General features: G+C 44.8%; 1 long non-coding RNA gene across 1 annotated transcript; it reads right to left on the reverse strand.

The window, feature by feature from the left end:
* Nucleotides 1-37629: 37629 nt before the first annotated feature.
* LOC138260797 (uncharacterized) lies at nucleotides 37630-108872 on the reverse strand. The gene is made up of 4 exons (XR_011198997.1): nucleotides 108676-108872; nucleotides 83359-83422; nucleotides 43883-44146; nucleotides 37630-38065 (listed from the first exon to the last, which is right to left on the reverse strand). It is a non-coding gene; the product is annotated as an uncharacterized lncRNA (long non-coding RNA).
* Between the last annotated feature and the right edge of the window lie 35307 nt (nucleotides 108873-144179).

Here is a 144179-nt window from a genome sequence, read left to right on the forward strand (position 1 = left end):
ACACCTTCTGAAATTTGTTTTATTTGCCTTTGAAAAGACCTGGGCGTATGTTTATTACTGCTCTCAATGCATAATGATCATTAAAGGTAGCAAGGATACTGTTGAATAGAGATTGGTCCCAAGTGGGCTGACTGAACACAGATATAGGCATCAAGGCTACTGATGTTGAATGCATGATGCTGAGAGGTTATCGATATATGAGATCAATCCTGCTAGTATTGGGACCAAAAAGCAGCATTGCCTAAAGCTTGCAAGGCATGAATGTAGACCTTCTTTGGTCCTGGTAGTGTCTCTCACCTTGTTAACACAGTGCCCGAAACCATTTTCATAGCACACAGATCCATCTCTTGTAATAAAGTGACATAAGGAAATACTATGCTTTTCTGACAATAAGGCAAAAGTTAACAGTGCACTCTGACAGCTGTAAACTCGAAATCATCCATGAAACCTGCATCACATCAAAAAGAAGTCTAAGACTATGTGCTCATGCAAGTGAGTGTGCTCCTTGTGGTACAATAATCTAAAACTTTGTACTAACTTTAAGATTGTGGTAGACCCTGTACATAAGACAGTGGAGTGGAAAAACGTTTGTCTCAAGTCTCACTAAAATTAAGAATGGACAGACATGCCTTTAGTGTGTAAGTCCTACGCAGCAACCCTGGGCTTACATGGAGAGAACTTTTGGACCTGGTGCATTCTGTACAAAGCAGGGGTACTTGGAGATGCAATTTAAGGGAAATTATTGTTGCGGGCAACTGTGCTGGGACAGCGTGTGAGAGAAGTTAGCACCAAAAGCAGAACATGTGTAATTTCGTACCAGACACAAAACTCTACGTTAAAAGGATTTCAACAGCTGCCCAACCCATTTTCTTTGGATTCCACTCGCAATACATCACCCCAAAGCTCCATAAGTCCAGGAAAAAAGTATAGATGAAAGCAGACTGCCCCCAGATGCATGGCTGAAACTTAAAAGGAAATTAAAAGCTAAAATAAAAAGTCTTATGACACAGACAGCGCTGATGGTGTTTTATTTCTTTTTTGTATTACTGGGGGGGATGGCAAAAGAGTGGGAGGTCGTATGTGGGCAGATGAAACATTGGTTTTGGAGGGGTTGGGAAAAAAGTGCTACGACGCAACCAGTGCTGCCACATCATAGCAGTTTTTATGTTTATCACAAGAGAAAGGTAGCTTGGCAGGTAACAGGAAGGAAGGGTTATTGGGTGTGGTAGAGGTGCAGGGAGCAAGCATAGAGACAACCACGAGATGGTGGGACAGTGCAAACAAGAAAACAGATACCAATGGAAGGACGTGGGTGAAGCAAGCAACACGAATGAGAACATTGCACAGAGGATCGAGAAGTACACGGGGGACCTACTGAAAAAGGCACACTCTGGTACAGTCCGTAAAACAAAGAAAAAGTAGCGCCTAAAAATGTGAGCAGTGGAAGGACATAAGTAATGAGTCCATGCGCCAGGGGAGGGGGAAATCCATGAAAAGGAAGGAAGCCAAATGGCAGCTGACCAATGAGAATCAATCAAATTAGAGTGACAACAACGCCTACTATGGGTAAGTAATGGGTGGCCTAAAAACCCACTGATTAAAAACAACATGGCTCAAAGAAACAGCGCATGCGCGCTCTATGGGAGACCTAAAGAGGCACAAGACATCCCCTTCTCTAAGTAAAACAACCAGGGATCAGGTTAACTAAGCTAAGGCAGCAAAGCAACCTCTCTAATACTTCACCATCTCCTCACCCACCTCACCTTGAAAGCTGCCAAGCGCATGGGACATGTAGCGCTAAGGCTCCATCAAGATCAAGGGTCATTTCTGACTGGGCTACAAAAGGTATTTCTGGTAAAATCGGGAAATACAAGTGTAAGGAAATGCCTCCTTGGCATGGTTGCCCCCTGACTTTTTGCCTTTGCTGATGCTATGTTTACAATTGAAAGTGTGCTGAGGCCTGCTAACCAGGCCCCAGCACCAGTGTTCTTTCCCTAACCTGTACTTTTGTATCCACAATTGGCAGACCCTGGCATCCAGATAAGTCCCTTGTAACTGGTACTTCTAGTACCAAGGGCCCTGATGCCAAGGAAGGTCTCTAAGGGCTGCAGCATGTCTTATGCCACCCTGGAGACCTCTCACTCAGCACAGACACACTGCTTGCCAGCTTGTGTGTGCTAGTGAGAACAAAACGAGTAAGTCGACATGGCACTCCCCTCAGGGTGCCATGCCAGCCTCTCACTGCCTATGCAAGTATAGGTCAGCCACCCCTCTAGCAGGCCTTACAGCCCTAAGGCAGGGTGCACTATACCATAGGTGAGGGTACCAGTGCATGAGCATAGTACCCCTACAGTGTCTAAACAAAACCTTAGACATTGTAAGTGCAGGGTAGCCATAAGAGTATATGGTCTGGGAGTTTGTCAAACACGAACTCCACAGCACCATAATGGCTACACTGAAAACTGGGAAGTTTGGTATCAAACTTCTCAGCACAATAAATGCACACTGATGCCAGTGTACATTTTATTGCAAAATACACCCCAGAGGGCACCTTAGAGGTGCCCCCTGAAACTTAACCGACTGTCTGTGTAGGCTGACTAGTTCCAGCAGCCTGCCACACTAGAGACATGTTGCTGGCCCCATGGGGAGAGTGCCTTTGTCACTCTGAGGCCAGTAACAAAGCCTGCACTGGGTGGAGATGCTAACACCTCCCCCAGGCAGGATCTGTAACACCTGGCGGTGAGCCTCAAAGGCTCACCCCTTTGTCACAGCCCAGCAGGGCACTCCAGCTTAGTGGAGTTGCCGGCCCCCTCCGGCCACGGCCCCCACTTTTGGCGGCAAGGCTGGAGGGAACAAAGAAAGCAACAAGGAGGAGTCACTGGCCAGTCAGGACAGCCCCTAAGGTGTCCTGAGCTGAGGTGACTCTAACTTTTAGAAATCCTCCATCTTGCAGATGGAGGATTCCCCCAATAGGGTTAGGATTGTGACCCCCTCCCCTTGGGAGGAGGCACAAAGAGGGTGTACCCACCCTCAGGGCTAGTAGCCATTGGCTACTAACCCCCCAGACCTAAACACACCCTTAAATTTAGTATTTAAGGGCTACCCTGAACCCTAGAAAATTAGATTCCTGCAACAACAACAAGAAGGACTGCCTAGCTGAAAACCCCTGCAGAGGAAGACCAGAAGACAACAACTGCCTTGGCTCCAGAAACTCACCAGCCTATCTCCTGCCTTCCAAAGAACTCTGCTCCAGCGACGCCTTCCAAAGGGACCAGCGACCTCTGAATCCTCTGAGGACTGCCCTGCTTCGACGACGACAAGAAACTCCCGAGGACAGCGGACCTGCTCCAAAAAGACTGCAACTTTATCCAAAGAAGCAGCTTTAAAGAACCCTGCAATCTCCCCGCAAGAAGCGTGAGACTTGCAACACTGCACCCGGCGACCCCGACTCGGCTGGTGGAGGACCAACACCTCAGGGAGGACCCCCGGACTACTCTACGACTGTGAGTACCAAAACCTGTCCCCCCTGAGCCCCCACAGCGCCGCCTGCAGAGGGAATCCCGAGGCTTCCCCTGACCGCGACTCTCTGAAACCTAAGTCCCGACGCCTGGAAAAGACCCTGCACCCGCAGCCCCCAGGACCTGAAGGACCGGACTTTCACTGCAGAAGTGACCCCCAGGAGTCCCTCTCCCTTGCCCAAGTGGAGGTTTCCCCGAGGAAGCCCCCCCTTGCCTGCCTGCAGCGCTGAAGAGATCCCTTGATCTCTCATTGACTTCCATTGTGAACCCGACGCTTGTTCTAACACTGCACCCGGCCGCCCCCGCGCCGCTGAGGGTGAAATTTCTGTGTGGGCTTGTGTCCCCCCCGGCGCCCTACAAAACCCCCCTGGTCTGCCCTCCGAAGACGCGGGTACTTACCTGCTGGCAGACTGGAACCGGGGCACCCCCTTCTCTCCATTGAAGCCTATGCGTTTTGGGCACCACTTTGAACTCTGCACCTGACCAGCCCTGAGCTGCTGGTGTGGTAACTTTGGGGTTGCTCTGAACCCCCAACGGTGGGCTACCTTGGACCAAGAACTGAACCCTGTAAGTGCCTTACTTACCTGGTAAAACTAACAAAAACTTACCTCCCCCAGGAACTGTGAAAATTGCACTGTGTCCACTTTTAAAATAGCTATTTGTGAATAACTTGAAAAGTATACATGCAATTGAAATGATTCAAAGTTCCTAATGTACTTACCTGCAATACCTTTCAAACAAGATATTACATGTTAAATTTGAACCTGTGGTTCTTAAAATAAACTAAGAAAAGATATTTTTCTATACAAAACCTATTGGCTGGATTTGTCTCTGAGTGTGTGTACCTCATTTATTGTCTATGTGTATGTACAACAAATGCTTAACACTACTCCTTGGATAAGCCTACTGCTCGACCACACTACCACAAAATAGAGCATTAGTATTATCTCTTTTTACCACTATTTTACCTCTAAGGGGAACCCTTGGACTCTGTGCATGCTATTCCTTACTTTGAAATAGCACATACAGAGCCAACTTCCTACAACAAGAAATGCAGGAATTCGGCATGCATGATTTCCTCCAGCAGAAACTTTCAATGAGTAAAAGCTGAAACAAAATACAAAGCTGAAAACTAATCAATGGCTCTAACACACTGGGAGTAGTCTCCCCTTGTGTGAAAGTAATTGTTTGATTTCCATGCCCACCCCTCACATGATGGTCCGCGGTAGTCAAATATAGAATAGCGACAGTCGTCCCACCTTTAACAGGGATAGATACCCACCAGCGTGATGTGGTGGCCCAGAAGGGCAGCCACCAGGCCCAGAGTTTCTGCTGAGACTCCCGTCATTGGTGTATTGGTGTATGGGTGAGTTCAGCAAAGTGGATCTTTAATACTATCTGATTCCAAACGAACTTCGCTTTCAGTATTTCTCTTATGTCATTCAGAACCGGAAGGTAGAAAATGACTGTCATTATTGGGACAATCCCTCCACAGTTCAACATGTTATTGGCCACAGGAGGAGTCACCTTAAGGGAAGGGCAGACAATGTGAGTCATTGATGAAAATCTCGGAGCTGCACCTGCTTTCCCCTAGGTCTGGAAGCTGAGAGACCTACATGACTACATTCGGGCTGACTCACCGACTCCGTGGAAACGCCACGGCTGCGGCATTCCAGTGCAACTGTGTTTATGACAACGACGCCCGCGTTTTATATGCCAGTGGCCCACAAATAGTTTTCTCTGGAAGCCCTGATGTTTAATCAATGCTGTAAGCTAACATGTGTAAACTTGTTGCGCTTGCATTTTTTTTTTTTTACATGGGTGACTGTTTTGAAACTAGCGTTGGTGTCTACAATCTGTGCTTTATGCATATATACTTTTACAAAACGAACTTGTTTCATAGAGAAAACACAAATTCAATGTAGCACATTCCACAGCAAAGAAGTACACATTTCTTAATAATTTAGCTCCTAAACAAAGGCTGAAAATATACTGGAATATTAACTTTTCTAATGTTAGGAATAGAACAGGGTTTCTTTACTTAGTAGATGTTAATACCAAACAACAAAGGAAATAAGATGAAGGTGAAAAAGCAGGTTTAAAAACTATAGTAAGAAGCCACTTTATTGGTTTACAAAATCTCCAGTGGCTATCAATCGATGTGAACATTGAATTTAGTAAATTTAATTGTATTTACATAGCACAGTATTTATATAGCACTTACACTCCTGACGCGGCATCTAAGTGCTTATTGATGCGTAGCATGCTACCCCCAGTACCCAAAAATAATTTGTGGTGGATTAGTTTAGGGAAATATGGGTTAAATTGAAAGGTGGACATGCAAGTCTGTAAGTTGGATTGACTAGGAAATGGAGGGAGGGAAGAGTCTAGAAAGAGTTTTGTGGGAGATAATAGTATTACGATGAGGTTAGGGCTCTAGAAATGGATTAGGGAGGTCATAGTAGTAAAATGAGGTTTTGTATGAGACAAAGGAGGGATACATGAGGCAAGAATTTGGAAAGGGCTGTTTTGGAAACCATAGTAGTAAAATGAGGTTTGGAGTGATCCAAGGAGGAATAGAGGAGGGAAGAGTCTTGGAAGTGTTATTTTGGAGTTCACATTATTAGAATGGGGTTTGTGATGAGTCAGATTGTAGAGGTAGAGGACATATTGAGAGAGGTATAGGGTGAGACATATATTAGTGCATTGGAGAGAGTCAAAGGTTTTTTCCTTCTACAGTGGAGTACTTACCTCCCCTAGGAACTGTGAAAATTGCACTGTGTCCACTTTTAAAATAGCTATTTGTGAATAACTTGAAAAGTATACATGCAATTGAAATGATTCAAAGTTCCTAATGTACTTACCTGCAATACCTTTCAAACAAGATATTACATGTTAAATTTGAACCTGTGGTTCTTAAGATAAACTAAGAAAAGATATTTTTCTATACAAAACCTATTGGCTGGATTTGTCTCTGAGTGTGTGTACCTCATTTATTGTCTATGTGTATGTACAACAAATGCTTAACACTACTCCTTGGATAAGCCTACTGCTCGACCACACTACCACAAAATAGAGCATTAGTATTATCTCTTTTTACCACTATTTTACCTCTAATGGGAACCCTTGGACTCTGTGCATGCTATTCCTTACTTTGAAATAGCACATACAGAGCCAACTTCCTACATTGGTGGATCAGCGGTGGGGTACAAGACTTTGCATTTGCTGGACTACTCAGCCAATACCTGATCACACGACAAATTCCAAAATTGTCATTAGAAATTGATTTTTGCAATTTGAAAAGTTTTCTAAATTCTTTAAAGTCCTGCTAGGGCCTTGTGTTAGTCCCTGTTAGCATTTCTTTTAGAGTTTAAAAGTTTGTAAAAGTTTGAATTAGATTCTAGAACCAGTTTTAGTTTCTTAAAAAGTATTCCAACTTTTAGAAACATAATGTCTAGCACAGATGTGAATGTGGTGGAACTCGACACCACACCTTACCTCCATCTCCAGATGAGAGAGCTAAGGTCACTCTGTAACATAAGAAAAATAACAATGGGCTCCAGACCTACCAAAGCACAGCTCCAGGAGCTGTTGGCAGAGTTTGAAAAAGCCAACCCCTCTGAGGATGGCAACACAGAGGATGAAGATAGTGACTTGGAGGGAAATTCCCCCCCTCCAGTCCTACTTAGGGAGAACAGGGCTTCTCAAGCCCTGACTCCACAAATAATAGTCAGAGATGCAGGTTCCCTCACAGGAGGGACCAACAACTCTGAAATCACTGAGGATAACTCCAGTGAAGAGGACATCCAGTTAGCCAGGATGGCCAAAAGATTGGCTTTGGAAAGACAGATCCTAGCCATAGAAAGGGAAAGACAAGAGATGGGCCTAGGACCCATCAATGGTGGCAGCAACATAAATAGGGTCAGAGATTCTCCTGACATGTTGAAAATCCCTAAAGGGATTGTAACTAAATATGAAGATGGTGATGACATCACCAAATGGTTCACAGCTTTTGAGAGGGCTTGTGTAACCAGAAAAGTGAACAGATCTCACTGGGGTGCTCTCCTTTGGGAAATGTTCACAGGAAAGTGTAGGGATAGACTCCTCACACTCTCTGGAAAAGATGCAGAATCTTATGACCTCATGAAGGGTACCCTGATTGAGGGCTTTGGATTCTCCACTGAGGAGTATAGGATTAGATTCAGGGGGCTCAAAAATCCTCGAGCCAGACCTGGGTTGACTTTGTAGACTACTCAGTAAAAACACTAGATGGTTGGATTCAAAGCAGTGGTGTAAGTAATTATGATGGGCTGTACAATTTATTTGTGAAAGAACACCTGTTAAGTAATTGTTTCAATGATAAACTGCATCAGCATCTGGTAGACCTAGGACCAATTTCTCCCCAAGAATTGGGAAAGAAGGCGGACCATTGGGTCAAGACAAGGGTGTCCAAAACTTCCACAGGGGGTGACCAAAAGAAAGGGGTCACAAAACCTCCCCAGGGGAAAGGTGGTGAGACAGCCAAAAATAAAAATAGTAAAGAGTCTTCTACAGGCCCCCAAAAACCTGCACAGGAGGGTGGGCCCAGAGCCTCTTCACAAAACAATCCTGGGTACAAGGGTAAAAACTTTGATCCCAAAAAGGCCTGGTGTCGTAGCTGTAATCAGCCTGGACACCAAACTGGAGACAAGGCCTGTCCCAAGAAAGGTTCCACTCCAAACTCCAATCCAGGTAACACTGGAATGGCTAGTCTCCAAGTGGGATCAACAGTGTGCCCAGAGCAAATCAGGGTCCACACTGAAGCTACTCTAGTCTCTGAGGGTGGGGTGGATTTAGCCACACTAGCTGCCTGGCCGCCTAACATGCAAAAATACAGGCAGCAGCTCTTTATTAATGGGACAAGTGTAGAGGGCCTGAGGGATACAGGTGCCAGTGTCACCATGGTGACAGAGAAACTGGTTTCCCCTGGCCAATACCTGACTGGAAAAACCTATACAGTCACCAACGCTGACAATCAGACTAAAGCACATCCCATGGCAATGGTAACTTTAGAATGGGGAGGGGTCAATGGCCTGAAACAGGTGGTGGTCTCCTCAAACATCCCAGTAGACTGTCTGCTTGGAAATGACCTGGAGTCCTCAGCATGGGCTGAGGTAGAACTAAAAACCCATGCAGCCATGCTGGGTATCCCTGAACTGGTGTGTGTAAAAACAAGAGCACAATGCAAGGCACAGGGTGAAAAAGTAGAGCTGGAGTCTGGAAGAAAGGCCCAGCCTACCAAGAGAAAAGGAAAGTCAGTTGGGAAACCAACTGCAACACAGTCAGAAAAAGAGAACCTCTCTTCTCAGGAAGAAGTTCTGCCCTCTGAGGGAACTGAGCCTTTGGAGCTTGAACCTTATCAGGTTGAGCTCTTAGGCCCAGGGGGACCCTCAAGGGAGGAGCTGTGTAAGGGACAAGAAACCTGTCCCTCTCTTGAAGGCCTTAGGCAGCAAGGTGCTGAAGAGTCCAAGGGCAAGAAAAATGGAAAACATAGGGTCTATTGGGAAGATGGACTCCTGTACACTGAGGCCAGAGACCCCAAACCTGGTGCCACTAGGAGAGTGGTAGTGCCTCAGTTGTTCAGAGAGTTTATTCTGACCTTAGCCCATGATATTCCCCTTGCTGGGCATTTGGGACAAACCAAGACGTGGGAGAGGTTAGTCAACCACTTCTACTGGCCCAATATGTCCCACAAGGTTAAGGAGTTTTGCCTCTCCTGCCCCACCTGTCAAGCCAGTGGTAAGACAGGTGGGCACCCAAAGGCCCCCCTCATTCCACTTCCAGTGGTGGGGGTCCCCTTTGAAAGAGTGGGTGTGGACATAGTTGGTCCACTAGAACCTCCCACAGCCTCAGGAAATATGTATATCCTAGTAGTAGTGGATCATGCTATTAGGTATCCTGAAGCTATTCCCCTTAGGTCAACTACTGCCCCTGCAGTAGCCAAGGCCCTCATTGGTATCTTTACCAGAGTGGGTTTCCCTAAGGAGGTGGTGTCTGACAGAGGTACCAACTTCATGTCAGCATACCTAAAACACATGTGGAATGAGTGTGGAGTGACTTACAAATTCACTACACCATACCATCCACAAACTAATGGCTTAGTTGAGAGATTCAACAAGACATTAAAAGGCATGATCATGGGGCTCCCAGAAAAGCTCAAAAGGAGATGGGATGTCCTCTTGCCATGTCTGCTTTTCGCTTACAGAGAGGTGCCACAGAAGGGAGTAGGATTCTCACCCTTTGAACTTCTGTTTGGTCACCCTGTAAGGGGACCACTGGCTCTTGTTAAAGAAGGCTGGGAGAGACCTCTTCATGAGCCTAAACAAGACATAGTGGACTATGTACTTGGCCTTCGCTCTAGAATGGCAGAGTACATGGAAAAGGCAAGCAAAAACCTTGAGGCCAGCCAACAGCTCCAGAAGTTTTGGTATGACCAAAAGGCTGCAATGGTTGAGTTCCAACCAGGGCAGAAAGTCTGGGTTCTGGAGCCTGTGGCTCCCAGGGCACTTCAGGACAAATGGAGTGGCCCTTACCCCGTGCTAGAAAGGAAGAGTCAGGTCACCTACCTGGTGGACCTGGGCACAAGCAGGAGCCCCAAGAGGGTGATCCATGTGAACCGCCTTAAGCTCTTCCATGACAGGGCTGATGTAAATCTGTTGATGGTAACAGATGAGGATCAGGAGGCAGAGAGTGAACCTCTCCCTGATCTTCTGTCATCAGACCCAAAAGATGGCTCAGTAGATGGAGTGATCTACTCAGACACCCTCTCTGGCCAACAGCAAGCTGATTGTAGGAGAGTCCTACAACAGTTTCCTGAACTCTTCTCCCTAACCCCTGGTCAGACACACCTGTGTACCCATGATGTGGACACAGGAGACAGCATGCCTGTCAAAAACAAAATTTTTAGACAGTCTGACCATGTTAAGGAAAGCATCAAGGTGGAAGTCCACAAGATGCTGGAATTGGGAGTAATTGAGCGCTCTGATAGCCCCTGGGCTAGCCCAGTGGTCTTAGTCCCCAAACCTCACACCAAAGATGGAAAGAAAGAGATGAGGTTTTGTGTGGACTACAGAGGGCTCAACTCTGTCACCAAGACAGACGCCCATCCAATTCCTAGAGCTGATGAGCTCATAGACAAATTAGGTGCTGCCAAATTCTTAAGTACCTTTGACTTGACAGCAGGGTACTGGCAAATAAAAATGGCACCTGGAGCAAAAGAGAAAACAGCATTCTCCACACCTGATGGGCATTATCAGTTTACTGTTATGCCCTTTGGTTTAAAGAATGCCCCTGCCACCTTCCAAAGGTTGGTGAATCAAGTCCTTGCTGGTTTGGAGTCCTTTAGCACAGCTTATCTTGATGATATTGCTGTCTTTAGCTCCACCTGGCAGGATCACCTGGTCCACCTGAAGAAGGTTTTGAAGGCTCTGCAATCTGCAGGCCTCTCTATCAAGGCATTCAAATGCCAGATAGGGCAGGGAACTGTGGTTTACTTGGGCCACCTTGTAGGTGGAGGCCAAGTTCAGCCACTCCAACCCAAGATCCAGACTATTCTGGACTGGGTAGCTCCAAAAACCCAGACTCAAGTCAGGGCATTCCTTGGCTTGACTGGGTACTACAGGAGGTTTGTGAAGGGATATGGATCCATTGTGACAGCCCTCACTGAACTCACCTCCAAGAAAATCCCCAAGAAAGTGAACTGGACTGTAGAATGCCAACAGGCCTTTGACACCCTGAAACAAGCAATGTGCTCAGCACCAGTTCTAAAAGCTCCAGATTATTCTAAGCAGTTCATTGTGCAGACAGATGCCTCTGAACATGGGATAGGGGCAGTTTTGTCCCAAACAAATGATGATGGCCTTGACCAGCCTGTTGCTTTCATTAGCAGGAGGTTACTCCCTAGGGAGCAGCGTTGGAGTGCCATTGAGAGGGAGGCCTTTGCTGTGGTTTGGTCCCTGAAGAAGCTGAGACCATACCTCTTTGGGACTCACTTCCTAGTTCAAACTGACCACAGACCTCTCAAATGGCTGATGCAAATGAAAGGTGAAAATCCAAAACTGTTGAGGTGGTCCATCTCCCTACAGGGAATGGACTTTATAGTGGAACACAGACCTGGGACTGCCCATGCCAATGCAGATGGCCTTTCCAGGTTCTTCCACTTAGAAAATGAAGACTCTCTTGGGAAAGGTTAGTCTCATCCTCTTTCGTTTGGGGGGGGGTTGTGTAAGGAAATGCCTCCTTGGCATGGTTGCCCCCTGACTTTTTGCCTTTGCTGATGCTATGTTTACAATTGAAAGTGTGCTGAGGCCTGCTAACCAGGCCCCAGCACCAGTGTTCTTTCCCTAACCTGTACTTTTGTATCCACAATTGGCAGACCCTGGCATCCAGATAAGTCCCTTGTAACTGGTACTTCTAGTACCAAGGGCCCTGATGCCAAGGAAGGTCTCTAAGGGCTGCAGCATGTCTTATGCCACCCTGGAGACCTCTCACTCAGCACAGACACACTGCTTGCCAGCTTGTGTGTGCTAGTGAGAACAAAACGAGTAAGTCAACATGGCACTCCCCTCAGGGTGCCATGCCAGCCTCTCACTGCCTATGCAAGTATAGGTCAGCCACCCCTCTAGCAGGCCTTACAGCCCTAAGGCAGGGTGCACTATACCATAGGTGAGGGTACCAGTGCATGAGCATGGTACCCCTACAGTGTCTAAACAAAACCTTAGACATTGTAAGTGCAGGGTAGCCATAAGAGTATATGGTCTGGGAGTTTGTCAAACACGAACTCCACAGCACCATAATGGCTACACTGAAAACTGGGAAGTTTGGTATCAAACTTCTCAGCACAATAAATGCACACTGATGCCAGTGTACATTTTATTGCAAAATACACCCCAGAGGGCACCTTAGAGGTGCCCCCTGAAACTTAACCGACTGTCTGTGTAGGCTGACTAGTTCCAGCAGCCTGCCACACTAGAGACATGTTGCTGGCCCCATGGGGAGAGTGCCTTTGTCACTCTGAGGCCAGTAACAAAGCCTGCACTGGGTGGAGATGCTAACACCTCCCCCAGGCAGGAGCTGTAACACCTGGCGGTGAGCCTCAAAGGCTCACCCCTTTGTCACAGCCCAGCAGGGCACTCCAGCTTAGTGGAGTTGCCCGCCCCCTCCGGCCACGGCCCCCACTTTTGGCGGCAAGGCTGGAGGGAACAAAGAAAGCAACAAGGAGGAGTCACTGGCCAGTCAGGACAGCCCCTAAGGTGTCCTGAGCTGAGGTGACTCTAACTTTTAGAAATCCTCCATCTTGCAGATGGAGGATTCCCCCAATAGGGTTAGGATTGTGACCCCCTCCCCTTGGGAGGAGGCACAAAGAGGGTGTACCCACCCTCAGGGCTAGTAGCCATTGGCTACTAACCCCCCAGACCTAAACACGCCCTTAAATTTAGTATTTAAGGGCTACCCTGAACCCTAGAAAATTAGATTCCTGCAACAACAAGAAGAAGGACTGCCTAGCTGAAAACCCCTGCAGAGGAAGACCAGAAGACAACAACTGCCTTGGCTCCAGAAACTCACCGGCCTGTCTCCTGCCTTCCAAAGAACTCTGCTCCAGCGACGCCTTCCAAAGGGACCAGTGACCTCTGAATCCTCTGAGGACTGCCCTGCTTCGACGACGACAAGAAACTCCCGAGGACAGCGGACCTGCTCCAAAAAGACTGCAACTTTATCCAAAGAAGCAGCTTTAAAGAACCCTGCAATCTCCCCGCAAGAAGCGTGAGACTTGCAACACTGCACCCGGCGACCCCGACTCGGCTGGTGGAGGACCAACACCTCAGGGAGGACCCCCGGACTACTCTACGACTGTGAGTACCAAAACCTGTCCCCCCTGAGCCCCCACAGCGCCGCCTGCAGAGGGAATCCCGAGGCTTCCCCTGACCGCGACTCTCTGAAACCTAAGTCCCGACGCCTGGAAAAGACCCTGCACCCGCAGCCCCCAGGACCTGAAGGACCGGACTTTCACTGCAGAAGTGACCCCCAGGAGTCCCTCTCCCTTGCCCAAGTGGAGGTTTCCCCGAGGAAGTCCCCCCTTGCCTGCCTGCAGCGCTGAAGAGATCCCTTGATCTCTCATTGACTTCCATTGCGAACCCGACGCTTGTTCTAACACTGCACCCGGCCGCCCCCGCGCCGCTGAGGGTGAAATTTCTGTGTGGGCTTGTGTCCCCCCTGGTGCCCTACAAAACCCCCCTGGTCTGCCCTCCGAAGACGCGGGTACTTACCTGCTGGCAGACTGGAACCGGGGCACCCCTTCTCTCCATTGAAGCCTATGCGTTTTGGGCACCACTTTGAACTCTGCACCTGACCGGCCCTGAGCTGCTGGTGTGGTAACTTTGGGGTTGCTCTGAACCCCCAACGGTGGGCTACCTTGGACCAAGAACTGAACCCTGTAAGTGCCTTACTTACCTGGTAAAACTAACAAAAACTTACCTCCCCTAGGAACTGTGAAAATTGCACTGTGTCCACTTTTAAAATAGCTATTTGTGAATAACTTGAAAAGTATACATGCAATTGAAATGATTCAAAGTTCCTAATGTACTTACCTGCAATACCTTTCAAACAAGATATTACATGTTAAATTTGAACCTGTGGTTCTTAAAATAAACTAAGAAAAGATATTTTTCTATACAAAACCTATTGGCTGGATTTGTCTCTGAGTGTGTGTACCTCATTTATTGTCTATGTGTATGTACAACAAATGCTTAACACTACTCCTTGGATAAGCCTACTGCTCGACCACACTACCACAAAATAGAGCATTAGTATTATCTCTTTTTACCACTATTTTACCTCTAAGGGGAACCCTTGGACTCTGTGCATGCTATTCCTTACTTTGAAATAGCACATACAGAGCCAACTTCCTACAACAAGAAATGCAGGAATTCGGCATGCATGATTTCCTCCAGCAGAAACTTTCAATGAGTAAAAGCTGAAACAAAATACAAAGCTGAAAACTAATCAATGGCTCTTACACACTGGGAGTAGTCTCCCCTTGTGTGAAAGTAATTGTTTGATTTCCATGCCCACCCCTCACATGATGGTCCGAGGTAGTCAAATATAGAATAGCGACAGTCGTCCCACCTTTAACAGGGATAGATACCCACCAGCGTGATGTGGTGGCCCAGAAGGGCAGCCACCAGGCCCAGAGTTTCTGCTGAGACTCCCGTCATTGGTGTATTGGTGTATGGGTGAGTTCAGCAAAGTGGATCTTTAATACTATCTGATTCCAAACGAACTTCGCTTTCACTGTTTCTCTTATGTCATTCAGAACCGGAAGGTAGAAAATGACTGTCATTATTGGGACAATCCCTCCACAGTTCAACATGTTATTGGCCACAGGAGGAGTCACCTTAAGGGAAGGGCAGACAATGTGAGTCATTGATGAAAATCTCGGAGCTGCACCTGCTTTCCCCTAGGTCTGGAAGCTGAGAGACCTACATGACTACATTCGGGCTGACTCACCGACTCCGTGGAAACGCCACGGCTGCGGCATTCCAGTGCAACTGTGTTTATGACAACGACGCCCGCGTTTTATATGCCAGTGGCCCACAAATAGTTTTCTCTGGAAGCCCTGATGTTTAATCAATGCTGTAAGCTAACATGTGTAAACTTGTTGCGCTTGCATTTTTTTTTTTTTACATGGGTGACTGTTTTGAAACTAGCGTTGGTGTTTACAATCTGTGCTTTATGCATATATACTTTTACAAAACGAACTTGTTTCATAGAGAAAACACAAATTCAATGTAGCACATTCCACAGCAAAGAAGTACACATTTCTTAATAATTTAGCTCCTAAACAAAGGCTGAAAATATACTGGAATATTAACTTTTCTAATGTTAGGAATAGAACAGGGTTTCTTTACTTAGTAGATGTTAATACCAAACAACAAAGGAAATAAGATGAAGGTGAAAAAGCAGGTTTAAAAACTATAGTAAGAAGCCACTTTATTGGTTTACAAAATCTCCAGTGGCTATCAATCAATGTGAACATTGAATTTAGTAAATTTCATTGTATTTACATAGCACAGTATTTATATAGCACTTACACTCCTGACGCGGCATCTATGTGCTTTTTGATGCGTAGCATGCTACCCCCAGTACCCAAAAATAATTTGTGGTGGATTAGTTTAGGGAAATATGGGTTAAATTGAAAGGTGGACATGCAAGTCTGTAAGTTGGATTGACTAGGAAATGGAGGGAGGGAAGAGTCTAGAAAGAGTTTTGTGGGAGATAATAGTATTACGATGAGGTTAGGGCTCTAGAAATGGATTAGGGAGGTCATAGTAGTAAAATGAGGTTTTGTATGAGACAAAGGAGGGATACATGAGGCAAGAATTTGGAAAGGGCTGTTTTGGAAACCATAGTAGTAAAATGAGGTTTGGAGTGATCCAAGGAGGAATAGAGGAGGGAAGAGTCTTGGAAGTGTTATTTTGGAGTTCACATTATTAGAATGGGGTTTGTGATGAGTCAGATTGTAGAGGTAGAGGGCATATTGAGAGAGGTATAGGGTGAGACATATATTAGTGCATTGGAGAGAGTCAAAGGTTTTTTCCTTCTACAGTGGAGTACTGTAATAGATATATAAAGAAATAAGTCCAAAAAGAGGGTATACATGTATAAGGAAGATAATATATCACATTTTAAAGCTGTAGTTTATAAACTCAGAGTTTCCAGTGTTGCTGCACTATAAGCTTATTTATTTGTGCATTTGTAAGACTTTTTTAATCTTATATTTTTCTCACCATTTCAATAGTGTTGCACTTTTAGATAAGATAGGTATGATAATATTTACCTTTTGTGATAGACACCTAAAACAGAGACCCATAACCATCCAATCAAATAATTTATATGAAAACCATGCAGTGTACTATATACATATTAAGCATAGAATAATATATATATTCACACCAGTTTGACAATTGAGTCAAAATTGCGGGACTCACAGGATTACAGCAGGTTACTTTTATTTCATGACAGGACCCCAAACAAACTAACACCAACGCGTTTCGACCCTCACGGTCTTGATCACGGTAATAATAATATATATATGTTTTACCATAAGTAATATTTACATTTGTTAAGCAGACCTAAAGAATAACTATAGATTCTAAAACACCATAATTATTATACATATTTGTACAAAGAAATACATATATATAGATGCATACATACAATAACATTATAAATGTTTATATACCCAGGGATAGTCTACACATTGGTGTTTTGAGTATGGTGATTATGTAGTCAAGAGCCAACTCTTGAGTAGTCTTCTGAAGATAAGATAGTTATCCATGGATCTTATGCTTGGGGGTTAGAAATTCCATAGTTTGGCTGCCTGCTTGAACAGAAAATGTTTCACCACCTATTTTTTTTTTCTTTTGTGGTGGGACTTTGAGGCTAGGTCCCAGTCTGGAGAGGAGGTTCCTTTGTTGAATGTATTTGGTGATTTTATTCCTGATAAAAAGTGGTCCAGTTCAATGTATTGCTCTGTGGGTGATACAAAGCAGCTTGAAGATGGATCTTATGGCAACTGGTAATCAGTGTAGGGCTCTCCAGATTGGGGAGATGCAGGTTTTTCTTTATATTTAGAAGCAGTCTGGCAGCAGAGTTCTGAATCTGTTGTAGTCTTTACATAGTCGATAAAGATGATCTGTGGTACAGGCCATTAGTGTGATCAAGTTTAAACAGTACAACAGCGAAAGTAGCCTGGACCTTGTGTGGAAATCCCAGTTGGGGAAGATGTGTCACAGAGGTTTCATTATAATGAAGCTTTATCATGCTAATTTGTCCACTTGGCAATTATTGATAACTTAAGAGTCCATGGTAATTCCAATAAACACAAAATATACTTCATAAAAAGAATAATTATATTAGCTAAAATACACTGGGTCTGATTGAAAAAGAATGTGTGCTGTAACTTGGTTTCATCATACCTCTGGCTTACCAGGAGTAATCCAGGAGTAATTTACAAGAATAAATCATACTTACTCAAAGCACAATCCAAGATCTTCTGGTTCGGGGGTTTAGTCTATGTAGAGTGCTAGATGGGACTGCAAGGTATTTCCTGTATTTATTTTAGGTTTTTATACAGCACAAGCAAGGTCACAGTGGGCACCAGAGCACTGCACCATTTTATCAAGTACGGTAGGTGTACAAGTAAGCAGGTAAGCCTTACAATAAAATAAGAGTCAATAATTATAGATGCATTTTTTTATGTAAATGCACAAATGACAGTAAAAAGAAAGGGAGACTAATATATTGCATACTCTACAGGAAAATTAATTGAATAGTAAAACAGGGGGTCTGTGCAGTATATTGGAGGTTGCCCGTGTAAGCATACAGGAGATGACTGATTGCAATAATATGCATATGACAGATAAATTAAGTTAACAGTGAGAGGCATTTATTGATTTAGAAACTTTGGGCCTCATTATGACCCTGGCGGGCGGCGGAGGCCGCCCGCCAGGATCCCGCCCTCCAAATTACCGCGCCGCGGTCAAAAGACCGCGGCGGGTATTACGAGTTTTCCCCTGGGCTGGCGGGCGGTTCCAGTTAAACCGCCCGCCAGCCCAGGGGAAAACGACCTTCCCACGAGGATGCCGGCTCGTAATCGAGCCGGCGGAGTGGGAAGGTGCGACGGGTGCTACTGCACCCGTCGCGTATTTCACTGTCTGCAAGGCAGACAGTGAAATACATTTTGGGGCCCTCTTACGGGGGCCCCTGGGGCCCCCAGGGGCCCCGCGACCCCCCCCTACCGCCATCCTATTCATGGAGGCTTTCCCGCCATGAACTGGATGGCGGTAGGGGGGGTCAGAATCCTCATGGCTGCGGAGCGCGCTCCGCAGCCATGGAGGATTCCAATGAGCAGCGGAAAGTCAGCGGGAGACCGCTGACTTTCCGCTTCTGACCGCGGCTGAACCGCCGCGGTCAGAATGCTCATTGGAGCACCGCCAGCCTGTCGGCGGTGCTCCCGTGGTCGGTCAGAATGACCCTCTTTGTCTTTTAGTTACTTTGGAGCACTGACAGTAATGGCAAAAATACGCCTTAGCCAGAAGGAGAAATTAGTACACAATCAGCCAGGGTAAGTAATCAAGTTTAATAGCCTTATTCACAACATCTGTTCTGCAAAGTGTTTATTTGAGAGCACCTCTAAGCAGATATTTTCTAAATTACTTGTGATTGGGTGAAGATTTCAGGTCGGGTGAAGGGTGTTCCGTAACAAAAATTTGCATCCATGTCTCAGCTTCTAAATGTTTGTCAGTCAGATGACCAAATGTTGAACGAAGGTTCCTGGTTGGGGCATAGTCAGGTGAGCACTTCAGAAGAACAATTATTGCAATACAGCTGATCCACATTATACCTAAGAGCTTGAGGACCATGGTCTACATGGGCTTTCCTCTAAAAACGAAATGTCATGCAGAGTGAGTGAGGAAGCACGTTATGGTAAGAGTCCTGGAAACTGTTAGATCTGGCACCCTTGGTGTGGTTTCCCCTGTCTTTTTGCCTATGACTCCTGTATTCCTGACTGTGTTTTTGCTGGTTGTGGTACTCTGCACACTTTACCACTGCTGATCAGTGCTATAGTGCAAGTGCTCCCTGTGTAAATTGTGATTATGATTGGTTTTCCATAATTAACATATTTGTTTTACTAGTAAGTCCCTAGTATAGTGCACCATGTGTGCCCATGTCCTGTAAATCAAATGCTACTAGTAGGCCTGAAGCACTGATTGTGCCACCTACAGGAACATGTCTCAGACCTGCCATTGCAGTGTCGGTGTGTGCAGTTTCAAACTGCCATGTTGACCTGGCAAGTGCACCCACTTGTCAGACTCAAACCTTCCCTTTTAGTACATGTAAGGCACCCCTAAGGTAGGCCCAAGGTAGCCACATGGGCAGGGTGTAGTGTTTTGAAAAGGTAGGACATGTACTGGTGTGTTTTACATATCTTGATAGTGAAATACTGCCAAATTTGGTTTTCACTAATGCAAGACCTATCCCTCCCAAAGCTTTACATGGCAATTGCCTTGAAATATCTCTTAAGTGTAATTTCTCATTGGAAGCAGATAGAGATATGCGGTTTGGGGTCTCTGAACTCACAATTTAAACATACATCTTTTAGTGAAGGTGGTTTTTAACTTGTGTGTTTGAAAATGCCACTTTTAGAAGGTGGCCATTTTCTTGTTTAACCATTCTGTGCCTCTTCCTGGCTTTGGAATACACATCTGGGTCAGTATGACTGACTTCACACCAGACAGTCACACAAAGGGAGCTGAGGTGTGCCCTGCATATCCTGATGGGTCTCCCTGGGTAAGAGTGGTGGGAGAGGAGCTGACACTTGCACCTGAATAGGGCTGTGCCTATCCTTACACATTGCAGGAGAAGAGCCGAAGAGCTACGAGGAGGACTACTGCCCCTTTGATGTGTGTGCTTTGCTGGGTTGGCCTGCAGTTGCTGCTTCTGCTTTGGAGAGGTCAAAGACTGGACTTTGCTGTGTATCCTGCTTATAAAGTATCTCCAATGGCTTGGACTGAGCTTGCATTCTGTTAAGATGTTTCAGGGACATTAAGAACTTCACCTGCCAGTCCCTGGGTTCTCTTGCTGAGGACCCTGACTCGCAAGGTGTGCCCTCTCTAGGTCCTTGGCCCTTATGAGTGAAAGCTGGCCAAAAAACAAGAAGCACAAGGCACCTCAACTCCAGACAACTCCAGATTCGGTACCCCTGCCCGCATCCAAAGCTGTGGCCCGTACTGAAGGCCAACGACCGCGACTGGTACCGCAGAACCGACACTGCTTGCCTGAAGCGGCTGCAGCACCTCTGAAGTCCAGCGACATCGTGAATGCTAAGTGCAGTGTCACCGACTTCTGTGACACCCAGCTCCGCCACCGCGCCTGTGGCCCCGTAGTGTGACTGTGACCCCCAGAGGTCGTTCCATCGCCTCTTGACCTGCTGGATCCAATGACCCTGCTGGATCGTAAGGAACTGGCTCCCCGCCACATCACCTCCCCTGCAACTGTAAGGAACCGATGCCTCATCTTCCTTGCCTCGCAGTAAGGAACCGATGCCTCACCTCCACGCTAGCAGTAAGGAACTGACGCTGCACCGGCTTAAGTGACGTCTCACCTCCCCCACTCCATGCAACGTCTTTGTTTAATCATTTTCAAAGCTACTGTACCTGGGGTCCATGCGACTCTATGACCTGCGCCACACTCCCTCACGAGTGGCATTGGACTTGGGAACGTCGTTGTGATAACCCTAGTTGGAGCTATTGTGTTTCTAAACGCTTTATTGCAATTTAATCTTTAAAAATTCATATCTTCGCCTGTGTATATTGGATTTTTATCATCTTGGTCTTGTTTTACTTGGATAAATATTGGCTATTTTTCTAAACTGGTGTGGTGTCCTTTTGTAGTGTTTTCACTGTGTTACTGTGTGTGTGGGTTCAAATACTTAACACATTGCCTGTGAGATAAGCCTGACTGTTCCAGCCAAGCTACCAAGGGGGTGGTGAGGGGTTATCTTAAGAGTGTGACTCACTAGAGTGAGGGTCCCTAGTTGGGCAGGGTGTAAACTGACTGCCAGCTAGAGATCCCATTTCTAACAGAAACACAATACATTGTGGTGAGATTCTTTAGATTCTTTAGGAAAAGTGAGCATGATTGTAAGACATCTCAAGCCGTAGCATTATATGGATGAAGAAAATGAAAAGTATGCAAGACTAAGGATCGATACTGAAATTAAGGTAACTGCACTAATGAGCCAGCCCTGGGGTAATTCCGGGCAGGCATAGCTCAAGAGGGGGCTGCTAAAATACTATCAGGGATCCTCTCATGTATTCACCTCTCTACTTCCCAACCTATATGGAAAACCCTATGGTCAAAGGCTGCCATTTGAGATGTTGTATTTTTCCAAATATCCAAGGAATTTACTAATTTGCAAAATTACCTGCTTAGTTACGAATATGTATCAAACCACAAGCGAATTCATTCTTTTACCTAGAGGCTTGCCAATAGCTTTAACAACCATGGCCTTGCATAAAGGGAATTTAAAGGTATATAAGTGATTTCAAAAATTATATCTTCCATTTCTTTCCCACATCTGGAACATCTATTAAACATATTACACAGTCTACTTCACAGTACAACAGTACCTGAAATAAAAGACATATACTTTAGATATAGTGTGACTTTTCTTTGAGTTTTGCTTCTTACATTGAGTAAGTGTGACTTACTCTAGGCTTACTCCTTAGGTTTCTACCACTACGCTACACTGAGTCATGAAGGAAAGCTTTGAGAACCGGGTTTGGTTAGTTGGATTACATAAAGATGCCGATTGATTCTTTGTCATTAGTTTTTTAGCTATGTGATTAAACTGGGACTAGAACAGTACAAAATATGTTTTTTCAAAATAAATATTGCAATTAAATAAATTTTTAAGCAATTGAGACTCCTCTTAAAGCAATCTACTAAACACAAACTAATTTCCTTGCAAAATACTGAAGCCATGTTCTGTGTGATTGAAGAAGCCATCAGGCTCACTGTTGACCAGTTACCAATTACCTTTACTCTGAGTAATCTGGTGATTCGGTTCCTTCCACAATTGTCATAGGCTGCTTGTACTAGTCTTTCACATGAATTATTAGATTGTACTTATGCTTCGGAAAATTATTGCTTTCCCATTAGCTTACACCTGACAAAACTGATACAGTAATTTCCATGGCCACGATTTACCTGGCATTGTTTTTAATTTTTCCCTGATAGTGTGATTAGCTATTAATGGGGCCTGCAGTAGGTGAATAATCAAACAATCAATCAGGGTTCTTATAAAGCGCGACTACTCACTGTAAGGGTCTCAAGGTGCTGAGTGGGTGGAGGGGGAGGTGGATCTGCAGGTTAGTTGAGGAGCCAGGGCTTGAGGTCCTTCCTGATTTGTGGAGGTGATGGTGACTGCCTGGGGTGCAGAGGCAGGGAGTTCCAGATCTTCACATTGAGGTAGGAGAAGGATCTTTCTCCTGCTGTGGTCTTGCGGATCTGTGGATTGGTGGCCAGAGCCAGTTTGGTGGAGCTGAGGTGTCTAGTGGGAGTGTAGAAGGAGAGGCGGTGGTTGAGGTATGCAAGTTCAGCATTGTGGATGGCTTTGTAGGCTTGTGTGAGGAGCTTGAAGGTAGTTCTTTTGCTGATAGGTAGCCAGTGAAGGTCTCTCAGATGGCCGGTGATGTGGCTCCGGCGAGGGATGTTCAGGATGAGTCTGGCAGAGGCGTTCTGAATGTTCTCCAGTTTATTTAGGAGTTTCAGGGTGGTGCCGGCATAGAGTGCATCGCTGTAGTCGAGTCTGCCGCTGACTAGCGCATGGGTTACAGTTTTCCTGGATTTAGTGAGGATCTTACTAAGCAGGTGGAGCGTGTGGAAGCAGAAAGATGAAACGGCTTGATTTTGCAGTTCTTTGAGAGAGAGGAGTCCAGTATGATGTCAGGGTTTTGTGTGTGGTCCATGGGTGTTGGTGGTGGGGGGTTCTAAGTTCAGCAGGCCATCAAGAGTTGTCTCAGGTGGAGGGGGTGGAGCCCAGCATGAGGACTTTAGTCTTGTCTGAGTTAAGCTTGAGGCAGCTATTCTACTTCCAGCTGGCGACTGCCTTCATCCTGTTGTAGAAGTTGCTCTTGGCTGGTTTACTTTGTACCACTTCAGTGATCACCAGATTTAAAGCATGATTTAGAATTTGGAAGATGGGTTTTCTATCACAAATGTGACAGGCAAGCAGTTCATCCCACTACAAATGCAGCAAGTGCATTAGATTATAATGTACTGTTGTAAGGCAGGCTGGAAAGCAATCATGTTAGCTATGGCGCACTCGTTTGCCAAACCCTAAATCCGGCCCTTAGCTCTATTCAGGTGCTGACTAGGCAGACAGTTCTCTGCTCACCCAGTTAAGGGTTTGTTCATTAGGAAATCTGACCAACTGATCATTAGAAAATTAGTAAAGCTTTTTAGTATCTCCTGGCATTAGAAAAGTTGAATTCAATGTTTGGAAATTACCATCTTTGCGTTTTTATCACAGGTCCACATGTAGGCCTTTAGACTATCTCAGAGTCAGTTGTAGTTGCTTGCAGCAGCGGTTCTTCCAAAGGAGCAGAGGAAAATCCCCCCCACAAACACACTGCTGTGCAGAAAGTGTGAAAAATAAAATGGTTAGAAATTGATTTTATTACCATTTTATTTTTTACTCTCTGCCAGCAAATGGAGCCTTTAGGGTGGAGCCAGGAACATAGATGACGAGCTCAAGAACATTGAGGACATGCTGCTGGGAGTGTAAGAAAAGTGAAACTTATTTTTATTATACATTTTTGTGCACCCCTTCAATTTAATATGTCACCAACTGCCACTGGTCGCTTAGTTGTCCTTGAACAAGAGCAGTATTTAAGACAATTAATATGTTGAACAACCCTTTTTACAGTGCCCTCACTTTGGTTAATAGGCTGTTTTAGCTTAACAAATGTTTTGTGCCGCTTTGCAGAAAAGGTCTTTTTTTCATTCCATTAACATCATTTGGGAGTTCTCCACAGCACTGTGCGTATTTGTTTGGATATGTGAAATAGTTATGATTGGTGTGTTTCAGAGGTTGCGAACTAGAACAGGGCTGCAGGAAGTTAATGCTCAGTCATGTAAAAGGAATGACCTCTCAATACCTTTTTAATGCATTACTGGAATGCAGAAATTTCAATTAAAAGCTAGTATTTTACTACACAGGCATGTATTTTTATAAATGGCATAAATGCTATGTCATAAAATATAATTTATTGGTTAAGGTATTGGTAAGGTAGAGGGCACAGTTAAAGGAAGGTGATGTATTAGGGTTTACAGGCAGGGAGAGATAAAAGGAAGGTAACAGCTTTTAAGGTTCAAGGACAGGCACAGGTAAAGGGAGATAACGTTTTTTTAGGGTTCGGAGGAGGGTAGAGGCAAATGTGTAAAGGGGTTTTTGGACTCAGGGAAGGATAAAGTAAAGATAGGAAGGGGTTCTTAGAGTTCAGGGGAGTGCAGAGGTAAAAGGAGATTAGCAAATAAAAAAAGGGGTTTTCCACAAAAATTAAAAGAAAAAAAGGCAGGTTTGAAGGTGGCCACCCTAAAACAAACCAAAAAAAAAATATCTCTATCTATCTATCTATATACATATATATATATATATATATATATATATATATATATATATATATATATATATATATATATTTCACCTAAAAAAATCAAAGGTTACAGGGACGTTATGGTTAGGTTTTGAATTTACTTGCACAAAACCACAGAAATTCAGCAGTTATAGTTAGAGTTATTTCAAGGAACTATAACTCGCGGCCTAATGTATCTATAACTTGCACCCTGCCGTACAGTTTTTTCTTCAATAATTTGACTGCTAATGTTTCGTTTATATTTTTGATGACATTATAGAAGTTGTCATGAGTGCTGTAATATCTGTGGTAATTTCCGTGTTTGGCAAGGGCGCGAGTTATAGTTACCTTAGGCTGTGAGTTATAGTTACTTGACATAACTATAACTGCTGAATTTCTATGGGTTTGAACCTAACTATAACGTCCCTGTAACCTTTGTTTTTTTAGCTATATTCTATGTTTTTTTTTAATGTAAAGTATTTTAATTACTATATGGTATTCCAACTGCTGCCGCGCCAACCCCCTATTACCACTATGTCGATCCTAGGTAAATCCTTGCTATGCATTTTTCAGACATACATATGACATCCAACCCAAAGATTTTGATGGCAAAAAGATGTAAATGTTTCATCACTAAGAATGTTCAGCATTCAAAACGCTAGTAAATAAATAGACAAACTACCATGAAATACCAAGATTTGAACTTTCAAACCTACTGAGTGACAGTCCAAGAGCTTCACCAGTGGGCCACAAGAGACTCCCTTCTGCTTTGCTTCTGCTTTGCCTCAAAACAGAACTATAACATCTGCAACCAAACAGATCATTGCAATAACAATCTCTCTCTCTCATTTTCATCCCTTTATGGGTTGGAAGAGAGAGAGCGAGAGACTGACAGGACCGCGGGTGAGCCTGGAGGGAGGTGGTGGTATATTAATTTATTTCAGCCCCCAGGGAGTTGGCACGTGCCCCCCCCAAGTTAAATAAATTGCCCTGGAGAGGTGGCAGGCCCCGGGGCTGCAGGGGGGATGGAGGGATATGGTCCCACCCGCATTAATGTTATCTTCAGCCCCGGGGAGGTGGCGAGCTCCAGTGCTGCAGGGGAGGACATACAGGCCTTTTGCTAATAGTAAACGTTTTGCCCCAGAGAGGTGGTGGTCCCCGGGGCACATGCGGAACAGCCGGATAAGTATATTCAAGTGCTCCCGGGAGGTGGAGATCCCTGGGGCTGAGGTGGGGCCTCATGGGACCCCCACATTTATTTATAGAGATTTGCCTCGGGGAGGTGGTAGTCCCCAGGGTGCTGGGTGCCAAAGAGGCACATCCCACATACATTAAAAACAGTGCCCGGGGGAGATGAAGGTCCCCAGGGCTTTCATAAGCCCTGGGGGGGGCCGTGAGCCCCTCCCTCCTTTTTTTATGGTATGCCCCCAGAACCTGACCCACCCGGGGTGGGGGTGGGGAGAGTGGTGGAGGAAAGCACCAGAGCCCGCCCTTGCTTTTTTTTTTTTTAAAGCAAAACAAAAATCAATCACTGCGAAATTCACGGATTTCCCATGATTTTCACTGTGATTCTAAAAAGATACTTTTAAGCCTTTTTGATGTTTTTTTTTTTTTTTGGAGACTCAGAATGGCTGTCAACAGTTTCTGGTTGAAGTATTGGCAGCCAATCAGATCTCTGCATGCGATCAGAAGTATTCATGAAGACTTTGCACCTCCAGATATACAAATTTGATTGTCTTTTAATATTTCAAAAACTACTGAATGAATTTACACTAAATAACATAGAGGCTTCTTCTGGATCAAAAGCTACCTTTCTGACACATTTGGTGTAATTCTGTCCAGCAGTTCAGGCTGTAGTTGTTTTCAAAATCCCTATGGGAATTAAAATGGGAAATGCACTTTATTTTGACCCTCCCTTTTTCTCTGTCACGCTTTACGGATCCCCCCTCACCCCAAAACTTTCCATGCGCAACAAGATTCATCAGAACACTTTTTTAAATTTCGGGAATATTTGTCAAAACGGTGCCTAAGATACAGGCAACTCAAACAATGCCTTTTCTTTGGAAACTAGGTCCTAACTATAACTATCTACTAGCAACCGCAAGTAGGATATATGAGCTATTTATTTTCTTTTTTTTTTTTAGCCACTTATGGGCTAGCTGGGACCGCGAGGGAGCTGGCGGTCCCTACATGTTTATTTATTTATTTAGCATAATTTTAACAAAATGCCTGTTATGGGCTATCTGGGACAGCAAGAGGAGCTTCAAAGCCTCTCCCGCAGTCCCATTGCTTCAGCAACCAAGGGGCTGCTTTAACAGCAGCTCCACGGTTGCTGAAGCAAACCCTTCATCTCTGTTCCCTGCACAAATGCAGGGGACAAAGATGAAAGGTCCACTTTCAGACAGCGCAACCTGCTTGACAGGTCCCACTGTTTGAAACCAGAGTGTATGTTGTGACTTACCTACAGCTTCAGAGCAGCAGCCAGGCCACAGCAAACAGCAGACAGCTGTTTCCGGGGGTAAGCACCCCGGGACACAGCAGGAGCCGGCCCATGGGGCTGTGGCAGTCCCGAGGGCCATCAGTGGATCGACAAGGTGGGCTGCGCGGCCCTCTTCGAACAATCACAGCCCCAGGGAGGCAGTGATGCCCGGGGCTAAAGGGGGAGGGCCTCCCCCACAGCCCCAGGGACAGCCTCCTCCCAGGGGCCCTTTAGAAATGTAATGCAGCGGAGGCGCACGGTCTGCCCTCTCCAAATGTATGCAATGCCTTGGGGAGGTTGTGGTCCCTGGGGTTGTAAGTGTGAGGGGGGCGTGAGGCCCCCCAACATAGCATCATTTTTAAGCCCCGGGGAGGTGGTGGTCCCTGGGGCTGGGGGTAAGCCTAAGGGCCACCCCTACATACTTAAAGCAATTTGCCCTGGTGCGGTGGTGGTCCCTGTGGCACAGGGGGGACATTGACCCCCCCCACATATCATGAAAATTCCCTGGGGAGGTGGTGGTCCCCGGGGGGGCACTGCCACTGCATATATCATGAAAATTGCCCCAGGGAGGTGGTGGTCCCCAGGGCTCTGGGGGGGGCCAGGCAGAACTCCCCCCAACTCATATAAAGAATGCCCCCGGGACTTGGCCCACCCAGGGGCTTAAAAAACACAAAGCGTGGGAACCCACCCTTCGTTTTTTTGTTTTAAAAAAAAAAATATTTACGGGATCCACTGCAAAGCGAAGCAAAATTTAAAAAAAATGTTTTTTAGTCGGGTGGGGGTCCCTCTGGTCCCCTCCACCAGAGTTAAGGAGTCAGGGTGACTCTACTCTGGCCCCTTTTCTTTTTTTGTACATTTTAGTATGGGATTCGGCTGCCGAGTCCCAAGATGGCGGCCAGCACTTGCTGTTTGAAGTGTTGACAGCCTGTCAGATCTCAGCACAAGATCGGAAGGGGTCGCAAATCCTTCACATCCCTAGATATACACATTTTTTCCCCTTAATTTCTCAAAAAATACTGAACGGATTTACACCAAAACAAAAAACGATTTCCTTCTGGACCAGGACTTACCTTTCTCAAATAATTTGGTGTAATTCTGTCCAGTAGTTTCTGAGCTATCGCTGTTCAAATTACATATGGAAAAATGAATGGGGAAAAAGTGTGTTGGGATCCCCCTTTTTCTCTGCCACCCTTGGACGGATCACCCCGAAATTTCCAGGCAGTAACTGAGATGTCTGGTAAAATTTTTTGGAAAGTTTCGTGAAGATTCGTCAAGGCAAGTAAAAAAACGCTTTTTATTTAGATAATAGGTCCTTACTATAACTACCTAGTGGTGATTGCCACTAGGTAATATATATATATATATATATATATATATATATATACACACATACACACACACACACACACACACACACACACACACAAAAAGCACATATATATGAATATCAAACTTTACAACAGCATTGCGGGGTAAAGGCATGCATGTAATTGCAAAGGTCAGTTTGTTGTAATGTCCCCGGGGTAAGAGAATGCACGGTAATATCCTGCTTTGTAACATCTGATATACAGTGGCTTGCCATGGGAATTTGTCAGTTTTGTGCTGCTTTTGTCTGTAACTGAAGCAGCACTCCTTGACATATCGAAAGTAAACAATAGAATACAGCAAAACGAATATACAAAGCAACATAACACGTTAAAAAAACATAACAGGCACTTCATAACAAAATCATCAAATCATAGCTCAACACAACTACTGTAGTATAATGTAATAAAAATCAGATTGCAATAATCCAGCTGAAAACACACAATACATCATCATAGCACCAAAAGACTACACAGCAAATATGCACCGATTTTCATTGTCACATATTTTCAGATATGATCACATCGGAAACCTGTTTTCATCATAGGGTAGTAAAATTGCGTTTGGTGCAAGCACTACCAAGCACTACCTTAACATAACACCATGGGACTGGCCTATAGGGCCATCGGGCAGAGCCGAAGATCTGGTCAGTGTGGGCCGATGTCTTCCACTTTATGGGCCTGTTATATGGCCTTCAAGTGGGCCGGTTCAGTTCCCTGATAACTCCACAAGCCTTTCCTGCAGCAAACCCAAACGCTTGCAATCTACCACACTTTGCAAAATACCCCTATAGAGTGTTTTTACAAGTTAAAAACTGGCCTGATTTACAGATGCGGACCACTTCTTTTTACCTATACGGTTGTCTAATGGGGGGCACTTTTATTTTAGTGCCTATTTTTGTGCCAGTCTGACCTTGACCACAGACATGAAAAAGCGACACTCAAAAATGTTTTGCGATCTGGCTCACTGTCTCCTACACACCCCACACCCCACACCCCACACTCCTCCTCTTTCTCTCCACCTCTCCCTTTCGCATGCCCGCCCTTCCCCTCTGCCCCGCCTCCACTCTGGGCCTTGAATGGAAATGTATATGGCATTTCCTGCTCAGGTCTATTTCTGACCTCTGGGTGCAGGCTGGAGAAAGCTCCACGAATGCTGCGAGCTGCCGGAGCGGAATGCAGGAAGGGGAGGGGAACTCTGGGAACAATTAGACAGGAGGGTGTATGTAATCCTGAACTCTTTCCGAGCAGGCGTGGAGCTGTAGTTTATGCCCTGGGTGTCAGGCAGTCGGGACAAATACTGCAGTCACAGCTGGGAGCTGTCAGGCAGTGAGAATCGGGAGGTTGTGGAGAATGCACCGAGTATCATGCAGTGAGAATGAGGGACTGTATTCAAGGGTCTGAGTGTCAGGCCATTGATAAGTTTAAAGTTAAATTTGTTCACACACAAACAGCCATATAAACAAAAGTTGACAGCATCAAGTACAACGATTAATGAAACTGCAAATCAAATAATAAGAAATTAATTCCACTGCACAATAAAATTAGTGGTAAGCAGTGAGGATAAGGTGGTTGCAGTAAGTGCCCTGAATATTAGTGGATAACAATAATCGCTCGTATATTTTAGCTTTCAGTTTCTAAGCAGTGTAACTAACAGATGTGTCAAGTACCCAATGTAATAGTTCTCATTTAGTGACCCCAGAAGGATGGAAAGATGAGGTGGCCTTACCGGAGTTAAACCTGTAAACTGAAGTTCACAACCGCTGCCAGAAGCGAGCGATCGACTCATTCAACCTTCGTGTCTGCTTTAGGAGTTAGGGATGAACATGCAGAATTTAGCATTACAAGGGGTAGAAAGACAAAATAAGGTCTCACTTACTGTTCGCAGTCGAGGGAGAGCTGTATGTACTCCAGTCCACAGATCGTGAGCATCTAAAAATGCCTCAAAGAAGATAGTCAAGTTGCTACAGCAGTCTAGGAAAAAGCATGCATCTGCTGGTCTGCTAACAAGTACCAGCAAGGCATGTCCAACAGAACTAAGATGGCATCCACTAGTCGACACAAAACGAATTTCACACTCACAGACATACCACTAGAAAAGAAGCAAATTGTTTTATTTTAAATCTCCAAAAACTGTGCAAAAATGAAGACAAACACCGTTTAGAGCCAAAAAAAGTCACCTGAAAACATAGATTGAGATGCATATTTGTCGCTCAAACACAAAAACTGAGAATCACACAAACCGGCTAGGGAAAAAAGTACATCCCGTTGGGCAACATAGAGATTGATACAAAGTCAAATGAAATGCGACGGAATGCCAGTAGAATAGCTAGCCAGAGTGAATAACCTCACACACACACACACAGGCAACTGACGACAGAGACCTGGAATGAGTTCTTATTATTTGGGCCAGTGGTTACTAGTGGCGGGCACAAGCACTCATTCTTGAGGACCAGGATGTATTTTCCTCATCAGACATTGATCCAGATCAAGAGAGAAAAAGTCAGAAGAGAGATTGAGGGAAGAAGTGAAAGGAAACAAGCAAAGGCAAAGTCAATAGCCCTTGCCTTTGGGATCTATCTGCTTTGCCAATGATTTGAGGCCATGATGCACAACAGCCCTGATGTCATGAAGAATGGCTTTTGACCCAGCTGAAAAAGAAAAAAAAAAACACATGTACATCATTTAGTGGGAGCGAGCCTTTGTGGTATAAGTACCTATAAAACAATGCATTGTTTTTAGGGTCGAGCCTTCATTAACATGCGCTAGCGTATGCGTATCGCTTTGCAAGACGCTGTTGTAGTTAGAAATGGGCTTGGAGCCCACCTGACCCTTATCATTTGTTGGATTGTCTGGCACTTCTTTACAGCCACAAAATTGGTCATGAATGGAATATCATAATTTCCGTTCCTGCCAGTTGATCAGGGACTAAGCGCTGATTGATCCAATTTAAGCAGTGCCCGTTTCGGCTCATGACGTGATTGAGGTACTATTTTGTTCTTTTTAACTTGTAGTGGCCTGCAAACAGAAGGTGAATAACTGGCAAAAATATGCCCAACTGGACAAATAAAATTGCAAAGTTGCATTTTTATAGTTAACGTTTTTTATTTTGCAGAGTCTTCTTTTCTCACTTTGCGCTCACGTTTTGTTTGTATTTTTCTTGTGGGTGCTGTTTTCAAAAGATGACTATTATCGTGCTCGGTGCTTAATTTGTAATAAAAAATGTGCCGGTGCCCAAAGCTCTCCTCTGAAACACGCGGATGCTTCATTCAAACGTGTGAGCACAGAATACTGTGGCAGCATAATCCTGAAGCCATCTCGGGCCTCTTTAATCCATTAAAGGCCACTCCCTGCCCCTTCAGCTCACTCTTGCAGCTTTCTCTTTTCTCCCTTTGTGGCGCTTTTTTGATTTTCTCTTCCTCCGTCTTTCCCATTAGAGTCTTTTTGCTCACTGTAAATGCCTGATACAGAAAATTAAGAGCTGGCCCTCAAAAATAAGTGCCGGTGCCCTGCACCGGTGGAAACCACCTGCTCAAATTAAGCAATGATCGTGCTCTAAACATTGCAAAGCAACATTGTTTCTCTCTTGTGTAATTTTCAATCATACTTTAACACAATCATGCAGTATGTGCCAATCCACCCCAATCCACTCAAATCAAAGCCACTCCAATCCACCCCGGTCAATCCAATCCACCCAACTCCAATTTAAACCACTCTCCCCAATCCACAACACTCCAATCCAAAACAATATGCTGCACAACAATCGAAAAAACCTGCCCCACTCCAATACAGCAATCCAAAACAATCTGCCCCACTCTAATCCAAAACAATCTGCGCCACACAAATCCCAAAAAATCTGCCCCAGTCCAATACAGCAATACAAAACAATCTGCCCACCCAGGTCCAAATCAATCTGCCCCACTCCAATCTAAAACAACATGCCCCACTCCAATCAAAAACAAACTGCCCCACTCCAATACCAAACAATCTGCCTCACTACAATTTACCTCACTCAAATCCAAAACAATCTGCCCCACTTTAATCAAAAACAAATTGCCCCACTCCAATACCAAACAATCTGCCCCACTACAATTTACCTCACTCTAATCCAAAACAGTCGGCCCACTTCAACCTGCCGCACTCCGATCCAAAACAATCAGCCCCACTCCAATCCAAAACAATCTGCCCCACTCTAGTCCAAAACAAACTGCACCACTCAAATCCCCAAAATCTGCCCCTCATATACAGCAATACAAAACAATCTGCCCCATCCCATTCCAAAACAATCTGCACCACCCCAATCCAAAACAATCTACCCCACTCCAATCCAAGACAATGTGCCCCACTCCAATTTACCTCACGCCAATGCAAAACAATCTGCCGCACCAGGTGCGAATCCTCCGCAAAGACGGAGGAGCGTTGCACCCTGCCAGCAGCCGCAGCTGCAAAACATTTAAAAGAAAACAATATGTTTTCTTATGTTTATTATTGTTTTCTTGTAAAAAGGGTGGGGTAATAGGCGATGACAGGGACTGAGAAGAGTGCACAGCACTCCCCTTCAGTGCTCGTGTATGCTTGCCCAGACATCTTGGGCCGGCCAAACACACATGTGCACTAGGCTCTCTCCAACACAGCACTGTATTGCTGGGTTGGAGAGAGCAGGCACCCCCGCCACATGCCGCCCCACACCCTAAACGGGCTGCGAGCTGCTCCTGTGCCCCACTCCAATCCAAAACAGTCTGCCCCACTCCAATTCAAATCAATCTGCCCCCCTCCAATTCAAATCAATCTGCCCGACTCCAATCCAAATCAATCAGCCCCACTCCAAAACAAAATTACCTGCCCACTACAATACAGAAATTCAAAACAATATGCCCCTATCCAATCTGAAACAGTCTGCTCCACTCCAGTCCAAAGTATATGCCCACTTCGTTCTGCCCCACTCCAATCCAAAACAATCTTTCTCACTCTAATACAGCAACCCAAAACAATCTGCCCCACTCCAATGTAAAACCATCTGCCCCACTCAGATATCACAATCCAAAACATTCTTCCCCACTCCAATCCAAAACAGTTTGCCCACTCCAGTCCAAAGCCATCTGCCCCATTCCAATCCATAAGGATCTGCCCCACTCCAATCCATAAGGATCTGCCCCACTCCAGTCTGCCCTACTACACCCAAAAAATCTGCCCCACTTCAATCCAAAACAATCTACCCCACTCCAATTCAAAACAATCTGCCCCACTCCAATCCAAAACAATCTGCCCCTCTCCAATCCAAAATAATCGGCATACTTCAATCAGTCCCACTCCAATTGAAAATAACCTGTCCAACTCTAATCCAACACAATCTTCCCCACTCCAATACAGCAATCCAAAACGACCTGACCCACTCCAATCCAAATGGCTCTGCTCCACCCCTATCAGCAAACCTCTGCCTCCTTCAATCTGCCCCACTCCAGTCCAAAACAATCTGCCCCACTCCCAAAAATGTGCTCCACTCCAATACAGATAAACAAAACAATCTGCCCCACTCCAGTCGAAAACAATCTGCCCCACTCCAATCCAAAACAGTATGCCCACTCCAATCCCAAACAATCAGCCACACTCCAACCTGCCCCACCCCAATCCATAGCGATCTGCCCCACTCGAATCAGCCCCAATCTAATCCACAACAATCTGCCACACTCCAATCCAAAGCAAGTGCCCCACTCCAATCAATCCCACTCCAATCCAAAATAATCTGTGCTACTCTAATTCACCCCAATCCAATCCATCCCACTCCTATCCAATCCCCCACTGCAAACAAGTCCACCTCAGCCCGATCCACTCCAATGTACCCCACTCCGCCCCACTCCGATCTACCCCACTCCGATCCAAAACATTCAGCAAACTCCAATCCATAACAATCTGCCTCACTCCAGTCCAAAACAATCTGCCACACTTCAACCTAAAAGAATCAGCTGACTACAATGCAAATCAATCTGCCCCATTACAATCCAAAACATTCTGGCCCACTCCAATCTGCTACACTCCAATCCAAAACAACCTGCCCTACTCCAATCCAAAACAATCTGCCCATAACAATCCAATACAATCTGCACAATTTCATTCCAAAATAATTGGCCTCAACTCTAATCCATAATTGTTTGCCTCACTCCAATCCAAAACAATCTACCCCAAACCAATCTGCCCATTCCAATCCAAACCAATCTGCCCCACTTCAATATGCCTTACTCCAATCCAATTCAATATGCTGCACTCAAAACCAAAACAATCTGCCCCACTTCAATAGGCCCCACTCCAATCCAGATCAATCAGCCCCACTCCAATGTGAAATAATTTGGCCCACTCCAATCCAAAACGATCTGCCCCACTCCAATCCAAAAAGACTGCCCGAATCCAATCCTAAAAATCTGGCCCACTCCAATCCAAAACAACCTGCCCCACTCCTGTGTGTGCCACATCAATCCACAATCAGCCTCACTCGAATCTGCCCTACTAAAATCCAGAAGAAACTGCCCCACTCCAGTCCGCCCTGCTCCAATTCAGTCCACCCCACACAATCCAACCCCCCCTATCCAGACCAATCCAAACCACCCCAATCCCATCTACCCCACTTAAATCCAATCTACCCCACAACAATTCACCACAACCCAACCCACTCCAGTCCAACCCACCACACGACAGTCCAACCCCTCCCACTCCAAACTACTACATTCCAATCCAATTTACCCCAATCTAATCCAAACTATTCCAATCCATCCCTCCCCACTCCAATCCAACCAACCCAACCCACTCCAATCCACCTTAATACACCCCAGTTCAATCCAGTTCACCATAACCTACCCCATTTCAATCCAATCCACACCACCTTAATACACCTCACTCCAATCCAATCCATCCCACACCAATCCAGCACACTCCACACCACTCTAATCCACCCCATTCGAATCCACTTTATCCCACTCGAGTCATTCCACCCCACTCCAATCCACCCCACCTCACCCCACCCCAATCCAATCCATCCCATCTTAATTCACCCTACTCAATCCAATCCACCTCTCTCCATTTCTCTCCACCCCATTCCACTCCACCCCATTCCTATTTAATTCACCCCACTCAAGCCAAATCACCCCACTCAAATCCAATTCACCCCATTCCAGTCCACCCCACTTCAATACCCCCCAATCTACTCTATTCCACCCCACTCCAGTCCAGTCCACTCCAATCGTCTCCACTCCATTTCAGTCTAATTCACCCCACTCCATTGCACCCCACTCAAAATCACATCAATCCAATCTACCCCAACCCAATCCAATCCACCCCACCCTAGTCCTACCACTTCAGTCCACTCTACCCACCTCTTTCCAATCAAATCACCCCATCCCAAACCACCGTTCTCCAATCCAACTCACCCCATTTCAATCCACCCCACTTCAATCCAGTCCACCCACTCTACTCCAATTTACCCCACTACCACAATCCACTCCACCCCATGCCACTCTACGACACTCTGTGCCACTGAACCATTACACTCTACTCTCCTCCACACAATTCTATGACACTCTATTCCCCTACTCGACTCTACAACACTCTACGTCCCCACTCCACTCTACGACACTCCACGCAACTAACTTTTAGCTGTGTTGAACAGCATCCACACTGATGTACAACATGGCAAAAACACATTGCCAAAGCCAATAGCTATTGCATAGGCGATACCTATTGGTTTGCCAATGGTTGTTTTTTTTCTTTTTAGCTACCAGTCAGACTTAGATCTGTAGTTAAAGAGGAAAAACATAAGAAAGCATTTTTTTATGCATGGAGTAAGCAACACAGGGACATGGGTGGGTGGAACCAACATAGAGGTGCGGGAGGGTGAAAGCAAACCGCATAGATAGCAAAGTGGAACATTGGGAAGGGAGTAAACAGGTAAAAAAGAGCAATGTGGAGCTGGCTGTGAGAAGCACACCTGCGAGAAGGCACACAAGGTAAGTAGGAGAGAAGCACACAGGTGAGAGAGGGAGGATCACCAGAGAGTAGAAGAGGAGAAAAGTACGCAGGAAAATGCATGCTTTGTGTAGAGTGCTGAACCAAAAATAAAAAAGTAGTGCCTGAAAAGTAAGCAGTGGAAGAACACAATAATGCAGCCATGCTCCAGGGGAGAGACAAACCGAACACGCATTTGCAATGCAATGGGTCTAGCATATTTCAAGCAAGTTAATTGTCATTTTTTGACAACAGCGCCCACGAGCAAAAAAAAAACATGAGTGGAAACTGGCAAAAGACGACTTCACAAAGTAAAATAAAGTTAGCTGTAAAAAATAAAAATGTGCAATTTTGTATGTCCTGCTGGGCACATTTTTGCCAGCCACAAGACTTCAGTTTGAAGGGTACTGGAAGTTAGAACAAAAAAGTACCTGAATCATGGCAGCGGACGGGCACTAATTAAGTTAAAATCAATTAGTGCTTGATTCCTGCTCTACATAGAGGAACGGAAATGATGCCAGACATGCCTTCATGAATAACGAGGCTGTAAAGAAAAGTGCCACGCAAACCAAAAAATGGCGAGCGCTAGGCTAGCTCCAAGTCCTTTACTGAACACAACCGGGTCTTGCATGCGAGACGCATGTGCTAGCGCATGCACTCGCATACTCGGCCCTAAAAAGAGGAAGTAATGGCCACAAAGCCAAATGAATAAGAAGTAAGCGAATAAGAGTGACTATAAAGCCAACCAATGGTAAGCAAGGAACGTGCTTTATGCCCACTGTAAGCTAACACATGTCTTGCAAAAGACAGCACATGTGCTGTCTAGGAAGCTAGATCTAAAAAGTGATTAAAGGAGAAAGAAGAGATGAAAAGAACTAACATGATTGAGATAAAGTGACCAGAAGGGTGTTGTAACTGAATTCAATGGCCTAACTGTCATCTGACAAAAATGCTATGCCCCAACTACTGTTTAGAAAAATATAACTCAACTGGAGTAAATTATAGACAATCTACAAAGAGAGTGAAAATTCTGTAAATACTAATTAGGCCACAATATTTATCTCGAAAAATATTTTTGTCATTGTTATTTTTACAAATATCTACAAGGAATTTTGGGGTAACTGAAAAAAACAGCCAATGGGGCAAAACCAAAACAGAATATCCTTGATAGTCTGTAACAAATGCATCCAGCGGTTTCAGCGGGCTTTACCGAAATCGTTGGGCCTCTGCACTTACTTTTTGTTGATGTTTCTTACAAATTATGTACTGCCTGGAATGCAGAGCCTGGCCAGGTTTGACAACAAAATGATGCAGGACTAGTGAGAAACGAAACACAATTGTTTATAAACTACACCACCAATGAGGCGACAAAATCATGGTTGTAAGAGGACTTCAGGATGAGCACAACCTGCTTCACAAGGTTTGCACACTGCTGGGCGAAGTCCCAAGGGTGAGGGAACTGATAGCTGAGTGCTGCAGAGACACAAAAATGACAAACCTTTATTTAATAATAACAATAATAATAATAAAAGTGGGACAATGCTTATGAATACGGCAAGACTTGTAATTTTCTATTATAAGCTACTCAAAAATAATTGTACCGTATGGGTTTGTAAAGACTGTACTGTCATTCCTTATAGGAGTTACGTTAGACAAGCCTATAACTCCTGCTCAAAAGTCAACCATTAAATGCGATGGAGCAGTAGCTACTGACTGAGTGTCACGCAATGAGACTGGACTTGAGTGCTGCTTGATCTAAGTACCAGTACATGGTCATGAACAGACTGTACTTACCGCATGGTCAGGCAGTGAGAACGAAGGTGCGCCTTGTGCACTGACAGGCACTGAAACCACAGAAGCTGCACTTACTGCAGGAAGACTTTGTCAATTAATTATTTTTTTGACAATAAATACTAAAATGTGAAACACTAAGAAGACAGTGAAGAGACTGCACTTACCGCACTGCCAGACAGGGAGAGTGATGAGGTTGCACTTACCGCACTGCCAGACAGAAAGAATGAAGCAGCTATTCTCATGGCACTGTCAGACAGAGGCAGTGAAGAGTATGCACTCACTGCACTGTTAGACAGAGGCAGTGAAGAGGATGCACTCACTGCACTGTCAGATAGCGTGAGTGAAGAGGCTGTACTTACCACACTATCAGCAGCTAGAATGAAGGGGCTACACTTACCACGTGTAGGACGGGCAGGCGGCTATATAGACGAGGAGGCTGGGTTTTCTTCTCAATGTTGATTTTGAGGGTATTTACAGTTGGTTAAATGAAAATGATATGTTTGTATATCCATAGTCTTGCACAATCTGCTGTACATTTTGCATTAGGATGGAGGTTTCTTCAGACTCCTTTCTATAGATGCCTTCTCCTGGATTATGCCAGCCTGGAGTATGCTAGTGCAGGTGTTTTAATAAGAATTATTAATGAGTGATTATGTATTTTGAATAATGAATGTATGTAGAAAATAAAATAACGTAGAAAAATAATGCACACATTTGAAAATGTGACCTCGAAGAATGGCCAGCAATGTTAACGAAGTGTATTAATCAATGATCAGTCCTTATGAAATATTGAATATATATTAAACTAATTGTTGGACTTTTTTCCTTATGCGGGGTCATCCCCAATTTTTTTGCCTCCTGCATCCTATTTGTTCTGACCTATTGTTGTGGGATTTAGAACTCTGAGCACTTTACCACTGCCAACCAGTGCTAAAGTGCATATGCTTTCTGAGTAAATTGTATGGTTGATTGGTTTATCCATGATTGGCATATTTGATTTATTGGTAAGTCCCTAGTAGAGTGCACTAGAGGTGCCCAGGGCCTGTAAATTAAATGCTACTAGTGGGCCCGCAACACTGGTTGTGCCATCTGCATTAGTAGCCCTGTAAACATGGCTCAGACCTGCTGCTGCAATGTCTGTGTGTGCAGTTATAAACTGCCAATTCGACTTGGCAAGTGTACCCACCTGCCAGGCCCAAACCTTCCCTTTTCTTACATGTAAGACACCCCTAAGGTAGGCCCTAGGTAGCCCCAAGGGCAGTGTGCAGTGTATGGTTAAGGTAGGACATATACTAATGTGTTTTATATGTCCTGACAGTGAAATACTGCCAAATTCGGTTTTCACGGTTGCAAGGCCTATCTCTCTCATAGGTTAACATGGGGGCTGCCTTTAAATATGATTAAAGTGTAGATTCCCTTTGGGAACAGTTTGGGGTCTCTGAACTCACAATTTAGAAATACATCTTTTAGTAAAGTTGATTTTGAGATTGTGTGTTTGAAAATGCCACTTTTAGAAAGTGGACATTTTCTTGCTTAAAACATTTGGTGACTCTGGGGGTCATTCCAACTTCGGCGGGCGGCGGAGGCCGCCCGCCAAAGTTCCCCCGCCAGAAGACCGCACCGCGGTCAAAAGACCGTGGCGGTCATTCTGGCTTTCCCGCTGGGCCGGCGGGCGACCGCCAAAAGGCCGCCCGCCCGCCCAGTGGGAAAGCACCAGCAACGAGGAAGCCGGCTCCGAATGGAGCCGGCGGAGTTGCTGGTGTGCGACGGGTGCAGTTGCACCCGTCGCGATTTTCAGTGTCTGCTAAGCAGACACTGAAAATCATTATGGGGCCCTGTGAGGGGGCCCCTGCACTGCCCATGCCAGTGGCATGGGCAGTGCAGGGGCCCCACGACACCCGTTCCCGCCATCCTGTTCCTGGCGGTAAGAACCGCCAGGAACAGGATGGCGGGAAGGGGGTCGGAATCCCCATGGCGGCGCTGCTTGCAGCGCCGCCATGGAGGATTCCTATGGCCAGGGGAAAACCGGCGGGAAACCACCGGTTTCCCTTTTCTGACCGCGGCTTTACCGCCGCGGTCAGAATTGGCCAGGAAGCACCGCCAGCCTGTTGGCGGTGCTTCCGCGGTCGTTGGCCCTGGCATCCCTCTGTCTGTTTGTGGAATCACTGTCTGGGTTAGTTTGACAGTTGGGCTGTTTGCACCTTTCTCTAGACAGTGACACAAACTGAGCTGTGGTGTAGCCTGCATTTCCTGATGAGCCATCTGTGCTAGGAGGGAGGGAAGGAGTGGTCACTTACACCAGAAAGGGCTGTGCCTGTCCTCACACAATGCCGTCTCCAACCCCCTGGTGTGTGTCTGGGGCCTGGCCTAGGCAAGGCAGGATCTCACAAACAAGAGAGCCTTTCCTTTGAAGTAGGCCTACTTCAACAGCCAAAATGGGTATAAGAAGAGCACCCAAACCCCTGAAAAAGAGATCACTTCTGGACATCAAAAGGAACCTCTGCCTGGAGAAGAGCTGAGGGGAAGTGCTGCCCTGCCTGTGACTGTGCTTTGTGGAGCTATCCTGCAGTTGCTGCTTCTGCTTGTGCAAGGGGACAAAGACTGGACTTTGTCTGCCTTCCTGCTTGTGAAGAAATCTCCATGGGCTTGTCCTAAACTTGCCTCCTGTTGTTAAAGTCTCAAGGCCATCAAAGACTTCCCCTGCCAGCACCTGGACTCTCTGCTGAGACGCCTGTCCTGCCAAGTGGTGCCCTATCCAGTTCCTGGGGCCTTGGAAGGTGAAGCTGGCAGACCAAGACTGAAAATCCACGCAAAGACCGCCGCGTGGGGAAAATATCGCCAGACCTTCCGAGACGTGGCTGAAAAATGATGCGCCGAAGGCTTCGCGGCAGAAATCGATGTACCACTGGCATCGTGGCTGGAAAATCGGCATACGTAGCTGGAAGATCGACGGGCAACACCTTCTGACGGAGGCTGATAACGTCGCAAACCACATTGTGTGGTTTTGCTGATACCGTGCGGCAGGATTTGCAACGCAAACCTTGCTGGGCACGGAAAAATGACGCAACGCCTGCCCTGACCTGAGTGCTGCCCGGATCGATGCATCGCTCCCCTGCGCGGGGGAAAACGCCGAACGCCGACCCGACCGGAGAAGGATAAACGACGCACGGACTCGCTGGCGGGTGAGAAATTGGCGCACTGCTTACCTTTTTCGACGCACACTCTCCCGTGCATGTTATTTTGATGCTACCCAGGTACCTTTCAATGCTAACAGTGTTTTTACTGTTTTCTCAGGGATTTAAGACTCTTTTGCTTTTAAAATTAATAACTTGACTTGTGTATATTGGATTTTGGTCGTTTTTGTCTTGTTTTGTTTAGATAAATATTTTCTATTTTTCTAAACCTGTGTTGTGTCACTTTGAAGTGTTTTCATTAAGTTACTGTGTGTGTTGGTACAAATACTTTACACCTAGCACTCTTAAGTTAAGCCTGCCTGCTCGTGCCAAGCTACTAAGAGGGTGAGCGGGGGTTAGCTGAGGGTGATTCTCCTTTACCCTGACTAGAGTGAGGGTTCTTGCTTGGACAGGAGGTAAACTGACTGCCAACCAAAGACCCCATTTGTAACACTAATGTAGTCATGTGTCATATTGAGGGTTATGAAGTATGCTTTAGTTTTATTAATTAAAGGCCTTAATTTAGCGAGTGTCTTGGCCTATTTTGCCAGGCCTCATGCAGAAGCTGTATTTCTTAACGTTTAATAAAAATGCTGACCAAGAGAATTAAACTGTGAAATGTCTATTGTATTGTTTAAATGTGCTCATAATGGAAGCTTTTCGTGAGAACCAACTACTAGGAGATGATGTTCTTTCTAATGCAACATTTTATGCATAATGTACATGAGACTGACTTTCCCAGGACAAGAACAATGACTATACTGACTAGAGTGGAAGCTGCAACAATATTGTTAACTGACAAGCCGGATGATGAGGACATCAAAAGACGAACCAATCAACAATATGAAAATGGAGAAATATTAGAATTCATAGTAGTTTTATTGGACAGAGTGTGAACATACGAGTAACTGACCAATAGGGAATTAGGGAATAGTTTAGGTGACCTTGATACAACAACGCTCATTCTGAGACAGAGAGACATTCTTCCCCATTTTCTGACCGAAAGGTTATTATTTTCTTATGCGTATTTACTAGAGACGTGCTTATCTTTAATGCTAATTGATTTTGCCCATTTTTTCCCCAACTGAGAGCCTGATGCCTTGCTGATCGACTGATGTCCTGAGGACGAAGACTGATTCTGCTTGCTGACCCATACCGAGGATAGGTATAAATTGAAATGTACCAACTGCGCTGTTTTTGTCTATGACTCTATCATAGTTAGATGTTTTTCCAAAATTTGTGTTACTAGATTGTTTTGCATGAAGCCAAACATGCTGATGCTAATCTGGTGTTAGTTAAGGATTCTGATTTATGACAAAAGAGACTAATGCTTGATGGATTTCTCTGCTTAACTACATGTATTTCATCTCATTGACGCAGCTGACTCTGCTATTGATTTGCACCGTAACTTTAGAATGTGTTGTAGTTCAAACTTTGATTAGATTGCGTTTCTTCCGCCGCGTTGGACAACCAGTGTTATTTCTGTATGTTTCCTTTGATTTTGAGACTAATCTACTTGACCTTAGCATTGTTAATATAGAGAAATAAACATACTAAACGTTTACTAAAGGTGTTGTTATTCATGACTGAAAGGTCATGGTGCGTAACAATTACTGACTCCATTGATGATTGATTTTATTGATTACTAATGATTATTGATTATTGTGTATTGATTTATGTACTGGAGCTCTGGTAAGAACTTCTTAATTGCGAGTCGAAAGGTTAATTGACCTATTCACGTCCCCTTGTAACTTTACTTATTAAGGGCTGACGCGGTCACAAGTCTCAAAGAAACACAGCGGTAAGTATATAGATGAATAGTGAATTTCGATATATCATTTCCTGCTGTGCCCTTCTCTCTGTGCCGGGTTTCTTTCTTAGAGTGGGGGAAACATGCACCTGATCAACCACGGTACTTCGTTCTTGCCTTGTGTACTCCTTAAAAATCAGGAGTCGGGTGTCTTTAGTGACTATTCCACTGTAACATGCAGGAGCTAACAGCAAGGTTGAATGTCACCCAGATCGGTTTGGTGGCATTCAGACCAGTGTCTTTTACTGTAAGGGGTTTCAAGGTATACAGTTTCCATACATCATCCCATGGCTTAACAGGGAAAAATGCTCTAATGCAGGGGTGGTTTGGGCAGTACGCAGGCATGCAGAGAACAAATAACGATGTGCTTAAAACGGGGTATCATAGAAAAGGTCAAACATGGTGTTCAGGATATGCCCAAGCGTATTGTTACAAAAATCAAACACCCTTACCTGTGCTGTTCCCTTACATACATAAAAAAACCTCCTCATTCTGTCTCCCCTCTGTACTCACCAGCTACTCAGGAGAGTTGCAGTGGCTCATCAGCTTTCTTGGGAGCGTCCGCCAATCCCCACTCCAGGTCTCAGGATCTCCCTCTGTGTCTGTGGCATCCTTGACAGCGTCAGTGGTTCTGGGTGTTTCTCCCTCGCTTTGGCGACTCCTTCCTTCTTACGGACTCTCAGTCTCTCCCTCGCTCTCCTTTCGTCTGGGGACAGCGTCCTTTTCTCCTCCTCCAGGCTCCCATGATTGGCTCTCCCTGCGCGTAGTCCCACCTGCCTGTTCAAAAATACAGTGGTCCCTTTTTAGTGTCCATGTTCAGGAAACTCTCCTGGTTTAAACCTTTCTTCTCCTTTTTAGGGTCAAGCGCAAAGCACTCTGTCCCTGGTGTAATCTCTCTGAGGGCTTTTAACCACACCCATGTCAAGCCCATCAGTTTGGTTGGTTCGTGGGCTTGCCTTTTAAAATGCACTTGATTTAATTACTGAAAGGCATGCATACGTAATACCTTTTGCGGTGTTTAGCCCGCCTCGAGTGCACTGACCAACTACTGAAAACATATGAGGCTCCATGTTTTCAGTATGATTTCTGCACTACTTTTTCTCTTTATTTCGTAGGCAGCGTAATCTCGCTGGGCAGTAGTCAAGCACTATGCATGACATTGACCCTGTTACATGGATATTTGCACTTTTGCCAGTTATATGGATAATTGCACTTTTGCCGGTTACATGGATAATTGCATTTTTGCCGATATGTTTCACTGCGAGCAAACTTCTGTTTCCTTTTGTGTGTTTGCTTTGTGCTCATGTTGGCCTTCGGCTCGCTTATGTGAAACTGTTTTACCTTCAGTTTATGTGGCAAGAAAAGTCCGGTTAGTTATTTGAAACTGTTTTACTTTTCATTTTCAGTTTATGTGGAAAGAAAAGTCCGGTTAGGTGTTTACCACGCTAATAGCTTTAACTCGAGCAAACGCGAGACCCATTGCATTGCAAATGCTTGTTCACAAGTGTTTCGGATCATATGGTGCTCGGTGTGGGAGGTGCGGGTACATTTGTAAGGTAAATAGGGGGCCTCAGGGCCTGATTTGTAACACTGCACTATGAGACAACAAGAATGAAGAGGATACACTTACCACACTGTCAGACAGCGAGTGGCGAGGCTGCACTTACGTTACTGTCAAACAGTGCGGATATAATCTGTATTAAATGCAGACAGTGAAAATAATGAATACACTGTGAGACATTGAGAAGACAAAGGCTGTACTTACTGCAGTCAAACACCGAGAGTAAAAGGATTGACTTACTGCACTCTCAACATTGAGAGCAAAGAGAGTGTACTCACCGCACCCTCAAACACCTGGAGTAAAGCGGCTGCACTTAAGGCACTGTCAGCGGGAATGAAGACAAATGCATTCACTGAACTGTCAGACAGGGAAAATGAAGAGGCTGCACTTATCACACTGTCAAACAGCAGGGCTCAAGACAAAGAGACTGCACAGAGAGAGCACAGAGGCTGCCCTTACGTCCCTGTCAGACAGCGAGAATCAAGCAGCTGCACTTAACGCATTGTGAGACAGAGAGAGTGAAGTGGCTGCACTTACTGCACTGTCAGATGGCGAGGGCGAAGAAGCAATAGCTATCTCACTTTCATACAGCAGGAAGACAGAGGCTTTACTTACTGCAGTCAAACAGTGAGAGTGAAAGGATTGAATTAGTGCACTCTCAACAGTGAGAGCAAAGAAAGTGCACTAACCACACTGTCAGACAGCTGGAGTAAAGGGGCTGCACTTAAGGCACTGTCAGCGACAGTGAAGAGGGCTGCATTACTGAACTGTCAGACAGCGAGACTGAAGACAAAGAGACTATACTTACTGCACAGTCAGACTGTACTTACTTTTCTGAGTATCGGGCAATAAGAAATATTAGAACATTGGAACATTGGCAGCTCCATTGAAAACAATGGAGTGCTCTGAGCTTTTACTGGCCGGTAAAAGCCCGCAGCGCCAACATTCCAATGTTCGCTTTGTTCACAGCAACAGCTGTGAACAAAGCCTCACGGAGCCCGAGGGCTCCATGAGGAATTTGTTTTATTTAATAGAACATTCTGCCCTGAGTGGCAGAATGTTCTAATAGCTTTAGAACCCGCCGTAGCAGAAACAGGGAAAGTGTGCTGTATATATACTATGTTCCCAGGTATTCAAATTTGTTCCAATCTCTCCTCTACTCTGCAATGTATACCTCAGGAACATTACCCGAGGCCCCTAACTTCTGATATGCTGGCTTCTAGTAACAGTTAACCGCACCATTGGGAATTCTAATGTTTGCAGAAACACCTCGAAGATGTCACGTTTCCCCAAATGTTTCAGATGCTGAAATCATAATCAGCCAGGGGAATAGGCTGAGAAGAATAAATACCGGGCGAATTAGAGCTGGAATTGCCAATTACCACAGTAATTCCACACTACTCAGGGGATCTTGAGGGTTCAGCTTGTGGTTCCTACAAATTCTACACCTCTGAAGTTAGCAGGACCCCAAGTATCAGTAACTCCAGGGGTGTGGAATTAACACCACCAACAGTGGGGCACGCGTAGTGAGGCTCTAAGTGGTGTGAGTCTATGACCAGGACTGTGGGGCATCTGAAGGCATTGTTAGTAGGGCTGAGGGCGAGGAGCACTACGAAGTTTTGCATTTAATGCTTGTAGTGCTAGAGCGGGCAGAGATAATCTTGATGCACAGGCCTCAGATCCAGTGCACGGATTTGGTAAATTTCATTCCATAGTAATGGCGGTTACTCCTACACACTCTTGTAGACATGTGAGAAGTAACTGTCTGCCACTGAATGAAATGCAGCTGCTGTTAACACACCGGAGAGTCAGTCAAAGAGAAAGAGGTTGCAATAAATACAGCAGAGTGTAATGCAGTGTGAATAAGTAGGCAGTCCATACTTCAGAGTGTAATGCAGTGAGAATGAGGCAGTCCGTACAGCAGAATGTAATGCAGTGAGAATGAGGAGCAGTGAGAATGTGGAGGCAGTCCATACTGCAGAGTGTAAAGCAGTGGGAATGAGGCAGTCCATACTGCAGAGTGTAATGCAGTGGGAATGAGGCAGTCCATACTGCAGAGTGTAATGCGGCGAGAATGAGGCAGTCCATACAGCAGAGTGTAATGCAGTGTGAATAAGTAGGCAGTCCATACTGCAGAGTGTAATGTAGTGAGGAGGCAGTCCATACTGCAGAGAGTAATGCAGTAAGAATGAGGAGGCAGTCCACACTGCAGAGTGTAATGCAGGGAGAATGAGGAGGCAGTCCATACTGCAGAGTGTAACGCAGTGAGGAGGTAGTCCATACTGCAGAGTGTAATGCAGTAAAAATGAGGCCACCATGCAGCAGGCTGTAATGTATTGAGAATGAGGAGGTAGTCCATACTGCAGAGTGTAATGCAATGAGACTGAGGTAGTCCATACAGAAGACTGTAATGCAGTGCGAATAAGTAGGGAGTCCATACTGCAGAGTGTATTGCAGTGAGAATGAGGCAAGCCACACAGCAGAGTGTATAATTCAGTGAGAATGAGGAGGCAGTCCAAACTGCAGAGAGTAATGCAGTGAGAATGACAAGGCAGTCCATACTGCAGAGTGTAATGCAGTGAAAATGAGGCCATCCATGCAGCAGACTGTAATGTACTGAGAATGAGGCGGTAGTCCATACTGCAGAGTGTAATGCAATGAGACTGAGGCAGTCCATTCAGCAGACTGTAATGCAGTGCAAATAAGTAGGCAGTCCATACTGCAGAGTGTAATGCAGTGAGAATGAGGCAGTCCATACAGTAGAGCGTAATGCATTGAGAATGAGGCAGTCCATACAGCAGAGCTTTATGCAGTGAGAATGAGGAGGCAGTCCCTACTGCAGAGCGTAATGCAATGAGAATGATGAGGCAGTCCACACCGTAGAGCGTAATGCAGTGAGAATGAGGAGGCAGTCCACACAGCAGAGCGTAATGCATTGAGAATGAGGCAGTCCATACAGCAGAGCTTTATGCAGTGAGAATGAGGAGGCAGTCCCTACTGCAGAGCGTAATGCAATGAGAATGAGGCAGTCCACACTGTAGAGCGTAATGCAGTGAGAATGAGGAGGCAGTCCATACTGCAGAGTGTAATGCAGTGAAAATGAGGCCATCCATGCAGCAGAATGGAATGCATTGAGAATGAGGAGGTAGTCCATACTGCAGAGTGTAATACAATGATACTGAGGCAGTCTATACAGCAGAGTGCAGTGAGAATTACACTTCCCCAGATTTACAAACAAATGTAAACCTGGGGATGCGCCAAATCCTTACACCACCCGAGGTAAAGCGTTACGAGGAGAAATATTTTTTATCTCCTCGTTTTGTCCTCATTCCATGTGTGCTTCAGAAAATACCTTTCAGGATTGGTTTTGTGCAGGAAGGTGCACCTTCCTGCAGAAAAACAATCATTCCGACAACTCAGGCATCCCTGCGCCCTGGTGCAGGAATGGCTGCATTGGTATCAGGCTGCCAAAACTGTGCCAGCGTGTTGGAAAGGACAGGAATACGGTGCATTTCTTCCCTTTCACTTTGGTGTAGAGCATCGCAGCAAGATGACTTGCTGTGCTGCCCTACACCAAATCCCCGTAGATGAGGGCCAAAGGACCTAATTTACAACCTATTAAATTTGGCTTACACGCATAAAACGCTTTTTGCCGATGCCCAACCACTTTATGAACTCACAAAAGTTGAATATGTACTTGTAAACCTTCTCACAGTGGAGGAGTGGTGGGGAGTGGCCATACAGGACTTCGACAGTTGGAAGCCTGTGGGTTTGTGCACTCGCACAAACCTGGACACTTCTGAGCATCAGAAATTCCTTTTCATCTCCCACAATGCAAAAAGTGGAAATTTACTCCTGATATGGGCAAAAGCAAATCCCTTTCAGTAGTCAGAAATGGATCAGAGCATCACCGAAACTGGGACTGTTGTATGGGAAGGGGTTCCCACGGGAAAAAGTACTTTGCCTGAGGAGAAAAGAAAAAAAAAACTAAATAAAATGTTCATATATTTACCTAAGCAAATATAAATGTGTATATCTGTTTCAAAACAGATCTCACATTTTACAGGAGTAGCTTCTTTTGAACACCTTTGTCAATTTCAAAGTGTCACGAATCAGCACATATTTGAGACACATGGGGGAAGATTTACAACTTTTTAGGAAGCAAATACAGAGTGTGCAAGACCGTTTTCTCCCATTCTGAACAAATTTGAGCTAATTCCCTGCAGTATACTTTGCAAATGTCAACCCAGATTATTTAATTTCTTTCTAAATAGTAATGAAAATTGAACACTAGATTTAATCGGGAAGTTTGTGTTGATAATATGTTCTAACAAAAGTAAACAGTTGCTGCTACCGGGGGAAAGGAGTTCACCACATCTCCAATCATCGGAAACAGCAGCAACTGCCTTACTGATAGCACCGCGTGCCAATGAAGACTTCCGGTGTCATTGCTGGATTGCACTTCCAAAACATGACTGGCGAGCAGGCAGAAATACGATTCTGACCCAGCACCACTTCGTCATGACACGGAATGCAATGGAGGTCAGTAGGTCAGGAATCATTCACTGAGGAAGAAGCGAGAAAACAATTTAGGGGTCGATTTTCCAAAGAGAAGGCCAAGGTGTGGGGCTCAGTTTGGTGATCCACAAGTAACTTACCAATTATCGGTAGTAAACGTGTAAAAAGTGCAGAGGGCTAAAGTTTTCCTCAGCAAACCGCCACGAGTGCTGTCATTTGGTGGAATTTCCCAATACCAGAGCTGCCTGGTGTTGATTCCATCTTGTCCCTCTTTCTTCTTTTTCAGTCACTGTGGGCCATATGCACTTTTGCAGTCGACACGGCCCAATTCGCAGAATAGGTCCTTATCTGACCGCAAGAATACTTTTTCTAATATACAAAACACAAATTACGATTCAGTATCATTTGTGTTTAGTGATTCCGGTTTATAAAGTGCTGTGTTTAGGGAGTCCCTTCCAAACACTGAAATTGGATGAATGTTTTGTGACCAAATTACAGTCGGATTTTATTTGTTATTTTTTTACCAACACCTCAAGGGTGATGGGAACCATTTGCAAATGGGAAAGGGACCCCAGGTGACCCACTCCCCAATGTGAATGTTGAAACAAATATTTTTTTAGAGCAGGCAGTATTGGACCATTGCCTACTCTTAAAAAAGAAGCTTAAATGTTTCATTTAATTTTTTGCAATGCGTTTCATTTTCCTTTAAGGAAAGTGGGATGCATATTTTTTTTAATGGTTTCATTAAAAAGCAATCAGAGACATGGTGATCTGCTGACACCAGCAGTCCACCATCCCTACGAGGGCTGCAATTCTTGATGGGTCGCAAATTGGGACCTACGTCATTGTTATTTATGAGGTAGGTCTATTTGCGATCCCATTAGGAAATGCTTTCTGAAGTTTGTACATATTTTTACATTATGAATTGCGATTTCTTTATCAAGATTCCGTAAAAATCACAATTCCCATTTTTGTTCATACAGTATAGCCCAAAACTCCTTTCTCCTTCTCTTGCCTTTCATTCTCTTGCTTTGAGTCGAACTCTGATGATAAAAAGTCCTGGCTTCCAAAAATCAGTGCCATCACTTACAGCCACTGGCACAAATTAAGCACTGATGATTGTGAATTAAGTTAATTTGAAATAGGGATCAGCGTGTCAAGTCATCGAAATTTAAAATTCAGTTGGGCTTTCCAATTGACAAGAAAAACGGAAATAACCTTTGCTGAAATTCACCATGTGGATACTTCTCACACAGAGAGCCCTGAGTGGATGACAGATGATTATAAAGTGTTCACAGGTATAGGGGTCCTTGCCAGGAGCCCAATGGCTCTCATGCATAGGTCCTGAGTTTTTTTTCCAGATTTTTCACAGTTTTCAAACAAGGTCCCAGTTGTGAGCGAGTGTTGGGAGTTCAGGCCATTCCTCGAATTTGCTAGAAATAGGTAGGCTAAACCATCCGTCAGGCAGTAGAATGTTTGAACGCATTAAAGACGGAGATCTTCACTCCAAGGATCTTTGAACACGAGTAAAGCATAAAACAACTGTCTTTTGTATTGTATTGTATTGCAAGATTATACAGCACTCACTACCCCATGTAGGGCACTGAAGAACTTACAATATGGACAGCAAGCTATACCATATACGTTTTACAGTTTGGAGGGTTTTGCCTTTGATTTTGATCCGATGTGGGGTGTTTCCATGTCACACATCATGAACACTGAGGTACGATTATCGTGTTATGAACACAGCGCTTAGCAGTATGGTGGATAAGAAGGTACTGGAGATAGACACCAATCTACGGTTTTCAATAACCTAGTAGCTTTGACCAGCTCTGCATGTCACAGTATCCTACATCTTAATAATTCAGTCTACTTAGCTACTGCATTGGGTTGTCGAACCTGATATCTTGTTCTTTTAAGCTTCTTCAAGGTGTTGTTTTATTTTAAAGACTTATACAAAAAGTGATCAATTGTAATGCCTGAATTAAACCCAGCTACTGGTAATTATTTAGGGCCGCATTCAATTCATCGTTATTTTGAAGACCATGCCACCTCAATTTGGATCGAGCTATGTGGAAATTCATCTTGACCCTGCTCCAATGGGGGCAGTCTAGCCCGAAATGCTAAGCCAGGTCCTTCCTGAACGGGAACACAAGCAACACAGGATCAGTTTCGCCTGTTTTATGAGCTCATCAGCCGGGTGTAGCTTAGTTCCAAAAACACAGTGTGCACGGGACCCATGACTGGGCATACACGTTCCACTTAGGGCAACATACTGAAGTATACAAAATATGATGGATTGGAATGCTTGAACTAATCTGTTTTATTTTACAGTAACCGTGTTATGTTTTCTCACATGTATGTTATTTTGACTGGTAGGATTGTGTCTAGGCTAGGTGCCAAACTAGTAAAAGAAATGCTCTTTATATATAAAAGCAAATGCATCCCTGTGGGACTGTGTGACACAGGGATATGGGGCCATGTAAGTGTACAGCCTTTACAGATCTTAGAAAATAGATTTTTGAAAAGTATTTTATCTATCCCAAACTCTGTAGCCTAATATATCGGCCATGAGGAAATGGGCTTAAATCAACTAATAGGATTGGTCCAACTGTCCCATTACCTTTATGGATTAAAATGTGGTCCTCGGTAGAAACCGCATTGTCTACTTTAGTAATGGAAGACTGTTTAGGGTTGGATGGTGTGGATAAGATTTTCTGGTTGGAATACATCAAGCATATGTATGAGCAGCCATGTATTAAAGATTATTTCTTCAACCCTCCAACGATCACCTACATTTCTAAGGAAAGGGCCAAACCCTTTTTGTAAGATTATCTGTCTGAAAAACGTCTGATAAAGTTTAAAAAACACAAACTGTTGTTACTTACATTTGATCACATCTACAGGCCTGAAGCCTTATTTTGTACTATATCGCAATCCGCAAGACAGGTTCTATTTAACATGACTGAGACTGGGTATTGTTCATTTTTTGTATGCTTCTCTGTCTCTGGGTCTTGCATGTTGCAGTCTCATGCCACACCCCTTAACAGCAGAAAGCATCAGTTCAGCAGGCAAAAAGCAGCGGGAACAAGCAGTGTCAGTAAGAAGGTAGTAGCGATTTAGCGTATCAAGAGTAAGGTAGGCCCTGTGGAGTATGTAATATTGTATAAGACAGAGTCATGCATTACGTGGAAAAAGCACTGGATATTCAACTATGGACCTCCATTCTTTCCCTGCGCAGTCTTGGACCAGGTCTGTTTGCCAGCGGCAGCATAATGGGATAAATGTGATTGCAGCATGTGTATGAAGTGATTCCGCAAACTACTGCGACAGATGGTAGCCCATGCCCATGACATGGAGATATTTGACAATGAGGTGCATTGGCCGTTTCTGTTGCAAGTCGCCCCAACATGCATCGAGTGTCCCAGTTATGAAGTTGTGCAGTAGGAAGTGACTGGGTGGGAGTCCTTCATTAGGCATTAGGGTCTCGAATGGTATAAGGGAGCTTTTATGGTAAAGATCCCCAGCGTATGCAAGCCAAGCTTGTGCCAGACGGCAAGTTTCATCGCAGAGATGATCTGGTCTCCCCTGGTAGTGCTCATCAGTGAAAGCACAGGAGCATATGGTTGGGTAGCTTTAACCATTATTAGGCTCTATTTAAAACACTGGTGTGCTAACAGGGTTCTGCAAAGTCGGTCCTGGAGAGCCGGGTCCATGCCAGATTTTTAGCATATCCACATTTAGAAAAATGTAGATTTCTGAAACATCCTTTTTCTTAATGTGGATATGCTAAAAACCTATCATGGACCCGGCTCTCCAGGACTGACTTTGCAGAACCCTGAACTAGATGTATCAGTGCAGAGGGTAGGTGTGGTTGCTTTGTAGAGGTGTGAAATAAATGTAGAATGCAAAGTTGGCTCCAGGCTGAAGCCATCATTGCCGTGTCCGACAGTTGAGTCCTGCCAGCCATTTGGCTACTAACTGTAGCTGTGAGACCGAGTAATAATGTTCAAAGTTGGGTACAGTGAACCTGCCTTCAGTAGTCAGCAAGTGAAGTTTTTGGAGTGCCACCGTACCCCAACAGGGCACATTGTGCCAAAGGAGGTCCCTTGCAAGTTTATCGAGTGTAAGAAAGAAAGATTTAGTGACGTATAGGGTGAGATTGTCCATGTGAGTGATGTGTGGCTGCTCGCAGTTCGATGGTCAGGTAGAAAAATAGGGGGTAAAATGGGCATCCCTGTTGGGTACCCCTGTGTATTGCAATGGGAGCGGAGAACAGGGCTCCGGTTTTCACCCTCACCAAAAGATGTTTGTAGAGTAGTTTCACCAAACTAGGAAATCTAAGATCCAGTCTGCAGCGAGGGGACTTCCAACAAGCAGTCCCACCCTAAGGAATCAAATGCTTTTTCTACGTCCAACACCAAGCAACTGGAACATGGCCAAGCCTAGGGGGCATGCTCCAGAACTCTAAAGAATCTCTGCAAGTTAAGCAAGGTGTTCTGGACTGGGACAAACCCATTTTGATCAGGGTCAATAAGTGAAGGCACCAGAGGGGCCAGATGGACCTCTAATATTTTGGCCAGGATTTTGTAGTTTGTGTTAAGTGGTGCAAGAGGGCGGTATGAATCTAAAGCTGAGTGGTCGCGATCTGGCTTGGGCAGGGAGATGAGTAGTGCCTCCCGAAGTGAAAGTTGCAGGCAAGCAGTCTGAAGAGCCTCATCGTATAGCATCTGCAGGCGGGAAGGGGGGGGCAGGAGTGGGGCATATGCCTTGTAAAGTACAGTTCAGATACCATCCGGACCAGGGGTCTTCCCTGCTTCCAGGGCTCATATGGTCTCCTGGATCTTGAATGGGGTAATAGCGGCATCCAGTTCAAGCCACTGGTTGGGGGTATGGTGGGTTAGGATATGGAAGCTAAGAAGAAATCAATAGTGTCTGGATTGGTGGATACAGCTGAGGTGTACGTGGAGGTGTAGTGGCTCATCATTTTGTTGTGGATAGCTGTCTGAGTGTGGAAAAGGGAGCCAGTGGTTGAGTGAGGGACCAGTATGGGGTCCCTGAGTGTTTTTTGGCGAACAAGCCACGCTAAGTGTGAGCCCATCTTATCCACTTACGCATCTGTTTTGGGTGCATTAGCAGTACAATTTGGACAACAAAGGTACTCCAGAAGTGCAGTGTGTTCACGGAGCACCAGAAGGAATCTCTACCTATGCTCTGGGGACAGGATAGCTAGTGATTTGTGGCCCAGTATGTCTTGTTCAATACAGGAGATGTCCCTGGCAAGTTCCCATCTCACATTCTACGTGTACCCAAAACACTTGCCCCTGATAACCGCCTTAAATGCATCCCATTTGAGAAGTCAAGTTGAGGCTGTATTGGCATGGAACTCAAAATGCTCCACTATAGCCGCTCACAGTGAGAAGCAGAAAGAAGGGTCTTCTAATGCTGCTGGTTGCAGCCACCCTGTGGTGACTGGGGGAGGCTCAGCATTCCAGTTCAAGCATAAGGGGGGGGGGGGGGAGGAAGTCCGGCGTACCAACTAGGTGGTGTACAAAGACATGTAGGTTGCCGGGACTGGAGTAAAAAGAATAGACCCTAGTGTGAGCATTGCAGAGTCTCCAGATGTCAGACAGCTGCCAGTGTTTGAGCCAGGCAGCCAGCGCCTGGGCGTTAGTAGTGGCAATTATATGGGAGAGGGGAAGGAAGAGTCTATGTTAATGTCTATTACACTGTTGAAGTCTCCGCCATGAAGCTATGGTATCCCATTCCAAAGTGAACCCCCATTAATTTGGTGAGGAACCCATGTTGGTCAGAAATAGGTGTGTAGATGGAGCCAATAAGTACACAATGCCCCTCGAGGTATCCCCTTCACCAGGACATAACAGCTTTCTGTATCTACAACAGATGTGTACACAGTGAATGGGATGCTAGCTTTAATCCACACCAGGGCACCTCTAGTGTATGTGGCGTAGTTTGTGGAGAACACTTGCCTTCGCCAGCATCATTACAGCCATGTAGGTAGAGCGTAGGCATAAGTATGAATAAACTGCACACCTGCATGAGGGGCTAAACAGTCCCCTCAAGTTCCATGTGTAAGTATTACAATATTCATGATAAGCATTACTCTACGTGTTGTATGTTGGGGGGCAAGGTATTGCTTTGAGCAGGAATATATTCTCCACTCCACAGTGCTAGATAGGTGCAGGCGTGGAGAGTGCAGGTAACTAGAACTAAAACCAATGTAAAGAGGAAACAACAAACAAATAATAACGGAAGGGCAGAGGAACAACATGCACCCAACCAAACTTGTGAATATACTTGTTAATGGTAGGCAACTGTCCAAAAAGGGGGGAGGCTGCTTCGCAAGCAATAGAAGAAGGGAGAAAAAACCTTGTACAGGCTGATCATAATACAACCAACCCCGCACCATACATAATTTGAAATAAGCAGTAAGTTGTAATGCAGGATACTGTACTCGTGGCAATATCCCACAGTCCCCACTCTCCCATGCTCTGGAGAAGAGGTGAGGGGGGAAACTCATGGGTGCCCAATTCCATCAAATTTAAATGCACTATGGCCATTGGCTACACATCACAGCAAAAGTGAAAAGGATACCATACAGTGCATGACATTGTTCAGATAAGGTCCTCGTCACTTTGAGGTGTCACCCAGGGAGGTGTGACAGAATTTAACTTGTAGGGCCAGGTCAATGATGAGCCTTCATCGCTGGAGGACTTGGACGGTTTTCATCCAGGTCAGATAAGGGCGTTGGGTCCCAGATCGTGGCAGGAGCCCGGAGGGCCACATTCAATTTGCGGATCATCTGGTCCAGATCCGGGGTGTTATGCAGCCTCAGGGAGTGGTCCTGTTGGCCTCACCAGCATCTGTGACAGCCCCCTTAACAAAGGCGACCATGGATGTGGTTTCATGCTTAGCTAAGCCAACGGGCCAAGTCCAGAATTTTCATTCCAGTCCCAGGCGTCCTTAGGGTTCTGAAGAATGATGTCTGGGCATCATGTATCACACAAAGCCTCGCTGGGTGCAGAAGTGAATGTCTAACCCCCAGTGTTCGTAGGAAACTCTTAACTGCAAGGAAGGAGTTCCATTGCCACTGCACTGTCAGAATGTAGTCAGTGAATATCATAATCCGTGCATTCTCTACTGTCAGTTTCAGTAGTTTACGGGGTTCCTGCAAGATTGCGTCACGATCGCGGTAGTGCAGCAGACGGATCACATGGGTCAAAGCTTAATTCCAGGGGGAGTTCGACGTGTGGGAACCCTGTGGACCCATTCAAATGATAAAAAGGGGACAGAGCAAATGAAGGGTGAATACTGGGCAGCCAGTCCTCCACACAGGAGACAGGACTCGGGCCCTCCACATTTTCAGGCAGGCCAACAACGTGAATGTTGTTCCTATGGGAACACCCCTCAACTTTTTCAGCTCTTTCTTCTAGGATGCGGCCTGTTCCCACAAGGTGTCCAGGCTTCTGTGCCTGAGGTTGTATTGTGGAGATGGTTTACTCAGAGTTTCGGACTTTGTCAGCTAGATTTCGACTGACTGCACACAGCACGATTAGGTCTGCCCCACCCACTTTTCAAAAGCCACCAAGATCATGTTAAGTTTGCTGTCTATGAATGCGGATTCAACTTCATGGACCGGAGGAGCAAAGCACATAGTGGTCAGCGAGGAGGACCTCTTTGAGGATGCGGGGGTGTTTTTGGTTGTACAGCAGAGGCGACCCATGGCTGGTGGAGAGATGTGCAGGCGGTGGTGGAGATCCGGACTCTTCCAAGGTACTGGGCCCGCTTACATATGTTAGGCAGGAGAAGCAGAACAAGGTAGCACGGAGCAGCCCAGTTTGTAGCTTCAGCCACAGGCAGCAGAGCGTAGGATGTAAGGCATTCAGTCTGGGGTAGGCTCTAGTGTGGGTGTCCCCCGCATGGGGGCAGAGATGCATCTACAGACGTTGGAGCCCACTTGCATTCCCAGTGCCCAGGGGATGTGCAGCACAAGCAGCCCCACAGATCCAGTCCAAGGGCTATGCAGGATGACTCAATGAGCTCAATAGGTTAACAAAGAGGGGGGCGCACACTCAGGTCGCACCACCAGTCAGAGCAGAGACATGGTAGGCATTAGACGCTGTAAGGAGCTTCTATATTCATGTCCCAGGTTAGCAGGTAGGTCGGATGCCCAGCATCTAAGGGCATAGTATGATTATGATGGGGGACAAAGCTTTCAGGTTCCGTAGGCATCAGGGGGCGAGCAATGAGAAAAAGTCTTCAGCCCCCAGGCTTGTTGGGAGCGTGGTGTTCATCTGTACAGCCTTGTAAAAATGCGGCCACCATCTCAGCCCCAAAAGCCACACCTCAATGCCCCTGTGATAATATTATCTCACAAACAACGGTGCACTTTATGCTAATATGTACATTTTACAAAAGCCCACGCAAAAGATTTTTCTGTCCTGTTTTAAAATCTGCAAACATTAGGCTACACCTGTTGGCACTAATATTTTTACAGCAACTTAGCTCTGTTGAATTACATCAGATGTGCACTGAAGAGTAGGTGTAACTTTATGAATTGACATGTAGTGCTGTAATGTTTTATGATGTGATTGTATTGTTTTTTAAATCCTGAAAATGTTATAATGTTTTCATGATGTGGCTATTTATTTATCATCTTTTTATGGTCTAAATTGGAGCAAAATAAAGAATTCTTGACTGATATGATGGTGGTTATAGTGGATAACACAATATTATTTAAGAACTTTTAAATGAAGGAAGCTGGTTTCACTACGTTGGATGTGCACACAACATAGATGACATGTTTACGCCGTACAGTGTTTCAGTTCATGTATGTATTATTGAAGGAAATAGGGTTAATGGAAGAGGGGCGTGAAACACTACTTAAGGAACAACAACAATCATTGTCAGGCTGAAACACAAGCAAAACCCAAATTAACCTGTGCTCAGGGCTCTGGTAGCTTGGCACAAATGCAGGCAGGCTTAACTTGAAGCAATGTATAAAGTAATAATGTTAAAATACAACACAAGAAAAATCCCACACTGATTTAGAAAAACAGAGTGGAGTTTAATAAATTATTTGGGACAAAAACAACAGCAATCTAATCAGTAAAAGTGGAGACATGCCATTTGAAAGCTTTAAGTAAAAATAATTCCTAGAAGCACAAAGCAACAACTGTAGTTATATGGTCACGAGGGACCGGACAAAGTCACAAGTCCACGCCAATCGCGAGTGAGCATGGGCGAGATGCAGGAACTAAGTTAGCCCCGCTGAACTAAATGCTTCAAATCTTGGTTTGCAGAGCTCTGAGAGATCTCATGTTAGGGGTGTGTCATACAGCATTGGTTCCAAGGTAAATGTGGTGTTGCGATGAAGACTCCTGCATCTTCACTGAGGATATAATTGATGAAGGGCTTTTGACGCAAAGTCCTATGTTGAGGATGCAACATGCAGTGGCATTTCCAAGAAAGCTGCAGGGCTTGTGATGTGAAGTCCTGCTTCGTCATCAATAATGCCTTCAAGAGGCTTGCAACGCAGAGGCCTGCGTCAAGGATGCATCATGCAGCTGTGGTTCTGAGGAACTTGTGAGGCTTTGACGTGAGGTCCTGCATCGGGATATGTCGCCCAGTGGCAGTTCCGATGTAGCTGAGAGGTGGTGTGTCCTGCTGCCTCTGTTCTCCTCACAGGACCCCAGCTGGGTGGGCAGAGCACCTCCAGGCTCACTTCCAATGATCCAGAACTTGGGTGCTTTCACTTGGGGGTTAGGACTCAAAGCAGGCGGAGTCCAGGTGCTGGATTTCAGTCCCTAAGGCTCTGATCAGGAGGCCAGCCAACTAGCCCTGAGAGTGACTATCGTGATCCTAGGTTCAAGATGCAGGTCCAGTCCTTCTCAATCAGGCAGCAGAGCAGCAGAGTAGAAGTCATCCCTGCAGAGCAGCACAGCAGTTCTTCAGAGTTTGCCATTGGTCCAGAGGTGTACTGAAGAGTTGGGTCTGAGCATCCACTATTTATACCTGGTGCTCACTTTGAAGTAGGAGAAGTTGTTTCTAGAGACTTCTACACCTGGTGGCATTTAGACGTTTCTGACTCCTTGGCCTGGCCCCAGCTTGTGTGGGGTCACAAAAGACTAGTGCCAAATCCTTTGTGAATGTGCCCAGGGAGAGGCTCTGTGACGTGCAAGTGTGGTAGGTGACAGCTCTGTCCCCTATCAAGTCAGAGATGGCTCATCCTGCCAACATCTATTCCCCCTTTGCCTCACTGTCTGACAGCAAGACACAAAGACCAATTGCTAGCTACACCTAATAATGTGACCCAAGATATAGGCTGCAGGCATCAAATGGTAAGACGAAGAGAATGCCAGCTTTCTAAAAGTGGCAATTCAGAATTGTGACTTAAAATTCGACATTTCCATTAAATAGGGTGTTAAATTGCAATCCTTTAGACACCAAACTCGACATTCCTTCCGGCTCCCATTTGAAAGTTAGCACTTATTAAACGTAATAAGGTAACCCAATGTTATTCTACGGGACAGGCAGGTCTTGCAGTAGTGAAAAACAAATGTAAGAGCTTTTCACTACCATGACAAGTAAAACATAAAAGTGCATGTCCAACCTTTTAGATCCTACGCTCTTTTAACCGACAGCCCTAGGGGTGTCTTATGTATATTAAAAAGGGTGGTTTACGCTTGGCAAAAGGCTTGTTTTGCCAGGTCCAAATGCCAGTTTAAACTGCACACACAGCCTGCAATAGCAGACCTGAAACTTATTTAAATAGATACTGAAGTGGGTGACACAGTCAGTGCTGCAGACCCACTAGTTGGATTTAATTTACAGAGCTGGGTACATGTAGTACCACTTCACAAATGACTAAAAAGTAAATGAAGGTGCCAAATGGGTGTGAGCAAAATTTACCATGTTTAAAGGATAGAGTGCAAACACTTTAGCATGGGTTACATGCACAGAGTCTTAAAAGCCACTTTTCAAACAGTAAAACAACAAAAATGGGTTCGGAAAACCAGAGTATGAAGGCAGAAAGTTTTGATGTGACCCTGCAGAGAAGGCTAAGTCCAACAATGATGAAAATAGCAAGGTGGTAGTAAAAACATGCTTCTTCATAACACTGGAAAGAAACTGGGGCTGGGGCTGAGATTCCTGTAGTATCACTCTACACATAATATGAAATTAGATCCACTAAACCATGCATCAGATTGGGTTGGGGAAGGAAGAATATGATCCTCTGTTGTTGCAGTCACCAAAGTGTACTTTATCTCAGGGATGTCCCATCCCTAATTTTCCAGAAATTCCACTAAGACCTCAAAAGGTCCTTTTTGGGAAGAGCACTGAAAATTGGAAATGCACTTCCTTTTCACATCAGACTAGCCCCTCTTTGCAAATATTCAACACAGACTGTAAGAAGCACCTCTTCAAGAAGTTCCAGTTTCATCTAGATGGACATTAGGAGCACCTTTTTTAAAGACCCTTTCCTTTCTCCCTTGACTGCCTTCCTGCTCCTCCCCTTCCTTAAATCATTCTTCTACTGTCGAGTCAAGCATTCTCAATCCTTTATGAGCTTCCACACTATCAGATCTGCTTGTACGCTTAATCCGTTCGCTGTCATCTAATAGTTCTGCTTGAAACTGGCTATTAAACATATGTTTACTGTTCCCAAGCTCAAATTCACAATTGCCTTGCTACTCAATTATCCACATACTCTGTAAAGCACTCTGTCACCCTGGAATAGGGTCCTTGAAGCTCTATATGAACAAGCATTGGCAGAGCCAGCAGGTTTCATTTTTTAGAACAATTGGCTTTGACACTGGTTTTTAGCCATGCTGAACAGCATCCTAAATGCTGTGTAGCATGGCTAAATAAGAAAAAAAATTATACAAGTAGCTACATCATTTTGTAGGTGTGTGCACCACACATACACACCTACAAAATGACCTGAATGATTTTTTTTCTTTTTATTCGCAGATGCAAATTATATAGGCAAATAAAAGGACAAGCATTTGCAATGCAATGGGCCTCGCATTTGCTTCAGTTAGAGCTTCTGGCACTGTAAATTCATAACTGGACTTTTCTTGCCACATAAATTAGCCAAACATGCCTGCAAATTAGTGTTTCTTCAAATGCAACATTCAAAAAAATAAATATAATGAAAATATGAACAATCACTTCAGGCAATCTGTTAGAAATGGGGTCTCTAGTTGGCAGTCGGTTTGCACCCTGTACAAGTAGGGACCTTCACTCTAGCCAGGATAAGGGAGATACCTGCTCAGATAACCCCTGCTCACCCGCTTGGTAGCTTGGCACGAGTAGTCAGGCTTATCTTAGAAGCAATGTGTAAAGCATTTGCATATAACACACAGTAATAGAGTGAAAATACTACAACAGGACACCATACCCGTTTTAGAAAAATAGCCAGTAGTTATCTGTGTGACCAAAATGAGAAAAATCCAACATACAATGCTAAAGATATGAATTTTGTAAGATTTATCTTAAAAATACAGTTCTTGATGTTGATAGCTCCACCTGGGGCTTTCAGGGCGTCGTGAACAACAAAAGCAACTGTTCAGGCCGGCCTCTGAGTTGCGGGCCAGCTACGGTGTCGGGAAGACCCGCAAACAGTACCTTGGATTTGTAGGGCATTGTGAGTTCCGGAGAGCGGTGTCGCTGATGTCTCCATGTCAGTTCCAGAGTCGTGCATGAGTCGTCGGGCCCTTGAAGTCACACGCATTGCAGAACGAACTCAGGGCTGATAAAGTCAGGAGCGCTGGCATGGATGGCATCGGGGCTGCAGTGCGAAGTGGGACAATGCGACGTGCAGTGCCCACAGGTCACAGTGCAGGCAGCGGCATGGTGACAGCATCCAGCAGCATCGGTGAGACCAGGGCTGAGGTGTGAAGCGGTGCAACGTGCGGTGTCCACAGGTCATGGTGCAGGCAGCGGCGTCATTGTTGTTAAAGTGCTGCCGTCGGTAAGCCCAAACCAGCGGGACGAGTTAGTGCTTTGCGAGCCTCACGAGCGGTGCCCACAGGCCACGGTGCAGGCAGGGATGCTTGGTGATGACACAGGAGTTGACGGTGCTGGCGTCAGTGGACCAGGGCTGCGGCGCAGGATGGGATGGTGCTTCGTGCTCCTCACGAGCGGTGTCTACAGGCCACGGTGTAGGCAGCGGCGCTAGTGGCAGCAGGAGCGGCAGCAGCGGGGGCCGAGGCTGCGGTGTGAGCAGGCGATGCTGGAGTGCGGGGCCCACAGGTCGTGGTGCGAGCAGCGGCTCGGTGAAGTCGTCTGATGACAGCGTTAGTGACACCAGGGTCGCGGTTCGAAGCGGGGCAATGTAACTCCGTGCGGCGTCGGCAAGTCACGGTGCAGGCCAGGGGCTTCATTGGCGGCGGCGCAGTGGTTTTTCCTCTTGAACAGCACAAACCACGCAGTTCCCAGTGCTGCAGGTCAAGGAAACTGAAGTCTTTGGTGTCCCTGAGACTTCCAACAGGAGGCAATCTCTACTCCAAGCCCTTGGAGAACTTTCTCAAGCAGGATACACAGCAAAGTTCACCCTTTGCACTCTTTTGAGGCAGAAGCAGCAACTACAGGCCTGTCCAGCAAAGTACCACAGCAAAGGGACAGTACTCCTCCTCCAGCTCTTCAGCTCTTCTCCTAGCAGAGATTACTCTTGATTCCAGAAATATTCTAAAAGTCTGGGATTTGAGGTCTTCTTCTTATACCTTGTTCTGCCTTTAAAGTTGGCAAACTTCAAAGAAAAGTCTCAAGTTTCTGATAGATTCTTCCTTGCCCAGGCCAGGCCCCAGACACACACCAGGGGGTCGGAGACTGCATTGTGTGAGGGCATGCACAGTCCTTTCAGGTGTTAATGACAACTACTCCATCCCCTCTAGCTCAGAGGGCTGATCAGGATATGCAGGCTACACCCTGCCCCCTTTGTGTCACTGTCTAGAGAGGTGCAAAACAGGCCAACTGTCAAACTGACCCAGACAGACAATCCACAAACAGGCAGAGTCAACGAACGGTTTAAGCAAGAAAGTGCCTACTTTCTGAAACTGGCATGTTCAAACAGACAATTTAAACACCAGTAAAACATGTATTTTTAAATTGTGAGTTCAGAGACCCTAAACTCCACATTTTTATCTGCTCTCAAGGGGAATCTGCGCTTTAAGGATATTTAAAGGCAGCCCCCATGTTAACCTATGAGAGAGATAGGCCTCGCACAGTGAAAACCGAATTTGGCAGAATTTCACTGTTAGGACATATAAAACACAGTAGTATATGTCCTACCTTAAACATACACTGCACCCTGCTCCTGGGGCTACCTAGGGCCTACCTTAGGGGTGCCTGACATGTAGTAAAATGGAAGGTTTAGGCCAAGTCGAATTGGCAGTTTAAAACTGCACACATAGACACTTCAGTGGCAGGTCTGAGCCAGGTTTACAAGGCTACTAATGTGGGTGGCAAAACCGCTGCGTCAGACCCACTAGTAGCATTTGATTTACAGGCCCTTGGCACCTCTGGTGCACTTTACCAGGGACTTACCAGTAAATCAAATATGCCAATTATGGATAAACCAATCAACAGTACAACTTACACAGAAAGCATATGTACTTTAGTACTGTTTAGCAGTGGTAAAGTGCTCAGAGTCCTAAAGCCAACAAAAACTGGTCAGAAAAATTAGGAGGAAGGAGGTAAAAAGATTGGGGATGACCCTGCAAAAAGGGCCAGGTGCAACACAATCTAATATAATTAAGGCCTTTGTAATAAAGTCTTTGACATTTATTTGCTGCTGGATTGAATACAATGGCAAGGAAATGTTGGCCTTTAAAGATGTCATACAACTTTCACTCAAGGAGATACTGGTGCTGTCGACCTCAGGAAAATGGAAGGCTAATGCGCCCCTGTTGGATTCAGAGCCCTGATTTCCAAGTTGCAGCAGCTGACAGACAACTCATTAAGCCATCTTATGGAGTGGAATCAAGTGAGGGCTTTTGACTCAGAGGTCTGAATGGTGAATGGCGTGAGGCTTTGTCAGCGTTGTCGCCTGGCAGGGCCCAGGACACACGACTTGGCACCCACACAGAGCCTGGCATCATAGGCATGGGAGAACCGTCCAGTCCAACCGGTGTGGTTGTGTTTTTATGGTGTTCCTGTAGCCAAACAGACGCAGCTCAGTGAAAATGAATTTAAATACAATATGCCTGTGCGTTTTAAAGCACACTACATAATTCACTACGATTAGATAAATAAATACAGGAACTGACTGGATAAAAATAATTTACATGAGTGACTGCAACTAAATCTTGCTTTCCACCATAAATATCGCTGTGGTAGAAAAGTAAACATGGAAATGTTGCCATTTATAGATATCAGACAATTAACTTTCACTCAAGCAGTGACTTGTGACCGAAGTTAAATAACACGGAACGACGTAGGAGGGGTGGTTGGGATGGCAGACACAAACAAAAAACTGAGGGACAGACGGGAGATGCTGGGGACAGCAGTGCCAGTCAATTCAAATCGCCACAGCCGCCATGAGCGTGAAGAAGAGACGCAGAAGAAAAAAGTAGGTCGCTCACATAAAATGTATTGGCAATCGTTCGATAATCCATGTAAGAGGGTCAGCCTGTAAGGTAACAAAACCACCCCAAGGTGGGACGAGCGTAAAGCATTTACCAACGCCCTCAAGGGATTTTTGAAAGGCAAGCCCTGGAACAAATTAAAGAGATGGGCGAGACATGGTGGTGGTTAAAAGCCCACAATACTTACAACAGGTCAGAAGTGCTTGCGTGAGAGCACCTAAAAAGAGGACAGCACAGGGAACAGGGTGTAGACTGGTGGAGAAGCAACAGGGAAAATGGGGTTATAAGCAGGTCAGTGGGTAAAAAGAGAGAGAGATGGAGAGAGAGAGAGAGAGAGAGAGAGAGAGAGAGAGAGAGAGAGAGAGAGAGAGAGAGAGAGAGAGAGAAAGAGAGAACATGAAGGATGAGGAGTAGGTATCTGGTAGGGGAGAAGCCAGCAAGAAGAGAGAGCTAAAAACCATATGCACTCAACCGAAAAAGTAGTTTATTATAATTGAGCAGTGGAAGGATTCAAGTTACCATATCAAAAGGCTGATAAAAAGGCTATGAGCCAGGAGAGAGAGAGACAAACACAAGAAAAGGAAGGCTAACCATTGAATACGAAGCAGGAAAACGAAAGTGATAAGCCAACCAATTTTAAGCAATGTGCAGGCTGCAAGCCCACTAACTTTTGGTAAAACAGTTTCACATAAGCAAGCTGACGGCCGCCATGAGCACGAAGCAGTCACACAAAAGGAAACAGAAGTTCGCTTGCAGTGAAACGTATTGGCAAAAGTGCAACTATCCATGTAACCGGCAAAAGTAACAGGGCCGATGTCATGCACAGCACTCGATTACTCCCCAGCGAGATTGCGCTGTCTACGAAATAAAAAGAAAAAGTAGTCCAGAAACTATATGGAAAACATGGAGCCCCGTTAGTTTTCAGTAATTGGCTGGTGTGCTCAACAACAGAAAAGGCATGACATGTGCATCTCTTTCACTAATGAAATCAAGCACATTTTAAAAGGCAAGCACACAAACCAACCAACCAAACTGATAGGCATGACATGGGCTTGGTTAAAAGCCCATAGAGAGATTACACCAGGGACAGAGCCCTTTTCGTGCTCAACCCTAAAAATGTCCCCTACAGACCACATAAACAAGACAAAGCATAATTATACAGTAGTAAGTCCTTGCTCCCACACAGAAGAAGGAGGGGCAAAGAGGCATGACTGACCACTAGCAAGCAAGGATTTTTAAATGACACTTAAACTAACAAATGAAACAGCTGGAAGCCCACAGAAGAAGTAAAATTAAAAGTATACAAGAGGTCGTACGCTTACGATTGACCTAAAAAAAATCTTTGTGAAGGGTGGGTGGGCTGGAACAACACAGATGACGCAAGTGGGGTGAACTACACAGAGGGCATGGGTGGGGGAGTGGTGCAGGGAGTTGGGGAAGAGAAGCATCGGGCACCAGAGAAGGAGGCAAAGTTTTCAAGAAGTAACATTGAAGATGGGGGGTGGAAGCAACACCGGGATGGGGAAAAGATGAAATAGGCAACAGAAAAGGAGGCCATGGTTCAGAGGAGGCAACACAGAGGGTAGAGGGGGGACTGAAGCAACACGGAGAGTGTGGTTTGCGAGGAGAAGCAATGGGTGAGTGAGCCATGTGGAGCTGGTGAAGGAGAAACACAGGCAAGAAAGCAACGGGGAGGATAAGAGAGCAAGAACAACATAGAGGTGATGAGGAGAAGTACACTTGTGACAGAGAGCAACATGGAGCGCAAGGGGAAATAAGTATCCAAGGGAGGCAGCTGGAAAACACATGCACATTTGTGTAGTGCATACCCAAAAAGAAAACAAGCATTTGCAAGGCAATGGTTTCGCGTTTGCACGACTTAAAACTATTAGCGTTGTAAATTCTTTACTGGACTTTTCTTGCCACAACAATTGAAAATGAAAAGTAAAACATTATTTGACCTAAGCGAGACGATTTAGAGACACAAAAGAAAAAATAAGTTAGCTCACAGTCAAATGTTTCAGAAATCGTGTAATTATCCATGTAACAGGGGCAGTCTGCAAGGTGGTAACAAAACTGCCACAAAGAGGGACAAACGTAAAGCATTTAATAATGATAACAAAGGATTTTTGAAAGGCAAGCCCACGAACGAGTGAAAGTGATGGGTGTGTGGTGGGCGTGGTTGAAAGCCCACCATACTTACAACAGGTCCAAGCGATTGCACGTTCAACCTAAAAAGCAATGCTTGAGAAGTAAGCAGTGGAAGCACAGAAGCCAGCCAATCAAAAGAGATGGTAAAGAGGCAGTGCCCATGGGAAGGACAAACAGAAGAGTCGCAAGCTGGGACACGAATATAAGAAGCAAGCAAACGTGACTGACAGGAAAGCCAACCAAAGGTAGGCAATGGGCAGGCCTAAAGTCACTGTATGCTTTTGGTAAGCCCATGAAATGACATTCTCAACCAGACATCTGCCCAGCAATACAATTCAAACATCCTTCCGTTCCAGAGCTTTTGCTTATTTGGAAGAACGTTATTTTGTATTACATGTATTATGTATTCTGAAGATTTGTGAAACTGTTGCATTGGGGCTGCTACAAATAAAGGCATCTATGTATCCAAAGGAATGCATCTGTGTATTCACAGGCAGCACAGGTATTGCCAGGGAAATCATACATGCGCTAGTCGCCACAGTATCACAACCCTCTTCACGAGAACGAGGATCAAAGTGCACTAGACTAGCCCTGACCAAAAAAGCCTTTTCCCATTCAGCCACACATACAAGCTGGAAACACTCCAATGATTTTTATAGTAATTTGTTTAGTTTGTGTTTGTATAGCGCTTTCCTACTGATTGCACTGCCCAATGCGCTTTACTGCATCCGAGGACTTCCTGTTTGGTGTAATGTTACTTGGTATACTGTGGCATAGTGCAGCTCCTATCAGTGCCCCTGTCACCGAGTCCCTTACTGTTTACTGCTCCTTTTATCTTAAAATCTGGAGAGCTGTTAAAAAAATCATGGTTGTCTTCTTGAACATTCTTTGACAAACCGAAAGTAAAATTCGACACCAAAGAATAGCTCAAGTATTGCTTTGCATTTTACTCCACGTTTGCTGCTCTTTGCAACAAGCATCCAGTTAGCTACACTTATGATACTCCCGTTGTTATGATTACTGCTAACAAAGACAGTAACAGTCATGTTAGTGGCAGCAGTTTGAGCTAATTTTGAAACACACCAAATGTAGCACTAGACTGCTTCGGGGCGCTCATCAGAGCATCTGTCGTTCACAGAGCATAGGAAGATGCCGTTCCTGGGACTTAAACACAGATGTCCCTGCCTCCAAATGTGCATACTGGATTGAAGAACAGTTAAAGAGTGTGTGATCAGGAGGCACAGTGTGGCATTTCTGGGATTTATTTGGTAGGCCTGTCTTGCATCTTTGTCCGCTCTGTAGGACATTGGGAGATCCCATACATTGGCTTTTGTTCTGCTTTCAGTGATGTACACCATTGACAGATGGATCTATCGAGACACTGGTGGATTTCAGGACTGAACCGTAATTGCCGGGTCTTTGCCTTTATTCACCTGTGTGTGTGTGGTTGACACAGATGGGTGAAGGATGGGTCATTAAATACCTCTTCAATCTTGCCAATGCAGTGTCCAATGGGGACAGATGGCCCTATCAAGACTTGTCAATTACAGGTGTGATCAAAAATGGCAGCAGATCACATTTCTGTGTCTGTGCACAATGTGTAAAATCATCACAATCCTGACATGGAGACATCTGGAATCGGTCTATGTGAAAATAAAGCAAACCAGTACTACCATGCTAAGGTCTGACTGCAGTGACACTTGCGCCATTCATTATGTTTGACATATTGCAAGCATGCTATAAGTGGTTATGGTTCAGCCCTCTAAAGGGTTTGCTTTTTGACTCATGCAGACTGGGAGCATGTGCAGTTACTGGGACCCAGTAACTGTGTTACTGGGCTGGAGAGAGCCTACTGCGCAGGTGTGTTTGGCCGGCCCGAGACGGTCAGCCAAACATACATGCGCAGTGATGGGAGTGCACTGTGCACTTCCCTCAGTCACCCCCGTGGTCCCGCCCCTTTAACAAACAAAACGATAATAATGGTTTATCGTTTCATTTATGAAAGGTTTCGCAGCTTTTTGCTGATGGTGCGGGGGCGACACTCCTCCACCCTAACAGAGGAGCCACCACTACTCAAGTTTGATGAACCCATGGGAGTAGTTTAGTCTTACTTATTGCCTATTTGGGTCTATCCTTCCAAACACATTGGACTGCATGAGGGACTATTTTACATCTGAAAAGTCGTCTCTGCCATCAAACATGCCCTTGTTTTTCTCACCTTTGCCTTGCATACATTATTATGGCGGTCACACTCTATCACCCCACTTCAGCACCACAACTTAGCTCACCCACATACGTGTAGGTCACGTGCTCTATAGTCACTGTCTCTTGTGTCTAGGGAAATTGGTGGCTGTGGTCTTCTTGAGATTTTTGCACATTGTCTATTTTCATGGTTTAACAAACAGATTGTTCCATAATTCAGTGTGGCTGTGTTTTGACACAGGGTGGATATTTCTGCCATTCTAAATATGGCATTGTCTGTGTTAACTAGTGGTTTCTGTGCTTGCTTACTGCTGCATTAATGTGCTTTTCCAAATGAAGGGACCCGCGGAGAGAGAGACGCAGTCTAGTCTCTCCGCGGGGGGATTCGGGACGGGGGAAGTGGCGCACTAGGCGCCTGATTGGATAGGGGTAAGTGGGGGTGGGGGTTAGAGTAGGTTTATAAGGGGGGTGGAGGGTGGGGTCGGGCCTCTTTGTGCGCCGACTTAGGAGAGGGAAGGATTTATTTAGTGAGGAGGTAAGGAGTCTGTTAGTTTTAGGCCAGCTAGGCAATTTTCAGCTGCGTGAGTTACGTGGCTGCTAAAGCACCGGGACACGGTCGGCAGGGACAGGGGGGCATCGGAGTAAGGGGGGGCGGCCCCGCGGGCATTTGGTCTTACACAGGCTTGCAGGGCCCGGAGGGGGGGGGGAGCCCTTAAGGACACGCCGCATTAGAGGGAGCAGGCCCCGCGGGCAAGGGAGAAATCACAACGCGCGGAAAGCGCTCGCGGCAGCAGGAGGCGGCCCAGTGGGCCGCAACGAGAGGCCGCGGGGGCGTTTCCCTTTTCCAGGCGCACAGGGCCAGGAGGCGGGGGAAGCCCTTTAGGGCAACGCCGCGGTTTGAAGGAGCTGCCCCCCAGGCAAGCGGGAATTTTTATAACGCGCGAAGAGCATCGCGCGACAGCAGGAGGCGGGCCCGCGGGCCACATCGAGAGGCCGCATATTGAGGGACGGATACGGCTGGCCCAGTGGGCAAGCGGCGACACCACACCCCCGCGGGGGGCACCCAGAGCACGCGGCAGAGCGCACAGGCCGGCGAAGGGCCCCCGGTATAAAAAAATAAAATTAAAAATATAATAATTTCTCGGCCTTGACCTCCTGCCACCCCACAAACAGGCAGGCCACTGGGGTAACGTCGAACTCGAGAGTCAGGGCAGGACAGGCCCCACCAAAAAAAATAATAATAATAATAATATACGCACGCAAAGCCAAGAGAACAGGTTTACACCAGATCAGCACCTGACTGTGCCGGCTGTCGGTATGGCCTCAGGTCACGACGCAGAAGCGGTGAGGGCCGCGCTACGCGTTCTGGGTGAAGCAGGCAGGGCAGATCTGCTCAGGCCAGGGGTCCTGGATCAGGCTTGGGTCGGCATGGCACGCCCCACCAGGGCGGCATCCGGCAGGGTCGCGGCCGCAGTAGCGGCCTGTGAGTCGCAGGAGTCAGACGGGGAGAAGGATGAAGGGCCCATCCCCCCCGGTCAAGGCACTGCAGCTAAATTACTGCATGGGGCTCAGAGCCCGCTGATGTTCGGCGAGGAGACACAAGCCTCCCAGGTCATGGGCGCGGACAGCGCACAGGCGGGTTTCAACCCCGCAGGCCCGGGAAGACAGGCGACAGGTGGGGCCGGGGTTGAAGGACTAGGCAAGGAAGCAGAGCAGCATATACCGGGGACCAGCGGGGTTTGCGCCCCCCTAGATTTGTCATATCACAGAGGGGAAGCCCCCAACACAGGTTGGTTTGGGGCGCCACTGAAGAAAAGAGGCAAGTACGCCGGGAAAAACAGGGGGGGGACGGGGAGGGCCAAGACGGCGCCCCGCCAGGCCAGGGGGGGGGAAAGTCAAGACACCACAGGAACCAAGGGAAGGGACGAGCCAGAGTTCGCACACACAAGGGAACTGGGAACAGGCAGATACCTGGGACTTAGAGGCTAGAATCAAGGAGCAGCGCAGGGTAGTTTTAGAGACGGAGGCCAGGTGGGCACAGCTGTGCACAGACAGGGAAGAGGCGAGCGCCCACAGTGAGACAACTCCCAAAAACAGAGAGGCCAGAGGGCAATCAAGGATGCAACAGCCAGGGCAGGAGGGCGGAACCTGGGTATGGGTACCACAGGTAAGAGGAGAACAGGGGCAAGAGGCTGGAGCGGCCGAAGGGTTGGTCGGCGCAGGGAGACCCAGTGACGCAGACGGTCATGGGGACAACAGGGCAACAATGTCAACACCAGAGGTTGGCAAGAGGCGGTTCACGCCGACTGGGCGCAAGACGGCCCAAACACGTTGGCACGAAGCACTGGAGGGGTCTATGGCGGCCCTCTCCACACCGAGGGACCAAGGACGCCGTCACGAGGACCCGCCTTATGCGGGCAGGGATGCAAATGAGAGTACATCAACCAATGTGAGAGATGTGGGCCAACACAAAGGCCAGTTGGAAAGAGATGATGAGTTGGAATTGGATTATGAGGAGGAAGGGGACGAATGGGAGGATGGAGAAATACGCGATTGGGAGGTGAGCGCCACGAAAAAGGGTGGCGGGCGAGGGCGCAAGAGCGGCGCAACCTCTTCTTCGTGCTCTGTTTTACAGGCTACAGCTCCTTCGGAAGGGCCCACTGGGAGTAGACAAGTCATGCAGCGTGGCAGGAGCTGGAAAGGAGTGCCAAAGAACCTGGGGGACACCGCTGGAGGTAAGAAATGGTGGTCAGTGTGGGGCGAAGGGGGGGGGACAATAAGGGAGGCTAGCACGAGTAGGTCCATCGGAGTAGGTGACGGGTCAGTGTTGGAGATAGCAGGTAATGGCGTTACGCAAAAGGAAGGCGAGAACAAAGAGAAAGAGGGTCCTGCCACGATAGATACCTCCACGGCAGGGAGGGAGGATAAAGGGGAAAAAGTGGTAGAAGATAAGGAGGGGGGAAGTCACAAGAAGAGGTTGCCGTACATGGGTTTAGCCATGCCACTGGGGTCACATGTGGCTGAAAAGACAAAGAGTAAGATATGGAAGCACAAATACGTAGACGTGTTTAAACTATTACATAGGGACATACAGGCGAAAGAAGGGTCCAAGGAGGAAGAATGGGAGTTGGCACGCAGGCCCCGGGTACCCATAACAATGGATAACTGGACGTCAGCCTTCTTGATATTCGCAAGCATATACTGTGAAAAATATCCAGACAGGGCTATCGCCCTTTTTAAATACATGGATATAATTAGGAAGGCTCAAATGCATTTTGGGGGTTTCGCTTGGCTCAGTTACGATGAAGAGTTCAGGGCCCGGGTAAGTGTTAACCTGGAGAAACCATGAGGTGATGTAGACTCCGAACTGTGGATGCAATGGATGGCATCGGCACAGACGGCGGCATCCACTCACACAGCGAGCGGACTGCCAGTGACATACAAGCCCTTTCAAGCGCAACCCGCCCATGGGGGGGCGGGCAATTCAACTAAGACAGCGGGGGCAACCGCGGGGGCTTGCTGGAACTTTAACAAAGGTTTTTGTTCCAGAGCACAATGTAAGTTCAAGCATGACTGCTCCAAGTGCGGGGGTCGTCATCCAGTCACACAATGTTTCTCATTATCCAGCCCAGCGGAACAGTGGAGGGCCTCTAGAGGGAGAGGGGCACATGGCGCTCCTGCGCCAAAAGGGGCCTACACCAGTTAGGTTGGAATTTCTGCGGCCATGGTTGCACCTATACCCAGACATGGATAAGGCACGACTATTGGAATGGGGCTTTAGAGAAGGTTTTAGATTAGGTTACCAAGGCCCACGGCAAAGGAGATGGGCTGACAATTTGCGGTCAGCCAAAGAACACCCGCAGATTGTGCGCGACAAAATAACAAAGGAGGTAGGTTTAGGCAGAATAGCAGGCCCATTTTACAGGTGGCCAAGTGACGCGCTAATGATATCACCATTGGGAGTGGTACCCAAGAAAGCGCAGGGAGAATTTCGTTTGATTCACCATCTGTCATGGCCCAAAGGGACGTCAGTGAACGATTTCATTGCCCAAGAGGACTCTAAGGTAGTTTACGCGTCAGTTGACGATGCGATAAGGCTGGTTTTAAAGTGCGGGAGGATGGCGGAAATGGCAAAATGTGATATTCAATCAGCCTTTAGATTGCTTCCTATCCATGCAGCAGATTTTGACCTCTTGGGCATGCAGCTAGATGGCAACATCTACGTGGATAGAGTTTTGCCCATGGGTTGCTCGATATCATGCGCACTGTTTGAGACATTCAGCACCTTTTTGCAGTGGGTTTTTGTGAAGACAAGCGGGCATAGGTGGGTGACACATTACTTGGATGACTTTTTATTCGTAGGACCGGCGGCAGCTGGGGTTTGTGGGCGGGCCCTGGACACGTTTCAGAAGCTTGCACAACAGGCAGGTGTGCCTCTGGCCCCAGAGAAAACAGAAGGCCCCGCGACGATCCTAACCTTTTTAGGCATTGAGCTAGACACGAGGATGTTGGTCGCTAGGTTGCCAGCGACAAAAGTGAGGGAGATACTGGATTTCTTAGCAGTGGTACGCACTATGCGCAAGATGGAGTTGCGGACAGCACAAAAGCTGTTAGGTTACCTCAATTTTGCTTGCAGGGTAGTTAGGGGAGGCAGGACTTTTTGCAGGCATTTAGGACTTTCCATGTCAGGTGCCGTACTTCCGCACCACAAGATACGAGTGTCATTGACATTACGAGAAGACATTAGAATATGGGAGATTTTTCTGAGAAGGTTCAACGGAGTACCGATGTCTTTTGGCGAGTCAGACACAATATGGCAAGTACAAATTTTCTCAGACGCAGCAGGAGCGTCAGGGTTTGGTCTATACTGGGATGGGAGGTGGTGTGCGGAGCCTTGGCCAACATCCTGGAGGCAGCAAGGGAGGAGCATAGCATTCTTGGAGTTTTTTCCCCTTTTAGTGGCACTAGCAGTGTGGGGACAGGAATTAGCCAATAGGACAGTGATTTTTCAAATAGACAACATGGCGGTGGTAGAGTTGGTGAATAGACAGAGAGCAAAGGACATCAGAGTTTTGCGCTTGTTGCGGCAGTTTATGCTTATCTTGGAATGTCATATTTAAAGCTACACATATACCAGGGATTTACAACGAGATTGCAGACTCCCTATCTCGTTCACAGTGGCAGCGTTTCCGCGAATTGGCCCCAGGAGCAGATCAGAACAAGACTGTGGTCCCGGCAGACATCTGGGAATGGGGGGCATGACGATCACAGGGCTGGTGGAGATGTCATTAGCAGTATCCACGCGGCGTAATTACAGACTGGCATGGTTGGAGTTTCAATCTTTTGAACAGTTTTGGGGCAATTTTTGGGAACAAAGCTTGCCGGTACTGGAGGCACGGACCAGACGTTTCGTGCTGTTTCTGATCAGGGAGGGTTTATCTCCGGCGACAATTGGTGGAAAGCTGGCTGGAGTGTCTTTTTACGGAAAGCTGTTTTTCGGTTATGACCCAGCGCATAGTGATTTATTGGGAAAAATGCTGAAGGGATGGAGCAGGAACAGAAGCAGAACAAGTGGGGATAGACCAGCAAGAGAGCCCATTACATTAGAAATGCTAGTTGAGATGACACAGGTGTTACCAAGTTGTTGTAGGGATACAGATGAGGTGGGTTTATTTCGTTTATGCATGCTGTGGATGTTTTTGGGGGCGTTTAGAGTTTCAGAGTTGTTGGGAGTAGGTAAAGAGATTGGGGTAAGGAGAAAAGAGGTGTGCATACACAAAGAAAGGTTGGGGATATGGCTAAGACGGTCCAAAACGGATCAGCTGGGTAAGGGAAAATGGATATGGCTAGAGAAAGGGGGCGTTGAAGAGGCTTGCCCGGTAAAGGAATGGGTCAGTTTCAAGGCGAAGTGGGCAGGAGCAGGCGAATCAGGGGTTTTTATGCATTCGTCGGGAAAAAAGTTAACTAGTTACCAGTTGCTGCAAGTGATGAGGATGACTCTTATAAGGATAGGGTGGCGCGCAGGAGATTATGGAACGCACTCATTCAGAATTGGCGCAGCGACGGAGGCAGCACATATCGGTTGGGATTGGGTTAAGATCAAATCCATAGGGAGATGGAAGTCTAGATGCTGTGAGCGTTATGTCAGGCCTTGACAAAGGCAGAACAATGGGGGGGGGGGGTGCGTGGCAATGAGTTTATCAAGGCAGAGGTTACAATGTTTTTTCTTTGCAGGCTGTGTGGCCGGGCCAGAGAAGGAAAAGATGACGACGTGGTTGGTCGGCCATTCGTTCATCCATTGGGCGGCGAAATTTGCGGAGAAGCAAATTTACGGCAGATCGTTGGGACTGCCCAGCAGAAGCCATGAAGTGCGTTGGTGGGGCAAGAGGGGTATGAGGTGGGGGAGCCTGCTCCCTTTTATCACGGGTAACTTGCCGCAATGGGGATGCCCAGATCTTTTATTGATTCACTTGGGAGAGAATGACTTAGTGAAGCTATTGGGGCTCACTCTGATACAATTGATGCAGAGGGATCTGGAGCTCCTGAAACGGAAGCTATGCGGGACAAGTTTGGTTTGGACAGAATTTGTGCCAAGAAGGGCTTGGAGAGGGGCGATCAACCATGGAGCCATTGAGCGGGCTAGAAAGAAATTGAACAGAGCCATGAGAGTGTTTTGTTGGGCTCAAGGGATCAAGGTTTTAAGGCACGGGGACATAAAAGAGCAAGAGCAAGCTTTATTCCGTGATGACGGGGTGCATCTGTCACAGATAGGTAACGCTTTCTATATCACAGAACTGAGACTAATGCTGGAAAGCATATGGGGTACGAACTTGTGTACCCGAAAATGAAAGGGGTGGGGCAGCGAAACGCCTCACGGGTTTCCCTGGGTGGCAGGAGATGGGGGAGGGTGGAGAGCCAGGTGCGGGTTTGTCCACCCTTCCAGGGGGAAAACAAGGAGGTGAAGCATCCGAGCAGGGAGGGGTAGGCTACAGGCAAGGAAGGCATGGGCGGAATAGGGGAGCATATACGGCAGGAAAATTGAAGGGAGACATTTGTGGAGAAAATGAAGGAGAGGGAGTCTAAAAGTTAAAGTTTGCTTTAAAAGATATACAGTTAATGTTTTGAAGTATTGTTGTGTTAAATCCTGTTCTAATAAATGACCTTTTACACCAACAAGAGTGTCACGTATGTATGTCCCGATGAAGGGACCCGCGGAGAGAGAGACGCAGTCTAGTCTCTCCGCGGGGGGATTCGGGACGGGGGAAGTGGCGCACTAGGTGCCTGATTGGATAGGGGTAAGTGGGGGTGGGGGTTAGAGTAGGTTTATAAGGGGGGTGGAGGGTGGGGTCGGGCCTCTTTGTGCGCCGACTTAGGAGAGGGAAGGATTTATTTAGTGACCACCCACCCACCCAGCTCAGGAAGACAGGGGGAGGAAAGGTTTTATTCAGGTAGGGTAGATAGGTCAGGTAGGTTTGGGGTCAACAGTCATTTAGGACAGGTGATTTGTGAAGAGGTAGCAGGAGATGGGGGAGGGTGGAGAGCCAGGTGCGGGTTTGTCCACCCTTCCAGGGGGAAAACAAGGAGGTGAAGCATCCGAGCAGGGAGGGGTAGGCTACAGGCAAGGAAGGCATGGGCGGAATAGGGGAGCATATACGGCAGGAAAACTGAAGGGAGACATTTGTGGAGAAAATGAAGGAGAGGGAGTCTAAAAGTTAAAGTTTGCTTTAAAAGATATACAGTTAATGTTTTGAAGTATTGTTGTGTTAAATCCTGTTCTAATAAATGACCTTTTACACCAACAAGAGTGTCACATATGTATGTCCCGATGAAAATTTAGTATAGCTTCTTTTTTTACCACTCCGGCTGCTGGATAAACAATGCCCGTTTGTTTAACAAAGTCATATAACCTTTGAACCTCATTGGATCCGAGAGGCAAAAATCTAGTTTTCCTTGTGGAGGGCTGACTTTTTAGGGAGTTTTAACTCGGAGGCATGTTTCCCGGGGTGGCCCGAGCAGCAGCATTGCTGTGAATCTTAGTTTTTACATTCCAGCTATTAATGTGTTCAGCATGTCACTGGCACGAGGCGTGCATTCCTTTCAGGTTATTCCATTGCTTGGCTGATCCATTTCACTTGCAGGAGGAATGCACACTGTAGGCTGAAAGGCATGTGGAGACCCGGGGCAAATGCAGCTTTATGGACAGCGCTGCGCATTCGTCTGGAAAAAGGCGCCACAAATAGCGAAGGTTTCTACATGGAACAACTCAACATTCCCACGTTCATGGACGCGCGAGAGTTATAACTGTTTTTTGCATAGCGCTAAGTCCTGTGCTTCCAAATAACAGATGTTACTATCACTAATTTTAACGGTAATTAATTTACCCACCTCTGAAGGTCTTAGCTGCCGAGTATCCCGGGTCCATATGTGATATGCTGCTCCACTCCAGGTTTTTTATTTGAATTCTTGTTTATTCCATTATACAACAGGACTACAACTCCCAGAATTCATATTAAAAAACCTGGACTGGTGCAACACATCACACATGGGCCTTGGCAGCTGCTGCTGCGTCTGCTTTACTAGTATTCACCTCAAGACCTTCACAACAAGAACAATTGCAGCCGAAGGTTCCAGAGAAAAATTAATGTAACCTCCACAATATACTAAAACATCAGTTACTCTTACTAGACGCTGTCTTCGGACCCGAGAATAGGACAGATTGTACATAGTGCATACATCTGAAGGGCGGCAGTGCGATTCGGCACTAATCGGTGAGTGCAAAAAGACGCTGGTACCTGCTGGCCACTGTAAATGTAATTTTTATTTTAACAGTCTGTGGAAGGGTTGTCTTTACACTGGCCTGCTGGGCAAAATTGCATTGTCTTTTGTAATCAGACCTTTCAACGTTCCACTATGGCCTTGATTTCGGGTTTGGCAGACGGGTACGCCTTATTACAAGCCATAGGAAATAAGATATAGGATTAGGATAATGCACGTGCACTAGGGCACATAGGATACCGGTCACATTTGTAGTGGAGTAAACTGTCTGCCAAACACTAATTCAGAACCTAAATCATCAAAATCTCAAAGCACAGCTAACATAACTGCTGAATTTGGTGCACATTTTTAGCCCTGAACTGGTGTCTTGTCACTACTGACAGAGAACAGATGTTTGTTACCCACCAGTACTCATTTTATCGACTTCTGCCCATGACATAAAACATAAATTATTATCATTAGTCCAATAAGCCACCCATCCCAGCTAATAACAGATGGTGGTTTTACTCTGCTGAGAGGTACAAAACATATCCCCTCAGAAGGATGACAGGCTGGTTTATCAACTCAGCAATTTGGACCTCTGTATTACAACTTGTGCTTGGTTCTGTACAGTAGGTGTATTCATTTCTGTGCCACTTTTCAGTCCACACAGAGCAATTAACTGGCCTCCCCTGGCCTAAAACAGATAATTATTTTTTAAGAAGAGGGTCTCTAATCAAAGTTTTAATTAGGCCCCATCTTGTTCACTTTACATTTATGAATCATATTGCTTGGTTGACCTGTGTATCCTGGTGGGGTTGTGTCCTACTCAGCCTAAAACATTGCATGTTTAGTCTATGGAAGTCAAACAAATTGCAGATTTTCCTAGTACATTGGTGAAGGAGAGTCACAATTTTATTAAAGTCAAAGCAGAGTCTCTGGTCTTGTAATAACAGTCACAAGAGGGCGATAAATATTTTTTTTGGATGGGTTTAGGAAGGGCGAGAGGCAGCTAGGTCTTTGTCTATTGTGCATTTATGTAATTCAGTGCATTCAGTGTGGTTGCTATATTACGATTGCATGCATGGAAGCAGCACTTCTGAATTCCAATTTGAATTGTATAAGACAGTGGACACAATACGCAATTGCTGCAACCTGAGAAATAAATAGCTGAAAAGTACACTCAAGGAAGAAGGATATAAATATGTGTCACATGAATGAAGAGATGCACCAATGGTGTCCATAGGTACATGACAGGGTGACATCACAAACATAAGAAACGTTAACGTGATTTGATAAACATCCATTCTGCTGGCCAAATTAATTCTTAGGGCCTCATTACGACCCTGGAGGCCGGCGGTAAATTGGCGGTAACACCGCCAACAGGCTGGCGGTGTACCGCCAGTGTATTATGACCATGGCACATTAGCCACGGCCATACTGCCGGCCCCTCCACTATACTGCCAGGCTTCCGCCAGGCGGCCATAATCCCCAGGGCAGTGGTGCAAGCACCGCTGCCCTGGGGATTATGAGTCCCCAACCGCCAGCCTGTCCATGGCGGTAAACAATGCCATAGAAAGGCTGGCAGTAAGGGGGACTCGGGGTGCCCCTGGGGGCCCCTGCACTGCCCATGCACTTGGCATGGGCAGTGCAGGGGCTCCCAGGTACAGCCCAATCGCGCATTTCACTGCCCGAATTTTGTGCAGTGAAATGAGCAATGGGTGCTGCTGCACCCGCTGCACATCAACATTGCCACTGGCTCTATTATGAGCCAGCTGCAATGTTGATGTGACTTTTCCGCTGGGCCAGTGGACGGAAACGCTGTTTCCGTCCGCTGGGCTAGTGGAAAAGTCATATTAGGGAGCCACAAATACCGCCAGCACTGGCGGTATAGTGTCGCCCGCAGCTTCAGTGTTTTTTAGGAAGACAGCCGAAGTTGTAATGAGGGCCTTAATGTCTTCTCCCTTTCCTTGTATTTATTTCAGCGGACATTTTATTAAAGGAACGTTTCTCCAGCAATGGATGCAACAAAGGAAAGCTGGGACAAAGGGGCGGAGTTATGTAATTTTAGAACAATGCAGCAAAGCAACCAAAGTTACTGCGCTGCTTTTCAGTAGAGGGAGACAGCATTCCAGATCCAGGTCTATTAGTACAAGGCACTGCTGCTCTCTTCCCCAGTTCTGGCACACAAGGCTCCCTAGCGTCATGGAAAAACTATTGCATGATGCATGATGTGCCTGATGTCTAGCATATGTTGTGTTTGGGTTGAGCATCCTTGCAGTGCAAAAAATACTATGGTTAGACTTACGTTTAAACTGCTCACACACTAGATGTGTGTTGTAGAGTGCCGCACACATGCACTGTGTAAAAAATGTTAGGGGAAACAAGTCATTTCTCCTTGTTATTTGAGGCCTCAAGGAGGCTTTATGTTTTCGGTGCAGTGCCCCATCTACACTTTTAGTAGACAGGGCACTGCATCAAAACCATGGGTTTTAAAGAGGGAATTTACAACTCATGAAAAGTCCTTTTGATACAAAATAAAACAAAGCAGCACAAAGTCCTACTGGGTTACTTTTAGGCCAACCGTCCAGTGCAAAAAATGTTTACACTGAAACATAAATACTTTAAGAATCTGTGCCCGTTCGCATCACTTTACTTGACTTTGTGCCAATGCAAAGGCGTTATCAATCTGCCTTATAGTCTTCAAAAATGTTCCTCACTCCTCTACCCCTCTATGTCCCCAGGCAAGCATGCCTCCCTTTCCCATAATCAATCCATTCCTGAGTGTCATTACAATAAAATACTCATCTAGCAAAGAAATCAGTAGACAAATAAAGCTCAAAGAATGATAATTTGGTTGTCTTAACAGTAAACCAGTGCTTAATTTGTGCTTGTTGTTTCCGGTGCTGAGCACCGGCACTTATTGTTGAGGGCCGGTGCTTATTCTTCGCCCCCAAGCATTTGCTGTGGGCAAAAGACATATATGGGAAAGGCGGAAGAAGAGAAAAACGAAAAAGCGTCACAATGGGAGAGAGCAGAAAGCTGCAAAAGTAAGCTGAAGTGGCAGGGAGTGGCTTTAAATGGAATGAAGTGGCCCGAGATGGCTTCAGGATTACGCTGCCTCAGTATTCCGTGTTCCCACATTTAACTGGAGCAGCCGCGTGTTTCAAAGGGGAGCTTTAAGCACCGGCACCTTGTTATTTACAAATTAAGCACTGCAGTAAACACATATCAAAATCTAAATCAGGCCAAGTATCTTTTAAAAATAATGGTCCATTGTTTATATTATACACACACAGGTAAAAGATCTTAGTGACCCAAGTCGTTTTACATCACTCACATAGCACTCAATTAAATTTAAATTTAATTGAAGTCTAGGTACAGTGTTATAGTATGGGTGGGAATACTGAAATTATGCGATTGGGTGGCTGTGGCATTTTTTCTTATAAATATAGATTTGCCACATATTCCATCATATGCTAAATGATCTGTAGATTTTAACCCCCCAAAATTGTTTCTAGCTCAAACTGTGTAAAAGTTACTATAAACGCAGTGACATGTCGCTGCACAGTGGTAGGAAATGCAAAGCTTGACTGGTCACCTTTAAGCCTTTTGCTTATTGCTATATCTGGTTGTCAGACTGGTACTAATGGAGGTGCAACCAATGAACAGACAGTGTTAAGTGTAAAAAATGACACAAGTAATGAAGTAATATTATTACAAAATGTATTGTGTTACGTCGCATAATATGGCTTTTCTGGCTGTATAATTTGCTCAACCTGCTGCATAATTTGTACTTCCACTGCTGCATAATTCTAGTGGCCCCGATTATGCGCCACACAACCACAGCTTCTCAAAAGTCACTGGAAAGATTCGGATCTCAAAGCTTGAGCGTGGTCAGGGTTTCTCAATAAATATATGTCAGACAGCTCTTACAAATGGATCAAGTGTGCTATGATGTTTCTGCTATGTGCCCTAGCTTCTCAGCAGCCTGGGGTGCATGGAAGCAGAGCTTAGTTGTTTTCAGCCTAAACTGACGATGACTAGCCACAAGTAATTTATACCCCCAATCACACAACCCAGAAGTGCACAGGGGTTCAAAAATCACAAATTGTACTGGTTTATGGAAGGCAAAAGTAACTAGAAGATGCAATGTGTCCTTTTAAAGACACCACTAGGAGCAGGGGTCAATCAATGCAGGGCACTATACACCATCCAAGAGGGGCTAGTGACAGCTTCAACTAGTTGGAGGAGTAATGTGTGTTTGGGAGAGCTGGTGATGCTGGAATTGAGGTACCACCTTCAACACATCCCTGAGGAGTAACAAAAGTTAAGGACTTACTTCTAAGTTTCTGGTTGAGAAACCATTTTGGGGCAGTTGGAGCGCTACCTAACTTGTAATTGGGACCCCTGCTATTTAGGGATGGTATGCTACTGCACTTACAAGCTTCCATGTGACTGGAATCATACATCATGCATAGGTTATACATCCTGTTCTGGAATACTAACATCCAAGGCAGTGCTAAGTTTGCACCATAGTTGGGTGAGGGGAGCTGGGGTGACCAGCCCTCAATTTAAGGGGTTGGGATATATTTTCCATTGTCACACTTTGGCTAAGAACAAGGGAGAGAAAAACCGAAAAGGCAGATAGGAGGAAGAGAATTCTGGGAAAACAGTGACAAAGTGAGCACATAGGGATTAAACAAAATTTCAAGAAATACATACAAATGTATGAAGTTTAGGGTGGCGAAAGAAACAGGCATCAGTTGGAATCAAGACTAGGCAGCCTTGCTGTTCTGCAACCTCGGAATTTGGGCTAGCATTGGTGGCAGACTGGGTCCCTGATATAATTTATTTAGTTACTTGCTTATTTATGTATTTATTGTTTACAAATTAGGCAGTTGTCATTGATTTTGATTGCCAAATGGTTTGTTCTTTTGGAGAGCTATAGACTGGCCGCTCGTAAATACAACTCGGTCAGAAGAACAACTGGGCTTTGCAATGGAAAACTATATAAAAGGAGTTAGTCCGCAAAGGCTAACTTTGGTTGCATTACTCATGTGCTTACAGAGCATAACACACACAAAACACATGGACCCCAAGCATGGAACATTGAACAATCAGCCTACACATACCTGGGTAAAGTACACACATCCCCACAATATTAAAAGTGTAGAAATGTGTTTATATACCTCATTTCGGCCTCCTTGACACTCACTGTTAAAGGCCATTCACCACCTTGTCATCAGCCTCTACCTAAAATCATGAAAACAACATCTAACAATGAATCAAAGTAAGGAATCTGAACAACATGCCTATGAATCAAACCAGCAATGACACGTGAATTAAATATATCTACAAGCGTCTGATTTTGAAAATAATGCACAAAAATTAAATGGAAATGACGTACTAGTGACAGATAAGCAAACGAAGTTCTCAGTCAGTAAAATGAGGTAACACTTTATATGAAAAGGCAAAACGTTGAATGGGGTTGCATGAGCTACATATTGCAAAATACTTTTGCCATAAGGAATCACATTACCCGCTCCTTTGTATTTCTCAACTCGAAAAATGTCACACGCTCCATTGTGATATATACCATCATTCGTTGCCCCACACTTTATCCTTCGAGTCATAAAACAATGATTCACAGTTATCACTCGTGTAACCTTTCACCTACAACTGATCCTTTTAAAACACATCACAAACACTGTGATGTATACTGATCATTTCAAAGGTCTGGTTTACAAGAGGAATGTTATCTACATGGAAATATACTGTAATACATTGCTTAAGTTGTGTGTATATATATAGATACATATACATATATATATATATATATATATATAGATATAGATATACATAAATATATATACACATATAACTATCTCTCTCTCTCTCTCTCTCTATATATATATATATATATATATATATATATATATATATATAGGTATATATATGTATATATATATATATATATATAAAACCAATGTTTACTTTTATGGGCCTGCCCCTTGTGTTGGCAAATGCCAGGGGACACTGGACAGCAGCGCTCCCTACTCTTGATTTCACTGTAACAACCAACAGAAAATACCTCAGTAATTAAAAAAACACATTGCAATGGGTAATGTACAATTCTCTCTTATACACGTTTGCAACCTAGCACAATATTCTACCTCGACAACAAAATTAGATATTGCAACACATTACAACAATAAATGACAAGATTTGTGTACAAACAAGACCAGATTGTGTTCAGACGTCTAAGCAGTGCTTCACTCTCCCTCACAAAGAACAATGCTTTTGTGAAACATTAGTAAGCATTGTTAAAAAAGCAGCAGGAAGCAAGGCCTCTCATCACATATATTTTGGGGCCTGTGTTCTGCCTGGTTAAAGAGAAGAGAACCTCGGAATCTGAGCACAGTTAAGGAGGTCACGTCACTTCTGTATAATATTAACCTGGTACTTCTTAAAGTACTTTTCCACTCACGGTGACACATACAAGCATCCTGTTCTGGCCATCCTTATAAAGAACGTCAGCACGTTTTGAATGTTGGGGACTGGATTTTAGGGTCTTAGACAAGACAGGGTCCACTGGAAGGTGTAAACGTATGGAGGGTGGAAGTGGAATTGGATCTCGTGGTCAAGCTAGGTGGAGTGAAGTATGGGAGTTACTAAAGTGAAATTTCCCAGTGTACCTCCAACATCTTAATTGGATACTTTGCTCCAAAAAACGAAAGGAAAAGCCACAAAACATAAGAACTTTACTCAAGGAAGCACTTTTGCTTGGATTGGTATAAACACCTTCAGTTTCCAAGAAATTAGCATAACAAAAGTGTTTCAGGCTGGGCTTGCAAAAGTTCAACTTTAAAGATATCTGGACCATTAATCTGGGAAGGTCCATGAACCAGTGCCAGCCTTAGGATATTTCAGGCCCTGTGCAGAGTATACTGTACAGGACCCCCAAGATACAAATCAATTTCTTTTTCATTGCTAATCATTTTTTAGTTCCACTGAGGAGTCTATAGTACATTGAAGACACATTGGAAAGGTGGCAGGACCTGAAATACGGTGCTCTGCAGCAGACGGTGGGTAGATCCTGCACCACATTCGACGGCTTGAGCTCATAATCTAAGGTGGAAAACAGCTAACCACTCGCTGCCTGTGCTTTAAAATGACCAAATACCCCAGGCTTCAGGTTAACACAAGATCTGCATTATCTCTGACGCACGTTATAACAAATTGCTTGAACTTCTCATGTTGCAGATAATGGGGAAATTAAATGTACTTACTGAAAATGAATGAATTGAGAAATGTGTTCATAATTCGCTCTGCCCTGTGGTAGGGCGTTATACACAATGTACCACGCACACGGCTGCTTTTTTTCTTGCTGTGCGCATTTGAAAACTCACACAGGCCAATACAGAGGAGGCTGCGGCCCTTCCTGCGGTGCAGCAGATTACGACAATGATGTTACATGCAGCGCACGTTCCCACCGTAATCCATGGAGGCACTGTGCCCTTACGTTACCTGCTACTGTTCTGCGATCTTGGAGCTTGCAGTGGCATTGCCAGTGTTTACAGAAACCAGGAAAAACCTCCAGCTTTCTGTGGGTCGTATCAGTTTACAGGGCTTTTGAGGTGCACACATTCCCTTCAGCCTCCTCGCCCCATTGCTTTTTTGTTGCCTCCGTAGCTGACTGTGCTCAGCTCTTCTTCAGCTGGGAGCACTGGCAGATGAGAGCACTGCGCTGAGGGGCAGGCCCTCTGATGTCGATAATAAATGTCTGTAAAGTCTTCTGATGCATTTTTGGGCCCTCCCAAAATTGTGGGCCCTGGGCGACCACAAGGCTTGCACACCCCTAAGGTCGGCACTACATGAGCCTTGGTTTGCATAACCCCACGAGCCCAAAACTAAAAACTTGTTCAATCCTGATTGGACAAGGGAGGTTTTTTCCCAACTTCTATGTCAGTCTGTAAATTCCAAAGCCAGGTTAACAGACCTGAAGTTCTCTGCTTGATAGCTGCACAAATAAAAATCTGTTGCTGCCACTTCTAAGGACTCAGCACTTCAGGCCCTGAGTCCTGGAAAACAGACTGAAAAGAGAGATGAGGTAACAGACACTGACACCATGACACAGATGAGAGGTGCCCAAAACAAGCACTACAAATATTTGTAAGTTATATTTTTCCATAGGGGTTTGCAGATACTGCAGAAAGGATTCACAGACCAGAGAAGCCTCCAAGGTCCACAGAACCTAGCCACATGTCCACAAACCTGTGTCAACAGATCCTGGTCCTTTGTTGGACCTCCCAAAGGCCCTGCGCATCAGTGGTTGGCAAACTGTAGAGAGTTGGGCACAAGGTCTACCATTGGTCTTATCCTGCAACCAACCTCTGCTTCACATGGCTAATGTACCTGGCACAATAGTGACTATAATACATCTAAAGGAAGGTGAAGAGGTGAGATACACCAACTGGATACTTTCCGAAAAAAGAACAAAGACCCTCACTCATCAAAATAATGTGCTTAATCATCAAGCCCCTCCTCACTGTGGAAACTTGTAGCTATACAAGATGGTCTCACACTAGAGCTCTTAATAGAAGTAAATAATATGCCGAACTGCTCTGTAGTGACCCATGGCACCAGGATGTAGAGGTTTAAAAGGGCCATCATCACGATTTGCACAACTAGTCACATGCCATATGAAATCAAATTAAATCAAAGGCATCTATATAGAGCATAACAAGGTGGGGGCTTGACAGATAAATAGACAGACAGAAAAACTGAATATTTTTGCGACACATTGTTTTAGTTCGCATCAATGGGTTTAACTGAAATAACACCTGAAAACAATTATATGCAAATGGCAAGACTAGGCTTGAAGCTTTACATCTTTGGTGCCATGGAGTCATGTGGTCAGTTCTACAAAATAAACAACTAAATCGTGAAACCTCAACAAAAAAAATCCCAACTAAAACTCATTAGTCGTCCCACAGACACATAGATATCACGTGCGAGTATCTCAAAACAGTGAGTTGATTTTACTACTCTGTGGAGTGATGCGTCCAGTTCTACTCATAACATGCAAGCACTTCAGTTCACTGGCATTGCTTGTAAGATGTGCCTTATATTTGTTTGCAGCCGTTACAGCTGAGTTGCTGTAGTGTAAAAGTATGAAAGTAGTTATAACCTCACATGTGGCAAGTCTGCATATTATACCATAGATTAACCAGAAACAAAAGAAACATTTGACTCTGCATGCCAAGATTGAAATCACTGTGAGGTTAGCAAGATTAGCACCACATGTCTGAAGAGCAATGGAGAGCAGCCAACTTTTTCCCATGACTTATCTTTCTCTCCTTCTTCCTGCCTCAGACTAGGATACTTTCCAATCCTCCTATCGGCCTACTAGCCTCTGTTTCTGATGCAATGTCTATACTATCCATTTCCGATTTCACTGCTATCTATGCCACTCAAGCAGACTTCTGAGCTGGTACTGCCTAGGAGGGCTTTTGGCTAGAAGCTGGGTACACCAGGGCTGACTGACCATTAACTCAATCAAAGTTATGCAAGATGAGTCAGGGGATCTTGAAGGCACTTCCATGCTACGTCAGGGTATCTTCCTTGCTGGTTTAATGCTGGTCACTGCAGATGTGCACATATCTTGTTATCAACATCTCTAAAGATACAAGCATTAGCAAAGCCAATAGGTCTTGCCTTGTTTAAATATTGGCTCTGCCAACGTTTTTTTGCTAATGCTGTGAAAATAGAAACATTTTTAAGGTCAATGATGGATGGGTGGGAGCAATGGGAAAATGGGTGAGGTGGGTGAAGGGGAAGCAACCAGGTATGTGTAATTGAGTGGAGAGAAGGAAACGTACAAGAGTGAGCAAGAAAACACATATACTCTCATGGATTGCTTAATGAAAAAGAAGTATAGTTCCCTAAATGTGAGGAGAGGAAGGAGCTGAGTCAATTTAAAGGATGATAGAGACTTTGCTCCATGATGAAGAACAAGCACAGGAAGAGGAAGGGAAGCCATTGAAGAAGGAAGCAAGTGAGTGACATTGAAGGCAACCAATGGTAAGCAACGGAGGGCTCTAAGTCCACTGTAGGTTTTGATATGATGCACAAGAGGCTTTCACCTTCTTTGATCTAAAGATGCGTTTAAATAGCTGTGTTCAGCAGGATACCTTGAATGCTGACGCTCCGCCCTCAACTTGCTGTGGAAACAAATGCTGGCACGTCAGAGGTATCTCTCTACTATTCAAGTTCACAGTGTGTGTGAATATTGTTAAGAAAAACACATTAACGATGCATACCCCAAAGCTTCAAAAGCTTTAAACTGAACATGCTCAATAAAGTTACAGGGGAATATTTTATCATGACTGTTTTTGAAGTGGGAGTATAGAGTCGGGGATAAGGGGGGATTCACCATCTGTTTTTCACTTTTTCATCAGTTTGTTCGAGCTCTAGCCCTGCTGTGATTCTCAGTTGTTTTCGTGCTTCTGATACAATTTCCTCTCCCCAATATCTCTCGGCATTGTTCACCATGTCACTTTTTACAGTTTTTTTCCCCTGGCAAATAATGAAAGATTTTTAAAGTTGCAGATGAAGGAGATTTGTATCCTAATTAATTTGTCTCTCATAATGGAACTCCCCCGATATACTTCTAGGTGCTTTCCTGCCAAGGAACTGCTGTGCAGGTGGAGAAATCAAATACTGATCTTGAAGCAGGACCACAGGATGTCTCAATCACAGCAGCAGCTACCACAGACCACAAGCACATTGGTGACACTGGTGGCAGCAGTCAGCAGCATGGAGTTAAGATCTGAAGACAAATAGACTAATAAGAGTGGGTATGTTCTATAGTGGTGGACGAAGAAAGGTTCACTGACAGAATATCAGAAACAAAAATATCATACGGACAGATTACTGAGTTACAAAAATCAATGACCAAAATATCGAGAAGTTAAGTGCACATGGGTAAGTAAAGATTTACTATTCTTAACTCCATATCTACGTGCCTTGAAGATATATATATATTGTCAATGTGTATATATATATATATATATATATATACACATATATATATATATATATATATCCAAAAGAACAAAATAAATTCATATATAGCAAAACTTTGCTCACCTATAGAAACTTACCTTCATGATATTTTTTCCCTCGATATTCTTGACACTATGTTTTGTTTACACAAAACGTTTTCTCCATGTTTTTTTTTCTACACGCCTGAAGAAGGGGATGCCAAGGACCAGTAACAGGCCATGATTTACCTAAGGGTACTTGGGAGCAATATTGATGTCAAAGGTATCACAACTACAGAGTCTGACGTCTACATAACACAGCTGGATAACTCTGACTATAGGCTATTGAAAAAGCAGGAAGCAAGTAGGCATTCCAATCTGTGATTCATGTTCTCCAACTGAAAGTGCGACCTGATGGAACAGTCCGAGGAGAAACAACTGGAAAGTGAACTGGACTAGGTGTTCACAATGCTCTTCTGCCCATCTTACATGGCATTTAGGAAGGCAAATGACAAACCTGTGTGATCACTCCGGACCACTGGCAGATACCAACAGTGCTGTGAAATTAATATTTCAGCCCTGGCAACTGGCATGGAATCTATGCAGAAGACATACTGACAGGTGGTGGTGTTCTGCACAAGAGGCAGCTTGCTTGTACACCACATCCCCTACACGTGCTGTGCCTGAACCACTCCCAGAGACAACCATTCAATTAGATCTCCTCAAATAAAAATTGGCCCATTGATTGGGCAACTCATGAAGACTGACCAGTGCCATTGTGCTTTGGTGAAAGACAGACTGCAATATGTGTTGGTGGAGGTTTGTAAGGATAGCGTGAGGGTTAGGATGTTGTACTGCGGTTATGAAGTGGGCCTGGGGGAGGATGTGTTAATGTGGAATTAGGGATTAGGGTAGGTGTAGAATGTAATATTGGGGGACTGCTGTATGGGTGTGGTAGAAAGTGGTATTGAGGAGTTGTTGAGGTTAATATAGGTGGCGGATATGTTATTTGGGGCCAACATGGGGTTAGTCTGTGGTATTGGGGGAACTTTACAAAGGGTGTGACATTGCAGGGCTGTAGGTGATAGGGTAGGTGTGGGATGCTGCTGACGGTGTTGTTGGAGTGAGATCAGGAGTAAAATGAAGTGGGAGAAGTAATTGTAACAAGCGTGAAATAGACTGATGTTGGGGTATTGCATTTTCGTCAATAAACCAACTTTTGTGCAACTCTGTGTTGTCACTCTTCTATTTATTTTCCTGATGTGCAGCACAGCGCCTCATCATCATCACTATCCAGGAGCCTACCATCCTCCACAAAAATGGGACACAACTTTTGATGATTAGATTGATATCATGGTAGAACTGTCTGGTTCCACTTACGTAGATTCTGGAGATTCCATTGTCAGGTTGTGTATGTTATTTAGTAGTATGGATGTGCATAACTAGTGGATAGCTAGTACATATTTAATTTGGAAGTGGTTTGCGTTGTTTAATAAGAAAGTTAAATAAATGTGATGTATGTAAAGATCTTTGTAGTGTCTTTGGGTATGAATGGCTACACCAAAGAAATGTTTAATTTTTCTTTTGCATTGGGAGGTTGGGTGGCCACTGACTCACAAGAGCAGATGGATTTATAGATAAGCATTACAATGCAAGTAGCGATGAGGCCATGTGTTTATGATATATTTATCTTAGTTTTAATATGTAAGCTGGGGTGTTGGTGGACAGTGCTAGTAAGTTGGCAACACTTTACAAACAATATGGTTTTGGTGCCATGTTGTGCACATGAGGGTGTAATGGTTCTGTCCAATGTGCACTTTTGACAAAAGGGAATTTGAGGAGTAACAGGAGCAAAGTTGTGTGGTACTGTTGTTGTGTGGAGAATACTGTGGGGTATCTGATAAATACTCATTAGGGTACATCAGGTGTGTGTTGGGTTCATGTGTATTGCTTGGGTGGATGTGTGGTGTGACTTGGTTTGGTGATGTGTGCACCCTAACAAAAGGATGCAGATGTGTCATAGTGGATTGTAGAACATGTTGGACATGCAGCACAAGACCTCCATCTTGCAGACTACGTCAGATTGTGAATCAAGGCTCCTTCATCCCTCCCTCGCTCCTCCTTTTTTATTAGGTCCAGGAGGAATTTATTTTACGCTGGAGTAATTTAGGTTATTCTTTTATGGTGAATTACCAATAATAATGCAATTACTCCTGCTTACATAATTAAGAGTAGCACATTTAGCGAGTGCGATGTCCATTTACCCTCCCAACATACTAGATTCTTCTCATATACTTTATTGGGGGTCTCCGTTCAGCGCAAATTTTTCACCCCCTAAAGTAAGTATTCACTTCCATTGACTTCACTTGGATCGCCGAGCACAAACACTTGACTTCACACTCCTATAAACCTCAATAACATAAGATTTATATACTCAGCGCACAAGCCCTGAAAAAAAGAAGTGGGAGGATTAACGAAGTTAGGCGGCATGCAAGTGACATGATGGTGCATGACATCATGGCGTTCAAGTAGCATCACAACTTATGGCCTCAGGAACTGACATCACAAGTGGTGACATCAGATCTTAAGACCTCACACATATGCTTAGCAGGTTTAACATGAGGATATTTGAGCACATTGCAATATTTAACTAATTAGATTTTGTATCAGGTTGTGCCACAAAAACATGAAGCAACCCCAACGCAAAATCTGGGCCTCAACTTTTACATGCATTTTTTAAATCTCTGCCAAAAAGAAATTGGATACAAGGAGAAAACTTGGCTGTAAATCTGTACTGCTTAATTGGCTGGAAAGTGTGAATTTTAAAATATCTTATGGGGTTGAGGTACCTGCTGATCTACAAATCTTTGTGTGCCAACTAAATGTCAAGGACTAATAATATTGGTAAGATAACTCTGGTGGTTAACGCTTTAGCTAAAGAGAGATATCCTGCTTTGTCTAGTCCCAGTTTTTAATCAAAGTTGCATAGAGAGTTAATATGTCTCATTCAAAGCACATTATGTAATAGCAGATAACAGATTTGTCTTTTATATTATCGGTAACTGCTAACACTGTGTTTTGTTTGTTACTTGAAGTTCATAAATTGTAAGTCACAGTGAGCTATGAAGGACAGGCCACTTCTATACCTTGTATACCTCACTGTCTTATGTAACACATCCTGTATTTTGATTTATACACAATATTTATTGCCAATGCATAATATGTACGTGTGATGTAAAGTGCTCTTATGCCCTGCATTGGGATGAGCAGAGCCAAAGCGCTATAAAAGAAATAAAACAAAACAGTGATATTTAAAACTTTCTTTCTGTAAATACTGGGACAGACAAACACATCTGGCTTTCTTACAGTACATGCTTATGTCTCATATACAGGGGCTGAACAAAGCCAAAATAAATCCCTCTCAAGTACCCGAGAATAGATAAGCAGTGTGCCTTTGTTTCCCCTCCATTGCTTTTAGATGTGAGGCTCCCAGCCAGGATACTTCAACAAAAGGAGGCCTGATGCCTCCTTAACTTTGGCCTTTGTTATGGGCCCAGCTGGAATGTGACAGGCCCCTTCCCCGCCTGCACGATTCTGCTCCGAACGAAAGGAGACAACCTGCAGGCGCTGCTGAATGTGTCCCGGTGTCAAACATGGAGACAAGCTCAGCATCTTTCTGTGGGGTCCACCCTCTGAACAAAAGTGGGTAGAAGCCATCTACTTGTGTCTACCCTCGACTCCAGCCCTGTATAAACATATGTTTCATACGACGTGACATTTATACAAGTCCAGCTACTTTTCTTAACAGGCTACATCATTATCAACCGCCTCTAAATTGTGGCAATTATTGCTATTTTCAGTAGATTTGCCTAAACTAACTGAAAGTGAATCAGTGGGGATTAAAACAGGGGTAAATTGATTAACAAATTGTATTTCTGGTAATCTTAAAACGCTCTACTTGAATGTTGTGTTTTGGACTAACACAGAGTTTGGCATTAGCACTGTTTACTAAATAAATTGACACGATTAGAGTAAATGTTGAGGGTGGTTTCCAAGATCTTGTTCCCATAGTTAACACTCTGCTCCAAGCCATGTTTACTTTTAGATTTGATACTGGTTTGACGGTTTTGATCAACAATGTTGCAGGAATACTCAGAAATAGTGTAACCAGAGTTTTCATATCACCAAGGGCAGCATTTTCCAGTGTTGGGCCTCCATTTGACAACATAACGCAGTTCTTCTGGTGCAGTGGTGATATTGCCTGCCATTCAACCAACTGACCTGGCACATATGAAAACACTGACTTGTTAAAAGGAACAAGGACTGGAGCTCGTAGCACCTGTTGACATGGAACTTCAGGGACAGTGTACTCTGCACAAACAGCAACAACTATATAAAAGACTCATTACTGTTTAATATCAGTGTTGGAATGAAGGGGGGGCAGCTGGACCCCTGATAGGGCAGCTATTATTGAGCCAGCTGGCGCCAGCAAAATATGCTGAATATGCCCTGGTTTAATTTACGGGACAAAATACAGCAATGTCCTCATGTCTGCTTTTTGTTCAGAGGAGCAACATTCAGGTGGGGAGGGGTCTTTTTTAAATTCGAGACGGCCTAAATCAGAGGGTGAAGTTAAAGGGCCATCAGCCCTCCTTTCACTAAAGTATAATTCTAGGTGGGAGCTATCTGAAGCCTAGCACTTAGACGCCAATGCAATGATGGGGAAACAAAGGCACACAGCATAGCACTTCACAAGTACCTAAAAGAAATGAAGACTTGGAAGCTTGCTTTTGACTTTGTTCAATCCTTGTATCTGAGATCAATGAACGCACTGTAAGAATGCCAGAAGCATAGGTCTGTGCAAGTATTTACACAAATATCAATTTAAGTAGTGTATACTATTTTTTAATTTAATTCGTGTATAGTGCTACTCATTCCAGTGTAGTGTCATACTGCTTTTCATCACAAGCACACTTTATATATTGACAATAAACCATTAAATGTACACAAGACAACTGCAGTTTCTCGGTGTAAGAGTCACATCTCATCCTTGCTGGTAGGCATTATATGTTAAGAGGAAATGGCCGGAAGAAAGACAAAGTTAGGATTTAAAAGGTAAAAATGCTTGGAGTTGTCTGTACTAATAAGACAATATTACTATTCAAAAACCCCTTTTAGCAGCCTTATAATAACAGTAGCTTGAGGGAAAAAAGTAAAGTTCCTAAATCTGCCCCTTGCAATTTGTATGTAGTCTTTGAGGCTGAATCATAGCGCACTATGCTACATAATGGAGGACTGCAAATTATGAACTGCAAGTATGAGAAGGTTCTCTATATCAAAAGCAGTACCCACTGCCCTGTCTACATAAAATAAATAGGTCATATGTATGTTGCACGGAGTGCTTTGCAGGAAACACGTTAATCCTGTAGGCTACTTTGAGTAAAAACTGTGACTAGACACGTCTCCAGCAAGTGCATTAACCACTAGAGATATCTTGCCGTGATTATTCCGAGCTATAGGGGGCACACAAAGCACTCTGCGGCAGATGTCTTCGCCCCACAAGACATTTTAAAATGCAGCCCTGGCAAACAATTAAGCTAGATCGGATTATCACGTTTCTCCTTGTTATCTTATCTGTTGAAGAGATTTTGAAAAATCAATGTACATTTTTTTTTGTCGGGAACCTTTTTATGACCCTGTCCTCATGACCCGCAATTATGGGTTCCCGAGTAAAGTTTGTCAAGGTCTAGTAATGTTCAGTATGGTGTTTATGGCACGGATTGAAGGGGGCGGCGGGGAGAGGTTTAAGTAATCATTCGCGAATGTGAAAAGTCCAAGGACCACCTCCTCGTACCGTCAAATGGTATATTTGTCCTAAAGTTTTATAAACTAGAGTTTGGTTTACGTCATCCCGTCAGCATGTTTACGTGTCGCTGGTCCGTTTCATTAAATTAGGAAAGTGATCCATGTTTCATCTCAAATCTGGAGACGTCATAACCCCTGTTCAAGCTTTCACTCCAACAGTCTCTCCTCCTGATCGGTATCATGTTCCGGTCCGTTCGCGTTGGTCTCAGCCGCTAATGTTTGGTTACTCTGTCGTACTTCTTTCCATCTGTCTCGGTTTCTCTTTCCCTCTCTCCCCGCCCTATTCTCTTACATTAACACGCACCTCCCAGCGTGCCGCCTACTCGTGATGCGTCCGCGCCCAGCCCTGCCAGGCTGTTGTGACACGTGTTTCCGAGACGCGCCCATGTTAAGAGAGTGCGCCTTATAAGGCCTGCCGGCTGCGGCTCTCCCCACACAGAGTGCGTAAAGCTGGCTTGCATCACTGCGCTGTGATGCAAGCGCCTGGGCCTGAGGCATCAGCTGAGGGGAAGTTGAGCTGGTGACGTCCTGGAGGGACCCAGGCTAGTCATACAGGTTGCTAAGGAAAGCACCCGACCAAAACTGGACAACTGCGTGCATAAATCCCCGGCTGGAGGGAAAAAAGAGAAACTTCCGAACTCGGTCACAGCTTCCTCTTTCTGCCTAGTACTAATTTCATCCACTACTAGGAACGCGTATTAAACATTTTATGATGGGAAATATTTCACAGAACGTTTTCAATGCAGTGCCAAGCTGGAAGAGGACAATGGCCTATTTATTATCGGAACTTAGTGAAACATACTACAGAGAACAGTTGTGGTGGGGACATCTTGAACACGAGGTTCGCATCTCTATGGTCAGAGCTCTCAAGTGTTCCAGGTCGATGTGTGAGAGGCTTATTAAATCCCAGTTTTCCTTTGCATTCTGCAATCTATTGTCAAGGGAATCCCTTTACTACACAAGGGACTGTTCCTTTATGTAAAAAAAAAAACCTGGAATGGACAACCTGCTCCCGCAAGGACCTGTAAAGCGAAAGAGTTCTTTATGGTGCGTGGTGGGGTGGCTGAGCCTCTGAAGGCTCGAGCCTGCCTTTGGCTCAGCTTGTGGTCACGTTGGAACCTCGAGCCTATATTTCATGTGGCTTCTGCCTGCCACAGTTGCTTAAACCTTCACACACACAGATGTAAAAACAATGCATTAACATTTTAGTTAAAATAATTTTAAAATAGGTACCCATTCAGTGGCTGATTCGCACAAAGTGAAACCAGAAAACTTGTATTAATTGTGACTTCCCCGCTTAACCACATTGTGCGATTTCAGGCAACTGTGTTATGTTACCACTTTGCTTTTTCTTAACCATCGCATATGAAAGGACATTCACACGTGACTTCAGAATATCAGGTGTGCAAAAACCTATTGTGTTTGATTTATTACACTATGATTTCTATGTATTAATAGGAATGGCCACATACAAGGTTCATAAGACAACTGTTGAGCCCCTTAGTTCACTAATGGCACTGTCGCCAGGGAGGGGGCAGGAATAGTTCTAAGTTCATGTTAAAAAACTATCACTCTTAATAAGTACTGTACAGTGCAGTAGTACAACATAACATTAACTTCAAAGCTTCCATGTTGAAGAAATACATATGTTGTCTTATTTCAAAGGCTGTTTGTTCTATCATTTTAAGGGCAAACTTTTTCAAGGCTGTGTATGGGCTCTAAGAGCCAAGCCAGACCAACGGCTCGGCTTTGGCTCGCCCTGTCAATTTGTTAGCTTGATCACCTATAGTGTGTAGTGTATGATGTGTGAGGCAGAGACAGCCTAGTTCCTTGGCAAGCCACATAGACAGAAAAAAATTGGCACCCTCACTACTGCTAGTATATAAGATGAGGCAACAGCTAGCCTATTTGTGTACCCAGGTCAGTCACTGGCTGATTATATCTGAGCAGTGACTGGCCTTTGAACACAAATATCTCTGCACTACCCCAAACTCACCGAATTAACTCAAAACCTAGCTCAGTTATGCTGGTGCCATCTTGTTTGTCGGGGTGTTGTTAGTGTGTGGCAGCAGGGCGTGAGAGGGAGCTAGGAAAGGGTCTGATGGAGTGATAAAACAGCACCCATTATCACAGGAAGTGACATCACTGAATCTCCTAACATCCACCTACACAGGAAGGGACCACTGAATATCCCATCATCCATCTCGACAGGAAGGGACTGGTTTTCCTGCCAAAAATTTTGTTTAATAGAAGAAGCCAAGCATCAGGACTTCATTTCCCATCACCCAATTGTGCAGGAATTTACATCACAGCACCCTGCACTCCCACCCCCTCCAAGGACTTACTTAAGGGAAGCTGCAACATGGCCTTGCAGTGCACACATGCAGCAGGTGCACTGCTGGTGTCGCAAAGGCGAGCCCACCTGCATCCATCCGCTCCTGATCCACATCCAGAACCAGGAATCCTGGTCCAATCACTGCCCAGCAATACCCGCAGCACTCCCTAGGACACCAGACCTCAGACGCTGTTCCTTTAACTGCTGTTGTGCCAAGCCTCACACCATGGTATGAGCTTTGACCTGCACCCACTGCTGGTTCTCTAGCAGCACCCCACCCACATCTCCATGCAAATAATAACACCACCCTCACTCCCTCCTCCCGATACACAAGAACCAACTACACCTACATCCCCACTCTACAACATAAGCCACAGCAAACGTGCACGTCAACACCTACTGACATGCATGCTTCTCATCACAGATCACTCAGCGAACACACAACTGAAAGATGGGACCTGCTGAGAGCAATGCACCAACATCCTCTTTATCACAGAAACCTAGCTGAACCCCTCATCTGCTTCCAACATTGCCACGACAATCCCAGCGGGCTACAAAATCGATTGACGGGACCGCCTTTACAAGCCAGGAGGAGGACTTCACATCACCTACAAGGAATCCATCAAATACACAACATCCACATAGAACGCCACTCTATTCATGGAACACCTGCACTTCAAGCTTCAAATATCAAAATACTTCACTCTGAACAGAACCCTCACCTACCGATGATCTGGATCATGAGCCACCTCTACCAACCTCATCAACAACTTCTCCGCTCACCATCGACTCCAGACCGTACTTTCTTCTCAGTGACCTCAACTTTCACATGGAAGACCAAAATTACCCCTGCTCCACAGCACTCCTTGAAAGCTTGCGCAACATTGGAGTCACCCAGCTCGTCCCTGAACCAACAGACACCGCATGATAAACACTGGACTCCATCTTCATCGTAAGCAACAGCATCAAATACAACTCCACCACACCACTCACATGGACCAACCAGTCCGTCATTCACTTCCAAATCAACACACCTCAAGTCAACACCAGCCTAGGTTCAGCATTCCAAGCTGTAGCTGGAGCAAAATCACAGAACCAGACTGGCTCAGTGCCCTCAGCATGGATGACCCTAGCACCACAGATAATGTTGACAAGAACATCAACAACTAACTGCGCAGACTCCCTCGTACCCATCAAACCCAACAAGCATAGTAAATCAAACAAGCAGGTCAGCTGGTACACAATGGACCTCTGAGACACTAAGTGACACTGTAAACAGCTAGAAAGGAAACAACAACAACAACACCACAAACAGCTACCTATAAGGCTGCACTCAAACGATATCACCAGCAAATACGAGACATCAAGAAAAAAGCACTACTGTACCGCATTGAAGAAAACTCCAACAGATGCAAGGAGATTTTCTCAATCGTTAAGTATTTCACCTTGCCCTCAGCCACTGGCTACATCATTGCCTCCCAACACCACTGTGACAACCTATTCAACTTCTTCACACAACAAAATCGCAAACATCTACAGCAACTTTGTACCTCAACCCAACCCCAGAGAACTTGTTGATAACCTACCCACTACATCTACAAGTTGGGAACTTCACCAATCAGCACCACCTCGAGTCAAATCATCAACACCTCCATCAGGTACGCCACTATTCCGGATGAATGGAAACGTGCAGAAATCAACGCCATCCTCAAGAAGCCCAGAGCCAACCCAAATCAACCTGTTCACCCTATCCAGCCAAAGTGATTAAGAAGGCCATCAACAAGCAACTCACAACCCACCTCAAACTTTACCATCTTCTAGACAACACTCAATCAGGATTCAGAAAGAACTACAGCAACAAAACAGCACTCATCATGGTCACTGATCACATTCGCCTCATCCTGGACCATGGAGAAACAGCAGCCTGCATCCTGCTCTACCTCTATTCAACCTTTAACACTGTCTCCAATAACACCCTCATCACAAGACTCCACAAGATTGATATAAAAGGAGCTGCTCTCAAATTAATCTGTTCTTTCCTGACAGAAAGAACCCAAAGGGTCAGGCTGTCACTCTTCACATCAGAGATCAATAAATCGATATGAGGATTTCCACAGGGATTGTCCCTCAGCCCCACCTTTTCAACATATAAAACATCTCTCGCCAGCTTCATCCAATCACAAGACATCACTGTCATCTCTTATGCCGATGACACCCTAACTCATCCTCTCCCCGACAGACAAGACAACCACCACCAGGACGAACTTTACCAAGTGCATGACCATGGTCTCAGACTAGATGTGAACCATTTGCCTGCAGCGCAACTCCAACAAGACAGAAGTATTGGTCTTTGTCAACAAGACCTTCCCATGGGACTATACCTGGTAGCCGACAGAGCTAGAATCAACACCAGCACCCACAGACCACAAAAGAAATCTAGAGATCATCCGAAACAACAAACTGTACATGACAGCTCAAGCCAATTCAGTGTGCACCTCCTGCTTTGACATCCTATGCATGCTATGGAAGATCTTCAAATGATTGCCTCAGAACACCATAAGGACTGTTATACAATTACTCATCACTAGCAGGCTGGGCTACAGCAACACCCTCTATGCCAGAACATCCAACAAACTCCTACACAAACTCCAGACAATTCAGAACACCGCTGCAAGTCTCATACTCGACCACCCACACTGCACCGACATTATACCCAACCTCAAAAGATTCACTTGCTCCACTGTTCTTAGTAGTAACCAATTCAGACTTCTCTCACACCCATACTAAGGGGGTTATTACAACTTTGGAGGAGGTGTTAATCCGTCCCAAAAGTGACGGTAAAGTGACGGATATACCACCAGCCGTATTACGAGTCCATTATATCCTATGGAACTCGTAATATGGCTGGTGGTATATCCGTCACTTTACCGTCCCTTTTGGGATGGATTAACACCTCCTCCAAAGTTGTAATAACCCCCTAAGTCCCAAAGCCCTACACAATACGGGACCAGAATACCTGAACAGCCACATACACTTTCACCAACCCACCAAACACATATGCTCTGCCACACTCTCATATTCCCCACAGCCTCAAAAGCAAAACTTTAGGTCACTCATTCTCCTACATCACACCAAAGACATGGAATGACCCCCCTCAACACATCAGAGCCTCCTCCTCACTTCCTCCTCCTAAATTCTTGAGTTCCACAAGAAGCTGAAGACCTGTTTCTTCGTATAAGCACCTCGGGGACCTCAAACATACACTTTTGCTCAAGCTCCTTGATATGCTCTTGGATGATTAGTGCACAATACAAATCTATATAACATAGCATAACACATTACATGTTTATTTTGGGGTACTTAGCTTGAAAAAACGATCTTCTTTAAAATGCAACTAGTAATTGCCACTGATTGGGATTAAAATGTCCATGTTTACCTTCAGTGAATAAATTGTTGATTTAACAGTGGACAACGGTGATTTATGTGGCTCGGTTACTGCAGTGTTTTTCTCATAATAGATATACATCATTTGCACAAATTTTGCCAGATAATTTGCAGATTTCACACAAATGTTTCAACTTAAACGGGTGAAAATAGTACTTCAAGAGAATGTGCTGCCTAATTTGCCATTTTCCTGCATAATTAAGACTACCTGCCAAACTAATTTTTAGTGGCCCTGTCAAAGATAAAGCTCTGTCCATTGGTTTGTGGACTATTACTCTAATAATGAAACTCTCATTTCACAAGGAGTCATTAAATATTTCCCCTATTTTACAGTTTCCTGAAAAATATCATTTTTCATACCACTGCATTTTGTGCAATAAGAGCACCAGACTAATATATATATATATATATATATATATATATTCCAAAACAAAATTCACACCAGGAAACGACACGGAGCTGAGTGCGTGACTGCAGTATTCATTTAATTTCTTCCAGCAGACACGATCCGGCATAGAAGTTTACCTTTATCAATGCTGATTGCGCAAGTTGCATCACCTGACGTGCTTCTTGAATCGGGCATGCCTTCCTCCCATTGGAGGTCAGTCAAATACAGCCACTCTCACTGCCCATAAAATGAGAGATCGACACTCTGAAATCAGGTACAGCAGTTTATTTCCACTCGGCTGTGGTAACAAATCATCAACTCGTTGTCCTCTAAAGTACTATAAGTGTAGGGACTTAAATAAGTCCATATGAGTGTACTAAGTGCCGGTAATGGGCAACCACAGAATAATTTCACTGAATAAATCCTAATACTTTCTTTCCAAAGGGATTTTTAAATGACATAAACACAGCATTCCTGGCACTTGAGAGCTGCTCTGTGCAATTTATCCACCTGGCTTAAGATCCGATGCAAAAATGGTGAGATCAACAGCCCGAGCCCATCCGGTATATCAAGTGACAACTGAATATCTGGCAAATGTAATATTTCTGTGTGCTAAACCGTGGCCCTGACTGTATCCCCAGATTTATCTCCTTATGCATTCATAAATAGATTCAGAACAAATAATGCATACACTGGTCTACATATGTCCAATATCAAAACAACAAAAAAGTGATTTATTTTAACGTTTACTGGTATATAGCTCTTCTCGTCTGGAGATACCAAACTAAATGACAACATTCAGTTTAAATGTTCCTGAGTTTAACCATTTCCTGCCTGTGACTGATAAAAGACCCCCTTTTAAGGTCAGAAAGAAAACTAAGTACATGAGCACCCCCGGAATGTCTGAGGTGATCACCACTGCACACTTTAGGTCTGCAAGTGTAGTGGCAGTGGTTCATAATATGTCAGTACATTTTTCGTTTTCTATGCCAGAATATCATAGAATATCGTTTCGCCTACATATGTAGTTCTAAATATGGTATAATAAAATGCTACGCCATTGGATGTAATAAAAGGAAACTGCAACAAATGGGATATATCAGAATATATTTTTGCATACGATATTCTGACATATAAGCATGCTTGTCTTCTAATGTTTGACTATTTGAAAGAGAAGGGGTAGAGTGACAGGTGCACCCTATGCTGTCTCCTGCCTGTTCATTAGCAAGCTATTGACGGGGGAAAGGACAGTTTTCTTTCATTTGCAACTACTATCTTTGCAATTGCATGGGTGACGGGACAGTACAATTACGTTCTGTGGCCAGTGGTTAATTTGTGAACGTAGGGGACACTGCCATTCATTTCTGGGGACCCAGCAAAAAGAGAGAACGGCAAACAAGCATTTGCAATGAAATAGATCTTGCATTCGCTTGAGTTAGAGCTATAACTGGACTTTTCTTGCCACATAAGCTGGTCAGCCCTGCCACATCATTTGGTCCTCTCTACCACATAAACTTCCATTTACCTTCTTTTTCTATTTGCAGCAACAAAATAAAATAGTGCCATTATTTATTATATTTATTTATATTATTATTTTAGGGTCCCCCCAAACTAGTGTGGGGACCCAGAGATGACCTAGACAGAAACAGCACGTCATGCAGACCGTTTTGATGGTGGTCCCATTGTCCTAAGACCACCACAATGTGAGTTAAGAGCAAAAAATATTTTGTAAAAGGAATTTCCTGCAAAGCATTATGGGGTGAGTTTCTGAGTGCAGCGAATATTGCAGTATCTTGACTGTAAATGCTCAGAACAGCCCCTAGAGAACACCACAATAAACAATAGCATTTGGAAGAAACATGGTCATGTAACCATATAGTCAGCCCCTACAGAGCATAACCACCTGAAAAGAGAATGGCAGAATGTAATGCAATGTAACAATATATTTAGCCCCTAGAGAGCGTAGTGCATTACACATTTTCAGGCCTACTAGAATAATATTACAAACAAGGCCCCTAAAAATACAAAGTATTCTCAGCTGTTAAACACAATTTCCAGCCATGAGTGCTTAAACAGACACTGAATGGTGGGAGAGGATACCACAGATGACCTAGACAGAAAGAGCATGTCATACTGAACGGTTTGGTGGTGGTCCCATTGTGATGAACCACCACAGACTGAGTTATGGGTCACAATGTTTCGTAAAAGAAATGCCCCACAAAGCATTATGGGGCGAGTTTCCCTAGTGCAATGAATATTGTAGTATCTGCTCTCCTGCTGTGCCAGGAGAGCTACATTCAGGATTTTTGATTTCTGTTTAAATTGTGCCAATTTGTATATTTTTAAACTGCTAAACTTGTACGTAAGTGGTACTCATTTAGAGTGCTCCTCTGATCGTGTTTGCGCTATATGAAATGTCACTAAGCAGGACGAAGGCAGAGGCAAAAGAAAAAAGAAAAAAGCAGTGCGCCATACTAAGGTATATGGCCGATCATGCAATAATCCATGTAACAGGGTCAGTCTCCAAGGCGGTAACAAAGCAGCCTCAAGGTGGGACAAACGTAAAGCATGTGCATGGTAAAAACTCACAGAAGTAGATAACAACATGTCAAAGACAGCAAATGCGCGCTGCCTAGGCTCGACCTAAAAAGGGAGAATAAAGAAGAATCGAAAGATAGAAAATTGTCACTAAGGAAAAAAGTAAATATGAAAAATAACTGACAAGAGTGAATTAAAGAGACAGAAGGTGTAGGGTGGTGGAAGAAAGATTCATGAGCTGGAATCAAGAAACAACCTTGGCATTTGGTAGGGATGGTGGTCGGCTGCTAAGAAAATGATTTGTGCCTCTGTGCTTAATTTTAGTCAAATTAAGGATTGTGTGTAGGTGTCCTCTCCCCTTTGTCAGTTAATATGTGACACATTTTACTAGGCTGCAGAGAACAGAACAGGCATCAATGCAATCCTTCTACTGTTAGCAATGCTGGAATGACCACTGCAAAGTTGCTCCCCATAGCCACTTATTAAGCTTTTTTAAAAAGAAACAAGTACTGTAAGTTAAAAGTAGAGTGTGAAATTTTGATATTTAAGTTCATCAAAACGTAATCACAGCTTTAAAAAAAGACTGCATTTTCCCTATTATCATAGTAATACTTCAGGTAGAATATAAGAGCTACGGTGTGACCCCCACATCTGTGAAATAGAACTACTGTTTATTAAGGAGGTTTGTACAGCACATGAATGCAGTCATGATTCCCTTGGTTTGCTATTACCGTAATCAGTAATGTTAGAACGGGCACTGTGGGATAGACTGAACAAAGACCACCTGTGTTCAAAGTTTCTTCAAGTACAGTAGGTAGGCCATTTTTGTTGGGGCCATCTGTCTTCTGTTGAGGGCAGCCTTGGTCGAGTTGGGAGGGCTGCTATATGTGCATAGGGAAACAAATGTGTGTATGGGCCAGTCCTTTCTAAGAGGTTATGGCAGAATGGTATCAAAGCTTAGCAGCTACAAGAATGAACAAGAAGATTTTCAGGTTTATCCTGAATAGAAGAAAAATTGGTTGGGATTTCAATATAATTTCTAGGTTGCTTCAGATCATTTATTGCAATACACCTTCTTCCATATTTTTCCATTTAAACAACTTGGGGCGAGCAAGATATGCTAAGCTAAAATGGAGGTTCTTGGTGTGATCATGATATAGGACTAATTCCTTGAGATTATGTCGGATGTTTGTCCACAAATTTGTGTGAACACATCAGTGTATCTTACATTTTATTATACACTCATCTGACAGCCAAATTCAGGTGCTGAAGAGCACTTTTAGAGAAATGTAAGCAGTCCTCATTCTGTTGTTTACTGAAAACTATATTTCATGACTGGTAACCATGGAATATTATGCTCACAAGATTGGAGCTACTAAAAGGTGATCGTGAAGGTACAAACTCAATCAGCTTTGTAGAGTGATATTCCTATACTTTTAAAATGTTCTTGATGTTTTCTTGTTCGGTAGATGATTCAGGTGTAAAGATACAGACTTCATTTCTTCAGCAATTTTAGGTTTTGGTTTTTGTATGGAATAAAAAAAAGTTTTAAAAAAATATTCATCTGTTCTTTGTGCATTCTCTGTTTTTAAGTCCGATACGCTTCTTTGTATACCTGATCAAATTTGTCATAAGCTGTCTTTATAATGTTGTTTTGATTGAAACTGCATATTATTTGATGCATTCATATTTGATTAGGCAATATTAATCAGATTTTTGTCTTCTGTAAATGATTAACTTTTAATACACCTTTATGGTTTGAAAACCTAATCATTCGCTCTCATTATGAAAGAACCTAACGTGCTTCTTGTTATTTGAATATATTAATTTGTTGATCAGCCTCAGAGATGCAAACTTTAGTTCATCTGATAGCAATTTAAGGGCCCTAAATTTGTACAAAGAAAAGAACAGACACACGTTCCCCCACATTTACTGGTGGTGACTACAGTGGGCTGTCTGGCCATTGTTGGCAATGAGTGATTATGTTAGCAAGATAGGCCTTTTTAAATACCTACTGATCTATCCTGCTTAAACCTAACCTGCAAGTCCCCTGCAATTGGGCCTCTTTCTCTCCACCTATTTGTGAATAGTTGACATGTGTATGTATACAAGGTGTAGGTGTGGCAGGATGAGCATGGAGTGTGTGCTATAAGGGATTGTTGTCAGCTGAATCCATTTTGGACCACCTGTGTGTGGATAGAGTACAAGAAGGAGGATGGAGAGACCCTAGTAGACAGCAATATGAGTTGAAGGGCTCCTCTAAAACATGCCTGAAGCCTTCGTATTGAACCAGACTCTGAGGAGTGGGAGGACAGGATATCGAAGGCCCCTGTGAGTGCAAGGTTAGTCTCTGCTACTGTCCAGCTCCTTTGTTCCACAAAGGAGTTACCTCCAACAGATTGAGATTTAGCAGAGTGGGAAGCACTCTTCCTTGTTTCCGCCTTTGTACTGGTTTTCTCTGGCAAGTCTCCCAGGCACACCCCTTCTTTTTGCTGACACCAAAGGATAAAGACTGGCTTCACCAGTCTGAGAGGAATATGCAAAATGTCAGGAACTGCCTGAAACCAGTCCCAGAACTGTGTGTGTAAAATCTACAAACTCTGTCCATAAACTGAGTATGTGAACAGAACTAAGACCCAAAGTCGGTGTTTTAGGGATTCTCGCTGACCAGTGCCCAGGGTACACCATGCAGGGTGCTGGACAATATTTCTGTGATTCAGCGCTGAGCTTTTCCATAGCCACCTTCCTAGCCATGTAAGGTGACATAACCAATGGTCCAATATATCCTAAAGAAAATGCTAAAGACCTTCCCTAAGAAGAAGAGCATCCTCTTTCTGTTGGAAAAGTACTCGGGTACTGCAGCTGAATGAAGCTTCCTATAGAAGAACTTAGCCCAACTGCTAGAAGGAAGTAAGTTGACCGGATGGAGGACTGAACCAACATGACCTTGACCTACCTGAAAAGCTTATGGGAAGATCAGTGCAATGAGGAATCATGGTGAGCCCCTGCTGGCAAAGTGTTTGCCCCTCAACTGGGTCTTGAAGTTTAACTTTGTCCTCTTTTTTGGCATGTTTGGTGGGGAGTGCAAACTGAAGCTAGTGAACGCATCCCGTAGCTGTGTTCCACATTTCCTGCAGCTGAATAGGACTCTGTACGAGGATGCTCCACGGCTATGGATCTGCATTGAGCATTCCGGTATTGTGAAGCTCCTTGAAGTGCAACAAACTTTTGAAACTGAAACCTCAGCTAGCACTTTCCTCAGCTCTACAAGTGCTGTGCTGCAAAGTGGTTTTCTGTGGCCATTGCCCTTGCATCATCAGGGTAGAGTGTTGGCTCCCAGAGGCAGATTTAATACCTTCCCAGACTCAATCCCTCACCTCTTGGTGGAGCCTCAACTTTCAGCAGCTTCCAGTCGGATCCTTATCTTGTTTGGGTTGGGGGTGATGGGGATTCTGGCAGCTGCTGACCTATTTGCAATCCAGCAAAGGTGTGTTGGATAAAACGTGGCAAGGAAACCTGCGAAAAATACCAGGCAGGCGCAACTGCGGAACATTTCATGAAAGGGTTAACTGATCACTCCTTAGTTGCTGACTGATGCTTTCAGATGTTTAACTGGTACCAATGAGGTGAAACAGTTACCCAGATAGCATTACTGTAATGTGTATTACAATGACAAAATAGTGAAATAAAACTGCAACAAATTGTGCTGCATTATGCCACCTAATTTGACTGTGCTTAATGCATACTTAGACCAAACCTCCAGATTTGACCCTCTGCATAATTCAAGTGGCCCTTCTCATGTTTAGCCAAAATGTGGGTGTAAGAGGTTTACCCTCATTTCAACCAGTGGCTGAACAAACGAACGATATGTAAAATATCTATATTAAGGAAGGCTGTTCTTTGTTCTTAACCACCTTCTACCTTTTTACTTCCCAACAAAGTGTCATGCATAAAGAATTGCACAGATTGTGATATCAGGTTGTTGATATGTGTGCGTGCCTAACACCTGTTTTACAGCGCTACAGAATCTCAAGGTGCCAGCAGTAAGCGCTACATGAAAAGTGCTAACATGTAGCAGAATTCTTAATATGCCTATACTTGTTGGTAAACAATTATGTCCACAATCTAGAGAGTCAATGAAATAAAATGCACACTAAATTTTAGAGCTATTAAGGCCAAAATGGCATGGGACCAACAGAGGGGGCTATGCATAGTGCAAGAGCTGGAGACTACGTAGAGACTTCAGAAGGCATGCAGAAGGAAAGATGAAGTTGACCTGGTGGTACTAACATGACATGTATATATTATTTGATATGCTTAGCACAAAAACATTATGATGCTATAGAAGCTCTCCAAGGTGCTTTTAAAGTGCTTAAATTGCCCCAGGCTAGGCTTGAGTAATACACCTACTCCTGTTCCTTCGCATCATCGTTTTCTGTTATTGTTGTTTTTCTATAATAAGTTCAGAACTACAAGTACCAGCATGCAAATAAAAATATCCTAGGTCATAATACCATTATTATTACATGTATGAATCTGGCTCTGGCATTTGTAAATATTAACTTTGGAGCAGAGGAAAGCCGGTGCCATTAAAAAACCCACAATATTATGTTTCTAACAATACATGCAGAGGAGGACCCGTTGCTAACGTCTTCGGCTTTTCAGCCACGCTCGAGTTACTTCGATTAATTAATTAAATGTGATACAGTTCTGACACGGGCTGCATTTGTTGATCACATATTTCCAGCATTCTTGGTTTCAAGCTACCAGGAAACTCCCCATGTTACTGTTTCCATATGAAGCACTACTATGCAACCGAGAAATGGAACTTCTGAGAAAGAGGCTGCACTTCTGGGTAAAAAAACGCAGCGTGTGTCGAAGTAGCTGTTACCTCAGCCATGGGTGACTTCCCCTGGGACCCGCAAGAACAGACCCCTGGCTCTTGCGCACTTTGTTTTTCCTGAGAGGCTTCCTCGGTGTATACGCAGCCAGGTGACGCCACTGGGCCTCGGTGTTGGGGTGAGCTCTGACAAACGCCTCTTCAGAGGCCTGACTGGGAGCAGAAAAGAGGCTTGTCTGTTTTTTCCCCTCTGCCTCTAGCTTGACCCCGCTGCCAGCACATTGTTCTGATTTTCCGCCTGGAATAATTGCAGGGACGTTCTCAAAAGTTCAAACCTGCAGAGCAAACACAGGGACTTTGTACAGAAAAACTGTATGCCTCAGGGGCTTGAGAGAAGGAAGCTCATTCTCCCGATTTTATGAGGGCCATGAATCTTGAGTTTTTACATGTGTCGGGCGAGATAGCGAAAATAACCGCTGACCACATGCTACAGGGAGAGTCGCTTTTAATAGAACAGATTTGTAACCAAACAAATTCCTTGACAAAAACATTTTAGCCTTGAAAACCCACCATGACAGAGTCTCGCATGGTAAACCTATATATATAGTAATGCCTTAATGTCAAACTGGTAAAATTGATACTGGGTCAGGCATCTCCCTTCTTCATTCATGAAAATCGCACCACTGGACTCCACCCTCAGTGCTAATGGAGGGGCCCGCGGAGAGAAAGAGCCCCGCTCTAATCTCTCTGCGGGCTCTTTCGGGAAGGGGAAGTGATGGCGCTGGGACGGGATTGGTTTCCGGGTAAGTGGGGGTGGGCTTTGAAGGTGGGGATAAAAGGGGTGTGGGGGGAGGGACCGGCCTCTTTCCGCAAAGCCCATCACACGGTTAGTTTGGCCGGTCCCGGGGGGAACTTATTCCAGGCAAGTGCGAGTTTAGGCAGGGCCGGGGGGAGCCTATTTTGTTTAAAAATAAGGTTGACGAGCATTTCCCTGCTCGTTGACCAAGAGTCTATTTCTGGGCATATGCGGTAGGCGCCGTCAGCCAGCGCACACGTGCGTTTTTTGCCGGGCCGCGTTGGCGACTTTCAGACAATTTATTTTTGAACAATTGGGTGCGCATGACGGCCGACGAGCATTTTGGGCACCGCTCGTCGACCGGGACCACATTATTGGGCATAAGCGGCGGCGCGTTTTAGAGGCAGTGCGCCGACCGTTAGGGCTCACGTGAGTTTCTGTCGGGCCGGGTAACGGCTTTAAACATTTTTTGCAGGAAGTTTAGGGATAAGAGAGTCCCCGCTCCGGCGACATGGCAACCAGCCATGACGCTGAGGCGGTAAAGGCCGCGCTTCGCATATTAGGCGAAGCCGGCTGATCTCACCTCCTCTGGCCTTGGGTTTTGGACCAGGCCTGGGTGGGAATGGTGCGGCCGACGTGCAGCGCGTCTGGCCGGGTAGCGGCAGTTGTAGCCGCCTGTACATCACCTGAAAGGGCCAAAAAGACCCAAAAAGTGGCGGTGGGGCGGGCGCGTGGCGCAGCTTCCCCCACCAGCCAGATGGGAGAAGGTGAGGGACCCGCCAGTGAAACTGAGGCAACAGAGGAGGGGGCAGCGCCAGAACAACAGGAAGGGGGCATTGAGGCACAACAGGAGCAGCCATTGGGGGATGGGGCCCTCTTGCAGGATTTAGTGGTGCAGGAGCTCCCGGGCCCCAGTACAGAGATGGCACGTATGGACCTGTCCCTCCCCAGAGAGAGGGCCAGTACAGCAGGGGCCCCCGTGACAGCAAAAAAGAAAGGCAAGGGCCCTAGGCAGGGGGATGGCTCGGCAAAAGGTAAGCCCAGCAAGGTGCAAACCAAGAAAGCCGGGGGGTGGAGTGCCTGAGCCCCTTACAGGAATAGGGCAGAGTGGCCCCAGACTCAACAGGCTGGACATGGGCGAAGCATGGGACTTAGAGGCCAGGATTCGGGAGCAACGCCGCATAGTGACAGAAACAGAAGACAGGTGTGCCCAATTATGCATGGAGCGTGAGGTGGCCGAGCCATACGGCCGGCAACTAAAGAGGCCAGCAGAGAGCGCAGGGAGTGCAGGGAACATGCCACAGGAAGCTAGCAAGTGTAGCTGGGTCTGGGTACCGAGCAGTAGGGGCCAGGAGGCTGGGACTGCCAGTGGTTTAGGTAGTGCGATGGGAGCCAGTGGCGCACACGGCCACGATTGACGCGGAAGGTCAATGCCAACACACAAGGTTGGCAGAAAGAAGGCGATGCCAACGGGGCGCAACACGGCCCCAGCACGTTGGTCTGAAGCGCTAGAGGGGTCTTCGGCGGCCTACTCTACTCCGCAGGATCAGAGTTTCCACAGAGATGGTGGGCGCCATGAGGGTCAAGACGATGTTTCAGCTAACTACATGATGATGAGTGGTGGTGTTGATAATAGGTTGGATGTAGGCGAAGAAGATGTGTTGGAACTCGACTATGAGGAGGATCTGGATGAATGGGAAGATAGGGAGATTCGGGAGGCAGAGGTGAGCAGCGTGAGAGGGATGGGGAGAGGACACAGGAGCGGCGCAACCCCTCTTTCTGTTTCTATTTTTCAAGATCGGGCTATCGGCGGAGAACAACAAGAAGGTAGGCAAGGGCAGGCATGTGACCGAGAGGCCCGGAAGGTTTCACGGCCTTTGGGAACACAAGGAAGAGGTAAAGGGCAATGGTGGTCGGTTTGGGGGGATGGCTTAGGGGGCGGAGATGCCCCGGTACGGAAGTCAATTGGGGTATGTGATTGTTCTATTCTTGACACACTATCGGACAAAGACTCTCAGGGCGGTGAGAAGGGGAAGGAGCTGCAAGGCAGTGCTTCAGCCGAGGGTGAGAGTGGGACCAAGGTAGCGGGGGAGAATACAGGGGCAGAGGATAAAGAAGGCGGAAGTCACAAAAAGAGGCTTCCTTATATGGGACCTGCTATGCCCTTGGGATCGCATGTGGCAGATAAAACAAAGTTGAGAATATGGAGACACGAGTATGTAGATGTTTTTAAACTCTTGCATAGGGACATACAAGCCAAGGAGGGTTCCAAGGAGGAAGAGTGGGAACTTGCACGTAGACCAAGGGTCCCAATTACAATGGATAATTGGACATCTGCATTCTTGATTTTCGCAAGCATACATTGCGAGAAATATCCAGACAGGGCCATAGCACTCTTTTAGTATATGGACATAATTCGGAAGGCGCAAATGCACTTTGGTGGTTTTGCCTGGTTGAGTTACGATGAGGAGTTCCGGGCCCAAGTGAGTGTCAATCCCGACAAGCCATGGGGTGACGTAGACCCAGAATTATGGATGCAATGGATGGCGTCGTCTCAATCCACGGCATCTACCCATACGGCCAGTGGCCTGCCTGTGGTTTATAAGCCGTTTCAGGGAGGGGTGGGTGTGGGGCAGAGAACCTCGACTACCACAAGCTTGCTGGAACTTCAACAAAGGTTTCTGTTCCAGACAGCCTTGTAAATTTAAACACGATTGCTCCAAATGCGGGTGCCGTCACCCGGTTACGCAGTGTTTTTCGCTCTACAGTCCAGCAGAGCAATGCAGAGCATCCAAGGGCAGAGGCACCCAGGGCGCTCCAGCTCCAAAGGGGGCCAACGCCAGTTAAGATAGACTTTCTCATACCCTGGCTACACAGATACCCTGATAGGGCCACAGCGATTAAGCTAGCAAAGGTTTTTCAGGAGGGTTTTAGGGTCAGCTACCAAGGTCCACGTACTAGGCAATGGGCAGACAACTTGCGGTCTGCAACGGAATTGCCACAGGTAGTAAGGAGTAAGCTGGATAAGGAAGTGTCACTGTGCAGAATTGCAGGGCCTTTTTTATGATTGGCAGAGTCAAACTCTGATGACCTCCCCGTTAGGAGTATTGCCGAAGAAGGCCCAGGGTGAGTTTAGGTTGATACATCACCTGTCGTGGCCGGATGGCACATCTGTCAACGACTTTATTGCGGCTGAGGACACCAGGGTAGTATATGCATCAGTGGACGATGCTATAAAAGTGGTCAGGGGATGTGGCAATGGGGCTGAATTCGCAAAGTGTGATATACAATCAGCTTTCAGGCTACTGCCTATACACCCGGGAGATTTTGACTTGTTGGGGATGCAATTTGAAGGGGCCATTTATGTGGACAGGGTCCTTCCAATGAGTTGTGCGATATCTTGCACCCTGTTTGAGGCATTTAGCACGTTCATACAGTGGGTTTTCGTCAAGGTCAGTAGGCATTGTGCGGTGACCCATTACTTGGATGATTTCCTTTTTGTAGGGACAGGCGACTCTGGGGCTTGCGGGAAGGCGTTGAGGGCCTTTCAAGATATGGCACGCCATATGGGGGTGCCTCTGGCCCCGGAAAAGACTGAAGGACCTTTGGCGGTACTCACTTTTTTGGGCATCGAGCTAGACTCCATTACCCTGACAGCCACATTACCCACACAAAAAGTCAAAGAAATGCTGGAATTCTTGGGTACAGTGAAGGAGGCACGTAAAATTGATTTGCGAACGGCACAGAAGCTGCAGGGTTACCTCAACTTTGCTTGTAGGGTAGTCAGAGGTGGGAGGACTTTTTGCAGGAGGTTGGGCCTGGCTATGTCGGGAGCAGTGATGCCGCACCACAGAATACGAGTTTCAGTGGGTCTGAGAGAAGATGTGAGGGTGTGAGAAATATTCCTAAAGCATTTCAGTGGGGTATCCATGTTTTTCTGTGAGGATGAAACAGTATGGCAGGTGCATATATTTTCGGATGCGGCAGGAGTTTTTTGGGACGCCAGGTGGTGCTCGGAGTCGTGGCCAGCACAATGGTTGCAGCAAGGGAAGAGTATTGCCTTTTTGGAATTTTTGCCCCTTTTGGTAGCAATGGCAGTATGGGGGCAGGAGTTAGCAAATAGAACAGTGTTATTTAGAGTTGACAACATGACAGTGGTAGAACTTGTTAACAGACAGAAGGCAAGGGACCTTAGGGTTTTGCGCTTGTTGCGCCATTTTATGCCGCAGTGTTTATCTTTGAATGTGATTCTTAAAGTTGCTCATATACCGGGAGTATTCAATGAGATTGCGGATTCCCTGTCTCGTTCACAGTGGCAGCATTTTCACAACCTGGCACCAGGAGCAGAACAGAGCAAGACAGCGGTCCCGGCAGATATTTGGGAGTGGGGGGCATGATGATCACAGGGCTGGTGGAGATGTCTTTAGCGGAATCCACTCTGCGAAGTTACCGGCTGGCCTGGTTGGATTTTCAATCATTTGAGCGGTTTGCAGGACATTTTTGGCTGCAGAAGGGTAAACAGTTAGAGCGTTGTGCCTTGCGTTTCATGCTGTTCAAGATACAGAAAGGTTTGTCAGCGGCGACTATTGGTGGAAAATTGGCGGGTGTTGCATTTTACGGGAAACTGTTTTTTGATCACGACCCAGCTAGAAACGACTTGTTGGGGAAGATGTTTAAGGGTTGGGGCAGGGTTAGATCAGCAGAGGGTAGGGCGGCCAGAGAACCTATTGGTTTTGAATTATTGCTGGAGCTGTTGCATGTGCTGCCTGTGTGTTGCGCAGACGAATATGAGTTAGCTCTGTTCCGTTTATGTATGGTGTGGATGTTTTTTGGCACATTCCGTGTGTCGGAATTGTTAGGGGTTGGAGCAACGGTAGGGGTACGGTACAGAGAGGTTTGCTTACATGGCGAATGTTTGGGGATTTGGCTCAGATGCTCTAAGACCAATCAGCTAGGCAGGGGGAAGTGGGTGTGGTTGGAAAAAGGGGGCAATGCCTTGGCCCGTCCAGCCTCGGAATGGATGAATTTTCAATCCTTGAGTTTTTCGACTAGAGAGTCTGGGGTGTTTGCACACAGGTCTGGGGCCAAACTTACCAGTTTTCAGCTTCTACGCATGTTGAGGATGGCTCTGGGACGGACGGGCCATCCAATGGTTTTTGGCACACATGAATTCAGAATCGGGGCAGCCACGGCCGCGGCGCATTTGGGTTGGGATTGGGCGAAGATCAGGGCGATAGGTAGCTGGAAGTCAAGGTGCTGTGAGCATTATGTGAGGCCCTGAAGGGTGGGGAACAACAACAGTTGCTTGGGGAGGGGGGTGGCCCGTTATGTAAACACATGTTACAGTTATTTTTTCATTTCAGGAGATGCGTCCGGTCCATCGCATGGCAAGATGGTCACGTGGCTTGTAGGCCATTCATTTATCCACTGGGCAGTGAAGTTCGCGGAGAAACAAATCTATGGTCAGGCCCTGGGACTTTCCAGTAAACAGCACGAGGTGTTATGGTGGGGGAAGAGCGGCATGCGATGGGGTAACCTGCTTCCTTTCATCACATCTGACTTACTGAACTGGGGGTGTCCGGATTTGTTAATCATTCATTTGGGTGAGAATGATCTTGTTAAACTATCAGGACTCACGCTACTGCAACACATGCAGAGAGACTTGGAAATTATCAAACAGAAATTTCACTGCACCTGCTTGGTGTGGATGGAATTTGTACCTCGTAGGGTGTGGAGAGGGGCAGTCAAATATGGAGCCATGAGCGGGCTTGCAGGAAACTTAACAGAGCTATGAGAGTTTTTTGCTGGGCGCTGGGGATAAAAATCCTGAAACATGAGGACATTACAGAGCAGGATGAGGCGCTCTTTAGGGATGATGGTGTACACTTGTCCACTTTAGGGAACGCATATTATTTGATGGAGTTGAGACTGTTGGTGGGGGATTTGTGGGGAGAAAACATGTGGGTCAGGAGTAAGGAGTGAGGCAGTCAGGTTGCAGTAGCGTGTCTGCGGGGGTGGGGCAGCAAAACGCCAAATGAGTTTGTGCTGGTTGGCAGTAGATGGGGGAGGGTGGTGAGTCAGATGCAGGCCTGGCCACCCTTCAGGGGAATAAACAAGCAGGTGAAGGCTGTGAGTGGGAGTACGCGAGAACCAAATGGGGCATGAAAGGAAAAGGGGAGTGTGTAGGGGAATGGAAACGAAATGAGGGTTTGGTGGAAGGATGAGCGAGGAGATGTTAAAGGGAGAGCGTTATTAAAGTTGCGGTTTTCGGAGCAAAAGTTAAGGTTTATGTTTCTTGTTGCAATCCTGTCCTAATAAATGGCCTTTTACACTAAATGGCTGTCGCTGAATTATTTCCTGATACACACTGCCTATGCCATTCCGTGCTTGATTCATCTCACATCTGTAGAATCAGATCTTCAATTTCTTACCCTTACACTTCAAACTCCTCTAACATTCTTTGTCTGCAATAAATCTTCAGTTCGAACGCACAAAAGAACATTCATGCCATGCATATGCAAAACAATGCTATCTCCCACTCAGAATAACTCAATTTAACCAGAACCGCTAATATATCCTTAGTTGTGACACTCGACCTGAGGCTCTAAAGTCAATACAATTTTACATCTCATATTGTAATACCCATCATTATATTTCTTACACATATATTCCTTTACTATGAATTTACAAATCTATTTATTTATTACACTAGTACTACTGTACTAGAGAAAAAATAAATAAAACAAAATAAATATATAAATAAAATGTTAACAAAAAAATAAAAAAAATACAAAATGTACTCTCTCGTACGCCTTACTCTGACTCCCCATCACTCTATGCCTCTACCAATCTATTCTACATCCCCACTCTGATTCATCCCCAAACCCATTCCACTCCAAAATAACCCTGCCTAAGCTCTTCCCTCTACCAAATCTAGCTCACCCCAAACCTCAGTTTACTACTATGATCTCCCAAACAACCCTACTAAATTCTCCCTCAATTATCTCACCTTTTAGAAAGGGGGTCTCTAGTTGGCAGTCGGTTTGCACCCTGTCCAAGTAGGGACCCTCACTCTAGTCAGGATAAGGGAGATACCCGCTCAGATAACCCCTGTTCACCCCCTTGGTAGCTTGGCATGAGCAGTCAGGCTTAGCTCAGAAGTAATGTGTAAAGCATTTGCACATGACACACAGTAATAAGTGAAAACACTACAAAAGGACACCACACCAGTTTTAGAAACATAGCCAATATTTATCCGTGCACAAGACCAAAACAATAAAATCCAAAATATAGTGCTAAAGATATGAATTTTGTAAGATTTATCTTAAAAATACATTTCCTTGAAGTTGATAGTTCCACCTGGGACTATCACGGCATTGTGATCAACAAAACCAATAGTTCAGGCCGGCTGCGGCGTCGCGGGCCAGCTGCGGTGTTGGGAAGACCTGCAAACAGTACCTTGGATTTTCAGGGCATCAAGATCCTCGCGGTGAGCTCCTGAGAGTGGCGTCATTGGCGTCGCAGTGTCAGTTCCGGAGTCGGTGCGGTAGTCATTGGGCCCTTGAGGTCACACGCGTTGCGGATCGAACTCCGGGTTGATGAAGTCAGGAGCGCTGGCGTGGATGGCATCGTGGCTTCGGTGCGAAGCGGGACGATGTGATGTGCAGTGCCCACAGGTCACGGTGCAGGCAGCGGCTCGGTGACAGCGTCCAGCGGCGTCGGTGAGACCAGGGCTGCGGTGTGAAGCAGGGCGGTGCGACTTGCGGTGTCCACAGGTCACGTGCAGGCAGCGGCATCGTCGTTGCTGAAGCGCTGACGTCGGTAGGCCCAGGCCAGCGGTGCGGGGCGGTGCTTCGTGACCCTCACGAGCGGTGTCCACAGGCCACGGTGCAGGCAGGGATGCCTGGTGATGACACTGGAGTCAATGGTCCTGGCGTCGGTGGACTGGGGCTGCGGTGTGGGACGGGACGGTGCTTTGTGTGCCTCACGAGCGGTGTCCACAGGCCACGGTGCAGGCAGAAGCCAGTGTCAGCAGAAGCTTTGTCGTCGGGGAAGCCCAGGCTGAGGGGTGAGCAGGTGATGTCGGAGTGCGGGGCCCACAGGTCGCAGTGTGAGCAGCAGCTCGGTGAAGTTGTCTAATGACGGCGTCGGTGAGACCACGGTCACGGTGCAAAGTGGGGCAATGCGACTCCATGCAGCGTCAGCAGGTCACGGTGCAGGCCAGTGGCGTTGTTGGTGGCGTCGTGGTGGTTTCTCCTCTTGAACAGCACAAAACACACAGTTCCCAGTGCTGCAGATTGAGGAAACTGAAGTATTTGGTGTCCCTGAGGATTCCAACAGGAGGCAAGCTCCAATCCAAGCCCTTGGAGAACTTTCTCAAGCAGGACACACATCAAAGTTCGCCCTATGCACTCTTTTCAGGCAGAAGCAGCAACTGCAGACCAGTCCAGCAAAGCAGCACAGCAAAGAGACAGTACTCCTCCTCCAACTCTTCTCCTTGGCAGAGGATCCTCTGGATTCCAGAAAGATTTTAAAAGTGTGGGGTTTTGGGTCTTCTTCTTATACCCTGTTCTGCCTTTGAAATTGGCAAACTTCAAAGCAAAGTCTCAAGTGTTTGCAAGATCCTTCCTTGTCCAGGCCAGGCCCCAGACGCACACCCAGGGGGTCGGAGACTGCATTGTCTGAGGACAGGCACAGTCATTTCAGGTGTGAACGACCACTCCTCTCTCCTCTCTAGCTCAGATGGCTCATCAGGGTATGCAGGCTACACCCCCTTTTGTGTCACTGTCTAGAGAGGTGCAAAACAGCCCAACTGTCAAACTAACCCAGACAGACAATCCACAAAGAGGCAGAGTCACTGAATGGTTTAATCAAGAAAATGCCTACTTTCAAATAGTGGCATTTTCTAACACACAATTTAAAAATCAACTTCACTAAAAGATGTATTTTTAAATTGTGCGTTTAGAAACTCCACATTTTTATCTGGTCTCAAAGGGAATCTGTGCTTTAAGGATATTTAGAGACAGCCCCCATGTTAACCTATGAGAGAGAGATAGGCCTTTTACAGTGAAAACTGAATGTGGTATTATTTCATTGTTAGGACATATAAAACACACTAGTATTGGCCTATTAGTAGCATTTGATTTACAGGCCCTGGGCACCTCTAGTGCACTTTACTAGGGACTTACCAGTAAATCAAATATGCCAATCATGAATAAACCAATCAACAGTACAATTTACACAGAGAGCATATGCACTGTAGCACTGTTTTAGCAGAGGTAAAGTGCCCAGAGTCCTAAAGCCAACAAAATCTGGCATAAAGACTGTAGATGACCCTGCAAAAGGGCCAGGAGCAACATCACATTTGACTCATCTAAAACCCCTTCTACTACTATCATCTCCTCAACCCCTTTCCACAGACTCTTCCCTCCTCCATCTCTCCTATACTAATCCCAAGCCTCATTCTATTACTATGAACTCCCAGTTAACACTTCTGGATTCTTCCCTCCTCTATCCATCCATTACTCTAGTCAATCCAACTAGCAAACTCATATATCTTCCCATCAAATGAATGCATACTAATACTAATACTATACTCATATTTCTCTATATTAATCCACCACTAATTCCTCTTGGGTTCCGGAGTAGCGTGCTGCTCGCCAAAAAGCACTTCTACGCCTTGTCAGGGGTAGTAAGCGCTAGATAAATACAAATACAAATACAATAAAAACGTCTCTCTTTCTCTCTAGCCCATCCTGCCAAAATTCCCAGCCTTAACACACCTGTGGCAGGATCATAACCCCAAAAACACTTTCCACAAAATTAAATGCCTGCTAACTGCTCTCTGATATCAGAACTTTGATTGATGCTTGTCAAACATTAACACTATAAATCGTGCAATATCATTCCTTCTTGTTACCTCTTTCCGCATACATCCCTTTCTTGTGCCTACCGGCGATACATTTCCTCAGGACTTGCTTGCTAAATCCAAGACAGTTACAGATTTCTCAGCTAAATCCAAAAGCAACAGCAAATTGTTTATAGCAATTGCCACCACTTGAGAATGTGTAGTTGCTAATATTAATGAGGTAGAGTGGGTGAAGAACATGATTTTGGGTGAGTGCTTGAGCGGGATTGGAGAATATACAATATTTTGTAACAGGCAGGACACATTCTGTTCCCTTCACCAATGACCCTTGCTGTATCATAAGTAGTTCTGAGAAAAGATTAGGCTTGTGTAAGGGTTGGGCCACCACTCCTTCTAAGTAGCAAAATCTGACCATATGTATTTTTTCCCAAAGTGTCATTACTTTCTTATGCATACTTTCTTATGTGTTAGCTCTATGGTAAAATGTTAGTAGGGAAATTTTATAACTATTAACTACTTACATTCTAATATTAATCACATAGACCATCTATTTATAATACGCTCCATCATTCTCATTGATTGCACAAGATTCCCAGTGCAGTGGATTCTCTATAAATCACCTTAACGATAAAAGCAGCTCCTTAGGGTGTGTGTGAATCATAAGTCCATTTATGATTGTTCAATCTTTATGACATCCCAAGGATATATCATGCTGAAGGTCTTTTGTAGTATTGCTGACCATCATCCAAGAACGGCAACACATTATGCCGCTCGACAGCCGGCTACTGGTAGCTGAGGACATAGGGACAAGAAATTACTTCTTGGGCTTTACATCAGATACCAATACCAGATAGCATGAATAACTTACAGTTCCTGAGTGATTAAGGGTATACTATTTTAAAGCTACCAAGGACAACATAAGATATAAAAATTGTAAGAATCAGGATTACCCAAGCCTTGAGAGGCCACATAAGGAAAAACACAGGTTGGCTATACTTGGATGACAGTAAATAACCACTGGTTTGGTAAGCCAATCTCCGTTTTCATCTCAATTGTTTACATTTATTTTTGCAATACGTTTTTTTTTAATGTATTTATTGTTTTTGAGGACGTGCACACTGCCATTTGAAGGCAACATTTTTACTTATACTCTTGTAATGCCTATTGCATATGTTTGTAAAAAAAATGGAAGTATGCCAAGGCCAAACCTACAGGCTCAGCCAGTGTTTATTTAATGAAGAATAAAATAAGACACCATTGATGTCATATCCTGTCAGGTCTTTTGAACACCCTGTCCTCAATGAAGCCAGAGGTCACAAGATTAGACACCTGAAAAACAGTACAAAAGGTCTTAGGACTCGGAAGCCACCAGCAGGCCCTTGCCCCAACATCGGTCATACACAGCCCGACAATCATTTTGTTGGAAGAAGTATTTATTTTATATACTTTCATTAAAATCAAATACATTAATCATTTTTATGCAAATCACTCTAATAAAGTTTTCACTGCAAATCCAAAATTAATATCAAATGAATTCGTACTATTTACATCTGTAACCATAAATAATTTTTGACAGGATCCCTTCCTGTCCTGAACCTCCTTTGGACCACATACGGACTGGACGTCACCTGTATCCCTAGGGGAGGCGGTACCCCTGCTTCCTCTGTTCCTTGCCCACATGCTCAGGGTTCCGCCCCCTCTCCAAACACCAATCAGCCAAGGGGTGTAATGGGGTGGCCCAGGGCATGAGCCCCGTGACCACCCCAGTGATCTGGGCTCCCTACCCCCAATCTGGTGTGTACATCCGCAGGTTGGTCCAGGACTTCAGGATCCTATCTCTGTTGTTATACCGGAGCCCCACACTTGGGGACCCCTCTGTTGCTTCAGGTTACTTTAATACCTCTTCTCCCGCCACAAGGGCGACCAGGGCCCCAAAGGTCCTTCGCCCTCCCTACCAGAAAACAAATTCCGAGAGAAGATCCACATATCAGCCATAAATTGGTCAGTACCAGTATCCGACAAGTGAACCATGTCCCTGTGAAACATTTCAGGACCTTTTAGCAGTTTATGAGGAATATTCCACAGTCGGCCTGGACCAGGGCAGAGCTTGGCCATCTCTGCATTGAGTCTCCTAACTGACTGATTGTTTGTGGTTTTATTCCTGGGCCCCAGTTTTGGCGTGGCACCATGTGAGACCAGGCGATGGCTGCATTTGGTAATTGTTTAGCTAGCTTCGTAATTTCTAGAAAAATGGTTTACCTGAGTGCCTTCCGCCCCATGTGCACCAGGTCGTTGCCACCAAGATGAATGATGATGAGATCCGGGGACTGTAGCCCCGCACATCCACGGGCCAGAGCTACAAGTTGGTGCAGCTGTTTGATTCCTTTGCCACCAACCCTGTACCACCGGAAGGCCACGTCTAAGCTTGCTGACGGATTCGGTTTACGGAGCTGTTGCAACCGGTAGGCCGCCCAACGAATGAATGACTGCCCCAAGACCCATGTTGGGGGGGTGCTTTTCCAGAAACTAGTGTGGCGCCAAGCACTCCTTACCGTTGCAATTGCAGAGTTGGCCATTTGGGTCTGAATTTTTTGGTCACCTTTTATATGAGGCAAATGTCTCAGAGTTTCCAACATCTACTCGATGCCCATCTAAAACTGGACTTGTGTTTGAGATTTCCCTTTTATCTTCTTTGTATGTCTATACTCAAGTAGCTAGAATAATCATATGCATTTAAAGATGCATTCCAGTCGTATATATTTTGTTTTATTCTGAAAGAGGGCATCAAGCTTGGTGTTCCAGCAGAGGTCTTGATTTCCATCTAGGAGAAACTAAAAAGCAAGTCTGAATATGCTCCATATCTGCTTACTTTATAGATTGAAATGTAGTATTTTTTTAAAAACTGTATCCCTCTAGACATATGAACGCTGTTGCCTGCTGGAGAATCCTGCATTGATTAGGTCATCAGTGGAAATTTCTCATGGATTTTTTTTTCAGCTGTAATATTGACCCCAGTCTAGCCTACTCTTTTTTTATCTTCTTTTTATTGAGCAAGTTTTAATACATACAGTCTAGCTAGGCATAGCAGAGAGCAATTATTACAATCATAGACACTAAGTTAAAATGGAAATAGGAAGACATTGTAGTATGTGTCTGGGTGACAGATCAGGAAATAACTCAGCATCCCCAAAGGTGTGGTCCACAATACACTAACAGAGAAAGCAGGCTTCCGTTAGGGCAAAAAGATGAATTAGCAGTACAATGAGCAAGTAGAGTACAAACAGACTTATATTACTGCTTACTTGTATGACATTGATACATGTGGGCACCTCGCAGCAACACCATCACTCATTTACCACGTTAGGAATGTCCTTGCCCTCTGTCCCCCATTGTTTGCCGAATAGTTAGATCTGGTATGGCCCCCATGGGTTCCTGGGGCTAGAGTAATTCACTATAAATGTATGTTTGTGTGTTACAGTATACCATGTCAGTGTGCCTATCCTTAATGGTTGGTGGTGTCCCATAAGCCCACCTCATAGCCAGTCAACATCTTGCAAGTAGTAGACCTATGGCTAAATAGATGCCTAACTTCCCTATCTATATCATGCCTTAATAGTGCTAGCATTGGAGTAAATTCTAGTGACACACGTGTGATGAACTCCAGTTCACTAAATACTGCCTGCCAAAACTCACGCACTCCAGGGCAGAACCATGCAATATGACCAAATCCAGCCACACTCTCATCATATTGTTGACATTCCGTGATGTCTCCTACGCATATCTAAATAGTCTTTCTCTAGCTAGTGTAGTGTACTTGATTGATATAGATCGGTAAAGATGATAGTGAGCAAGAGCAGTAGTCACATGACTCTGTTCCTGTACCGTCCCCCTGATCTCATACCATCATGGAAAAAGTCTCAGATGGTATCAATCCTTAATGTGCATACGGCCTGCGTAGTCCCTCTCTCTTGTCCCATAGGAAACCAGAAACACCAAGCCACAGGAACATGTTGTGAATACAATATGCAACCAGCCTGTCACTCCAATAGGCTGTGCCAGGCGTGCACTGTTACATTTAAGGAATTGAAAACACCATGTCTTCACTCCATTTTGGTTTGCCAAATAGATTTTGAGGTAGCAGCAGGGGGTGAGCAGCATCCCACTCCAGGCACAGATGAGGCAAAACACTTGGGCTGTGCATCCAGTAATGGGCAAACATGCTCTGCACCGCAGGATAGTAACTCTCAAAGTCTGGAGCATTTTAGGCCTCCCATATCATATGGCAGAGTGAGTATCTCTCAGTGTACTATCGGCTGCTTCCCCTCCCAGGCCAATTTTATCATGAGTGACCATAAGCTATTGAATACCGCTCGGGCAGTAAAACTGGAATATTTTGAAACAGAAATAAAAATATCGGTAACACTACCATCTTCATGATAGCTATGTGATAAAGGAAATTTAATTGGGCCTGGTTGTTGTCTTGGCAGACCCATGACAGATGACCGCTAGGGCAGCGGTCTCAGATCACCCCTCACAATGTAGGTGGTTGATGCTGAGGGGATGAAAGGAATGCGAATAAGTATCTAAATGCAATGTGAGCAAACAAGCAACCAGCAAGCCTGGTCTGCTTGTTTATGAGTAAAATAGAGCGTGATGAAGGTATCTAGCATAAGTATAATGTTTGATTTGAGCTTTCCAAACTGGTGACATACTTTGGAATATTTGTACAGTTGATTATCAGGTATTTACATTTTGTTGTGTGTCGATAAAAAAAAACATCCTACAGCCTTTCCTTTCCTACTCTCTGTAAGAGCAGCAAGAATGTTACATATTTCCCTTGCCTAAACCCTTGCAATTTGCATTCAGAGAAAGAAAATGAAACAGCAATCTCCATGTTAAAAGAATAAGGAACAATTTTCAGAAGACACAGTTTAACATTTGACCTCTGTATTTGAACGCCCAGCAAATGTGACAACATAAAACTCAAAATGTAAATGCATCTTTATAGCTCTTTTTCCTTTTAAACTCCAGCATGTTTATTTTGGGGGTGCTGCAGCACCCCCACAACACTACTTCCAGCACCTATGCAAATTCGGCTAGAGTGACGCGACCTCCTACAGCATAAATAACATAATAGTGCTGCTTTCAGGAATGAAATACAGACATGATTCATGTGGAAAATCTTAGACTCAGAGGCGTTTTCCAAGTAAGTAATTCAAGGAAACTTCCGCAAAGTGCCTAGCTTCTGAAAATAAAAACCATCATTCGGAGCACTTTGAAGGAGAGAGTGTTCCCCTCCTTCTGCGAGTCTAATAGTCTCAGAGCCCCTGATGCTGTTCACATGCTCTTAGCGACGAGCACACGTACAGCCCAAGTGCAGATTATTCGTTCTGACGTCAAGTCTGCCCCTCCTTTGCACCCCGGGGGGATACTACGTTCAGAATTAGGGCCTGCGACCTCTTTGAATGGGCTCTCTCGCCTGCATCACACTGCCCTGACCTCCCTAACCTCCAAACATGCTCTATTAGCTTCACGTAGGCAACATTCCCTGAATTACAGACAGTCAAAAAGCACCGGCATAGACAAGCAAGCAATACCCCCTCCCCCCACACACACTCGCGCGAAACCAACATTATCTCACGTACAACAGATTCATACCTCAAATACGCACATGGACATTTACACCAGCACAGGTCGACATACACAAACACACACAGATGGAGGCATTGAGTCACTCAAACATCAGAGCAGAGGGCCACACTCAGGCCTATCTGGTCGACCCCTGGCCAGCGCTGCCCGCACACACCACTGGCAGTAACTTAACACCAGCCAGGTGCTCAAACATTTCATCACTTAGTGTCAAACAGGCAGTGTGAAAACACCTGTGGAGCGTTGGAGTACGGTCACGTGACCGAGTTCACAGCGCGCTCCGTTCTCTGGTAAAGCGCGTGCAGGGCGCTGGGAATTCTCGGTCACTCAGTTAGTTGCTAGGTGTTCTTGTTTTCATAGCTTAGTGAACAGCCCATTATTGGAGTCAATTAAATGCCTGTGCTACGAACTTGTAGTTTCTTCGCCGGTTTTCAGACAGTTGACCCTCGCGCAAGGCCACCCAAACCCCCATCCTCCACCATGAAGGTGTACGCAGTACCCTCTCCACCAAACTCTAAACCAGGCCCTTAACCTGCATGTTTTTGCGCCGCTCCTGCACTTTGCTGAACACATTTGGCATGGATTATGGAAGGTTCCAAAACGTGCCAAAGGATAAATTCTATGTGTTTCAGCGGATGCGTCGTCCATTTGTGTTCCAACCAGTACTAGTCCCTTGTGTGTCTGTACATGAGTAGGTCACTTGAATGCCTATGCTACCACTGACACTGAACTCTCGACGGGCAGTGACAACACAGAATGCTGGGGGCCCTGAGACACCCACATGGCCACATCTCACAGAAATGTATAGGATGATGATGAACGCATAGGAAATGCATATGTTGAATTCTGGCGCCTTGAAGATAACCCCTTCCAAATGAAGGGTAGGTGCACTCCCCCGGAGCTCCGCAGGGGTTGCAAGAGCCTGGGTTAAGCCCCATCCTAGAGTAGGCTCAGTCTACTCGCCCTCATCGTGGCAAATATGCGGGATGCTTCCAAATCAGCACAGAGTGCAAACAGTGGTAATCACACTAGATTTATGCTCATGAGTAGAGACAGTGCACTGAAATTAGGCGTCCATCTTTAAAAGCGCCATAAAGTTGGACTGGCAATTGCGGCACAAAAGGCGCAGACATGCATGCCTGTAATGTTATTTTGTTTCTGAATGGGCTTTGATGGGGCTTCTTTCTTGCTTTTGCCAGAAATAACTTCCCCAAACAAAAGTGTTATCTGATTAAGTGCTACCTACTCCACCAAAGTAGTCTCGGCGTTCCTCAGCCCTGAGAATAGCAATGAAACATTTAGAATTTTGGCGGTCTCTCGGCGAGGCTTCTTGATAGTGGGGGTAAACGTTTTGTAAAAATGTAACCCAATCTTTAATATTCTTCTGATTAAGATATCGGGTACCGCAGTGGGCCTTCCACAGCAGAAGCATACACGGTTCTGTATAAGTTGTTCTGCATTTCAGCCTTTCTGAGGTCGCTTGTTTATTACTGTTCAGATATTGATTATTCAGCGGCCGTTGACTAAACTGATTAATAACAGTTGTGAGAACAACTTTCTAAAATGGGGATTGACCAATCGTCGCTTTTTTGGTGATCGAGGCCACGCAAATCAATACTAGGGTTCAGGTGGACGGGATGAGTGCACAACAGTCAGGCCAACTGGAATTATGTGGCAGGAGAAGGCCAAATTATGCAGCTGGGCTGAGTAAATCAAGCAGCAAGCATAGGCAAATTATGTGGCATAATGCGCCACATTTTGTAATAGTATTGCTTCTTTATTTTGCCATTTTTATACTTAATACCACTGTCTGGGCATTGGTTGTACCTTATTAGTACCAGTTTAATTCTCACATATTGCATAAAGCAATACAAAGGTGACAATACCAATTTTGCAAATGGGCCTTCATCTGCGCAGCAACGTCACATTATTTTTAGAAACTTTCGAACCCTGTGAGCCAGAAAACAATTTTTGTTAAAATCTGCAGATTATTTTGCATGTGATGGTTTATGTGTCAAGTGCTGAAAATCTAAAATTATGCGAAAATCACAGCAGTCACTCAGTCACATAATTTTAGTGGCCCTTTCAGAAGTCAACTAGAATTAGCAAATCCAATGGGTGTAGTACACGTACACCATAAGCAGACTGAAGCCCGTAGGAGTGAACAGAGAGGGCTATAATTGTAAAGTATTTTCTTGCTCAGTTCAGTGCAAGCAATCAAGTGGAGGTGAAAAGATATTCCCAGATAGCTAATACCATTAAGTAGTATATGGTAAGCAATAGTTCCGTTTGGCCACTGTGGTGACAAAACCCTGGCCTAAAATGAATATCGAATGTGGACTAATATGGGTTGCATGCTTGCACCATTACTGCTGAATTTGTACATGAGAGGCTTCATGACATAACCAAGCTAGCTAAAGTGTTTTCTTCTCTTGCCTGTCCCCCACACACCTCAAACGTGGATGAAGTACTCTGTCAGTGGGTAGGTATGCAGGTAATTTAGTGATTTTGGAAGGAATCTCAATTGAACTTAAGCATTTATTAACTGCCCTCAACTACTTATTGTCAACATTTTCATGAACTCAATACGTCCAGATCCCACCCTAAAGTGGTTTAGAGGGGCATTTGTAAACTCATCTGGTGGGTTTCTGGAATACAACACATAACCGTGGAATCACATTCGTTATTGAGTGATATGGTAAATACTATTTTGAAATGGTCAAACCTATAATGAGACAATAACAGAACATTAGAACAAGATGCACATTTTGACTAGATTCAATAGGTTATACAAGAGCTGACCTTATGCACTAGTAAATTTAGTTTAGAAATCTAAGATAGAGTACATTCTTATCTACACTACAGAGACTTTCAATGGTTAATACTGTGAATGGTCAAAAGCCATGAATTTGAACATTTACATACATCAATTCACCTTGGGGAAGCCACATTAATACATTCTTAATGGTGTAAATACAGCAAAGGTTACAATGGTTGTTTATAATCAAGCCGAAATTTTGTACAGGTCCAAAGTGAAGAGCATACATTTACAGTTAGTCTATGCAAAAAGGTGCCATCATCATTACATAGTAAACTGTTAGGCCCCACATGAAGCCTCCATTGCAAAATCTCCCGACACTACGGTACTAAGGTCCAGCCAACCTTCATCCCCAGAGAACCAGCAGGTGGACTACCCCCGTATCCCTGAGGGGTTGTCCCCACTCCTGGCAACCTTGTCCACAACCCCTGGGGCCTGCTCCTCCAACACAAGGCTGTCTCCGCTGGGGCTCCTCGAGTGAGACCAAGGGTGGTACCCCCATGCCCTATGCTGTCTAAGTGAGCACCCTTGCCCCAGCCGGTGTGAGCACTCCTCTATGGAATTCAGACTGCTGTCCCTTCCTCTCACAGCTGCTCTAAGACATGAGTGGGAGGACTCTCCCTCACCGTTGTAGAGAGATCTTGAGGTTCACTTCAGCGCCAAAAAAGAAAAAGGGGGACGGGTGGGCAAGTGTGTCACTGATGCCGTTCCCGCTGCTGCAATGCTTCCAGTGAAAGAAGGTGGCAAGGACCATTGTAACCTAAATAGGTCCCGACGGCGGGAGCAAAAGTGACGCACACACTGTGCGCCCTGTCCAGATCGTCAACCCAACATTGCTCTCCCAGAAGCAGAACTGCCCCATTGAAGCTCCCTCCCACCAAGACCAGAGGATTGCAAGGTGCGAGGAGGGGACCCCCCCCTGTGGTCTAGAGCCCTAATGCCACACACTGGTGAGGCAGGCTGCTATGTGCATATCAGTCAGGAGCCTATATGCCCCAGTTTCACCCCTACCTTATCCATAAATAAATCGCAGGGCAGGCTAGTATTCACTTATGAAGCTCTGGGTCACATTGATGCGAGTCATCATGGCTACTAAAAATATGAGGTTGGGGGTGTTTTGGAGGACATCCAAGGATAAACTGACTAGTCCGTAGACTTGGTTTTTAAACATTTTATTGGTAACCAATTTAAAGTTGCATGAAAAGTTTTGACCAAGCACAAATGAGTGGGGATGTAATTTTTTTTTTTTTTTACAGAGGGTCACTCTTGTAGAGTTCCATATATGTAGCCTTTCTGTGGTTCTTGGAGTGTCCCACTTTTCTTACATCTATCTATTTGCGTAGTTTTCTCTTGTAAGTGTTAGTTGGCACTGGTAATTCACAGGGCCGGACTGGGTATTTAAAACAGCTCTAGCAAAAATTATTACTTCAGCCCCCCATGTGCAGAGTGCTATGGCATGTGAGAAGCAGCGGAACTCTTTCAAGTTGCGGCCGGAATGGCCAAATGTGCACCACTACTCTTGGAGGCCAAATTCTGCTTCCTGGGGTTCCAGCCTCCTGGGGGATTGTCCGCTTGCCTGGGTTGCCATGGTAATTCATGCGCATTTTGTGTGTGTGTGTGTACACATTGCTTATATTTTTCTAGTGCGTACTCACCAACCGTTAAACGGTAACTCACAAGCATTTTATGTGTGAGTGAATACGCAAATACCGCCTGGCAGTGGTATATTTCGGGTATTTCTATATGTTGATGCATACCTAGCCTAGCTTTTTGTTGTGTTTAGGAACAACACGATTTTCATGCAAAAAAAAAACAAATTGGATAGAAGTACATGACAACGTATTTTTTGTAGTGCTTGCAAACATACTCAATGATTGTGAGGTCAAAAACACCCACAATTTCGCACATCCCTAAATATAGGCTTCAATGCGACACTAAATAGCAATTTTCCATGTTAGTGAGCACGAACCTCTAGATTCTACTAAGAAAGATGGAAGGACGTATCTTCTGTTCTGGAATGCTGGGAAAGGCAGTTGTTGTTTCAGTTTGATAACTTTTGTGAAACTGACCTGCTGAAAATGCATCCACATGGTTATTGAACTTATATTTATGTTTATATTATATACTACCTTATCGTTGTGGATGTTGCCTGCTCCCAATATTAATTCGTTATAGACCTCTCCTTTTATGCGTGGTTCGCAGGTGTTTGTGTTAAAACTGTCATTCCGTTTTACAGATTGCATTTGGCAGATAGAGATAGGTGATTGGGTCTGTGGGCTCATGGAGGTCGAGTCAGACAGATTGCACAAGATAAATTGAAGGAATAAAAAGACCCACGTAACAGGGGTTGAATATGGTCAGGCATTTTTTTATGTTAAAGATCTTTTCTATAATTTATAGGGTAGATAGTCTTGTTTGCTGACTAATATTAATTTAAATGTTCTTGCAAGGGTGAAATGCTGAGCAGGCCCGTAGACGTGCAGGTTTACATGCTAATCCTTGTCAACAAAAGGTATTATTTTAGGGCATTCCACAAAGCATGTTGGAAATATCACTCATAAAATCACAGGGTTATTTCACACGCATGTCGTTCGTTTCAATAATCAGATAAAATCCTGAGCATGCTGGTTCGCCGCTTAATTTTAACACCCCACCCACTTTCTCCGTATGTCTTAGATAAGAGACACTTCAAATTTACCAGTTTGTCAGCAGTGGCTTTTATGACACCACTAAATGTTGTTGTCTGTTTACGTTGCATCATGCACACAGGCCTGCATTCGTTTCCTTGCATTAGATCTGCCTGGACAGGAATATAAATCACAGCAAGACAGAAATAACAATGTTAACAAAAGAGGCATGAGGGTATAGAAACACGATAGAGAAAACAGGTGCATGCTCGGGGGTTCTGGCAGGAAATTCCCTTCAGCAACCGAATTCTTTTTTTTTTTTTTTTAAAGAAAATGACCTTCTCCCTAAACCAGTGGTTCCCAACCTTTTCACTTTAGTAGACCCCTACTTCATCATTACTGGAACCCAGGAACCCCACCCTGAATCATTATTGGAATCCGGGGACCCCCCCCCCCCACTGAGTAAGCAGTCACTGACACCCTAAGGAGGCTTCGCGGACCCCTAGGGGCCCCCAGATCGCAGGCTGGGAACCACTGCCCTAAACAGTATGTATGACCAGGGTCTGTATGTTTTTTTAAACTCAACTAATAAAAGCATGGTATCTTGATCTAGGGAGAGGCACAGATTTTATATTCAGTTTTATGTTAAATACAACTTTACTTACATTATAAGGGTTTGCAAATTACTGAGGAGTACCGTGACCATAGAGAGAAAGGAGGCTGAATTCTGAGTTCATTTGTAATGTGACAGAATTCTGAGGTTATTAAAAAAAAAATGTATAACATACAGTAGGGGGTAATTTATTCCTTATAATACATGGTCACATTAGCAGCATTCCCTCAATTCTATTTTAAATATTTAGTCTCCTGCTTTATGGCTGTAGTGACTGTAGATCAGAATGTTTGGTCACATGAAGATGATTTACCGCTTTCATATTTTTCCTTATTTTTTGGATGTAACACCTCCAAATACAACTCGGATTGCAATCATGAATTAATTTTCGAAACAGAAAGAGTGTAGAAGAGCTGAAGAGCTGAAGAGCTAGTTGTTTCTTTTGTTGTTTAAACACTGGTTGCAATAGACCTCAGTGATCTTTTCACAATATTTGCTGGCTGTGACCGCTAGCATTCTGAAGTTACAAATAAACTGAAATAACTTATTACAGTAGTGTGGGTATGTCCTTTTTAGGTTGAGCGCACAAGCGCCTTCACCTGTTGTAATCTATCTGTGGGCTTTTAACCATGCCAGCTGCACGCTACTCGCTATCACTCGTTCATGGGCTTGCCTTTCAAAAATCATTTGTTAGCGTTGGTAAATGCTTTACGTTTGTTTCTCCTTGGGGAGGTTTTGTTACTGCCTTGGACACCGACCCTGTTACATGGACATCTGCACTTTTGCCAATACGTTTCACTGCAAGTGAACTTCTTTTTCCTTTTGTTTCTCTCCTTCGTGCTCATGCTCATGGCAGCCCTGGTGCTTTAAATCGGCTCGCTTATGTCAACAGTTTTACTTTCCACTTTCAATTTATGTGGCAAGAAAAGTCCAGTTAGGAATTTACAGTGCTAGTAGCTCCAACTCCAGCTAACGATAAACCCATTGCATTGTAAATGCTTGTTTCAGGCTGGCTTGACAGTGCACCTGTCGTCTGACCTTATTTGGCTAACTGAAAACGAGCTTTAAAAAACACTGTGTGATGTACTTTAGCTCCACTTATAATACAAGGTTTACCTGGAGAAAGCTTAAGCTCAGCACAGCATCACTGAGTTGATTATGGGGGCAAGCCACTGATCAAAGCTTTTTGGCCTAATCTGTTTATAATAAAAAATTACAACAAAGGGAGTAGGCATGACTTATTTATTGTAAAAAGCATGCTTTAAAGCCAAAAGGCCTTTAAGAGTAGATTGCACTACAATAAAGCCAGTATACAGGTATTTTGTTATAAAAATAGCACAGAGTACCATTTTAGATAACGTTTTGGTGTTGGTTATCAGCTCAGATATTAGATTGGAATTTTACAATTGCAATGTGATATTCCTTGTCAGACACTTTTTCAGAGGACTTGTATATTATTTTGCCAACTATAATGATAGGACTGTATGCCTGATGGTTGCCAATTTATGTGCAAAACATAAGCCCTATGTGGTTGTGACAAAAACCCAATGTTTAATGCTTTATGTATGAATGGTTCACTGGGGAAGGTAATGCCTGATGCCTTTGGTTTGCTCTGTTTATTACAAAAAGATAAGAGAAAGGTAAGAGGTCTGACTTGCTTATTGTGGCGTGCATCTGTGGAAGCCATTAGGCAGGTCATGGTGGATTGGTATTGCACTGTGTTAAATACTGTAGGTTGGTATTTTGTTATATGGGCTCTCACTGATAAATTTTGTAAGCAAAGGATTTGGTGTTGACCCCTCAAATAAAAACTTAGAAGGTTTTCACTTTGCTAATCCTTGACAGACCTTCTTAAGGGGGGGGGTTGTATATTGTTTTGCCAACTGTAATTTTAAATGTATTTGTAATTTTGCTGACTGCCTGACGGCTGCCCTGCGAGAAAGCTTATGCTCACTGTAGGAGGCCTGAGTTGATAATGGTGACTAGGGAACAATAAAGTCTTTAGGCCCGAGTAAGTACATTTTCTAATGACCTATCAGTCAGACCTATGTCAGATGTCATAGGACTGATCTGTCTATCATAATAAAGAGTTATCACCAAAGCAGTAAGCCTGACATAGTTAATATGAAAAGCATATCTTAAATTAAATAGGCTTTAAGGATGGATTGCTAATACACTATTTTAAAGCCTGTGGACAAGTATTAGGGTACATGGATTCTCATAGATGAATAGACAAGGGGCCTGGTAGAAGTACATATGTCTAATTTTGTAACTATATACTTGATGGTTATCTCTAAGGAAAGCTAATGCTCAAGGTAGTAGGTCTGAGCTGGTTATGGTGATGAAGCAATTGTTATGGGTAAGGGCTTCAGTTGTTCCAAACACTAACAAAGGCCGTTTAACACATTCCTCCCTCTCCAGCCACGAAAACTTCCACCTGGTGCATGTCACCTGGAACACCTTTAGTTAGTCCTATTTTTTTGGGGGAAATGTAGCAGCATGTAATTTGATGGTGAGTTGAAGTGGTGTTTAATTAAAGCAGAGTGGGAGACACTAAAACTAACAAACTGCGTCACCACATTCTTACGTCAATATTTACTTCTAGCCTGGAAATGAATGCTGCAGATACTACGTACCGTACAGCAGTCCGCATCTCTATAATCCTCCTTTATGAAAATCAAGGGCACCATGCTGAAGGGATGCAATGTCACCCTTGCAACAATACACTAAGCTTATTTTCCTCCTGAAAGCCCCAAAGTGAATATTGTGAGGCCAAACATTCCACAATGACAGTGTGAGCCACCATAGTGATCTCCGTTCTGCGAAAATATCTCCTTCACCCCCCAAGCTACACCAGGACCCCTGTAACGGTCCCACACCATAACCAACGCATCGGCTCTGTACCCTCAGCCATTGCTAGAGCCTGCATGATGCTCAATCAAAAGTGGAGGACCACCGCTCTATAACTGCAAAGGTCCACCTACGGATTTGCTGTACCTGCTCTGCATTCCTTTGAGGAGCTTTGAACACCACTGGCTGTAACGTCCGCTGTGTCACTAAGTAAACTTACACTGCTGCTGCTCATGTTGTACTGTTTTGTGTGTGAAGGGAGCATATACTGTTCTTGGCTGTACTCGGGGCCACTGGAGTTATATGGTTCTGAGCTGCAACTTTTTCTACACAATTATGGATTTGCCACAGTCATGACATAATCCATCATCTGCTGCATAATTTGCAGGTTTTAACAACAAATGTGTCCTAGCACAAACGCACCAAAACTTACTAAAAATGCTGCAAAATGGATTGCCACACAGTGAAAGGCTCTTTACAAAGACATCTGACAACCTTTCACTTGCTTATAGTTGTATTTGGCTATTAAACTCGTACTAATGAGGAAACCGTTTGCCCGGAGGAGTTACCATGTGTACAAATGTCAAATTAAAGATGTAATACTATCCCAAAGTGTGTCACATTATGCCACATAATTTACCTTTTATTGCAACATAATTTAGTCAATCTCCAGCCTAACTTGGTCTCCCCCGTCAAATAATTTTAGTGGCCCTGGCTATACTGTAAATGTTTTATGTGCTAACGATGCATGTGAAAGCCTTGGCCCTGATACTGCTTGCTTTTAGAGGGGGCAGTGCCCAATCCTTCTCAGCACCTTCGCGTAGCCGGTTAAAAGTCACAAGCTGTGCTGAGGAAAGACACTCTCCTTATTTTCTTCCATTTCTGCTTTATTTCTGCAAATTAGTTAACAATGTGTCAAAGTACTGGGTTCACAAGCCACTGGCTTGTTCTAATTCAACCACTTTACTGAGAAAGAGAGGCAGGAGTGAATACAATCTGTGAAAACTACAACTAACCACCTCAATCTCAAACCGGAAGTAATTAGAGATGGTTTGCCATATTAAATCCAGGGTTTATGGGACCATTGATCCTCTACCATAGTTCGGGATGTCCCAAGGATCAAAAACAAGCATTTAGTCAAGTCCATGTCTTATCCTTCTCAACAATGTAGCAAAATGCCATCAATTCTCAGTTCATAGGAGAATGTAGAAGAGGCATTCTCTGTTACAAAGTTTATTTGGTTTTCAATGTTCATACTGATATTAACAGTTCCGGCCTGCCTTTCTTCTACACACAACCGTAGATGGAGTTGATTCTCCTGGGCACTAGCCTGGTGGGCTATCTTTGTCTTCTGCAGACGACTAACTTGGTGGGTTATGCCTATCTTCTGTGCACTTTTCTGGTGGGTTGTAGCTGTCTTGGCAGACTATCTTGTGTTAAGCTTGTCTTCTGTGTACTGTTTTGGTGGGTTATGTCTGTAGTCTAACTTGATAGACTCTACCTGTCTTCTGCACACCATTTTAGTGGGTGATGTGTGTTTTCTGCACACAATCTTGGCCGGTGATGCCTGTCTCCGCACTCCCATTGTGAGACATGCTTGTTTTCTGTGCGCTGTTCTGGCATCTTATACCTTTCTCCTGCACACTTAATAGGTAGGGTACGTCTGTTTCTTTCACTCTTTCCTGGTTAGATATGACTGTCACATAAATATTATCCTGGTGTGAAATGCCCGCCTCCTTCAAACTATGCTAGTAAGATATGTCTGTCTAATACTATCCTAGTGGATATACTTGTCTCCAGCCCACTATCCAGATGGGAAGCCCCTCTGTTATGCACACTCTCCTGGTGGGATTTGCCTGTCTTGTATGTTAGTTGGATATCTGTGTCCACTGCATACTATCGTAGTGGTATATGCCAGTCTCCTACACGCTATGCTGTTGGGATAAGTTTGTCCCATGCATACTACCCTGGTGAAATATGCCTCTCTTCTGCACACTATCCATAGTGAATACGTCTGTCCGCAATACAATGTCTTGGTGGGATATACTAATACCAGTCGCAAGCGCACTGTACTGTGGATATGACTGTTTCCTATAGTTGTGCTGATGAGATGTATTTCTCTTACACACTGTCCTGACACGATATGGCATTCTCCAGTGCTCCATTGTGGTATGATATGTCTTTCTCCTGTCCTCTATATATCTGCATCTCAGATGACGTCACTTCCTTATAAGTACAATTATATGCGTGTAGATTTTGTGTATGTGTGTGTGTGTGAGAGGGGGGTATTTTACTTTGCAGCTCCATGCAGGGACATATAAAACTCATGCAGGTGTGGGCTGGTCCAGCCTTCACCCTTCTGCACTTTGCAGGTCCCTGTGATATTTGTAACAGTGACTATTTCTGCAGTTCACATAAATAACTGACATGCTACTAGGTGCTCAAATTGCAAATAATATTACCAGTCTCGGTGTCACTCACTTGCATGACTGCGGAAGAACGGAAACAGTGTTTGCCTTGCAGTTGCTGCAACCTTTGACTTTAGGATCTCTGCAGCACATATAAAACCCACAAAGCAAACTTTCCAGTATCTCTAGCGGTCACTGTACCCTGGTTCTCTTGACTGCAAACTGCTGATGAACACTCCCGGCATTTTCGGGTTGATGTGAGCTTTAAAATGAAAATAGACTGTTACATAGTGTTTTTTTTTTTAGTTTGCAGGGTTCTGTAGCTTCATGCAGCATCGTAAAATACTATACACAATACAATACAGTACACGTTATAAACAAAACAAATCTATGCAGGGAGTTTTACAATAAATCCACTCTCTGGTGACTTGGTGCCTAACATAACATGAGGTAATCGCATAAATCCTCCTCGCGGCTAAATGCCATGGGGAAATGTGTAGGTTGTTCCACAATCCAGTCAGGGCCTCAGAGGCGGAGGAAAAGGATGTCATGGTAGCCTCGAGCTCAGTTGACTCATACAATCACTGGAGAGGCCTGTCTATGATTGGGTGGCCAAAGATTGAAATCCCACTCAATTTACTCAGAGATTTGTTCTTCCTAGGTGGAACACATTAGCACCAACGAGTTGCCTAACAATATAGTATTATTATTATAATAATAGGTTTGATAGATAAACTCAATACAGCACTTCAACGTTTCTAAGTGTCTTAAATAATAGATGTTAATGTTAATCAGTTTATCGACAATCAAATTATCTACCTCATAAGGATGGAAGACTGGATTGGCCTCACCTGTATTTTATCTTATGAGCTGCAAATCAGCACATATGTCGAAGCTGTGGGCAATTAACTCACTGAGCCATTCTGCCAGCTACCAGAGCCAGTGCACCAACAATTTTAATGGTGAATGTTTGCTTTAGAAATAGAAGGAGCTGATAATTTTCAGTTACAACCTAGTAAAACTATTGGCTCGTGTTTCAGATACCAGAGGAGGTTCAGACTAGATTTGTTTTTTCTAAAACAACATTTCCAAACCTTGGTGGGAGACTCCTATTTTCTGCCACGTCCTTTGAAAGGCTATTCTGTTAAATTAGATTTAAATTTAAAGCATATCTATCAGAAAGTAGTGTTTCTTCTTCACTGGACTTCAATGAAAGTGAAGGACCAAGGGCTATTTACATGTGATATCAGGCCTGTCAAATCACGTAGTTCCACTGTGTCACATGATATGGGCACTTCTCACTTGGTCACCCAATGAAGTGCCGATATCACAGGGTGAGTGCTGGAAACCCTGTACATAGATTGGGTTGCCCAGTCATCTATTGAGGCTTGGACAGAGGTTGAGCTGGGTGGGATTTGTACAGCAGGGCACAGCCTTATTCTGAAAAGAGCAGTTCCACTCCTGTTTTAGGTTTCGACTACACAGCGCTTGCGCTATGCTTGTAAAATCTCTTGTAAATAAAAAAAGGCTTAGAGCCTGCCCATTTCATACCATTGGTTGGCTTGGACGCCACTCTTGTTTCCGTGCTTCTTATTCTCAGAGGTTCCTCCTTTCCTCTGCTTCCTCCTGGGGTTTATGTGTGTGTCCTTGCATTGGGGCATGGACCAACTACAGCTTCCTGTCTGCGGCCACTGTCCCTACACTGGCCCCAGAATCCTGTAGGTACTTTCTTACTTTTGCACATGTCTGCAGTCTCATTCACTCACCTCTTCTCTCTTCCTGCTATCCCTTGTGTCCCCACCCTGCCCTCCTCCTGCTGGACATTATCACCCCCCCCCCCACCCTCCTCCGTGGTGTTGCTTGCCCCCACATCCCCAAAGCTCTTTTTTTAATTTGCCTGTGCTGGGAGACATTAGTAGCTCACACTGCCACTGGCTAACAAATTCTGGGAATTTATTGAGGAGTCAAAGACTTGTCGAAGATCGCAAGTAGTGTTAGCAAGAGCCAAAGCAGAAGCATTCATTCGGAACATTTCAGGCACAGTTCAAAACACATGACCACAATCACTAGCGGTTGTCAACCATCTACAGTGCACCACCTAGTTGGCTGCCTGCAGTGAGCGCACACACACCCCTTGAATAACATGTGAATTACCTTGCAAAAGGAATGTGTTGCATGTTTTAAAGAGGTTTGTCACATCCCTTCAAACCGCACATTCTCAGTTACTGTATGCGACCTCTATAAATTCTCCACACCATTTCCTCGACTTTCTCAGTGATAAAGCTCAGTGTAGTGTGTGTGCACTTGCATTTGTGTATCTGTTCGTGTGTGGTCCTCTGAAAGTATTTTTCACTTTTAAGTGCAGATGATGTTGCCTTATGGCCAGAGCTGCTGACTTTGGAACTGGTGAACAAGGTTCAAATCTCGGCATCAGCTCAGCATCTTTTGATTCTGGGCAAATCCCTTAATCTCCCTGAGACTAATAAAAATGAATGTGTCCTTGGGTACTGTAACTGGTGCTCATGTAAAGTGCTCCAATACTTTCAGGTTGAGTTCACACTATATAAAAACTGCAAAAAAGTGCTCTGTCCAACAAATCTCAGTATCATAGTAGACATCTGTACTTCCATCCTCTGTACAACATACCTCAGTGTCAAGTTACCATTAGAGAAATTTCAAAAGTATTTGCAAGTCAAATGTATGTACCCATCTGTTTATGAAGTCATAAATTTGCCACCGTCTGAGGGCCTGCACTGGTAATCATATTAAAGATTTGCAAACTTGTGATTTATAACTTTCTACAAAATAGGGTTTTCTTTACTTTCTTGTGATTGGCTGGAATAAATAGCTTGTCTACGTGTTAGGAAGATATCATATAACTCTGCTGGGGGATGTTATGCTTTACTAAACAAAAGAACAATGTATTTAAACAAGCATTGGTAAATCTAATACATTTCACTTATGCAAAATCTATTGGGTTTGTCAATTTTTCTGCTGCTGTGCAATATGTCTAAAAAACATTGACAAAGCCAATAGATTTTGCATAGGCTACACCTATTGGCTTTGTCAGTGCTTGTGTTAAAGGACAACTATGCTGGACAGGTAATTCTGACAGTTGAGATGCCACAGCTGAAATGGAAGGTAGGGCAGTATTCTGTACTGTGAAGCCGAGGGAGGGACAGGGAACTAAACAAGAAACAAACCTTGCCAGGGGTCCTACTGCCTGAAAGAAAGGTAAAAGCATGCAATTGTTAAATCTACAAATGACGGCTTGGAAGCTGGTTTTGGCTTTCATTGATGAACCCACGTGATGCTCGTGATGACCAAGATTTATTCTATGTGAGCAGTATCGCGAGGGTGTTACCAACTGAGCTGTGGCGTATCTGCTTTTAATAGACACAGAGCATTTGCATGTTTCTAAAAGCACTTTTTTATTTTAAGCCAAAATCTTTTTGCACATTTTATGGAAGTCTATCTTGTACTCTGTGTAAAGCAAGTCTAAAATAATGACTTACACATTCACAGTGTGTTCTATCAGCAGCTTGGACCTCGTAGCATAGAAAATACACAAATCACTAGTCCCTACTGCACTAACCAGGATTCAATTTTGTGGCTCTCTAGATACACCCTCACACATCGTCTGTGAGCACATTAACCAGGAGAGGTTTCATAATGTAAAATAGTGTATCTTGAATTTATTTTTCATTTAAGGTGTGAATTATTTTTATATGCAGTTTCCTGAGGCTGAAAAACAAACAAAGTAGTTGCCAAATATGTTGTTATTTTTAGCCATGAATGTTGCCCCACCCCCACTCCCACTGACCTTGCCCTTATTGCTCTCATGATTACAGTTCCCACACATTTTAATGCACTTCGACCACTGTGCTTGGCAGACATTATCTTAAATGACTGTGTTTTAAAACCGCTCCACACTTTGAAGGTGGGGTGTTTGGGGAGGATAGAAGTGGCCATCTTCACCAGTGGGGCACAGCTTCCACCCAGCCTTCCATGGGGCCACACCCCCACCTCTAATTTCTTTATATAGCTCTTAGGGCATTGACAAAGTTTAATGCCCTCCCCATCTCCAAGCACATCCCTTTCTAAGACTTTCACCTCCTTTCGCACATGATGATTAAAGTTTCAGGTTTGGCAAGCCTGATTTTTGGCAAGTTGTAAGTTTATTTTTTCAAAATGTGTATCACTATCACAAATTAATACACGTTTTAAAAAATGTAGAAAGATGAAACAGACATTTACACATATTGCTTTATATATCTCAGTGTCCCTTTTACACTCCTTATTGATTTTACATTAAACCTCCGAGATTTTAACTTGCCACTTCCGCAAACTCACATACAATCAAAACTGGGCTTATCAGACCATTTTTTGAGGAAGTGAAAGAGGCTGAGGGATCTCGGGCCAATATCTTAGACATAATTGATTTGCTGATTGGTCCATCTTTGAGAAGAGCTAAGTCATTTGTTTTATTTAAGCTGGGTAAGCCCTTAGGAAGTGGCATGTAGAGGCCTCATAGGCTTCTTGGGAATGTGAAGATTGTTCTCGGATAGAGAGGCATGTCAGGCATTCTAGCACAACCATCTATTTTTTAAAGATACTTTATTGAATTTGTTAACATTATTAACTGCTCATATTACATATTAAACACAGTTTTAATAATAAAAGTTGTAGAAGGAATTACTGAAAATAATAAAGGTACCCACTGCATGAGGAAAAAGAGACAACCAAAAATAGTTCACCCGCATGAAATACCACAACATATTTGATCATTCCAGATGCAAGAAAATTTGCTGCAAGATAGACTCATTTAGAATAAGATCCCAGGTATTGTTTTAGCAACTTTACGGATAACTCTTCAATAAAAAATGTTTACTTATAATCATAAGTCAATATCTGCATGACTCATTGGAGTCTCCAACACAGGTCCATGACATCTGGGTATGTCATATGTTTTTAGTTTTACCGCTGAATCTGTAAATAATTTCCAAAAAGAATCATGATATGCACATTCACCATATATGGTTATCCTCAAACCCTGTCATGGATGGCATTCAGTTTTTGAGGTAATATAGAGACATTGAATTTGATGCCCAAGGGAAACCAGCCAGTCTCACAAGCTCTGCCTATATCCCTCTCACTGCTGATAATATATTGTGCACAATACCAGTACATATGTTTGTTGATGATTTTAACGGCTGAGATTGATTTCTAAGGATACTAATCCCTTTGACCTCGGAAGGATGAAAGCATGAGCTGTCATTGCTAGGCTATGAGCATGCGTTGCAGCAGAGGATTGACCCACTCATTTGGCTTACTTGCAACTGTCTTGCAGACTCTACGTGGTCTTCAGACTTAAAGTTGGGTACTTAGTGTCACCACTCACTTGTGTTAGAAAAATTGAAAGAGCTGATAAAAATAATGTAAAATGTAAACTGTAGCTGTTTAATACTATGATTACATTAATACTGTGCTTATTTGAGCGTGTAGCATAAATGGCATGGTAATGACAATATAAACTAATACATATGTTGGATGGTTAAGTATGTTCAGTGCAGAAGGGCCAGTGAGGCAGGACACCTTAGATGTAAGATAGTTACAAATCCATACGACAAAGGACCATGGAAGGGATAAAAGAGGCCACAGAGCTCAAATATTACCCATTCACAGAGGAAATCAATTGAAAATGTGTTCACACTGTTTCATAGTTAAGAGCTTCTAGAAGAGCTTGCCATGGATGATTGGAAGGCTGAGATAATTGGGAAAACAAAAAGGAAACGTAATATGTTTCAGTCTTGGGATCTTGCTTCCAGGAAGGGCAGATAGAAAACAAGCAGTTTTTTATCATTGTGTTTTATCCCATTTCTAGCTACTTTTATATCTGACTTCCTGTTCTCAAGTATGTGCATTTTTGAGTCAATTTGTTGTTTCTTTCGCCAGGTTTTCTACTGGGACGCTGATCCATGCATTGACACCCCTATTAAGATGCTCTTGTTGTACAGGAATGTCTTGTGTTTTTTAAAGGGTGAGCATCATTCTTTCTTTATTCCTTCTTTATTAGGTAGCAGCAACAATTACACTTCCCTAGGAAGCTTGGGAAGGAATACAATATCCTCCAACTGAAGCCATAAGAGGCTACTTCGCAGTCCCCATACTATTATAAAGGGCTAGATGTTTTGTTAGTAATTTGAATGAGTTTGGCCTTGCTGGAATTCCAACTGTGGTGGCCATTTTCACACCCTGTCTTAACAGTTGTCTATTGTGAGAATTTACTTTAGTGGCAGCGCTGTGACCAGGTAGGTTGCCTGCATACAAAAGGGTGAAAAAAACAAACTCTGCTGGATACGCCAGCCATACACCCATCTTCGACTCTTCAGTGCCGCAACTTGCTAACTCAAAAGCGCAAGATGCCAACTAAAAACACATCCAGCCACCATTTACCAGGTTTCTTTCCCTTCAGTGCAACGAGGAAATGGGATACAGTGTCTCCTCTACCCTCACTTTTTTATATGGTCTTGAAATACCCTCTAAGCCTCATACAATATATACCATGCCATTGCTGTCTAGCTAGGTTTGAACTACATAAGCTCCAAATCGTACATAAGAATGTATATAAGCCTGAAAGGAGGTGAAAAAAAAGAAACTGAAAATATCCTGAATGGGAAAAGAATGGAAAGAGAAAACAACAGGTGAAAACAATGGTGAAGATGTGGGGCACCAACATTTTTATAAGAGTGGTCAGACAGAGGCAGAGCCAAGCTGCCTTCGCAAATCATGATTATGACACACTGCTGAATCATAGCTGCAGACACCAGATTCCCCCAGCAGCAAAGATTAAAATGTTTCAACATTTTGCGACTTCCCATAGTGCCGAAACAGTCAAATTACTCAGAATTTACACCCAGAAACCATTGCACATCTCTCCTTTGTAACAAAACCGCAGTCACTTACCAGTCTATTAAATTCATATGAATTTATTGTTAGACTGTCACTGTATCAAGCCAACCATCTCTGCATTCAATATTCATCCCTCGCACCTAAGTCGTTCAGTGCTCATTCGTTCATCGCACAGCCATCACTCATGCGAGTCAGTGGGGAGGAAGGCAACATTATGCTTCAGCTGTGAACACATTGCTAAGTTAATGTCTGGATGAATGGTACACTCCAATTGTATTGTTAAAATGAAGCACAACTTGTCGAGGGCCTAAAAGTCTAACATGCCTTCTCATCTGGCCAAAGCTTTCACACAAAAAGCCAGTTGGAGCATCTGATACTAAAATGCATGCAATTGTGGATGGTTCTTCAAACACTTTTCTCTCATACAGCATAAACATGTGACAGAAACAATAACACAAGGAAACTATTTAATGAGCAGGAGGCTGGATGTTCTGATAGACTGCAGGAGGTCCTTTAAATCAGGGTACAGATACATAAACATACTGTTGAATTCACTGCCTTCCTAAAACGCGCTTCTGTGTGCCAACACTGAAATTGTGGCTGCGCTTCACTACGAGATGCTAGCCATGTGCATCTGTCCTACCTAAGCACAATCCCTTCAGGGCCCACAGGAATAATGAAACTTGACAACATTGTTGCCACTGCAGGTTAACATCAAAATAATTCCCAAATTAGATTATGTAATATACTAGTGCACGTTGTGATCTACATCTGATCAACAATTGTCACGTCGACGGCCATCATATCAACAAAATCATTACATCAGTATAACCATTACAATCACTTGCCATGAACTTGACATGGCCATAGTGCCCAAATTTACAGGACTGGTCCTTTAAAGCCAGGTTGCGGCCTGGAGGTAACATCCATGTCGATCTAGCAGTTGTGTCAATGTGATGGTTCTTGATAGAGTGGAGAAAAGCTGCATGAAAGAGTATTATTTGCATAAGCGAT

The sequence above is a fragment of the Pleurodeles waltl genome, chromosome 10 (genome assembly GCF_031143425.1).
Source record: "Pleurodeles waltl isolate 20211129_DDA chromosome 10, aPleWal1.hap1.20221129, whole genome shotgun sequence".
Taxonomy (NCBI): domain Eukaryota; kingdom Metazoa; phylum Chordata; class Amphibia; order Caudata; family Salamandridae; genus Pleurodeles; species Pleurodeles waltl.